The sequence below is a fragment of the Puma concolor genome, chromosome A1 (genome assembly GCF_028749965.1).
Source record: "Puma concolor isolate L17-30 chromosome A1, mPumCon1.1.hap2, whole genome shotgun sequence".
NCBI classification, from domain to species: Eukaryota; Metazoa; Chordata; class Mammalia; order Carnivora; family Felidae; genus Puma; species Puma concolor.
In genome coordinates, this window is record NC_141667.1 from 43,261,170 (window position 1) to 43,401,133 (window position 139,964).

The window sequence follows — 139,964 nt, forward strand, 5'->3', positions numbered from 1 at the left end:
AAATGATAAGGAGTAAAATGGTTCTTGGCATATAATAGGCAATAATTCTTAGCTTCTTTCCTTTTTAATGAAAGAACCCATCTTAAGAACAGGACAAAGAAAACTTGAATTTTATCTAATGATTAGGCTGGGTAGTTCCAGAACACTAAACCCCAAGATCTGTTAGTGAAAAAAAGGTCTGGCAAGGGAGGTCCCAGCCTCTAAAAAGTACCTGTAAAGTTCCGAATAGGGATGGAAACTAATGACCATAGATAGCATTTATAAAATACATAGTCTGGGCCAGGTATACTTTATCCTCTTAACAGCTCGGCTGAGGTAGGTGCCTAGTTCCAGAATATTGGCCTACAGAATGGATTGGTCAACTGGGGTAAAATAAATCCTCAAGTTGGGGACAAGGGACAGGAGGGTCAGGGAGAAATCATGGCCTGATAAAGACAGCAGACTCAAAAGGGATAATATTAGATTCTTTTAGTTTAAAAAGCAAAGCATCAAACAAAAACCCTAATGTCCAACAGGATCAAAGGTTTAGCCAGTGTAAACCAGACCGCAAAAGTTCTGTTTTAGATATGATTTCTATCTAATAGGATCTAATTCATATGATACATTAGAGTCAAGAATGTGAGATTTTAAAAAAATGTTTATTTTTGAGAGAGAGAGAGTGGGGGAGAGGCAGAGAGAGAGGGAGACAGAGGATCCAAAGCAGGCTCTACACTGATAGCAGAAAGCCCGATGTGGTGTTTGAACCCACAAACCATGAGATCATGACTGATCTGAAGTCAGACACTTAACCAGTTGAGCCACCCAGGTGCCCCCTCTCTCTCTTCCTATTTTTTAAAACAAGTTTAAGCACATATTTACTCAATACTACTATACGCAAGGCACTTGAATAAAGCCTTTCATACCAAAGTCTTGTGTGTGTAAATTCTGCAATACCTTTATATGGAAGGAAACAGTTGAAATTCTTCATTATCAAAGAACAGATGATAGCCTGGAATAATATATTTGAGGCAAAGATACTCATGGAAAACCTTTGCAAATTCTTTTAAATAGAGGACAGCCCCACCCTATCTTCAAGTCATTTTCTGGTAGAATCAATGCTTCAAACAGCTTTTTTAAAAGGTGGCATTGATACATTACACGTGTATATCAATTTATACACAAATGTTTATTGAAGTGCCTATGAATGCCCAGCACAGTGCTAGGCACCATTAAGGTTACAAGGGTCCCTGCTCCCATGGAGCTTACAGTCTAGTCAAAGAGCCACAGAACATTGATAAACATTTAAGTGTTTGAGTGGTAGAGACAAAAAGTGCCAAGGACCTGAGAGACAGAAGGGTGCTTAATTCCTCAAGAAAGGCTGGGAGAAAGAGGACTCCAGTTAGTTCTTGAAGGGCCTTATGTTCAGGGCCTACCTAGGTAGGGAGCAGGGCAAGGCATTCAGGTAAAGGCACACCAGCAGACATGGGGTTGGAGTGGAAGAAAACGGCCTATCCAGGAGCAGCACATACACTGAATTGTAGGGAACAAGCAAGCTAGAAACGTAGGTTGTAGCTAACTCTAGAGGGTGCTAAAACTCAACTGAATGATCTAGTCTTTTTTTTTTTTTTTTCTTTTAAGGCATTTAGGGGACACCAAAGACACGTGGGCAGGGGCCATCGCATGATGTCAATAGATCTGACATGTGCAAAGTGGACTTCAGGAGAAGAAAGGTGAGGGAAGAAACTCAAAATCATGTCAGTAACCCTGACACAAAATGGTGACCACAGGTAAGGTGCTGACAGTGAGATGGAACCCCAGGACTCAGCCAGAGGGCACTGTTTTCCTCTCCTAAGTATTAAGGATTTAAAAATATGTACAGTGGTTTGGGGGCGCCTGGATGGTTCAGTTGGTTAAGCGTCCAACTCTTGGTCTTGGCTCAGGTCATGATCTCGTGGTTCATGTGACTGAGTCCCATGTCAGGCTCTGTTCTGTCAGCATGGACCTGCATGAGATTCTGTCTCCCTCTGTCTCTAAAAATAAATAAACTTTAAAAAAATTTTAAATAACGGGGCACCTGGGTGGTTCAGTTGGTTAAGCATCCAACTTCGGCTCAGGTCATGATCTTACAGTTTGTGAGTTCAAGCCCCGCAACAGGCTCTGTGCTGACAGCTCGGAGCCTAGAGCCTGCTCCAGATTCTGTCTCCCTTTCTTTCTGCCGCTTCCCCATTCACACTCTGTCTGTCTTTCTCAAAAATAAATAAACATTAAAAAAAAATTTTTAATTATGTATAGTACTTTTAATTATACTAGTTTATTGAGAAGACAAATATCCAAAACAAGGTTTTAAAAATCCATTTAAGCATTTTTTTGTGATTGTTGTTGTTTTGTTCAACATGGAAGCAATACTTTCTATAATTAATCTGCTTTATATGTGTTTCGATTAAAATGACTACAGAAATAAAAATTACTGAATTGCCATGGGTTTTTGAAGTAACCACAAAATTAAGCTGTGTGTGTAGGCCAGGGGAGGGGGCGGGCATGGGGGGGAATCTACCCGACAACACTGACAGGTATTGTACATACCTTCTAAAAATGAAACAGATGTCTCACATATTAGGAATAGATATGAGGGTTATAAAGGTTATCAAGGATATTAATAATATCCTTCTTTATGGGAAAGCAACTTTAATATTATAAATGTGGTCATAAGTTTATACAGTCCTAAATAACTTAAAATCAACTCAGCTCTAGCAGATATCTCTGAAGAACAAACATAAAGGAATAAAAGTGAAGTAATTTCAGTAAAGGTAAACATAGTGTGCCTTCATCTTAATCATAAAGTCCAGGCTGGATTATCCACAGGTGTGGAGAACAGTGCAAATGATCCAAATAGAGGATGAGCCAAACCCTGTCACACATGTCTTCGCTCCCACAAACTTCCCTCTCACTTTGTCTGGAAAGTGAGAGGTACACTGGGCCGTATGTTCTCTTCTGTGATCCTGATTAGCAGGATTTTCTGATATTATACCATGCCTCCTGCTTTGTATTGTATCTCCTCTTTAATGCACCTCGTATTCCCCTGTGCCCCAGCTCCCTATAAGCAATAAGCCTCAAGTATTACAAGATGTGTCAATATGCTAGGTGACTCCTGTTAATTCTTTGGGCACAGACAGATGTACCTCTACTGAATACCTGGCTAACTGGTGGGGCATATAGGAGAAAAGCTAGGAAGGTTGTAGATTATCAAATCAGCAGAAAGGAGTCAACAGATCTGGAATAAGAACAGCTAAGGCTTTTCTTTTTTTTCTTTTTTGCTAGTTAGTGAGTGGGAGTTTTCAGATGGCCAAACGAAGAGAGAAGTACTAGAATCCAGCTAAACCAGTGGTTCTCAAAGTATGGATCCTGGACCACATCAATATCAGCATAACCTAGGAACTTGTTAGGATTGCAAATTTGGGGGCCCCACCTAAGACCCACTGAATCAGAAAATATGGAGGTGGAACCCAGCAATCTGGGTTTTAGCAAGCCTTCCAAGTGATTCTAAAGGGAGCTAGCATTTGGAAAACACTGAGCTAGACTTACTGGGAAAAAGTTGGCTCTAGCCCCACAGCGTGTTTGACTTTCCTGTGGCCGATCCAATAATCTTTTCTGCACATCGGAATTACCTGGGGAGCTCCACAAACTAATGCCTGTGACCCACCACCAATGATTGTGATTTAATTGGTTTGGGATAAGGCCTGGGCTTTGCAAATTTTTTTGAAGATCCTCAAGAGACCCTAAGGTGCAGACAACTTGGGGAACCATCTGATGAATCAAAAGATAACACACAGAGTAGTCAAATTTCATTTCCAAATACCGTTCAAGGAAGTTTCCTGATTATTTCAGAGGACTGGAACGTTGTCATCAAAATCTTAAAATTTAAGTTCTGTATCCTATCTTTAAAAAAAAAAACCAGGGGCGCCTGGGTGGCGCAGTCGGTTGAGCCTCCGACTTCAGCCAGGTCACGATCTTGCGGTCCGTGAGTTCGAGCCCCGCATCAGGCTCTGGGCTGATGGCTCAGAGCCTGGAGCCTGTTTCCGATTCTGTGTCTCCCTCTCTCTCTGCCCCTCCCCCGTTCATGCTCTGTCTCTCTCTGTCCCAAAAATAAATAAACGTTGAAAAAAAAAAATTAAAAAAAAAAAAACCAAAACTCACTTTATTCTTGTAAACTACATTTTCTAAATTAAAAGGGACAGTTAATTCCTACATTATTTTGTTTGGAGAAAATCTGTAAGTTTGGAGTCAACAAGAGTTTGTGTCACTTTTCTCATTAAATATTCATCTATGCCATTTAGTTGTCCAAAAACGGCATCAGGAACACCTGCACAAGTGGAAAGGAACTGTCTGAGTTTCTGTACACTTGAGATGGCCTCTGTGATGGTGATTTTTGGCTGCTGTGGTGAAGATGCCTCTCCCTCATCCTCACTTCCAGCTTCATCTGTATTTTCACCAGCCTCCGTGCCCTGGATGACCTCTGTGTCCATCAGATCTTGAGAGATGATAAGGTCATCGTCTGCAGTGACAAAGTCCTGGAAATTTATTTCATTTGGGACACAGGTGGCAATAGCCACGGAGTGCCACAACTCTTCAGTGGCTATCTCTGGTTCACTGGCTGCTGCTTCTGGGCCGGAATCTGTCAGTTCCATAGGGATGATGCCCGCCTTCTGCCAGCATCTCACTACCGTGGACTGCTTGACTGACCACCATGCTGCAGCGATCATGTCAATGGCCTGCCTCATGTCCACTTTTTCTTGATCCTCACTGCTGTGGCACTTGAGGAGGATCTGTTTCAGGAGGTGGCTTCTATATAGCACTTTCATGGTGTGAATTATGCCAAGATTCAGGGGCTGCAGAACGGCAGTACAGTTGGAGGGCAGGTACCCCACCTGAATCCTTTCCAAGCGTGGCAGCATGTTGTGAGCCGAGCAGTTGTCAATCAGCAGGAGGATGCGGCGTTCTGCCCGCTTCATCCTGGCATCCACTTGCATCAGCCACTCGTTAAACAGGTCCTGCGTCATCCATGCCCACCGGTTGGCTCGGTAATCACAAGGGAGGGAATGGACATTCTTGAGACAGCGTGGGTTGGCTGACCTACCAACAATCAATGGTCTCATTTTTTCAGTCCCCGAAGCATTGCAACAAAAGAGTGCTGTCAACCGCTGCTTTGCTTTCTTGCCCCCTCTACAATGGTCCCCTTTAGCAGCAAGCGTGTGCTGGGGAAGCAACTGGAAAAACACTCCTGTCTCGTCAGCATTAAAGATATCATCTGGGCTGTAGTCAGCAATCAGTTTTATAATTTCCCCTGCATGCCACTCGTTAACCTTATCTATTCCTAGACCATTCATTAATCTGTCACTATCCTCTCTACAGACTGCTTTCAAAGCAATTCCGTGGCGATCCCTAAATCTGTTCAGCCAGCCCACACTTGCTTGAAAGTTGTCATAGCCAAGCATGTTGGCCAAGTTTAGTGCTTTTTTCCGAATGACAGAACCAGTCACAAGAATGTTTTTGGCATGGATTTCTCGAAACCAAGCAAAAACAGCCTTATCGATGTCGTCATAGAGAGCGTTTCTCATCCTTTTCCGCTGGGGTCCTACGGATGCCTCCCGGACCTTCTCTTCAAACTTGGCGCGGTCCTTTAAGAATGTAGACAAGGTGGAAGGAGTGATACCGAATTCTTTTGCCACATCGCCTTTCCTCTTTCCCGAGTCTACAGCTTCCACGACTTTCATTTTCTCCTCCAGGGAGAACTGCCGACGTTTCTTGTTCCCCTTGTTTGCCATGTCCGCAGAATGAGGGCCAGGGCCACGATTACCGGGGCTGTGTGTGTCCCTCCTGCTGGCTTGTTTTGTCACAAGTGTAGAAAGCTGAGGAAACAAAATGGAGGACCTGTCGGGAACCAAAGATCACAGATTCCCCCTAAACGATGGGTCAGATTTTTCAAAATCCTACTAGGAAATGATAACATAAGGCCCAAATCAAGAGAAAATGGGATTCATACTGCTGCTTTTGGTAGGGATTACTTATTTAGACTCGTAGCGTGTTTGAAATAGAAGAGATCTTACAGAGGATCTAGTTCACTTACACTTTCCAAGCTTCTGTAGAAATAATAATAATGTCTGCTCTGATATGAGAGTAGATTGAAATAATAGACGGTGAAGAGGTTTGCAAATAGCAGTGTGCTGTATAAATTCAAGGGATTATTTTCTGACTCATTTTAAAAACAGAAACTAAGGCCAAGAGAAGGGCCTACCCAAGTTCATACAGCTCAGATTTCTTGATTCCGAATTCATGGCATTTCTTCTACTCCATAGTCCTGCTTGAAATGCCAACAAAATGAGATCTTCAAAGCTCTACCCCTATTTGGCTTGGAAGGATTTTCCCTGTGGGGATGTTTGTGGTAGCCACACATTCATTTAGTGAATATTTATCGGTGCCAAGTGGCAAGGATATCGTGATGAACAACACAGTCAAGGTCCCCGCCCTTATGGAATATACAGAATATACAGAATATACAGTATGGTGGATCAACAGTAACTGAACAGATAAATAAGAGAATGATAGAGTGTGATATGGCTATGAAAAAAATAAACATGATCAGGCAGTAGCAGTTTTGCTAATTGCCTGTGCAGACAGTTTATCATGAGAGTCCTCACAAGATAGGGGGCTGTGACCTTCTACTGTGACTGCAACTTTCCAAGCGCTGACTTCTATCACCACCTCCACACTTATCTATTCATTCTTGGCATCCTCTACGTGCTAAGCACTGTGCTCGATGCCAGCCATACAGAGATGGATGGAACATAGTGCTCACCATTGAGGAGCGCACCAGGGACTCAGAGAAGACAAGCACTACAGTGTATGGAAAACTATAAAAGAGGTTACAGAGTACTATGAGCTAGAACACAGAAGTGGAGATGATCAACTGGGTGGGGCATGGGCAGTGCACTTCAAAGAGGAAAAACCACTGATGTTGGGTCTGAAAGTATAAACAACTAGGAATTCATGAAATAGAAGGAAATGGGTGTAAAGGCAATAAAGTACTATATAAAACAAGATGGCATGGTCAGGAAAAAAAGTCTCTGGAGAAGAAAGCAAGAACCAAATCATAGAAATTCTAGCTTGATCCTGGGACAGTAAGAGGCCAGAGAGGTCTGTTTATTTGAATGACATGATCATATTTGCATTTTTAAATGTTTATTTATTTTGAGAGAGAGAGCCAGTGTGAGCGGGGGATGGCAGAAAGAGAGAGAGAGAGAGAGAGAGAGAGAGAGAGAGAGAGAGAGAATCCCAAGCAGGCTCCATGCTGTCAGCACAGAGCCCTATGCAAGGCTTGATCCCACAAACTGTGAGATCATGACCTGAGCCAAAATCAAGAGTCAGACGCTTAACCAGCTGAGCCACCCAGGTGCCCCAGATTTGTGCTTTAGAGAGTCCTTTGGTTGCAAAGTGGAAAACCTGATGGTTAAAATCATTTCCCCAAGAGGTGGCCCTAACTCTGAAGATGAAAGCAAGCCAGCCTAATAGGCCATAGGCGGTTGGGATATGTTAATTTGAATGTAAAGGGAAGCTACTGAAGGATTTTAAGTGAGGAGAAAGATGACTGTTAGGTAAAGAATGGAACTGAAGGGGGTCAGAGAAAAGGCAGGGGAGACTAGTTAGGAGGCTGCTGTGTGAGTCCCAAAGTGAGAGAATGGTGACTGGGATTACAGGAATAGTGGATATGGTGAGAAATAGTCAGTTTGGGTCTATGTTTTTGTAGATCTTGCTGATGGACTGCATGTGAGGTGCAGGGGGAGTCAAAAGGTAACTCCCAGATTTCTGGCTGGAGCACTGAGCAATCCCATGGATGGTGGTACCATTTACTGAGATGAGAACTGATTACCGAGGAGATGGAAACCAATTACTGACGATCTACTTCATAAACGTAACTTGTTACTTTGCATGCTTTACACAGCTTACACACGACAGGACTGGGATTCAACTCCTGGGAGACTCGGCACGAAGTCAGTGTTCTGAACACTTACAGAGTGCTACATACCCTGTTCTGGGAACTACCAGTATCGAGAGGAGACACGGAAAGAGAATGAAGCAAGAGCCAAGCCAAAGTCTCGTAGGTCAAGCTAAGTTTGAATTTTATTCTAAGTGAATGAAAAGACACTATGTGATCTTAAGCAGAAAGTGACCGAATCAGACTTAACAGTGCAAAAAGATCACTCCGCTTGTTGTGTGGAGAGCAGATGGCAGAGCTACAGGAGAGGAGGTGGGAAGAGACTGCATCAGTCCAGGAGGAAACAATGGTGACCAGGATGTTGGTGACAGTGGTACATGAGGAAAAGTATGCAGATTGGAAATACATTTGCAAGACAGTGAGGGTCGTGCAGGGACTTGTACAAATGTGGAACATTCTGTGACACTGGCGGGAAAATAGTATACCATTCTTGTCTGATTCCAGACCGTCTCCACTTGGGTCATTCGGCTAGGTTTCACTTCAGGAATTCACTATCATAACTATGTGTGGGGCGGAAGGACGGATTGGGGGCAGATCACCCGGGTGAGAAGGACAGCTTGATGCGGCACTAACAAGTAAGAATCCTATCCTGAAAACGCAGGGACAGACTGGGCAAGGCTGGGGTCAGGCCTTGAACACCGTGCTGAAAGGGAGGTGCTGGGGCTCCGGAGGGCCCGACGTGGCTTTGAGAGGTGAGGCGTGGCCTCGACCTCTCACGCTCGGCACAGCCCCGCCCCAGTTACCTGAGCGCCCTACGGCAACGCCCGAGGGCTAAGCGGCCCCGGCGTCCCACCGCGGGCGGCCGCAGCTTCCTCCTCCTCCCGGAACTTCTAGCCGGAAGCAGTCCGTCCGCCTTACCAAGCCCCCTCTAAGCATCTAAGGAGTTCCTATGGGCCCGCCTCTCGACTAGGGCTGGACTGTTGCGCTTGCGCAAAGGGTCGCACGCAGTCACGCGCAGGTGGCCGCTTCCGGCGCGCCGCGAGGGCCGCCGGGAAGGGTCTCCCTGGCGATTCGAGGTGTGCTGCTGCCGCTGCTGCCGCCGCCGCCGCCGCCGCGGAACCGGTGCTGCGGCGACGCCCGCGTCCCTGCTGTCTTCCTCGGGTTCCCCGGGGCTTGACCCCCGGGGCCCTCGGCAGGCGTCGGTGAAGAGCCTGCGGAGCTAACCTGTGCTCCCGTACCCGCCTTCCACGACCTCATATCGCGACTCCGAGGAGGGGGAGCGAGAGGAGCTGTCGCGACTCCGCGCCGTGTGTCGCCGGGCGGGGCCGCGGGGCCGGGGCTCCTCCAGCCCCCGGGATGCGCGCGCGAGCCCTCGCCTCCACTTCCTTGTTGCCGCTGTCACGACTGGAGCCGCTTCTCGCCGACAGCGGGGAGCGCGAGTGCGCCGGCAAGCCCCCTCGTCGAGCCCTCGGGCCGGACGCCTCCGGGAATGTGAGCCGCGCGGCGTGCACGCTCCTCCGGGTAAGTCCCGCCCTCGGGCACCTCGCTGCACTGTGCCACCGACCCGCTGGGCCACCTCGAGTCGGGTCCTGCGGCTCTCGGAGCCCTGTTGCCACTTCCACAGAATAGGAGCAGTAAGTCTTAGTGTTCTTCCGCATTCGGAAGGGACGTCTGAGACCCCGAGAGGGGAAAGAACTAGCTCAAAGGCGAGCCATGGCCCCTAGTCGAACCGTCAAAGGCCATCTCGTGAGGTTATGAGGAGCATCTGAAAGAACAAAGTGTCTCCGATTTCACGTATTGCCCTTAATCCTGTTTTACAGATGAGAACAGTGAGGCTGAGAGAGTAAGTAGGTTTCTCAAGGTCATAGAGCTCTGTGTGGATGCCGTTAAAATGGGTAACTTAGAATCCTGATCTTTTGCCTTCTAGAGCCCTTGGTTTTAACCTTTATATTATCCTGCCCTTTTTTGCACTGGTGTATTGAGGCCTAGGGTCTGAAAATCATCTTGGACCCAGGTTAAAATGGGGTAGTCAAACAAGCAAAAACCCAGGGCAATCTATTCCTGCCCCCACCCCAAGGTGGTTGTAATGACTGTTTCCTAAATTGTTTTTGCTCTGGGTGCTAAAACCTTATATGGCATTCTTTACAGATGCTTTCCTGCAGTTACTGCTTTTCTTTGCAAGACTCTCAAGGGCTGAAAAGTCAATTGATTAAGGGCAAAAAAAGGACAGTACCTACATAGCCTTGATTTGAATTCTAGCTACCCTTACCCTGTGAAGGCACTGGTCTGTTAACTTACCCAACCAAGTTGTGGGTTATATTCTTTTCCTGGGTTGCACTGTGACAGAATGCAGGGTTTATTTGTTTTAATGGGAAGAGAAATCATTAAAGTGACACAGAATGAGAAAGAATAATGTGTTTTTGGGAATAATGTGTTTTTGACTGGGGGTGTCTTTAAAGTTATAGGTGACACATTGTTTGTCTGCATTTTCTAGGGGAGGGTTTTTAGCTTTCATAGCATTCTCAAAGGTATTCTTGCCTTCCCCAAATTTAGCAGCTTACCTGTTTCAGCTTTTTCATCTCACATAAGGAACAACTGAAATTCGGGGTGGAGTATCGACTTGTCTGAGATCACACGGTTAGAGTTGAGCCTTGAAGCCAGGTCTTCGTGCGCTGCTCAACATGCAGTGCTCTTTTTCTCGTTATACCTTAACCAGGTAACCTCGTCATTTGTGGAGTGAGGTTTAAATGAGATGTGAGTGGGCTTTGTAATACACAGATGTCTCCTGTGTTTTCTGCTCCGACTCCCTCCTCCCAGAAACCGAAGTTCTCTTCTGACAGATTTTCAGGAGCAACAACAGTGTATCATTTCTGTCTCATAAAATTGAAGTGGTTTCTGGAAACCTTTCTCCCTCTAAGGATGGAGGCTTTTGGGTAAAACTCCTACTAAGAACGTGGCCACAGATATACCAGCTCTTGTGGCCACAAATATGCTAGCTCTTCTTGAACTCGTCATTCAGGTTTTTTTGTGCCTTTCTTTTTCTAGCAAAATCTGTTCATAGATTTTCTGTTTCTTAGGCCGGACAGTAATGTTGGTCTGTCAGATTGCCGTTTAAACCTAAGCTGTCCAATACTCTAGCCATATATGTGGCTAATTTAAATTCATTACAGTTAAACAAAACCAAATTAATTTGGTTCCTCAATCATACTAGTCATATTTCGGGTGCTTAGTAGCCGTATTGGAGAGCACAGATACAGAACATTCCCATCATTTGCAGAAAGTGTATTGAACACTGCTGGTTTAGAGGATTGCCAGTGGAGATGGGGAGCAGTGTAGTATAATGAAAGAAGGCTCGGAGAGTTGGCTTTTTCAATTAAGAAAAAAAAATCTGTTAAGTCCCTATTTGGGTGTGGTGGCCTTAGGCATGTCATGAAACCACAGATTATTAATCTTTACTAATGAACCCTTTATTTTGTGTAGCACTTGACTATTCTCAAATAGACTTACTTCTATGGTATCCTTTGAGCCTTATCACTGTAAATCTGTAGCAAAGGTGGATGAGACATCTTTCTTTTTATATGTGAAAGACTCGAACCTGAACTAGCTGAAGGACCTACCTGCTCAAAGTCACACAAGCTGGCAGAGTGTAAAGAAATCTATTACATACAGCCACTTACTGCGTGTCTGAATGAATCATTGAAGCAGTTTGCTTAAGGTAATGAAACATGAGAGAGGGTCCAGAACTTCTGACTCCTGGCTAAGTATTCTTTTTACCTGTTACCATATGGAATTCTTATAATGTGGGGGCCATTCTTTGAGTTGAAGAATTATTACGTCCCATGAATAATTATAAGCAAATGGGCTGTCTAAGCTAGTGATCCTAAATTTGCCTAGTCAAAGGAATCACCTGGGACACTTGTTAAGCATGCAGATTTCCATACCCTCTGGAGATTTCAGATTCTGAAAAGCTGAGGTGGAACCCTGGAATCTGTATGTTTGTTAAGTACTCCGCCCCCCCTCCTCCTCCCAGTGCTTCCTAGGGTCTGCTGAGTTTGGGAAATGACTGAACCTTAAGGGCCTGGCAGAGATAGGGGATCACTGGATCAAGTGCCTGCTGTCCTTTTTAGGATAGATTCTTGAAACTTGTTTGTGTTTGCCTTTGCTCTAGCCATGGATGCATCATATGATGGTACTGAGGTAACTGTCGTGATGGAGGAAATTGAGGAAGCCTACTGTTATACCTCTCCTGGGCCACCCAAGAAGAAGAAAAAGTACAAAATACATGGAGAAAAGGCCAAGAAACCCAGGTTAGCCAACACCTTTAGGTAGCTGACATTTATAAACACAAGCTGCTTGGAAAACTGTGTTGAGGAAGACCTTGGGCTGTGTCCAGATTCTTTGAGAGTGCCATGTCTGTTATTGAACGGGTGTGGTGTTGTGGGGAGAAGGGGATGGGAAGTAGGAAGTGATACCAGCAATTGCCATTCCTGGCCAGATTATGATCATGTTTTCCTGTCACTGGAAATTGTACTATACAAATGGTGGAAGCTATGTACAAATGAACTGTGTTATTTATTATTGTCATTGTCGATACTGAAGCATTTAAAATCGGGCATTAATAAAAATACAGAATCATAAACAGTATCAGCGATGTCTATAAAGACTATCCATACTGTAGCTCTAATCTCCCTCTTAACTAAACACTCCAAACTTCTTGCTGAAGTTACCAGTTTCAGGTTACTTTGGTAGTTAATTTACTTCCCTTTCTCAACTCTGGGGAGGTGCTGTTCACCAGTGAGATGGCCAGAGGCTGTGTAGAGGAGTAAAGCATGTGAGTGATAACCAGATTGCGATCAGCCCCCTAAGTAACCTTTCCCTGAGAGAGGAGTGACAGGGCACTTGTATATCTTTGCTCATACTGGCCTTTAAAGCCAGTCATTCCTGTAGAAAATGCAGTCCATTGAAAAGTGAATCAGACAAGCGTCTGCTTCCAGCTTTCTGGAGGGAGAAACCTGTACACCATCTGGGGCTGTTATTTAAATGTTTGTTTGCTTCAGTCCCTGTTTGGTTAAATCCTTTGAAATAAAAAGCTAGGTTTTTGCCTCTTTACTGTCAAACCCTAACACTGCAGTATTTACTGGTTGAATGAGGGAAAATCTGAAGAAGTCACTGCTTCCTTTAGGTCGGCTTACCTTCTCTACTATTACGACATCTACTTGAAAGTGCAGCAGGAGCTCCCCCACCTCCCTCAATCCGAGATCAATAAGAAGATTAGTGAAAGTTGGAGGCTCCTGAGTGTGGCTGAGAGGAGTTATTATCTGGAGAAAGCCAAACTAGAGAAAGAAGGTTTGGATCCTGTAAGTAATTTTGTTTTCCAACTAATTTCTCCACTGGGTCAATGGTGAAGGCCTTGGGAAGACCAGCCTCCTATTCTCTTGTTTCCTTTTCTTGGGAAAACTTTGAGTCCGTTTTATCTTTTTTTAGTTTTTCTTTTTTAAGGTCTATTCATTTATTTTGAGATAGAGAGCATGCACGTGCAAGGGAGGGGCTGGGGGGGGGGGCGGGAATGAATCCCAAGCAGCCTTTGTGCTGTCAGCGCAGAGCTCAGCACAGGGCTCAGTCCCACGAACAGTGAGATCAAGACCTGAGCTGAAACCAAGAGTTGGGTGCTTAACCGACTGAGCCACCCAGGTGCCCCAAGTTTTGTCTTCATGTAGTAGCTTATATAGGCATTTTTCCTGCACAGTGTTCATGTTACTCATTGAACGTAATGAATATGTGTCGTGCTGGTTGCTATCAGTTATAACATAATCAGCAGTTGGGCTTGGCTTGCAGAGTTTAGAAGTAGATACAGCTGCTTTGTATAATGTCACATTCTTCTGTTACCCGCTGGTGGTTGTGCACTGTGCCAGAAGCAGAAATGCAAGGTTAAAGCTGAAGATGATGGAGGAGACTGAGGCTTGAATTAAAGAATACTCTAGAGTGCCTTCCAGTTTGTGCCTGTCAGCCATTGTGTATTTCTAGTTCATAGTAACAAAACACACTGGCAACTATTAATAGGGCTGGCTTATTTTTGTTTGTTTGTTTTTACTCTTTTTTAAGAGAAAGAGCTAGAGAGCACGAGTAGGTGAGAGGGGCAAAGGGAGAAAGAAAGAAAGGAAAGAGAAAATCTTAAGCAGGCTCAAAAGAAAAGAAAAGAGAAAATCTTAAGCAAGCTCCATGCTCAGTGTGGAGCCCAATGTGGGGCTTGATCCCATGACCTATGCCAAAATTAAAAGAGTCTGGATGTTCGACCAACTGAGCCACCCGGGTGCCCCAAGGCTGTTTTTTGTTCTGTTTTGTTTTTAACAAATTCCTGCAGGAAAAATAGCCTTGTTACTTCAGGGTTAACCTTAACTCTTTTTTTCAGTTGAAACATTGTCTCTACTTTCTTTTTCGATAATATAGAGCAAAGGTTCTTCAGGAATGCAACAACTGTGTTACAGCAGAAGAGGTTGTGTTTTCCCTTAGTGGAGCCGTCTGCCAATGCCATTTAGATTATGTTGTCCTTATTGGCTTGGCATTCCTCTTCTGGAAGAGTTTTGTGCTATCTACGGTCTTGGAGATACCACTTTGTATCCCCTCCTTTAGATGATTTGTTTATAAATAATCTGGGAGACGATTCCTGTTGGAGATGGAAAGTGGAATTTAGGAATTAAGTGCATATACCCCTGTGGTTTCCCCATTATAAATTCAGCAACCTTTTGCCCTGATACGAGAAAATTTTCCCTATTCCCAGAGTGATAATAGCATTTAAAGGTAGACAGTAATATAGGTCCTTATTAAGACTTTAAAAAAAAATTTGTTTTTAAATGTTTATTTATTTTGAGAGAGAGAGAGATGGAGAGCGAGCAGGGCAGAGCCACAGAGAGAAGGAGACAGAGAATCCGAAGCAGGTTCTGCACTGTCAGGGCAGAGCCCAACGTGGGGCTCAAACTCACGAACTGTGCGATCATGACCTGAGCTGAAATCAAGAGTTGGACTGAGCCATCCAGGCACCCCTTGTCCTTATTAAGACTTAATTTTTTTTTTTTTTTTTTAAGTAAATCATCTGCAGTATCCACATGGGATTTTATATATTTACCGTCATCTCTGCCACTACTGCCAAGAACATGAATAGATTATCTCTGATATTAACTAGCTGTGACCTTGGAAGAATCACTTAATCTTTGAGTCTTAGTTTCCTCATTTATAAAGTGGGGAGTAATAGTAATTGCTTACAGTGTTTAAAATAGATAACATAAAGCATCTAGCTGAGTCCTTGGCATGCACTGCCTTGGTCAATAAATATCACTCTTTACTAGGTTAAGAGTCCAGTGGCCACATAATAAGAAAAGGTGGTATTTCATGAGCATCTGAACGTGCCAAGACTGGGGAAGGCTTTAGGTGCTGTGTTTGAACTCGTGAAGGTGAGACCCTCCTGCCTGCATACTTTGAAAGCCTGTCAGAGACTTTGTGGCAGCTCAGCGTCTCGGCAGCCCTTCCAGTGGCTTGCCAAGTGGCAAGACCCGTGGTTCCAGCGTCATTCAGGCCGGCCTGGTTTCTCTGTGCTCAGATTTGTTGATTAAGTCCAGATCATTCTTTGCATTTGCTACCACTTAATCTTGTTCTCCTGACCTGTCTGCTTCAAAGGGTGACTTGAGAATGTCATTTCTCCATTATCTCTCCAGTAAAGGCTCCATAAAGGATTTGGCCTGTCTGCTTTTATGTTTCATCTGAGTGCTTCTTTTAACTTTCATCTCTGAGTGCTTCCTTTGTACCTTAAGTAGTCTCATCGACTTCTTGCTTTTGATTTATTTAAGGATCCTTTTGTAATGGACTTAGTGTTCCTTTTAAAAGATGCATCTGAAATTATTTCCATTTAATTTCAGTTCTCACTTAACTGTTGACTTTGAATTTTTCTGTTTTACTTATTGGGTAACTTTCAGTTTAATTTGAAAAAAGAAAACAAAAGCACCTTTTTCTTGGGTACCAATTAGCCATGAAGGGTTGTGCTTTTAATACCTGGTTTCCTTGCTCCTTAGAAGAGCTGGCTTAGAGTCCTAGCTTTGTTACTTTCTAATTTTGTATTTTAAGAAAATTTACCTCCCTAAATTTTGGTAGGAATAATAATAGTACCCAACTTAATAGTGTTGTTTTTAAGGTTGGGAAAGTGTTTTCTAAACTTTAAGATCCTAGTCAGTGTTCATATTTCTGTCTGGCCCACTCCCCCACCCCCACCAGTATATTCAGGTCCTTGTCAGATATCCCCATCCATACACACTTTGTCTCATGATGTGATCGGTTCATCTTTGTAAGTCTGGGAGAAACCAGTGTTATCAGAATCCTTGCTTGCTGCCTTGAGTTCCAGTTTGACCTGTTGACTTGTATTTTAGGCTTTTTGGGATTTTACTGAACATTGTACATTCTCATGTTTCAATCTTCTGCCACTTTGGAATCCTAAAGTACCAGAGCTGGGAAGAACTCATAAATAGCTAAATTCAGCTTCTTCATTTTATAGATGGGGCAGCAAGACCTAAAAAGTGGAAAGTATTTGCTCAAAACTATGCAGATCTGGGATTCCAGCTCACAGTTTCAAATGCCAAGATCAGTGCCCTTTCAGAGTCTGATCTATTTTATCTGTCTGTCTCCTGTGTGACTGAGCAAGTAAGCTACATTGGTGAAACTGTGATTCAGATAAGGGTGACATTGCTGTTGACGGAGGCTGACCCTAACTAAGTCTTGGGGTCAAGAGAGGAGTCTTTCTGGTACCCTTTTACAGGGGGGAAAAAAAAATCATCATACATGTATGTCCATGCGGTCTCATGCCATTTATCTCTGCTTGTCTTCCCCTTCCTGGCTTACTCATCCTCAGAACTCTAAGCTCTCTGCACTGACTGCTGTGGTTCCGGACATCCCAGGTTTCCGCAAGATCCTCCCCCGCTCAGATTACATCATCATCCCCAAGAGCAGCCTACAGGAGGATCGGAACTGCCCTCAGCTAGAGCTTTGTGTGGCCCAGAACCAGATATCCCCTAAAGGGCCATCTCTTGTGTCCAGTGCTGCCCCGGAGGCAGTGCCCAGCCATGCAGGCATGGCAGAGCAGTGCCTGGCTGTGGAGGCCCTAGCTGAGGAGGTGGGAGCCCTTGCCCAGCCAGGTGCTGTACAAGAGATCGCTACCTCAGAGATCCTCAGCCAGGATGTGCTCCTGGAGGAGGCTTCCCTGGAGGTCGGAGAGAGCCACCAACCGTACCAGACAAGCCTGGTGATTGAAGAGACCTTAGTGAACGGCTCACCAGACCTCCCCACCGGAAGCCTGGCTGTGCCCCACCCCCAGGTTGGGGAGAGCATGTCAGTGGTAACTGTCATGAGGGTAAGTGACTTTGGTACTGATGTCTCTATTACTTTATCTGAAATTCCTCCAAAGGCAGCAAGTGCCATGCAGTGGTAATTAAGAGTACTGGTGTGGACTTCTAGTAGGACTACAGTCCTGTTGAACCTTTTTGTCCCCGGGCTTACTTTAAAGTTCTCTTCAGTTTCTTAGGCACTCTTACCAACTCCTCTTGCCCATGATAGCTAGGGTTTTCTTCACATGAGATAGTCCAGAGGTACATTAACAGCATTTAAATGATATGGGCTATCCATGAATCGAAGCCAGAATCTGTCAAGCTGTTAGGATTTTATGTTCCCTGAAGATTGTTTTGGCAAACACAATAGTACCTTGAACTGTTGAGAGTTTTCAGATGGTCTTCCTGGGCATAGAGTGTGTAGGAAAAAGGAAGCTCTACTTAAGGCCAGATCGATGGGACTTACAGTTAAGAGGAGTCTCTCCAGTGGCATAAGTGTCATGCCCAGCTGAGGGGAAAGAGCAGCTTCAGTGATCCCACTGCGTGGCTCCCGTCTATTACCCTGGGTAGTGTTGCATCCTTAGAGAGTAGGAGTTCTGCTTAAGCTGAGAGGAATGTAGGATGGCCTACATGTATGAGAGGAGAGCAGGTACCCCCTTGCGGAGGAATCTGTGGTAGGCCTAAGTCCATTTTGTTTGTTGCCTCCCTGCTATTTATGATAATGAAGCATGCCACCTGCCTGCTTAAGGCAGATTGATAGGGTGTTAAGAACATGTGACAGGGTCAGAAGAGTTGGATTCTTTCACTAAGTGCTTATGTGATTTTAGGAATCCTAAGTCTGTTAGAACCTCAGTTTTCTCATCTGTGAAATGAGGATAGCACATTCTCTGCAGTAACAGTTTTCTCTTTATTCTAAATTAAAGTTTTGAGATGATCATAGATTCATTTTTTTGGGCAAGCACATTGTTGTTATTGGACTTGATCAGTCTTTCAGTGTTGTGGGAGGCCCTGGGTGTTTGTTCTTTATTTCGTCTCAGTAAAACCGTCCTTCTCTCCGTGTGCCCACAGGATCCCAGTGAGAGTAGCTCCTCTGCGCCAGCCACGCAGTTCATCATGTTGCCTCTTCCTGCCTACTCAGTTGTGGAGAACCCCACCTCCATCAAACTGGTCAGTGTGTGGGGAGCTGATGGAGATTAGGGCTCCGTAAGAATTCTCTTCCAGGTAGTTTTGTAAAAGTCCTAGTAACGTTAAGACAGTAGTACCACTGGCAAACTCAAATTATCTGGTCCAGGTATTTACTGGGCAGAGGGGTATGGGGAGGGTCTGTGAATGGGGTGCTGCAGGACCCTTAAACTCCTCAAGTTACATACGAACTTTTCTTCTTAAGAGCATTTACCTAGGATAGGTTCAGTACCTCTTTCCAAATTCTCAGAAGCATACATGATATAGAAAAATTGAGGGGCCACTGATCTGATTCAATCTTATTACTGTATTGATTAGAAAAAAGGGCCAGAGAAGAGAAAGGACTTGTTCTCCTAAGTATTCAAAACCACTGGGCTGCAGAACAAGCCAGAACCAGGACCCTAGTCTTTTGATTCTCAGTTAATGTTATTTTCCATCATATACTGCAGCATATGGGCTGAGATTTATCCCTAAATATTTCATGTTTTTTTATGCTATTGTAATGTTATTCCAAAGCTTTTTTCTTTTCTTTTTCTTTTTTTTTAAAGTTTACCTATTTATTTTGAGAGAGACAGCAAGAGTGAGGGAGGAGCAAAGAGAAGGAGAGAGAGAATCCCAAGCAGGCTCTGTGCTGTCAGCACAGAGCCCAACGTGGGGTTCAAGCTCACAAAACTGCAAGATCATGACCTGAGCCGAAATCAAGAGTCAGACACTTAACTGACTGAGCCACCCAGGCACCCCAAAACTGTTTTCAGTATCTGATTGTTCGCTACTAGTATGTGATAATATAATTGATTTTTTTGTATATTAAATTTGTATTTTGCAACTTTGTTAAACTCATGTTTCCTGGTAGCCTTTTTGTAGTTTCTGTTGCATTTTCTACATAGATGATCATGTTGTCTGTGAATAAGGACAGTTTTATTTCCTCCTTTCTGATCTGGATTTCTTATTTCTTATCACCCTGTCTAGGACCTCCAGTACAATTGAATAGAAATGGTGAGAGCAGATATCTTTGTCTTGTTCCTTGTCTTAGGAGGAAAGCATTCAGTCTTTCACCACTAGGTGTAATATTAGTTATAGGTTTTTCAAAGATACCCTAATCAAATTTAAGAACTTCTCTTATATTCCTAATTTGCTGGGAGCTTTTATCAGGAATGGATGTTGGATTGTGTCAAATGTTTTTCCTATGTTTGTTGAGATGGTTGTAGGAATTTTCTTTTTTAGTTTGTTAACGTGGTTAATTTCATTGTTTTTCAAATGTTAAGCCAACCCTACATTCCTAGAATAAACCCCACTTGGCATTGAGGTGTTATTCTTCCAGCATATCGTTGGATTTGTTTTGCTGAAGTTTTGCGCAGAAATTTCGTGTCTATATTCATGAAGGATGTTGATCTCTAATTTTCTTGTATATTGCTTATCTGGCTTTAGTATCAGGGTAATCCTTACCTAATAGAGCTAGGAAGTACTTTTTCCTCTTCATTTTTCTGGAAGAGTTTGTATAGTATTGGCATTATTTCTTCTTTAAATATTTGATAATTGCTGGTGAAGTCATTCTGGACCTGGAGACTTCTTTGTGGGAAGATTTTTAACTGCAAGTCCAATTTTTAAAATATGTATAGGACTATTTCGATTATTTTTTTAAATGTTTGTTTATTTTGATAGCACGTCCATGAGTGGGGAAGAGGGGCAGAGAGAGAGAGGAAGAGAGAGAATCCCAAACAGGCCCCATGCTCAGTGCAGAGTCTGATTTGGGCTCTGAAATCGTGACCTGAGCGGAAATCAAGAGTCGGATGCTCACCCGACTGAGCCACCCAGGCACCCCTAAATTATCTGTTTTTGAGTGAGCTTTGGTAGTTTGTCTTTCAGGGAATTTGTTCATCTCATATAAGTTGTGAAATTTATTGATGTAAAATTGTTCAAAACATTCCTTTATTTTTTTTTTTAAAACTGTGGTAAAGTAGGCATGACATAAAATTTATCATTTTATCCATTTTTAAGGGTATAATTCGGTGTCATTAAGTATATTGACATTGTTGTGGAGTCATTACCAGTATCTATTTCCAGAAGTTTCATCATCCCAAACAGAAACCTTGTACCTATTAAACTATAACTCTCCTTTCTTCCCTCCCGCGACCCCTGGTAACCTCTATTTTACTTTCTGTCTCTGAATTTGCATGGTTTAGGTACCTCATATAATTGGAGTCATGCAAATATTGTCCTCATGGTCTCTCCTTTTTTCACTTAGCATAATGTTGTCAAGGTTCACCTATCTTGTACTGTGTATCAGAATTTCATTCCTTTTTATGGCTGAATGATACTCCATTGTGTGTATATGCTATATTTTCTTTATCCATTCTTAAACATTGATGGACATCTAGTGTGTTTTCACCTTTCGGCTGTTGTGAATATTGCTCCTATGAACTTTAGTGGATAAGTGTCTGCTTGAGTCCTTGATTTCAGTTGTTTTGGGTATACACCTAAGAGTGGAATTGCTGGATCATGTGGTAATTCTGTGTTTAAAATGCTGAAGAATGCTTATCCTTCTAATATCTATAGATTCTACTGCTTTTACTTCTCTCATTGCTGGTAGCAGAAATTTGGGTCTCTCTCTCTCTCTCCACCTCGCCCCCCCCACCCCACAAGCCTGACTAGAGGTTATCAATTTTATTGACCTTCAAAGAACCAGCTTTTAGTTTCATTGATTTTCTCTCTTGTTTTTTCTATGTTCTGTTTCACTGATTTTTGCCCAGGTCTTTATTATCTATCTTCTTACTTTGGGCTTCATTTATTCTTTCCTAGTTTCTTAAGATAGAAGCTGAGGTCATTGATTTGAGACCTTTTTTTTCTAATATAGGTGCTTAGTGCTATAAGTTTCCCTCTAAGCACTACTTTAGTGGCATCCCACAAATTTTGATATACTTTCATTTTCATTTTGTTCAAAATACTTCTAACTTACTCTTTGACCCAGAAGTTACTTAAAAGTTTTTTTAATGTTTATTTATTTTTGAGACAGAGACAGAGCATGAGCGGGGGAGGGGCAGAGAAAGGGCGACACAGAATCTGAAGCAGGCTCCAGGCTCCGAGCTGTCAACACAGAGCCCGACGCGGGGCTCGAACTCGCCAACTGCGAGATCATGACCTGAGCCGAAGTCAGACGCTCAACCGACTGAGCGACCCAGGTGCCCTGACCCAGAAGTTATTTAAAAGTATATTATTTGCTTTCCAAATATTTGGGAGTTTTCAGATATCTTGTCTTTTGATTTCTGATTTAATTCCATTATAGTCAGAACTTTGTAGTTTGTAAGACCTGAATCCTTTTAAATTTATTGAGACTTATTTTATGGCCCAGGTTATGGTTTGTCTTGATAAATGTTCTGTGTGCACTTGAAAAGAATGCGTATTTTGCTTTTGAGTGGAATATTATACACATATCAGATTAGGTCACGTTGCTTGATAGTATTCAACTCTTACATCCTTAATGATTTTCTGTTGCCTTGTTTTATCAGTTATTAAGAAAAGACATCCACCTATCACTATAAATAGTATTTATTTCTTTTTCCATCTTTATTAATTTTTGTGTCATATGTTGACTCTTTTATTAAGTACTTAAACCTTTAGGATTGTTATGTCTTGGTAAATTGACCCCTTCATCATTATGAAATGACCTTCTTTATCTCTGGCAATATTGTCTGCTATGAAATTTACTTTTTTTTTAATGTTTATTTATTTTGAGAGAGAGAGAGAGAGTGTGTGTGTGTGTGTGCACACATGAGCAGTGGTGGGTAGGGAGGAAGAGGGGGAGGGAGAGAATCCCAAGCAGGCCCCACACTGTCAGCGTGAAGCCCGACAGAGGGCTCGATCTCAGGAACCATGGGGTCATGACCTGAGCTGAAATCAAGAGTCAGATGCTTAACTGAGCCACCCAGATGCCTTGTCAGTCTGAAATTTGAATATTGAGCTTTCTTTGCATTGTTGTTATTAGCAAGTTTTACCTTTTTCCAGCATTTTACTTTTAACCTATTTATCTTTGTATTTAAAGTACTTTTTTTTTTTTGCAGCAGTATATAGTTTGGCTCTAAGAGCAAGACTTTATGACAACCTTCTATTTTTTAATTGTGGTATTTGGGCCATATACATTTAATGTGATTAATTATATGTTTAAGTTTAAATTTGTCATTTTACTGTTTTTTTATTCTGTTTTATTTTGCTTTATTTTGAATTGGATGTTTTTGATGAATCCATTTTATCTCCTTTATTGGCTTACTAGCCGTTAACTTTGTATTAGTTATTATGGTGGCTTTTTAGGATTAATATTGTACATTGTAACTTATCACGGTCTATCTTCTAAAACCTTGGATAAACAATATATTTTTAGATGAGAAAGTTGTATCTTAAACAGGAACAACACCTGCAGCCCAATTCAAAGGCCTGAGCCTTTGCTTTCCTGGAAATTGTTATTCTCTCATAATTTAATAAGTGTCAGCCAGACTCTTCCAGAAAAGCTTTTATAGATAATACTTAGGAATGAAACACCAGCCTTGAAAACTAGCATTTTTTCCCTAAAGTTCTTTCTATAAGCTGCTGTTTAGGAGTCTTTCCAAGTTCATGGGAATTTATTTATAGAACTGACCTAACTTAAATTTTTACTCTGCTTTCTGGTGGTATTCAGAATGAATATTCTGTATGGAGCCACAGTCGGAGTGAAGATCAGAGAAGTTTTATATCCCAGTAATAATAATTTCTCACAAACCTATAGGATCTTCTACAGTTTACTGAGCGACATGTTTCCTTATTTCTTACCTCATTTGTTTTTCAAGAGATATCCATGAAATAGGAAGAATAGGAAGGACGGGTGATTTTACAGAAGAGGGGATAAGGTGACTTACCCCCAGGTCATCCCGTGTGTCAGTAGTGGAGTTGGAACTTGAAACCCGGTCTCTTTCCCTCTTACCACACTACTTCACCCTCAACCTTGACTTGCTACTATTAGAATCACCTTTTCCCTAGGCATTCTGGCACAGGTAGCCTAGTGGCAGCTTGGTGTTTCTCCAAGGGAGGTTTTTGCTTTTTGGCCAGGCTAGGAAAAATGGGATTAATATCTGAGTAAACATCTGTAAGACACAACAAATCTGACAGGAAAATGTCTCCTTTGCGACATTAATCAAGAAATGGAGCTTGGCTAATTTTTATTTGTAGCCGAAAATAAAAACCCATTGTAATCATTCTGTTCAAAGGGAAATCATTGGAGATGGTGAGAGCCAGTAGCTGAATATATTCGTATGCCGATAGTTAAATTCAGTTGCATATCAAAGGACTTGATTTCTGTTGGAATTCCCTTTTTTTTTTTAAGTGGCCATACTCTATTTTTATATCTCTGAACCCTGAGTCCTAGGTTCTCTGATTTTTAACTAACAGGAATGAAGAGGAAGCAAATTCTTCGAAGTATTTAGGGCTGTAGTGTGCAGCCAAGTGCGTGGAAGGAATCTAGGACCAAGAATCAAAGACCTCTGGGTTCTAAGTCTAGGTGTGCCCTACATTCACTATACAACTTGAGGTAAAGCATTTAACTGCTCTGAACCTCAGTAGTTACAAATACCTACTTCATAGAATTGCTGAAAGCGTTAAATGAGATACTGGTAAAGCGTTCAGCGCTGTGTGGTGCTTCATTAATTAGTAGCAGTTATTGCTGTGTCTATTCTTCTGATACCTGTGTAATCCTAGGCAGCTGTCTTTCCTCATTTGAACCCAGTTTCTTCATTTCTCAAAAGTGAACTAATTGTATCTTAGAGCCTTTCCAATTCTGACCTTTTAAGATACCACGAATTGGCTATTCTTCTACAAACTGGTATCCTCCTGGCAGTTTTGTGCTTATAATGGTCTTCAGGATCTGAGAGGGCTTGCACTGTGGTGTTGATTCTGACCCACTCTTTTCCTTACAGACCACTACATACACCCGCCGGGGCCATGGGACATGCACCAGCCCAGGTTGCTCCTTTACCTATGTCACCAGGCACAAACCACCCAAGTGCCCTATCTGTGGTAACTTCCTAGGAGGGAAGTGGATCCCAAAGGTAAGGTCCATTGGCCATTGCTGCTTTGGAAACCCCATAAAGTAGGCTCCCTGTTCCCCTTTAGAGCAAAGGACTTAAAAAATAAATATTTGTTTTTACTTTCTGACTATACAAGTAAGTCATTTTCATAAAATGTCATCCATAATCTTACACCATCCAAAGAAAAGTCATTATTAACATTTTGTTGTATCTTCTTCTAGTCTTTTTTCTGTGAATACACAAGTTCTGTAGCTTGACCTTTTTTTTTTTTTTTTACTTCACGTATCATGCCATTAAATATTCAAGACCATTGGGGCGCCTGGGTGGCGCAGTCGGTTAAGCGTCCGACTTCAGCCAGGTCACGATCTCACGGTCCGTGAGTTCGAGCCCCGCGTCAGGCTCTGGGCTGATGGCTCGGAGCCTGGAGCCTGTTTCCGATTCTGTGTCTCCCTCTCTCTCTGCCCCTCCCCCGTTCATGCTCTGTCTCTGTCTGTCCCATAAATAAATAAAAATGTTGAAAAAAAAATTAAAAAAAAAAAAAATAAATAAATAAATATTCAAGACCATTATCTTTAATTGCTTTATAACTTCCTATGAATGACTACACTATGTCAGTTTATTCATTTCCTGTTAAATTTTTAACAATCCACCCTCCACACTGACTGCTTAGTTACTCAGATGCGTAGCTCACATCTGCTCACTTTTTAGCTCAAAGTCCTTTCAGTATCCTATAGCTGCTGTTAAAAGTAGAGGTCCTTAACCAGATATCTAGGTCTTTCATAGTTAACTCGCCAAATGTATACTTCTGTCTCTGTTTCTAAATAATTGGTGCTTGATAAATAAATGAGCATCAGAGCTGTGCCCCTGTGAAGTTCAGTTCAACACATTGCTTTGTTACTTGTTTTATACTTCACATTGACTATATAAATCATACATAACTTGTCACATTTTTGTATGAGACTGTAAATTGTTTAGGGTCAAAAGAACTAGAATCGTCCAGGATGGGATATAGAGGAGATAGGTCTTGAAGGATCAGTGGAATTTGGGTAGGTAGAAAAGGAAAGAGAGAGCATTGTTTTTGTGACAATAACTTAGGCTAGGTTTGTGTTTGTTAGGTGTCTAGCTCAGCAGGGTCCACATTTATCTGTATAGAGAAAACTTCTATAGTGCCATACCTTTTAAGTTCCTTGGGGGCAGTTTCCATAGAACATCTCTGAAAAATACTGGGATGGTGACTTTTGCCCTCTGGCTGAATGTTGGGAGTTCAGGGCATCACTAATTCCAGGAGACAGAATAAGTTAATACTTAAAAATACACTTCTGGGGGTGCCTGGCTGGCTCATTTGGGAGAGCATGAGACTCTTGATCTCGGGGTCATGAGTTTGAGCCCTACATTGGGTGTGGGGACTATATATGTATGTACATACATACATAAATACATAAGTAAACGCATAAATACATAAACTTTTAAAGGGAAAGAAAGAAAGAGGTATTTGATCTCTGTACCGGATTCCTGGCACTGAGTTCCTAAAACCCTAGAAATTTCCAGAGTGTTAGGAGAGAGAAGAGTGTCTTTGGGAGGATAAGAAAAAAAAGTACACTTCTGGAGTCTGCTTTTCTCCGTTTGAACTTCTGTCTCTCAAGGATTTTAGCTATATAATCTTGGGCAAGTCATTTTATGTCTATTCTTGATTTGGTTTTTCTTTCATTTGTAAATGGAAATGAACAATAGTGCCTACCTCATTAGGGCTTTTGGATGGATCAAATGAGATTATCCCTGTAAAGTGGATGGTACATTCCTAGTATAGATTAAATCCTCAGCAAGAGGTCACTGCTATCATTATTGGCAGTAATAGAATTACAGTCTCTACTACTGCTTTTTACACTATCAGTTCTCAGGGCAGGAAGGGCCCAGTGCTTGTGTGTTTCAGATTTTGTTGAGTTTCTTGTGCTCACCATCTGTCTTGTGCTGCTGTGCAGCCATTCAGTTTCCTCCCATCCTAATTATCCTCCCCAAAATGTACGTCCTCATCTGCAGTAGGGAGATTGAATGCGGTAGTTGGACTCCTCCTTGACCCTTCTTCACAGATGCACAGCAGGTTTGTCACATGACCTTATTTCTGATGCTTTTTTATGGAAGAGTCTAACTCATTCTGTAGCCTTGTCTCCTTCAGGTTCTCTTTTTACTTTGGCTTTCTTTTTTTCTTTTTCGTTTGTCTTTTTCCCTCCTTTGATTGAAATAACTTGAGCCATGGTTCTCTTTCTGAGAGCAGATTCACGTTGTGAAATCAAATTTTTTTTATTAGCTACTTGTCCCCCATCTTTAAAAAAAAATTTTTTTTTAATGGTTATTTTTGAGAGACAGAGACAGAGTGTGAGCAGGGGAGGAGCAGAGAGAAAGGGAGACTCAGAATCTGAAGCAGGTTTCAGGCTCTGAACCATCAGTACAGAGCCTGATGCAGGGCTCAAACCCACGAACTGTGAAATCATGACCTGAGTCGAAGTTGGACGCTTAACCGATTGAGCCACCCAGGCGCCCGTAGGTACTCGTCCCCCATCTTGATTTGTTAAGTCAGATTCTTTTCTCCAGAGGTTTTTATAGAATTGCCATGTAAAGAGTAAATACTATGATTTCAGAATTTCATAGGATCAGAGTGAGTGAGTGTAAGAAGAAAAAGTGTAACATTTTAGCATCAGTGCACTTGGAATTTTAGGGAAAAAAGTGACTTTGGTTATCAGGCAGTTCAATTTCCAAGTCTCTAGTTGAGGAAAGATAGATTCAAGAGAAGTGACTTGTTAAGTTCATGTAGCTAATTATGTCAGTGCTTTTCCACTAAATCACACTTCTCAGGCATTGCTGTGCTGTTTAGCTGCAGAATTTTAAGATTTCTGGAGTTCTGATTTTTGAAGCTGCAAGTATAAATAGTTTCTAAAAGCTCCAAATGTGTTCATGCCTGTCAGGAAATGACTCACCTTTTCTTGTATTGTTCCAGAGTTTCATACTGGCTAAAATTAGCCCAAGAAACGTTTGGCACAGTTCCCAATGAGTTGGATGGAACAAAAGATAGTATATAAAGCTCTGTAGCCCAAGGCCTCACTCCTTTGGCTCTCTGATGGTGGTAATTGAGGTCTCTGAGCAGGCAACTGGTGGTATTTACCTTCTATCTTGAAAGAAAGTGAAATCTCAAAAGGGTAGGCTGAATTAAGGAAATGTGAGCTCATTAGCTAGTTATTTTGCTCTGATTCCTTAAATTATTCAGTCTCCCTGAAGAGAATTTTTATCTGCAACAGCCTACTTAGTGGGCAGTGTTTTGCTCAGAGATTTAGCTTGTCTCCTGTTTTTCTACCAACTTTTCCCTCTCCAGCAGTCAGAAAGCTCAGTGCAGTTTACTAGGAATTTTTCTCTGTATTTAACTTGTCTTCACGGACTTATTAAAGTCTAATAAGTCTAATAAAGTCACACTTATTGTGTGTTAGAATCGGAGAATGCTTTACAGGAGATTTCTTAGGTCATCTATGTTGGTTCTTAACCAGAGGCAGTGTGCTGCCCAGGCCCCTTTGGAAGCGAAGGGGTTGTGGTAGTCTGTGACTGGGAGAGAATACTGAACGGTAATAACATCAGCCACAGATGCTAGACTTCTGCAGCATGCAGGGGAATCCTGCACCATGAATTGAGCCCCCCGAAAGACTGTTGTACTGCTGTTGACGAATGGTGAGGCCGACCCTCTTGTTTCATGGTAGCAAAGTGAGAGTTCAGGTGAAGGTTGTCTGAGGTGACATAAGTCATTAGATGTGGAGCACAACCTAGATAGAACCCAGCTTCTATGTTTCTATCTCTTCATTTATAGCACTTTTCACTATTCACATGGAGTTAAAAGAACCTTCCTGAGACAACCGCAGTTTTAAAAAAATTGCTTGTGTATGTAGGTAAATGTATGTGTATGTACGTGTGTGTGTGTATAAATAATAGTATATTTCCACAGCATAAAAGCTAAGGCACCAAGGAATTTTTAAAGTAGGCTGACCTGAAATAGTGGCTGGGATTTATAGTGAGTTTGAATATTTTCTAGTAAGTAATTAATACGTATGAGTTAATTTGACTAAGTGAGAAGTTTGTGGCGTGTGTGTAAGCCAGCCTTAAGACTCACCTGAAAGAATCTGGGACAAAAGATAGAGTTTTCCCTAACAGAATTGGAATTTTTGAGTCTCATCATGTGAGATGTGACTGCATTGGGATAAAGGGAACACCAAGATAAAGAGCTTGGGACTTCTGGGCCCAAATATGGCAACATATCAGCTTCTTTCTAGACCTAGAGAAGCAGGCTTTGAACAAAGGTCAGGTTCAAAATGCCAACTTCATTTGCTGAAACCTAAAGAGGCTATCAATAAGAAATTTGTTAGAACAGCTGTATGCTAACCTGAGTGTTGAATACTGTAGTGAAGGGGACCTGAAGTCTGAAGACTTGGATTCTGGCCAGCTTTGTCTTGACACCTGACATTAGCCTGTTCCTGCCTCTGGGTCTCAGTTTCCTAGTCTGTTGCCCATACGTTGTTGTTGTGAGGAGCGAACGAGAAAAGATTTGTGATGTGTTGTCCACTGTAAAATGCCAGATGCCTACAGGCATTCTTATTTTTTTTTAGGAAAAGCCAGCCAAAGTCAAGGTGGAATTGGCTCCTGGTGTCTGCTCCAAAGGTTCGGTGGTTAAAAGAAATCAGCAGCCTGTCACCACTGAGCAAAACTCCTCTAAGGAAAATGCCTCCAAACTGACTCTGGAGAACTCAGAAGCTGTAAGCCAGCTCCTAAGTGTAGCTCCTCCGAGAGAAGTGGGTGAGGAGAATGAGTGGGAGGAAGTGATCATCTCAGATGCCCATGTTTTGGTCAAGGAAGCTCCTGGGAATCGTGGTACGGCAGCCACGAAGACGCCGGTGGTCAAGAATGGTGTGCCGCCTGAGGTCTCTCTGGGGACAACTGAGAATGACAGTCCAGGACCAGACATACCACCACCAGCTGAGAGGACCAGCACCTCCAGTCCTCTCCCTGCTCCCAAAAAGCCTGCAGGGTAAATGTGTTTATATGTTATAGGATTGTTTTTAGAATAGCAGGTTGGGAAATGTTCCTTGTTTTGTTTTATGTCGTTATTAGCATTACTGAGAGAGGCAGCAGAGCCCAATTAATGTTTCCTATTTTAGAGATATGGAAACTAAGGCCCAGAGCCACAGAATGATTTGCCTTTCCTCTTACACTCTGCTGTCTGTGCGTTGCTGGCACATTCCTGTGCATCCCTTCTTGTCATTTTCCCAGAAGCACTTGCTAGGATCCTGTTGGTACAGGCTGAGGCCAGTGTTAGAAGCTAGTATCCAATCCTGGATAGTAGATTTGGAAAGAGAAGCCTTATTAAGGTATAGAAAGATTCTTGTCCTGGTGATCAGAGAATTCAGTTCTGGTTGTAATCTGTCTCTGACTTCTGTTTGACCTTGCGCATAGTCACCTCATGCCCGTTCTTTCCTCTGAAAAATCTTGAGTTGGATATTAGAAAAATCTAATCCTTGATGGCTGACCTCATAAACTTTAGATTGTGTGTGAAGCATGCATAGCCCAGTGCATTGCAGATAGGAGGTGGTCCATAAATATGGGCTATTTTTCCTCCCCATGCCCTCCCTAAAGGCTTGACTGCATTTTTCATGTGACCCCTTCCCAGAGGCAGTTGTGGTCTTGTAACTAAAGGCCCTTATTTGTTTATATTAGTGGTTCTCAATGGGGAGCAGTTTGCCCCCAGGGGACATTGTGGCAATGTTAGGAGACATTTTTGGTTGTTAACAACTGTGGGGGAGAAGGGTGCTGCAGGCATCTAGTTGGTAGAGGCCAGAGATACTGCTAAACATTCACAGGACAGGCTCCTACAAAGAATTACCCAGCCCAAAATGTCGATAGTGCCAAGGCTTAGAAATTCTGGTTTCTATTATTTGATTTAAAATTGTTTATTGTTGAATAGGAGATCTATTCACATGATTCAAACTCAAAGGGTATAAGGAATATACACTGAAAAAAATCTCTTCTAGCCTATCCTTAAGTCATCCATTTCCATTTTCCAGACAATCCGTTTTCTCAAATTTCTGTTTTCAGAGATAATTTTAGACATATACTACAAATATGTGTATGTGTATATATATTTTTTTCCTACCTTTTTTTATACAAATGGTAGCATAACTTATGTATCTCTACATCTTGCCTGTTTTTATTTATAGTATACTTTGGGATGGTTCTGTATCTTTAGAGCATGAAGCTGTGTAGTTTCAACTGTTCGTTTTAGGCAAGCGTGTCACTTGACAAGAGCCTTCTGTGATGTAGGCTCTGTGCTCAGCATTGGAGCTGCAAGAAAATGTGGATTTTGTTCTGCGGGTGTTTTAGCCTCCCTCATCTGGGAGACTGATATACTTTAAATACTAATTAGAGGCAGATCAGATATTATAACTACACTAGCTGTTTGTATTCCTCACAGTGGGCGCTATTTTGTATTTATCTTCGTAATGACCCCTGAAATAATCTACCCTGAGTTTACTACACTATCCCTCTGCTAAAATGCTATTTGGAGATTGTGCTTTGGTTTCTTCCACTTGGTCCAGAATTTTTAGGTTTCCCTTCTTTTTTTTTTTTTTTTTTTTTTTTTTTTTCCAGAGTTGACCCGCTCACCCCTGGGCTCAGAGCCCCTGAGCTTAAGGGCAAAGCTCGGGGCAAGCCCTCATTACTGGCTGCGGCAAGACCCATGAGAGCAATTCTCCCAGCCCCATCTAATGTGGGCCGAGGCAACAGCATGGGACTGTCCAGGGCCAGGCAGGCCTTTCCCCTGAGTGGTAAGGGCTGGGACAAACCCGGGAGCGGGGAGCTGTCAGATAGGAAGGGGACAGCAGTGGGGTTGTTGAGAATGGAGATGAGAGAATGAGGGGGACTCTGAATGCATTTAAGTCACCAGTTTGACTTCTGATTGTCTCAGATAAAACCCCCTCTGTGAGGACTTGTGGCCTGAAGCCAAGCACGCTGAAGCAGCTGGGCCAGCCAATCCAACAGTCATCACACAACAGTGAAGTGAAGGTAAGACCCGTTTTCCAGAGGTAGGGCATCCTGGGGGCGGGCCTGCTGCTCCGAGAACAGGGCTTCTATTTAGTGTCTCAGAGCCATAGGCAGAAGCCTATTACATTGGAGAGTGACGTCTGGAATGAAGTTGAGCATGAATGAGTTACTTATTTTTACTTACTTTTTTTCTTATTATAAAATGAATGCACATTTAAACTTTTGACTTGGAAATAATTTTTTTAAGTTTATTTTGTGAGAGAGTGTGCAGAAGGGATAGAAAGAGAAGGACAGAGAGAGAGGGGGAGAGAGAGAATCCCAAGCAGGCTCTGCACCCTCAGCAAGGAGTCCGATGTAAGGCTCTAACTCATGAACTGTGAGATCATGACCCGAGTTGAAGTTGGATACTTAACCCACTGAGCCACCCAGGCGTCCCTTAATTTAGAAACAATTTAAAATTTAGGAAAATAATTGCAAGAGTGAAGGCAGTACAAAGAAAGTACCCATGTACTTTTCACTCATAGTTGCTTATTGGTAAGGTATCACCCATTTTGCTTCATCATTTGTGCTCATGTATGTTTCAAAAGTACATGTAATTTAAGGGAAAGTTACATGGCCTTTTGCTTCTTAATACTTCAGTGTGCATTTTCTAAGAATAAGGATATTCTGTTACTGAAACATTGATACAATACTTCAGTCTGTCATTTGTATTCCAGTTTCGACAATTTTACCCAGTTATGTTCTTTATAGCATTTTTGCACTCCAGTACAGGGTTCATTGTAGGATTAGATACTGCATTTAGTTGTCTTGTTTTTTTAGCCTCTTGAAAAAATGAACGCGCGGTTGTTGTAGAAAATACAGAGAATTCAGTAAGGCAGAAAGAAAGTCAGTCTCTTGTAATCCTGCCACCCAGAACTAACTACTATTGGCATTCTGTGCCCATTCAGCCTCTGAGGCTTTTCCTAGGTTTGTGGGGATTTTTTTAATATAATTTTTTAAAACCAAAAATCATGGCTCTTCACGTTCTAGTTTGTAGCCAGTACAGTCCATTCATATTAATGATAGAGGGTTTTTTTTTTGTTTTTTTATCCATATGTGACCAGAATAGTTACTATCAAAATTCCCTAAAGCAGCATTTTTTTTTTACTAGACCTCTTTTTTTGGGCCATGACCCTCAATAACACATTTTTACATCACAGCCCAGTAAACATCCATACCTGTATACATGGAAAGAGTAAGGAAGCTGTGCCTTGCTATATGTGGTTATTTTGGTATTTTCCATTTTGCAAATGCAAATGGTTTCAACTCATTAAATTAATTTCATGACCTGTCAGTGGATTTTGTGGCCTGTAGTTCAAAAACCCTGTTAGACCAAAATGGAACAGGAAACTCGGGCTGCCTTCTCCCTTGCAGGGTGCTCTGCCAGGCAACTCCCTTTGTTCCAAATTTGCCCCAAATAGAGTATCAACTGGCTTTTACTTTGAAGGCTGATCTGTCACCCAGATGTGGTATCAGCACTGGATGCATGTGTGATTTAGATCTAGAAGGATCTAGTCTGCTTTTCTGCTTTGTAGATTTCCAGCCTTTAGAGTCCCTTTACTTGGGTAAACTCCAGTCTTCTCTGTAAATAGTTTCCTTTTGACTGGTAACATTGGGTGTTTGTTAAAAGTTGCAAGTCCTTTTGCTAGTCTTAGGCCGGTTAAGTTACACGAAATTTTATGTTCTGAATATCAACTTAAATTCGGTATTACAGAATAATTACTAACACTGTCTTCATCTTTTTTTTCTTTAATAGTATAGAACGTTTGAAAAGTTCATAGATAGTGGTGAAAGGGGAAAAAGTCACGATCTTCCTCTCAACCTGTGACATTTTAGTGAACAATCTTTTCGAGTTCTTTCTATGCCAACATTATTCAACCACATGTTTGTGTGGTATATGACTATTATAAGTTTTTCTCACTTGGTAGCAGTTGTAAATCTGATGATTCACAGTGTTTCTAGTATGCAGTGTTAGAAACCGCACAGAAGAATGTGGCAACCCTGGACTTGAAAGTGACATTTAAACTTTTGGCGGGCTGGTGACTGCTGACTAGCATCCTAGAGCTCACATGGAGTGTGGCTCTACAAAGTCCCTGGGAAACTGTTTCCTCAAGCTCTTTCAGGACACAGGCCCTCGGGAGTGTGAGGTTTTATAGAAAAGCACTAAATCACTGGTTCTGATCCACAGCTAACAAATGGCCCGGGCAGTCGGACGTCACAAGTAAAAGTTGTAGAAGTCAAGCCTGATCTGTTTCCTCCATACAAGTACAGCTGCACTGTAACGCTGGTAAGTGTGGCCAGGTGATGGGTTGACAAGGACATGGGTTTTGCTTTTAGGTGGAGGGCGAGTAGAAGTCTGAGGGAGGTGGGGAGTGGTAGTTAGGAGTGAGAGTAGGGTCAGGGATAGATCATTGGTTCTGAAGATCCCTTCACTGATCCAGATGGTAGCCGCTGGGTGAATTAGCTAGGTGTTTTGCAGGCGAGATCTATAGCGTGTAGGCCAGCTGAGACCTGGATGTTTCTTGGAGTAATTGGACATGAGAATCCAGTCCAGCTGTAGCATTCAACAGTCTTTGGACCTTTTAGCCTCAAAAGTCTGTTATCCACTGGTAAGTGTGAGAAAGGTCTATTTTTCCCCCTTAAAATAGAGTCACAGTCAGTACTGGCCTCTTAAAGGATTTGAGAAATGCTTTGGGCAAGCATCTTTGTTTAGCCTCGCATTTCCCACAAACCTTTTCCCTCCCCACCCACCTTTTATTTTTATCCTTATTTACTTATTTTATATATCTTTTTAAAAAAAAATTTTTTTTTTAACGTTTATTTTTGAGACAGACAAAGCATGAACGGGGGAGGGTCAGAGAGAGGGAGACACAGAATCCAAAACAGGCTCCAGGCTCTGAGCTGTCAGCACAGAGCCCGACACGGGGCTCGAATTCACGGACCGTGAGACCATGACCCGAGCCGAAGTCGGCTGCTTAACCGACTGAGCCACCCAGGCGCCCCTTACATATCTTTTAATGTTTGTTTGTTTTTGAGAGAGACAGAGCAGGAGTGGGGGAGGGGCAGAGAGAGGGAGGGATAGAGAATCCCAAGCAGGTTCCAGGCTCTGAGCTGTCAGCACAGCGCCGCAGGGGCTCGAACTCACGGACTGCGAGATCATGACCTGAGCCGAAGTTGGACACCTAACCTTCTGAGAGACCCAGGCACCTCATCACCTTTTATTTTTAACACAGCATATATTAACATCCCAATAAACATCCCAGTAAACAAACAGAGTGGGACTCTGGGGTCATCCTTTTACAGGGGAAGCCACATGGAGCAGTGGAATAAGCACTCAAAGGACTTAGTCCCAAAGTGGTTCTGGCTCTGCTGCCAGCATGCACATGACTTGGGGCAAGTAGGCATCTTTGCTTCTCTGGTCCTCAGTTTTCACCGTCTGTAAAATGCTGCATCAGTTTAGATATCATGTTGGGGCTCTTTTTTTGCTTCTAGCATTCTCTAATTTTATTGATCCTTAGATACCGATTAGCCAGGTAACTTTTGGCAGGTTCTCTGCCTGAATTGAGTAAGATACACAGATTTTGAGAGAGCAGCTGGATTTTTAAAAACTCTTACCTGATAAAGGCAGACAGGTACAGAACCATTCATTCCTTCATTCAGAAAATATTTACTGAGAGCCTGCTCTGGCCAGACCCTCTGCTAGGGATTCTGTAGTAAGAAGACAGGACAGTATGGTGGACTAGTGCATAGACTGGCCTGATCCTTAAGGAGAATATCTCCTTTATCCTGAATATCTGCTCAGGTTTCTTTTCTCGGAGACTAATTACTACCTTCTCCATGCCATCTATACCATCACCTCCCTGTCCCTTTGACTACAGAAGGCCACTAGGGTTACTATCTGGGGGGAGCTTCCCAGGACCTTCTCTTTTTTGATTAGATAGCAGCATGTCACAGGAGCCTAGATGCCAGAGATTTGAGCTTAGGTAGTCCAGAGGTCCTGATTGTCTTCAGAAGGGTGTGGATGCTTGTTCACAGTCTTCAGCCTTCTGCTAGAATAGACCTGCTTCTCTCTGCCAGTAGCCTGGACCCTGAGGGCATTTGAATTTCTAACATTTTTTAAAAATACTTATTTATTTATTTTTTTGAGAGTGTGAGTGAACATATAGGAGCATGTGTGAAATTGTGTGGGTGGGGGGGGGCGGGGGGAGAGAGAGAGAGAGAGAGAGAGAGAGAGAGAGAGAAAGGGAGGGAGATAGAGAAATCAGTCCCAAGCAGGCTCGGCACTGACAGCACAGAGCTGGACCCGGGGCTTGAACTCACAAACCATGAGATCATGACCTGAACTGAAACCGGGAGTCAGACGCTTAGCTGACTGAGCCACCCAGGTGTTCCATGGCATTTGAATTTCTGACACTAAAGAGTCAGCTCACTTGTTTCACAGATGGGGAGGGACTTGCCAAAATTATACAGGCTGTATTAAGATTGAAAGGAGGTAACCGCAGAGTAAGGATCTTGCATCAAGGCTCTTTGGAAGTTAGTCTAAATCTGGTTTTGCCATTGTCACTTTCTTCTCTGATTTACTGATAGCTGGTCATCCTGGTTTTTGACTCTGCCCAGGTGTAACTTTTGTGAAATTGAATATTGATTTTACTTTTTTAGGATTTGGGCCTCGCTACTTCAAGAGGCCGGGGAAAGTGCAAGAATCCCTCTTGTAACTACGTCTACACCAACCGACATAAACCGCGGATTTGTCCCAGCTGTGGTTTTAACCTTGCTAAAGACCGGACTGAGAAAACCACCAAGGCTCTTGTGAGTTCCTCCCCTAAACACATCCCCTAGCCTTGTGTTGGGCTTTGTTAGTGGACCTGTTTTAGTAGAAATACAATGATTTCTTGGTACATGATCATAATTAGAACACCAGAACTGGAACCAGTTTTAAATTCTGGACCTACCCTTCTCTTTGGGCTTCCTTGTCCTCATTATTAAGTTGAGAGAATTGGAGAACGTTCTAGCCCAGTGGATCAAGAGTTCTTTCACCAAAGAGAATGGGAATACAGGCTTTACAGAGGATTCTTAAGGGGTGCCTCGTGGCTCAGTTGGTTAAGCATCCCCTCTTGATTTCAGGTCAGGTCATGATCTCACAATTTATGAGTTCGACCCCTGCTGGTTGCACGGAGCCTGCTTGGGATTCTTTCGCTCCCTCTCTTTCTGCCTTTCTCCCTCTCCTGTCTCTAAAAACTAAATAAACTTAAAGTTTTTTCTTTAAATAGGATTTTGAAGAGAGGGACGGAAGGGTTACATTCTTTTAGTTCTGAGACCTGGTGGAGCACTGGTAAATAGTATTTTGGTAAACAGAGAATGCCGGTCCTAAGACTTTGTAGATTAGATCACTGCCTCTCAGGTTCCTTATAGAGCTTTTGGCTCAATACAAAGCTTCACTTCTAGCAGTTTTGGCAAATCTCTGAAGTTGGACCAAACTGTTTGGAGTGTAAAACACATTCCATTTGCCTCATTAGGGCTCATTTTTTATTTATTAGAACCAGGAAAAAATGGGTATTTTCAGAGGTCCTCAGACTTTACACGTGAATTTTTTTTTTTTTAATGTTTATTTTGAGAGTGTGTACATGCATGTTCTAGTCGGGGAAAGGGGGAGAGAATCCCAAGCAGGGTCCACACTGTCAGCGCAGAGCCCAGCATGAAGCAGAGCCCAGCATGACGCTCAATCCCACAAACTGTGAGATTATGACCTGAGTTGAAATCAAGAGTCGGGCGCTTAACCGACTGAGCCATCCAGGCACCCCTCCACGTGTGAATTTCTTTAAGTGTACAGAACGTTACAGTACCTCAGGCAGCAGATGGAATGACTAGGTTGAAGGTAAGAAGATGGATCTCCCTGATCTGCCTTGGGAGGAAAGAGGATGGCGTACAGAACAGGTCAGGATCCAAGGTGGAGTCTGGCCACTCCAGATCTAAGCTGGATTTTGCAGGGTGGATACGATTTGGATGGAAGAGGAAGGCATGCCATACTCCGGGATAAGCATGGGTACAAGCGAAGCGCTAGGGAGCCTGGTGCTCTAATCACCTAGAAGAGAAAGGTGTATATGTATATATATATATATATATATATATTTATGGAGGAGTATGCAAAATAAGCTGCTTGAAAGGCATATTGTGGCCATATTGTGGAAGATCTTTAACATTAGACCAGACAATTTGTATTTTAGGCGATGAGGTCACATTGAATGTCCTTCATTCATTGTGAGGGCTAGAAGGTTGTGTCAGGAAGGAGGCATATGGGGGTTTGGGAATGGACAGGACTACCGAGGTGGTGAGAACCATTTCAAGCTAAGTTTTCTATGGATATGGCGGGCAGGGCAGGGGAGCTCCTGGCAGATAAATCTTACCCCGTGGTCCCAGGTTTGTTTCCATACTTGAGGTGGTGTTCTGAGGTTATCCTTGTGAGAAAGGGAAATAGAACTAAAGTATGTGGGCACTGATGGCTTAGTGGAAAACACATGGGGACTGGGAATAGAGAGACAGCTGGGAGGACCCTCAGCTGGATGCCATCCCTCTTCTGAGTTTTAGTTTCTCCAGTGACAAAAGCGGGCCAGGTAGATTGTATCTGGACAGTTTATTCTCAGGGCCGTGAACCCCAGAGAAGACTCAGAATTGAGCTTCAAATAATCTGTAAATCCCTGAAATAGCATGTAAAATGGGTCCATAGCTTCCATCACATTCTGTTCCATTGGCTGCTCTCTGCTGGCAGTGAGCTTCCTGGATCTTCTATGCCTTTAATGGGAGGAAAGAGGAGGTTTTCACTTAGTGTTGACCATATTCTGCCTTGACTCTGTCTTAGCTCCCTGTGACACCGTAATCTCTTTTAGGACAGGTGTATCTGTTCCCCCATGCCTTCTGACCTTGGAGTGTGCATACTCAATGTATTGATCACGATCATGGAATGGAATTGAGTCCTGTATAAGTAGATGCTCTGAACATTCCTTTCTCCTATTTGATTGTAGCAATTGGTGTGGTTTGCAGAGTGGAAATGGATGTTGGTTCCCTGGATCGAGGATGATGAGGTGACCTAACTTTCCAGGTCAGACAGGAATTGTTCAGGGACTTCTAGCCAATTGATTTCAAATCCTACTCTTGGAATTTTATATTCTTTTGTCTTTGGTTGATAGCTGCCTACCTCCAGTATCCTTCTGACATTATGTCACCTTTCAACTTCCTAAGTTTTAGAGAAATAAAATGTAATTACTATTTTTCTGTAAACTAAAACACTGGTCTGAGACCCAAGGACCTTAGTGTGTAATGCTCTCTGGAGCCCCCTGGTGGCCATATGCTTCCTGCGCAGTTTGTCATTGGTAGCTGTAATTAAGACTGCAGCAACTCTGGGCTGGAATGGTCTTCATTCCTGTCTTTCACTGTGGCTCAGAGTAGAAGGATAGTATCCCTGCCAGCTACTCTTCCAGCCCATAGTTCAACATAGACAGGGCTAGGAACACACTGTCTCCCAGGGCAACTCATTCTAGTGTCAGTCAGCTCTCTGCAGTTGTTCTTTTTCTTCCAGCAAGCATGCATTTGAATGCCTACTGTAGGTCAGGCCTTTGGAGATACAAAGATAAATAGAACATGGTCCCTTCCCTTGAGGAACACACAGTCTCGTGGGGGAGAAAAGTAAGTAGCCAAACTACAGATAAATGAGATGAGAGCTATAGGTGTGCAGAGTTCATAGAAAGTTCCTTCTTGTTATTAGGCAATTAACTTCTGCAAAGCAACATATTATATGTCCAGCAAATAGGAATTAGAATCTTTAGTGTGCTCTCATGCTGGTTTTGGGAATCAGCAAATAAACAGGAACCTTATGCTCACTGAAAATAGGGGAACAGTCTCACCAGCTGTGAGACAGTGAATTCTGCAGTAAAAGGATGGACTCTGGAAACACGAGGGAGGGAGGGAGTGATTCCTGTTGCATTTATACAAGGGATCTCGGAGGAACCTCCATTTTTTAACGAGCATTTCAGGACCTTAGTCCTGAAAGCCTTTAATTGATACATGAAATAGTTCCCTTGTATTCAGAAGATAAAAGTGTTAAAGACAAATACCTTAAGTAGTACAGATATTTGGTGACATATCAAAACTACCATTTGTAGAGCTTTCATTGTCTACCAGGAACTATGCTAAGTGCTTTTTTACTTGCAATATTTTGTTTACTCTGCATGATAATTCCAGGAGATTACTAGTACTTCATCCTTCATTTCATAGATAAGAAAACTGAGGCTCAGAAAGATTCAGTAGATTGCTTTGGGTCACAAATGTATGGCTATTAAGTGGCATATCCAGGATTGAGACCCGGGTCTGTTATTCTCCAAACCTGGTGAATGGGAGCTTACCTCTGAAACCATTTCTGAGTGATGTGTATAATTCTCTCCTTTTACTGGTAGAGAACTTTGTGCCAGAGAGAGAACACCTGCCTCGAGTCACGCAGCGAGTTACTAACTGAGGTGGTTTGGAAACTAGGTTTCCTACCCTCAGCCACGGATGAGCCCATCCCTCTGCCGCTGGCAGCCTCTCAGCATTTTAGACCAAGGCTGGCGGTGCCCTGGCTGTTTGCTGATCATTCAATCTGCTCCTTTCCCAGGAGGTCAGCTCACCGCTCCCAGATGTGCTGAGTGCCACAGAGCCCCTGAGCCTGGCCCAGAGGGAGGTGCAGCGCCAGTCCACTCTGCAGCTGCTGCGCAAAGTCCTGCAGATTCCTGAGAACGAGTCTGAGCTGGCTGAGGTCTTCGCCTTGATTCACGAACTCAACAGCTCTCGACTTATTCTGTCCAACGTGAGTGAAGAGACGGTCACCATCGAGCAGACCTCTTGGTCGAATTATTATGAGTCTCCGTCCACGCAGTGCCTACTCTGTAGCAGCCCATTATTCAAAGGGGGACAAAAGTAAGCACCCCTTTCAGATTTACCCTGTCCCTAGCTGCCATATCTTACTTGGCCCATCTTGCCCCTTTTTCCAAACTTCTGTAAAGCTATATCCTTTGAAGATGTTATTCTCTGCTTCTCTTAGGTTTCCTTTGCTTTTTCAATTGCCTAAAGTAAAATCATAGTGATTAGTAATGATCCATTATTTCTATTGAAAATGTCTGAAAGTTGTTGTCACCAAGTTAGGATTTCATTTACATCTGGACTGCCCGGCACAGTGCTTGGATTTGGGAGTTCAGGGCGATTGGTTAAAGTAGGTAATGAATCCAGAGTAGTATTAACTTAAGGGGTGATTCCACAGACCACATGCCACCAGAGCAGACACCCACCTAGAAAACCTTGGAACACGAGCTCCAGCATCTTCATTTGCCTACTTCATTAAAATCTTGAGAACTTTGCCGTTGATCACTGAGCCCTGGAACTGCATAAGTTGATTTCCTTTATGTTTTTCTGTCGGTGATGTTTTGGTACTAGCTCCCTGGCCGGGCCCCAGGAGTGCTGGCTGCTGACAGCCAGCCGGCTACAGGTGGTGACTGCCCAGGTGAAGATGTGTCTGAACCCTCATTGTCTGGCCCTGCACAGCTTCACGGACATCTATGCAGGTGGGTGTCATTGTCTGGCCCTGCACAGCTTCACGGACATCTATGCAGGTGGTATCAGCCTTTCTTCCTTCAACGGGCCCCAAAACAGGCTTGGGAACAGCCTCTGTTGGTCAGACCTCTGGCTCTTTGAGCACTGCACCTTCCCTCAGATGTGGCTTCTGAGAAAGAGGGGATTTTTTCTCGTGGATGTCTTGTGCCAGAAGATTACTTCTGGGCTCTTATATTAGGGCTCTTGTATCTTGGATCTTTAGACAAAGTTAATTTTAATTTTTAAATAACAGATCTTCATTGTGGAAAAAAATAGAAAATGCTGACAGGTACAAAGAAGAAAATAAAAGGGAATATGGGATTTATGGGTTTATGGTTTTTCTTTCAGCAAAAGTGGGGTCGTGCCAGATATTGTTTTGGGATGTTCTTATTTTTTTTATGTTTATTTTCAGAGAGAGAAAGCGTGAGCCTGAGTGGGGGAGAGGAACAGAGAGGGTGAAAGAATCCCAAGCAAGCTTCACACAGGGCTTGATCTCATGACCATGAGATTGTGACATGAACCAAAATCAAGAGTTAGATGCTTGGGGCGCCTGCGTGGCTCAGTCGGTAGAGCGTCTGACTTCGGCTCGGGTCATGATCTCATGGCTCGTGACTTCGAGCCCCGCGTCGGGCTCTGTGCTGACAGCTCAGAGCCTGGAGCCTGCTTCCGATTCTGTGTCTCCCTCTTTCTGCCCCTAACCCACTCGCATTCTGTCTCTGTCTCTCTCAAAAATAATTAAAAACATGAAAAAACAAATTTTTTAAAAAAGAGTTAGATGCTTAACCGACTGAGCCACCCACATGCCCCGGAATATTCTTTTTAAGTTTGGCAGTGTACCATGGGCATCTTCCTGTGCCAGCAAGTGGGGAAATACATGACCATAATTAGAGAGTGTATGGGACTCCATTTTAGAATTCTCTTTATAATTAACTCTTTGTGTATAGCCTTAATTATTTCCTTTGGACAAGTGCTCAAAACGGAATTGCTGCGTGTTCACCCATTCTCCCTGTATGTTCATCAGCATCAGACATTTGTGGAACATTCACCATGTACCACCGTTGTAAGAATTTGGAATTTGAATTTCATACGTACACTTGAGTGCCGAAGATTAGAGTATTTGTGATTTATTCTTGTCTTCAGAGCCTTACACTGCCTTGTTTCGTATTCACGCTCTCAGTGTCTTGTATTGCCCAACTGAGTTTGTATTATTTTATGCTTTTGCCAGTAGATAATGAGAGTGCCATTTCCCTGCAGTCTATCTGGGTCAGTAGTACCTAGGATTATATATATTTTTGATTTTAGCTTTAATTTTAAATTTACATCAACAGTAACATTTACTTCATTGTCGTACAGTCACATGAGTTCTGACAGGTGCACCGAGTTGTGTACCTGCCACCACAATCCGTATATAGGACAGTTCCATGGCCTAAAACATTCCTCCTGTGTGTAATCACCCCTGACCTCTAGCAGCCATCTGATCTCTTCTTCATTCCTATAGCTTCATCTTTCTAGAATGTCATTTAATCCAATCATAGTATGTAGTACTTTTTAAAAATATGTTTTAAAGATTAAAATTCTTTTGAGTGTAGTTGATACACAACGTATGTAGTATTTTAAGTGAGTCTGGCTTCTTTCGTTAAACATCATGCCTTTGAAAGTCATCCACGTTGTTGCATGTATCAGCAGTTTGTTCCTCCTTCTTGTTGAGTAGTTTTGCATTGTGTGAAGTACCACAGTTAGTTTATCTGTTCACTTTTTGAAGGACATTTGTGTTGTTACCAGTTTTGGGCACTTTTGAATAGAGCTGCTATGAACACTCATGTACGGGCTTTTGTGTAAACACAAATTTCCATCTTTTGGATGAATACCGAGGAGTCAGACTGCTGGGCCATATGCTAAGTGTATCTTTATTTTTGTAAAGGAATTGCCAAACTGTTTACTTAAATGTTTGTACCATTTTGCATTATGTCCAACAGGGAATGAGAGGGTTTTTTTGTTCTTGTTTTTCTTAGCCATTCTGATGGCTGTGTGTAGTGGTATTTCTTCGTGGTTTTAATTTGTGTCTCCTCAATGACTAGTGATGTTGAGCATCTTTTCATGGGTTTATTTGCCATCCACATGTTGTCTTTGGTGAAGTATCTGTTCCATCTTTGGTCTGTTGGAGTAGATTGTTTTCTTACTGTTAAATTCTTTATAATTCTGGACCCATAAGTCCTTTGTCAGATAAGTGATTTACAAGTGTTTTCTCATGATTTTTGGCTTGATTTTTCATTCTTTTAAAGAAATCATCCACAGAGCAGAAGTTCTTAATTATGACAGAGACTACTTCATCAGTTGTTTCTTTTAGGGATTATGCTTTTCGCAGTCTATGGTCTCTCTACGTCGGTGAAGACCATATATATTTTTCTGTGTTTTCTTCTAATTTTTATAAGTTTATGGATTACATTTAAGTTTGTAATTCATTTTGAGTTAATTTTTATATAAAGTGTGAGTATAACGTGTGAGGCCCAGATTGAGTTCTTTCTTTCTTTTTTTTTTTTTTTTTTTTGCTTGTGGACATCCAGTTGTACCACCATTTGTTGAAAGATAGTCTTTTCTCCATTGAATTGCCTTTGCTTCTTTGTTGAAAAACAGTTGATCATATGTACGGGTTTATTTCTGTTCTCTGTTCTCTTTCATTGTTTTATGTTGTCTGTCCTTTTGCCAATACCACACTGGTCTTGATTACTACAGCTGGATAGTAGGTCTTAAAATCAGTTAGTGTGAGTCCTCCAACCTTGTTCTTCCTAGTTGTTTTGGCTATTTTAGTTCCTTTGCATTTCCTTTTTTTTCTTTTTTTTTAAATTATTTTTTTAATTTTTATTTTGAGAGAGTGCGCGTGCCAGTTGGAGAGGGGCAGAGGGAGGGAGAATTCCAAGCAGGCTCCGCACTGTCAGCACAGAGCTCTGGGCTCAAACCCACTTACCATGAGATCATGACCTGAGCCGAAATGAAGAGTTGGACACTCAACAGACTGAGCCACCCAGGTGCCCCTCCTTTGCATTTCCATGTAAATTTTAGAATCAGCTTCTCAGTATCTGCAGAGTCCTACTGGAATTTTAATTGGCATTACATTGAATCTATAGATCAATTTGAAAGTTTAACACGCTTAAAAATATTGAGTCTTCCAATCCGTAAACATGTCAATCTGTCTTATTAGGGTTTCTTTTTTTTTTTTAATTTTTTTTTTTTTCAATGTTTATTTATTTTTGGGACAGGGAGAGACAGAGCATGAGCGGGGGAGGGGCAGAGAGAGAGGGAGACACAGAATCGGAAACAGGCTCCAGGCTCTGAGCCATCAGCCCAGAGCCTGACGCGGGGCTCGAACTCCCGGACCGCGAGATCGTGACCTGGCTGAAGTCGGACGCTTAACCGACTGCGCCACCCAGGCGCCCCAAGGGTTTCTTTTATTTCTTTCATCAGTGTTTCATAGTTTTCAGCATGTAGATCCTGCACATATTTTGTTAAGTATTTCATTTTGTTCAATTCTAAATGACATGGTTTTAATTTCTGACTGTTCAGTGTTAGTGTAGAAATACCGTTGGGTTTTGTCTATTGAGTTTTTACCCAGTGACCTTGCTAAATTTCCTTACCAGCTTTAGGAACTTTTTGCAGATTGGTATTATAATTTTTTATATAAAGTTTTGCCAATTTGATAGGTAAAAACTGGTGTATCATTTCCTAATTTGTTGCATTTCTTTGATTCTTAAGAGGATTCTATGTTGTTTTTTCTTAAATCTCTTTTGTGAATTTCTTTTGTTTCCATCCTTCATTTGAATATTTTGTTGTTGACAGAGTTATTCCCCAGTTTATCAGTTGTCTTTTAATTGTGGTTAAATTTGTGGTTTTTTGGGTTTTGTTTTGTTTTGGGACACAAAGGTGTTTTTTGTTTTTTGTTTTTCTTTTTTTAATTTTTATGTAACCAGATTTGGTATTCTCCTTTATGGATTCAGCCTTTGGTATCATGCTCGGAAAAGCCTTCCCCACTCCTTTATACCCTTCTGTAAGGAGAACACATATTCTAGAACTTCCTTTTGTGCAAATTTATGCTTTATGTTTTGTGCAAATATAAAATCACCCTCTTTTATTTGTCTTCAATTGATTGTATTTAAATTTTTCTGAGTCTTTCATCTTCGGATTTTGTTAGGGGTGATTTTATAGTTTTTGTTACATCCCTGGGCTAGAGGGTACTCCTGGCCTTCCCCCACAGTGTGGCTGTTGAGAAGTAGAGGAAGGGCAGCCCCGCTGGTAATGAAGACTGAGCTGGGCCACAGGGACGGATTTCTGTTTTTATGAAAACATTCTCTACACATTTAATTGCGTGCTTTTTTCATTTAACTGTGTATTACGGACGGCTCCCATGTCAGAACATTTAGGTTTACCTTATTCCTTCTAATGCATAATTTTCTATTTGAGAAAGGTACCATAATTAATTTAGCTCTTACGCTATTGCTGGACATTTAGTTTGTTTCTAATTTTTTGCCATTGTAGATGTTTTACCATGAGTTTCTGTGTTGCTTCTTTTTAACGCTGCAGGTCTCTTTAATGTGGGGAACAAGCTACTAGTGAGCCTGGACTTGCTCTTTGCAATCCGAAACCAGATCAAGTTGGGGGAGGACCCCAGAGTGTCCATCAGCACTGTTCTGAAGTCAGTGCAGGAGCAGACAGGTACAGGTTGTCGTTCTCCCTTTTCCGTGCTAGTTCTGAGTTCCCTGGGAATTTTCAGCGCTGGGCTTCGGTTGAAAGAATCATCTTGCAGAAGAATCTGATAGTTTGGAAAGGAGACATTCTTGACTTCCCTGGTACTCTCCTCCTTTTGAGTTTTATGAAGGCCAAATTAACTTTGGGAAGAATGAGTCTTTCCATCCAGCCAGGGACCCCCAGCACGAGGTTAAGCTGACTCTTTAGAAGTTCATCCTCTGATCATATGGGTAGACAAGGCCTCACTGCATGTTGATCAGACTCACTCTGAGTACATAGCTTCTGGAGGTCTGCTACCGGTCCCAGAGCTCATGTTGAGACCTGAGGGTGGTGACCACCCTCCTTATTATTAGCAATTATTTTCTCCCTTGCTTTCCTTCTCTCTGTTGGTGCTTTTCCCTTCCTATCCCTGCAGGTTTCCGTTCCCTTGCACCTTGCTTGCTAGGAGGTCATATAGAGTACTGCAGAGGTTCTGGGGTCAAACAGACTTGTGTTTGAGTCTTGGCACTGCTGCTTAGTGGCAGTGTATTTTTGAGCAAGTTATTCTCTGTGCCTCAGTTTCTCCAGTTGTAAAATGAGGAGAATAGCTTCTATTTCATAAAGATGTGAGAGTTAAATGAGTAACGTATTTGAAGTTGTTTGCACTGTGTTTAGTGCCTAGTAGGTACTTAGTGCGAGGTGGTTACAACTCTGATTGGAATTGCCCTTTGGGGTTGCCACCCGAGCCCTTAGGGCCAGGGTGCTTGACCCTGGGGTGTTCTTAGGGGAGAAGCAGTCTTGCAGAGTTGCTGTTCTTGCTGGCCATTGGCTCGTGCCCAGTGGCCTCACGGTCTTTTGCTGTGACTTCTCAGAACTCTTGCTCTCCTTGCAGAAAAGACCCTGACCTTGGAGGAGCTGAGCCAGCTGCAGGAGCTGCTGTGCAATGGCTATTGGGCTTTCGAGTGCCTCACTGTCCGAGACTACAATGACATGATCTGTGGCATCTGTGGTGTGGCTCCCAAAGTGGAAATGGCCCAGAGGAATGAAGAAAATGTGTTAGCACTGAAGAGTGTGGAAGTAAGTATCTCCTGCCGCCTTTAGAACTGTCCTCACACTTCGGCAGCCACCTTCCTTCATGCTGTCCCAGGAACAGATGGCTCCAGTCCTGCCTGAGAGAGGGGAGTGGCTTTTTTATCTAAGGAAGGCTGGATGGAAGTTATGGCATTTGTTACTTGCCAACAAATTTATTAAACATGAACCAGGTACACTTTTTAGACACTTGGGACATGGCAGTAAAAAACCTATAAAGTTCCTGTGCTCGTGGGGCTCGAATCCTGCTTTGGGAATGTGGGAAATCCCCAAATTTGAGAATTTAACAGGAAACAAACATTGTTAATAATTGTATGTTATATCAGTGTCTATATTATATGTAGTAAGTAGTAATTAAAAGTAGCATAGTGACAGTAAAGCAGGTGAGGAGAAGAGAGCAGTTTGGTGGAGAGCGGGATTCCTGTTTTCTAGAGGGTAGTAGGGGGAGGCGTCTCTGATATGGTGGCATTTGAGGAGAGATCTGAAGCCCACGTAGCTCTCAGGGGAGGAATATTCCAGGCAGAGAGAGCAGCAAAACATGGTCTGAGGTGGGCTTCCTCTGCCTGGTTGAGGAATGGCAAGGAGGCTGGTGGAGAGCGGTGGAGAGGGTGGTGGGATGTGTGAGTTCAAGAGGCTGTGGGAGGCCAGACTCCACGGGGGCACATGGGCCCCTGTGAGGACTTACACCAAGTGAGATGAGAGCCATGGAAAGAAAGTGTGGAAAAGAGTGACCTGATCGGGGACTTAGGTCCTTAAATGAAAAGCGTTCGCAGAGGTAATACCAAACTCAGAAGGGTTTTATACCTTAATTCTAACATCTCCAAGAAATCTATGATTCTGATCAGAGAATGGTAAAAGCAGATGTATTTCTCCACCTCATTGTATAAGACCAAATAACCTTGAAAATAAAACCAGCCATTTACTATAAGAACAAATCGGAGCTGATTGTATTCATGAATATAGATGACACAGTGCTCTATAGGATAATAACAGCGAGTAGAGTAACACATCATGACTAAGCTTATCCCGGGAAACCAAGATTGTTTCAACGTTAGAAAATATACTAATGTAATTTGCTGCCGTACGGGTAAAAGGTAGAAACCCATATGATCATTTCATTAGATGTAAAAAAAGGCTTTCGTTAATATTTAACACCAGCTTCTTTTTTTTTTATATTTTTATATTTTTTAATGTTTATTTATTTTTGAGATAGAGACAGAGCATGAGTGGGGGAGGGGCAGAGAGAGAGGGTGATACAGAATCTGAAGCAGGCTCCAGGCTCTGAGCTGTCAGCACAGAGCCTGATGCGGGGCCCCAACCCACACACCGCGAGATCATGACCTGAACCAAAGTCAGATGCTTAACTGAGCCACCCAGGCGCCCCAACCCCAATTTCTGATAAAACTCTTAGTAAACTCAGAAGAATAGGAATTTTTCTTAACCTGGTTACATGGTGTTTCAAAAAATCCCATAGGTTCCTGAACTCTCTCCCACGATCATGCTGAGAGGTCTGGTCTGCATGCCTGTGAGTAGGCTAGCAGTACCGTAGCGGTGGGGTGTGAGCTCCCCATTCATGAACTTGCAACATGAAGTGTCTCTTGAGGCGCTGGACCTTCAGCTCATCTGTTCTCTACCAGGGGTGGGTGCGGGCCCTCTAGAGAAAAGCTTGGGTGCATTTTGGCATGGCCAGCTGAGCCTATTAGGGATTTAATGCACATGCCTCTGTTTCTTCCCAATAAAAAACAAAACAAAACAAAACAAAACATATATTTTGATTACGTATTCCTTTGAAGGATGGTGGTACATAACAAGACATATGAACGTAAGCATAGTGCTTCCTGGAGTCTTGTAAGTGTTGTTTGTAGATAAAGTAAACTATAAAAAAAATTTTGCTGTTGTGTGTTATGTCATCAAGAGGCTATTGCCAAACTTCTTCAGATCTGTTCATCTCATGGTTTTATAGTGTAGTGTTAATAGTAATGCAGCTAGGGTTTATTGAGCATGTTACTGCATTTGCCAAGTTCTTTGGCTCTGCTCAGTGCTTTATTATAGGACTGACTTCTCCAAGCCTGTGAGATTTTTATAGATGAAGGGACTGAAGCCCAGGGGTTTTGTCCAAGCTCACCCTGCCAGGAGGGGTAGAACTGGACCTTGGTTCAGTTGGCCGTCTGACTCCAGAGTCTGAGTTTGTAAGCACTGCTGTGCTCACTCCTGGGACCCTGAGCTCCAATTTTTTTTGTTGTTGTTGTTCTTGTTTTTTGTTTTTAAACACATCTGGCTTCGGAGACCATTTGGTTTCCAGAAGTAAACAGATGTCCACCTCCCTCCAGAGCTTAAGTCTCGTCGACCTGCCTGGTACCTGCTTTGTCAGATCAAGGCTTTTTCTCAGAGAATGGCGTAGAATTCCCTTCACTCTCAGTATAGGCATCTCTTCTCTTCTGTGGTACTGGGTATTTCTTTCTAGAGACCAGGACTTACTTTATTCTCTCCCTTTTGTGTGTGCAGGGTGGTGTGACGGATGTGTGAGGGAAGCAGGTGGAGGCTCTTCTGCTGTCAGGGAAATGGAACAAGAAGTTTCTGAACAGAACTTAAATTTGCATTTGTCCCTGAGGAGACTGTCTGGTGGCCTCTCCCCTCAGGGACTGTATAGAGGAAGACCGTCTGGACTGATGACAGTCACCACATCAGTTTGCGCACACAGCAGCACAGTCAGCTGGCATTTCTCATCCCCTTGTTTTGTGGAGAGGGTGGGCTCAGTAGCTGTAAAGTGTGGTGGGACATCTGTGCTCTTTGCTCACAGCGTGCACTAGCGCCCTGGGTGGCAGGAGCACAAGGCTTAGGCTTTGGAACTGGACCTTTGTTCGCATTCTTACTCTGTCCCTTACTGCACTAGTGTCACCTCAGACAGACTCCCAGACTTACAGAGCAGTAATCAGTGTCCAGCACATAGCGGGTAGTCAGTGGTAGTCCCTCTTTCCTTGCGAGTCAGGGAGAGGACTGGACTATAGATGGATGCAGAAAGGACATAGGATTGTTCGGGTGTTGGGGAGTGCTGTAGTATGGGAGAGAGGAATGCAGCCAAAAGGCAGTTGGGTACTAAGATGTCAGATCTGGGGGTGCCCTGGCCGTGCATGGCCATCAGATGCCCCCCCCCCGCCCCCCACCTTTGTTGTCCGGAGTGTATCAAGAAGGGGGGCTGTTCTGTTGCTAATACTCTGTGGCTCCTACAGTTTGATCGTTTTTATCCTTATCTTTTAGTTCACCTGGCCCGAGTTCTTGGGCCCTAGTGAGGTAAACGTGGAGGACTTTTGGGCCACAATGGAGACAGAGGTGATTGAGCAGGTGGCCTTCCCTGCCAGCATCCCTATCACCAAGTTTGATGCGTCTGTTATTGCCCCCTTCTTTCCACCGCTCATGAGAGGAGCTGTGGTCGTCAACACTGAGAAAGACAAAAACCTGGATGTGCAGCCAGTACCTGGTGAGATCACCTGACTCAGGTCAGGGGAGGGCCCAGTCCAGAGTCTGGGACATTTTCATGGCCAGACAGCATAAGTGGGGGGCGGGGGCGGTGCGATGGGCAGGCTCGCCTAGAGGGCTCTTTGGAGAAAGATAGTGACAATCTGTGACAAAATTCCCTAGAGATTAAAGTCATGGTGCAGAATTTTGGAGAGCTGCCAGCCAACTTTCACAAAACAGTACTTTTCCTTACCAAGTGGAATACATTTCCTATTTTATTTCATTTTTTAAATTCTGGACGTGACCTCAGATGATCTTAAAAGTATTTTAATACATTGTGATCGGCTGGTTCTCAAACAGTGCTTCCTAACATTAGTTGCTGAGGTCTCACCTCATGTTTACTGTTTCAAGACCCAGAAACTGGTTTTCTTTTCTAAGACCTCCACATAGTTCTCTGTTGGCCAGGCAGGTTCAGGAACACAATGTACAGAGAGTGTTCTTGATATGAGCGCTACTGCTCATCTGCTGCTGCCCTTGTGGTAAGCATCTGAGATCTTGGTTCTTAAATACCCATTTTGGGGTTCTTTGAGGGCGCTCTACTGGATCTCTTCCCTAGATGTTCAAGGGTAGAAAGCCGGTTCTGAGAGACTTCAAATATCTGCAGAAGTTAGAAGACCTTCTTTGAGTCCACCTCCTCCAGCACCCGGGGCAGTGCTTGGTGCAGAGCCTGCTTCCACCGCCTGCTGTACTTAGGCCTCGTCCCCCCCCCGCCCCGCTTCTCATCCTCACACATGAGGGGCTACCCGTGACCTCTGTTGGCTGGCAGCAGCCCCCCCACCCCCCCTTCAACAGGGCTGTCTCTTGCAGGCCATGGCAGTGCCTTGGTGAGGCTACTCCACGAGGGCACCTGCAAGCTTGAGGAGATTGGCTCCTACAGTGAGGAGGAGCTACGGCACTTGCTGAGGCAGTGTGGCATCCCCTTTGGGACAGAAGACTCCAAGGTGAGTGTCGGGGGTGGCAGTGCAGATAGGGACTTTGCGAGCAGGCTGGCTGTCCTTTCTGGGCAAGGATACGAGCACCCGTGACAAGTGCCTTCACCGGACAGAAGGTGCGGGCAGTCAGGGAGGCCTGGGATGTGGTCCGCAGCCAGAGCATAACAGGAATGGGAGGCCTTTGCCTCCAGTCAGTTCCTCTGTGGGCCCAGACTCTGGGGTCAGGAATCCTGGCTCTCCCACTTACTGGGCGTGATCTTGGATAAGCTCCCCTACGTTTCTCAGCCTCATTTTCCTGGTTTACAAAGTGGAAATAACCAAACTACCAACCCATGAAATTGTTGTAAGGGAGGCACCTTGCAGTATGTGGTTATCACCTCTCCTGGCTCTTAGAAAGTGAATGCTGTTACATGCATGAAGAGAGACAGCGTGTGTATGCATGTGTGCGTGCGTGCACACGTGTATGTGAATGTGTGTGTTTTACGCATATATTATTTCCTTTTTTTTATACTAATAATGCTGTTGAAAATGTCACGCTTTCTTCAAGTTCAGACTCAAATGTTAGCTTTTTTTGAAGCATTCCCTGCCCTGTAAAAAGTAGGAAGACCCCAGGCTTCAAGAGTCTGGCACTTTGGTCATTCTGGCTGGCTCTGTGACCTGGTCCTTTCACGGCCCTCAGAGGACTTTGGGCTACTGAGGCCCCAAGGCCCACTCTGGCCTTGACAGTTTATTCTTTTGCTTTGGATATTGAAGTGAGCATTTGGTGCTGCACACCAGGCCTGGTCCCTTAGCATTTACTGCTCTGTTTTTAATCTTGTCTTGCTCCAGGAACAGCTCTGCTTCTCCTTGTTGGCCCTCTATGAATCTGTACAGAATGGAACCAGAGTTAGACAGCCCCCACCTCATCTCACGGGGGGTAAAATCTACAAGGTGTGCCCTCATCAGGTAAGAGGATAAGAAAGATACTGTGAATTTGTCCACACCAGATTGTCCACACAGGGAATCTGATCCAGCTCATCCTGTGGGAGCTGGCACTTAAGTCACTGGGCAGCCTGCGGAGTAGCTCCTTAGGGGTCAGTTGCCAGCATTTGCACTAGGAAGGGAGCCTGCATCGTCACCAATGAGGATTAATCCCCTTTCCACATGCTGGCCCTGCATAGCTGTTGAGGGTTCAGAGGTGAGCGCTGAAGATGTCATTCCTCCACTAGATGATCTCATTCTAGAGGGGAAATAAAGCCACCATGGCTTATGGCGCTAGCTCTGAAGGAACTAGATGAGACCTGAGATAGAAGATAACAGAGAGGGACCTGCTGTCTGGAGCAGCCAGTGATAAGCTGTGGAAGTAATGTTCCAGCAGAGGGAGGGGTTGACCACTAAGTCCTGAGTGGGGAAGCCTAGTGAGCCCAGAGGAGGAAGGTTGGAAGGTTAGAAGTAGCAGTCTGGGTTTCCTTCTGAGAGTGATGAAGGGTCCACTGGACAGTTCTGAGTGGGAACTGGGGAGGCCATAGTTCAGATTTTGGTTTAAGAAGAGCACGCCTATGTCATTAGAGCCTGAACAGGGTAGACACTGGGATGACTCTGGGAAGGTTGCGCGCCGTACGACAAAGCAGGCCAAGGAAGACGCTGGGGTTGAAAACCCCTTGAACAAGTATTTAAACAGGGCAGAGATTGCCAGCACAGCCTTCAGTTAATTCAGGTGTGTGAGTGGACATGGCGACTGGCTAGCCAAAGAGAATCTGATTATCAGCTTTTTTGACAAAAGCTGCGTCTGAAGGACAGACTTGATGCCTCTCCCTGGCAGAACAGAGCCTGCTCAGAGGACTGTGCTCATGTGACTGGGGACTGTCTCGTGGGAAGCATTTGACCACACAGGGCTGTGAGAGCTGCAGAGCTCAGGGCTGTGATAGGCGAGCAGGGTTGCTAAGAGGTGATAGCCAGGACTGGTAGGGGTGAAGGTAGGGAGGTGGAGGCAGATGCAGGATTCCCCACTGTACACAGAGTTCCTCAGCAATGAAGTGGCATCTGGGGGCGGGGGCCCCTGTTGGTGGAGGTGTTTCCTGGTTAACATTGGGCAACATATCCGGGTCTGCTGGAGAGCTGCTCAAAATACAGATGCTCAGGCCCCACCCCCAGAGGTTAATTCCTTAGGTTTGGAGTGGGGCCCTGGAACCTCCATCTTGAACCAGCTGTTAGCTGCCGGTGCTGTGTGTCTGGGAATCGGAGCCACTGGACTCGACAGTGCTTGTTAGTGTGGAGGGTGGGGTTTGGAGCAGATGCCCTTGGGGCCTCTCAGCCTCAGTTGAAGACCAAATGGTCCCAGCTATTCTCTTAGGAAGTCGGGGACGAACTAACAACTTCAATTAGGGACAGAAGGAGGAAGCAGGATGTGACGGGCTCTGGCAGGACAGCCATGGCTTTAGTCACAAAACCTGATTATTCCTGGGAAGAAGGCAGTGAAGACTCAACTCACTCTGTCTGCTGATTGGCTGTGCTGTGTCCTCCCATCTCCCTGCCCAGGTGATCTGTGGCTCCAAGTATCTCGTGCGGGGCGAAAGTGCCCGCGACCATGTGGATCTGCTGGTCTCTTCCCGCCATTGGCCACCTGTCTACGTGGTAGACATGGCCACACCAGTGGCCCTGTGTGCTGACCTCTGCTACCCAGAGCTGACCAACCAGATGTGGGGGAGGAACCAGGGCTGCTTCTCTAGTCCTGCGGAGCCACCTGTGGTGAGTTCCCTTCTGAGGAACTGGAATAAATCCCGCAGACTCACCATGTTTCACCTCCTGGTTCTTTGGGAAGGCCTTACGGGAACCATCTCCAGCATCCTTTGTCTCCGCTACTATTTTGTCTTGATGCTCTGAACCAGCATGTACTCCACAAATTTTTACTGACCAATCCCTGTACGTGTGAGGCCACAGCATGTCACTGAGGAGTGCCCAGGATGTCCCAAACACAGATATTTTGGAGTCAAAGGAGTTGCCCTCCAGATAAGCCTAGAAAATTGCCGCTTTTTGGAGACATCATGCGTGTTGGTGTACTAAAGACCCAGACCAGCCAGGTGTCGGATTTGACCATGAATATACCGCATGGCATACCTGTTATGATTTAGAGGTACAGAGGCTTAGAAAACACCGGTCGTATCCAATCTACTCTTCTTACTAAAAGGGTAGAGTAAGGTCCAGAGAAGGGAGGTGGACTTACCCAGTGTCACAAAAACAGATTAGAGGCAGAGCCCTTGTCTCTGCTTTTTGGTGCTTTGAACCAGGCAGTGATTCTTACCAGACACATGTGCCCTTTGCTGGAAGACATGTTAGGACCGGCAACAGGAAAAAGGGGGACATCATTGTCATCATTCATCTTTTCCTTATTCCCTGGGACTCACTGGCTCTGCGAGCTTGTGCTGGGCACTGCCGAAAGGCGAGTGAGCCTCAGCGAGGGCCCCCTTCTCCCCACTCCCCGCAGCCCCAGCCTGAATTGACTAGGCACAGTAGTAAGTGATAACAGCTCAGGTAACCCAACATCTGTTCTGGGGGGTGGCCTCTGTTGCTGTCCCCGTCCTCACGAGGAGACAGAGGCACCGAGGAAGAAGAGAGGGGACTTGCCCCAGGAGATGTAGGCATATGTGGAGACGTGAGGGTTTACTGGGCTGACTGACCCCACAGCCTTCATTCTCCCCCACCACACAGCTTCTGCCTCAGTCATTCCCTCATGTCAGAGTGGTTTCTTCTCTCTCCTCTAGAGTGTATCCTGCCCAGAGCTCTTGGACCAGCATTATACTGTGGACGTGATGGAGGCTGAGCACTCCGTCCAGCACCCGGCCACCAAGACTGCCGCACGGCACATCGTCCATATAGACACACAGTCCAGTCTTGGTGACCCCAGTACCGGGCACCACTCTTCAGCTCTGTGCCCTGAGTTAGCACCCTACGCAGCCATCCTGGCCTCCATTGCAGACAGCAAACCAAACAGTGTCCGCCAGCGGCCCATTGCCTTTGACAATGCCACCCACTATTACCTCTACAACCGCCTCATGGACTTCCTCACCAGCCGCGAAATCGTCAACCGGCAGATCCATGACATCGTGCAGAGCTGCCAGCCTGGCGAGGTGGTCATCCGTGACACCCTCTACCGCCTTGGGGTTGCTCAGATCAAGACAGAGGCTGAGGAAGAGGGTGAGGAAGAGGAGGTGGCTGCAGTGACAGTATAAGCCAGGCTCTTGCACCGGGACTGGGACTGCACCATCTCAAGCCATAGTGAGGCCCTTGCCCGAGGCAGATCCATCCAGGGAACCAGCGGGAATGTTCACCTTTGGGGAGGCCTCTGATGCTGGGACTGACCAAAGAGCTTCCCTTTCCAGAGCATGGTGGGGCACGGGAGCCATGGTTCTCAATCTCCTGGGGGTCAGGAGAAGCACCAGGACACTCCTTACTAGCCCCAGAGAGCACTTAGGGGATATAGGATGTTCAACAGAGGGGAACGGAGGCTGAGGGAATGCTGGTAGCAGACGGCTTCCCTGGGGCCTGCTGCGGGTCCGGGTCGAGGTCCTGGGGTGGGCTGAAGCGGAGTCCGGCCTTCCGGGGGGGAAGGCCACTGAGGTAGCTCTTCCCACCCCAGGGAACGCTCTTTCCAGCCCCTGTGGCCACACAACTTCCTTTTAGCCTGTTGCCTTTGACTTGGGGGCCTTTGGGGCCTCATTAGCTCTAGGGGTCCCTTTGGGCTCTTGATTTTCCCAGAGGGGGGGTGCATTTCCTTCCTACTCTTCCTGCACCTAGATTTGGGGGAAGCTGAGGAAGGAGAAACAGCCACCGCTCTCTTCTAGGACTGTCTTCTCTGCCCTGAGCTTTAAGGAAGAGGACCCCCTTCCTCCTTTCCCTGGCCACTGCTGCTGCACCCCACATCCTTTCTGGGCCCTGGATCCTCACCACAGAAGGGATGTGGCCCACTGGCATGACATAACCTGGCGGCAGTAGGAAAAACTCCCTTCTGTGAAGGGGAAGCAGACTGGGCCATAAGGAAACAGCGGGACTGGCTCAAGTGCCTAAGGTTTGCTTAGGGCACGGGAATTGGCCGTGTGTTATTTAATTTATTGAGAGGAGTGGAGTAGGTGGCTTTTTTCCCCTCCTTCCCCTGCCAAGAATAAAATTTATTAAATTATCTGTTTTGGTGAAGCAAGAATCAATTCCACGCTCCTTGTGTGGGGCACAGTGTGGTTGAACGGCCAAGGTGCTGAGCTGGTCACTGGACATGAAGAAGGATGGAAGGAGGTCCCAGGGAATCCGCAGGCCCTCGTGTGGCACAAAGAACCAGAGGCCAGCTGTGTTAATGCTGTTAGTTTAATGACAGAGACGTCCCGCAGCGTGACTGTTAGTTAAGAGGAGTCAGCTTGTCGGAGTGTGTGCTGCTTGCTTGGTGTGGCCAGCCACACGGGTCCCCTGCCTTCCAGCTCAGAACGACAGGGTGGGGGTGGGGGGGGGGCAGAACCCCGAACTTTTAGCTGCCACCTGGCTCGTTCTAGGGACCAGATCCAGGGAGGGTGGGGCTGTAGAGAGAAGGCCAAAGGGCAGGGACTAGGAGGTACAGTTCATTCTTACAAAAGAGCCCCCCCCCGCTCTCAGGCACTGGGCCAGGCACAGTCTCTGAGCACCTGTCTGCTCTTGCCGTTTCACTTGGCTACAGGGGGGGTCCTCTGCCAAGACCTAAGGAGCCTTGTCTTCTCAATGTTAGGGCACTTCATGGCCGTAAAATCAGTCCATTTCCAGTGAGACAAGGGAGTTAGGGAAAGGGGTTCCTGGAAGGGAGAACAAGGTTAAGAGAGTGAGCTGGGGGTTCTCCCAGTCGGCATAGCAAACATGAGGCCATAGCATTGAGAACAGTGGGCGGGGTGGGGGGCTCAGCCCTAGCCCCTGATTGGCAGTGATGGCCCAGGCCCTGGAAGCGGGGTCCTCCCGAGACCCCCTTGGATCTCACGTTCCTGAGTTTCAGAGCTGGGCTGGGCTGTTGAGTGAAATGACCAAGGGCAGAGTCTGTAGGTTCTCCCCGTGGTGCCCCATCCACGGAGGAGTTGAAGCTTGGAGGAAGGGGAAAGCGGCGCTTCCCTGTTGTCCCCTCAGCAGAACTGGTAGTTGTTGGGCTGCAGCAGGGGCTGGGCGATATCCCCCTGCTCACAGCAGGCCAGGTGCTCGCTAGAGCTCTCCTCCTCGGGCTCACTACTGCTGCCACCGCCACTGCCAGTGCGGCAGCTGCTGCTGCTGCTGCTGCTGCTGCTGCTGCTTGGCAAGTTGGTGTAGTTCTGAGGGTGGGAGAGTCGGGGGTGGTCAGTCCTGACCTCTCAGGCCCAGCCCAGCCCTGCTGGAGCCAGCCACCCACCCTGAGGCCGGCCCTACTCACCGGCACTCTCCTGTCCTCTTGGGCCTGCTTCTGGAGGAGGGAGCAGATCTGCTGGAACGTGGGTCTGCGGGTGGGCTCCAGGGCCCAGCAGGCCTGCATGATGCTATATCTAAGGTAGGACAGAAGCTGCCTGTGGGTCTGGGGATCCAATATGCACACATGCACACGTGGGCACATGCACACACACCCTTACAGTCTTGCCCAGCAGAGGTCCTGAAACCTAGTGAAAAGTGTGCCTGACACAAGGCCTGTGCTAAGTCCTTGATATGCATCATCTCATTTAATCTCCCCAGTAACCCTTGGAAGTATTTTCATCACGCCCATTTGACAGCTGAGGGGAGAAAAAGCTCAGAGATGCTATCTTGCCCCGGCTCCTAGAACCGAGAAGGGGCACTTCCGCTGCCTGCAGGTAGGTCTGAGAGGCGGGCTGAGATGACTGTAACAAAAGACGAACATGGCAGTGAGCCGGCCACAAGTGCCTGGCCAGACGCGGGAGCGGCTGTGTCGAGAGTGGCTGGGGAAAGGTGTGCTGGGCGAGTTCATGGCCTGCTGGCCCACGGGAAGGCCGTGGCGAGGGTAGGGAGGCGGCAATTCTTGGTGGGCCAGCTGTATCGAGGTGGTTAGGAGGCTGCATTGCAGGCTGGCTGGTTACACAGTGAAGGAGTGGCTGACACCACAGAGAGCCAAGACAAGAAATGAGTCTGCCTCGACATAATAATAGAGTCTAACTTCAAAGTCTATCATTTGAGTTAGCACCAGTCCCATTTAAGAGACCTCTGAGAACAGCTACTTGGAAGCCAGTGGAAATCCCGCACTCCCTAAAATGGGCTTGTTTTGGCCCACTGTGGGGGAGATGAAGCCTGGCCCTGGAACACTGTGGACAGGGAGAGACTAGGACCACACACCTTTCCATCCCCTTCAGCCAAAGCCTGGGGAGTCCTCTCTCCTCCCTGGGGTCCCTCACTTACATGTTCTTCGGGGCGAATGCAGGCTGGGCCATTTGGTATCCATCCTTCACCAGTTTGTAGAACTTGCTGTTCACCAGGATGCCAGGGTAGGGGTTCAGCCCTGCAAAGGCCAAGAGCATGTAGGAGCCCATGCTCGGGGCTCACGTTCACCTGCCCCCCACACCCACACCTACATAAGAGTTACAGTAGGCATAGGCTTCAGTGAAATTTGGGAATTTCAGTGAAATTCACCCCGGCCTCATCACACCACACAAAGAATTCCAGCACAGGCTTGGAATAAGAGGTTACAGGAGCTCGCTGAAGGGCTTAGCCCAAGTCTCTGTGCCTAGCACTCCAGAAGTGAGATGTGCACACTTCAGACAAGGAGGGAAAACTTCATCTGAGGAAGCAGCAACTGCACCGGCAGGCAGATGAAGGAACAGCCCAGAGGGAATGCCTGGCAGCATGGAGCATCTGCCCGGCCCACACGGGAGCTGCACTGCTTGGTTTTCAGACGCTTTGCCCGTCACTTCACTCCCACCAGCCTTTCCTCTGCCCTGGGCAGCAAACACCCTTGGCTGGCATCCTTCGTGAGGTATAGGACACCATGGTAACCAAACACGGGTCAGCCCCAGGCTGAGCCTGCACTGGCCCAGTGGCTTACCGAGTGAGAAGATTTCCCAGAGCAAGATGCCATAGGACCAGACGTCGCTCTGAACCGTGTAGACACAGTCGAAGATGCTCTCTGGAGCCATCCACTTCACAGGCAGGCGGGCCTGGCACGGAAGACCCCGGTCACCTCGGACCCTGGCTCACTGCCCCCTCCCCAGCCCGGCCCACCCTCCCCAGCACTCACATTGCCCTTGACGATGTAGTTGGAGTCATTCATGATGTCCCTAGCCAGCCCGAAGTCCCCAATCTTGGCCACACGCCCACTGGTCAGCAGGACGTTTCGGGCTGCCACGTCCCGGTGGATGCACTGACAGAAAGTACTTACAGAGTTAGTCTCGGCCCGTCCCCCACTTGAGCCTGAGGTGCAGGGGGAACAGCCAGGGTCCCCCCAGAATGCCTTGGGCTCCTCGTCGAGGGAGTGAGCGTCAGTTTTGGTCCTGTACCCTGGCTCCCGTCCCTACCTGCTACCAAGATCCAGGTCTGAGGAAGTTTCGTATGGCTGGAAAGTTGGGTGTTTAGAAACCACCATCACTGTGGCCCACTGGGCCTGAGCAGTGGGAGCTGACTCAGAGCCAGGCGACCCGCTTGCGCTCAGCAGCTATGAGCCCTGGTGCTGGAAACAGCCTCTGACCCCACCGGCTGCTGATAATAGCAGCTGCCACTTCAAGGGCCCGACCGTGCCAGGCTCTTCCCTAAGCATCTGCACACACCGTAACCCTGTTTTGCCCTCCCAAATCTGCTGTGAGGGGGGAGGTTACAGCCCCCCCCCTGCTGGGAACCTCCTGAGTTGGGCATATTGTACACATCATCTCCTACCCTCACGACAACTCAGGGAGCTTCCTTTATGGGCCCCACGAGACCGTGTGCTTCACAAGAGGACACAGTCGTCTTGTTCACGCCGTTGACCGAGACTGAAGGAATAAGGCCCGTTCTTGGAAACGGGGTCCTCCGTGGCCTGCTGCACCCCAGGGAAACAGGTCTGCTCAGGCTGGGGCCCTCACCGTCCTGAGTTTGAGGAACTCTTCAGGCACGGGTTTCTCCCACTCACCCCTAGAGGCTGTGTGGCCGCTGCCCACTTGCTCTCTGGCACCCTGGCTCCTCCTTGCCTTCACCGCGTGCTCCCCTTTCCTCCCCTTCATCCTTGATCACCCAGCCTCACGGGAGATGCGGGGCTTCAGCCACCTCCCACCTCCCTGGATGACCACATTTGGACCCAGTTTCCAACTCACGTTCTTAGAGGCAAGGAAGGCCATCCCCTGGGCCACCTGGCTCGAGAAGCGGAGCAGGTCCCGTAGCGCCAGTGGCCTCCCGTCCTCCTTGCCCAGGTCTGGGGTGGGGAGAGGCGTCAGGGCAGCCCCACCGCACCCCAGCCCCCAGCGGCCCCTGCCCCCCGCCCTCCGCACCTGCCACCCAGCGCCTCCTCACCTTCTTCAGAGAAGGAGTCGCTTGAAGAAGAAGTGGAGACAGGCCTCATCTCCACATAGGTGTCTACACCCTGACTGGAGAAACCGCTGTCTCTACATAGGAAAAAGGATGCGGGGGCGGGTAGGTCCCCGTTGCTATACTCACCAGCGTGGGCCTTGGCCTCCAGCTCCCCGTGTCCTCTCCAATCAGCAGGGAAGGGCAGGGACCTCAAGGTCAACTTGAACATCCCTTTCTGACAAGGAACCCCCCCCCACCCCAACTGCCACCACATTCTGTGTAAGCGATCATTGATCCCTGCTTGGCCATCCCACGGAGGAAGCTTACAATTTGTTCTGTCGTTGGGCAGCTCTCTGCCCTTTTCCTAATGCCAATCTGCCCCTGGGATTTTCCTCCTGCCGGTCCTTGCTCTGCCCTCAAGGGCCACACAGAAGTAGGCTCCCTTTTCCCATAACAGCCCTGCAGGGATTTGAGGATATTCTAGGGCCCCTTCTTTGAGCCTTCCCCGCCTGGACAGTGGCTCTCACCACTGGCCAGCTTCACATTCAACCACCTGGGGAGTTGTCAACTCTCCCCATGCCCAGAACACCTCAGAAATTAGGGGTGAAACCCAGTCGTTCACACTTTGAAACCTCTCCAGGCAGTTCCTGTGTGCAGCCTGAGCGGAGGCCTCTGGTCTAGAGGAGGGCTTCCTAAACTGTAATTCACGAGTGTAGGAGTCACCTGGGCAGTCTCATCTAAATGCTGATTCTGATTCAGCAGGTCTGGCGGGCCCGAGCTGTGTCTCTAACAGCTCTTAGGTGATGGCTGTGAGCATAGGCTTTCAGTCATAGGTAGGTTGGAGAAGCACTTCTCTAGATTGAATAGCCACTACTGTTTCTAGTATTCTAACAGGTGTGATTTCTGGCCGTCTCCCCTTCCCGTCCCCTCTGCGATGGAGATGCGCACCTTGACCATGCCCATACTCTAGTGTTCCCAGAAAGAGAAGGGAGTGTCTTATCTATGCTCTGACCGTGGCAAAACCATCCCCTCCCCTGCTCTAGAAACTATACTTCTAGCCTGGGAACCCGTTGGCAGGATTGGTTCCCATGCCATTTGCCCTTGAAGTGACCCCACCGTATGAATCCTTTCCCCATCTGCACATTTGAAGATAAGAAGTTAATACTTCACTCTAGTTCTCATTTTGATTTGACCTGGCCTGAGGCTCCAGCCTGCAGAGGCCCAGTGTGAGCCGCCCTTTCAGAGGGGTGTCAGAGAACCAGAAGAGGAAGCAGATCCTGCCAGCCCTCCTATTCGAGGATACTGGATGGAGTTAAATGGCCTCCTTCCCCTTTTGCCTCCCCAGGCTTGGCAGCTGACAGTGGCTAAAATAAGGGTTCATTGTACACCCTTCTTGTTCTGATCCTGCCTCAGCAGCCTGGCCCTGAGGCCCCACAACCCCCAAGACTGAGACTTCCAGGACACCACTGTGGCTCAGGTGAGCACTGGACCAGGAGTCAAGGGAGCAGAATCCGAGCCCAGGCCCCGCCCCTGCCCCTGACTCATGTGTGACATGAAACTGGCCACTTCCTCTCTCTGGTTCCCCATGTGGCTTTGTCCATTTGTCTCCGAGTGGCTTCCAGGAATCACAGCAGTACAGAATAACAGAGACAGAAAGTCTCTGAGAGGCTCAACCCCTCAATGGCTTGCCTGGGGAAACCGAGGCCCAAGTAGATCAGGGACCTGGCCACAGACTGTTTTGCCCCTTCTCACCCAACAACCAACAGACTCTGTCCAGGTGCTCTGCAGCCCCTGATGGCATGGGAAAAACAGGGCCACTACCCCCAAGATCTGCCCATCTCTTGCTAGAGCCCTGAACGGATCTTGACTGACCTTTTACGTACATTCAAGTGACGATACCATTAACACCTGTCTCCACCAGACTATGAGCCCCCCATCTTTGCCCAACATGCTCCTAGAACATAGTAGGTCCTCAATTATTTGTTGGATGACAGAAATAAATAGTAGAAAAACTGAGTTAGCCCACAGAAGCTGGGGTGACTACTCCCCGTGGAACGTGAGGGCCACACAGCCACCGAAGCCTGAGTTCACTTTAGGGACAGACCCTGGGGCTTCCTCCCAGTCCCAGCCTCTTTCCTGTCCTTTGCCAGGGTGCTACCTGCGAACATATTTCTTCTCCAGGTGGATGTTCTTGTAGCCAGCGCCTGCCTCGGGGTCCTGGCCCACACTCAGGCTGGGGCCCAGCATGGCCTCAGCCTGCCTTCGCAGGAAGTTGAGCAGGTCGCCGTAGCAACAGTACTCAGTGATGACCAGAACAGGGCCTAGAGCAGCCAAGAGAGTGGGGTAAGTGCACTCCTTATCTCCCCCACCCCCGTGTGAACAGACATGGGGTAGGGCAACAGGACACCCTGGAATGGGGATTCAAGAGCCCTGAGTTCTAATCCTGACTGACTGTGAGCAGCTTTTTCTGCTTTCTGTGCCTCAGTAACCCCATCTGTCTAAAGCAGAGGAACCTCAAAAAACCGTAGTAGAATTCCTTCTTCAAAGGATATCTGTGACAGTTCCGTAGAGGTCAAGGCCCTGGGGCACCTCTGTGGACCCTGTGGTGAATGTCCTGGTGTCTTTGGGTGGGATCTTCCCTCCAGACCCCCGGAATTAGACTCCCTGCAGCAGGGCCTGGGGACCTGCACTCTTATTCCCCTCTCTGGCTGACTCTGATACCCACCAAAGTCTGAGAGCCACTGATCAGAGCTCCCAGAACTATCTATCATTCATAAACAGCTTCTGACCCATCCAGGCACCTGGTGTGGGAATTTGAGGAATGCTGAGATAGATAGGGATCCCTCCAGAACTTGGGGAGATGGGAAGATGGGGTGGGGTGGCCATGGGCCCCGATGCCTGCCAGGACCCCTCACCTCCGTGGGTACAGGCTCCCAGAAGGTTGACTATGTTCTCGTGTTGGCCCAGGTGACTCATGATCTTCAGTTCTGACATGAGGGCCTCCTTCTCATCTGCATGAGCAGTGGCTGGGAGATGGAGCCACAGGTCCCATAGATGGGGAAGGGCAGGACATACAGAGCCACACGGACAGATGGGAGACACCCAGGAGAGCAAGCAGGGCGTACCCAGGGCCCCAGAGTGACCAGTGACCGAAAGAGGGAAGAGGAGAAATGCGGACACACAGATAGGAGTTAGGGAGAGAGAGAGGAGAGATGGCCTGTCACTGAGCTGCTCTCGAGTGGCAGGCAGCCAAGCTGTGGGCAGGCCATGGCCCAGGGTGGCCTCTGTGCACCCCAGCCTCTTTGGGGCTCCAAAGAGCCCCTCCACACCCAGGAGCTAAGGGGAGGCTGGGGCTCACTCAAGAAGCCAAGAGTCCTTGCCCCCAATCCCAGGCCCTGTCCCCCAGGCTGTGATAGGCCGAAAATGTGTCTCTCATGGCAGGGCGGCCCCTCCCCTAGGTACATGGGCTCCTACCCGCTCCCCCAGATTCCCGAAGCCCCTGCCCCTCACTCACACTTCAGCATCTTCACAGCCACCTTCAGGACGGCATCTTCCTTGCCCAGACCAAAGGCTGTGGCCTCTACCACCTTCCCGAAGGCACCGGCTCCAAGAGTCTTACCTGCCACACACACACACACACACGTACACACACACACAGAGTCTCCTTAGGTCCCCGCCGACAAAGGGCCCATAGGCTCCTGCAATGTATGCGTGGTGGGTGCCAAGACCTCATCTCACCAAACTGCAGGTTGTTTCGGGGGAACTCCCACTTCTCATTGTAGGGCAGCTGGGTGGGGTCAATGAAGGTGTAGCTGTTGCCCTCGTAGCTCTCGATGATCTTCCAGCGCACCTGGTACTTGGGCTTCTGCAGAGGAAGAGGGGGGGAAAGTCAACCAGGCCTGCGGGCAGATGTGGGATCTCATCCCCAACCCCCAAGAGCAGGGGGTGTGGGCAGTCCCAAGGCACGGTGGGAGGAGGCAGGGGTGGCCTGAGATGTGGTGAGAGGGCCCGGGTCATCCCATGTCCAAGGCACTGAGAGCCCCGTCCTTGACTGGTTTGGCCTCACCATGTGACCTGCCCTTCTCTAAGCCTTGGTTTTCCCCACCTGTGCACTGAAAGATGTGAGCAGGGTCACCTCTGAGAGCCTTGACAGCTCTGATAACTTGGTAATTCTCGAGCCAGGAGGGTGGGGGGCCCTTGAAGTATGTCCGTCCGTCCATGCATCCATCCCCCCATCCTCCCATCCAAATAGTGTCTGGGTTTATTTTTAATTGTGGCAAGGTGCGTACAACAGAAAATGTATCATCTCAAATTTCTCAGTCTCATTATTTGAGTGTACAGTTCAGTAATGTTCATTCCCACTGTTATGCAACCAGTCTCCAGAATTCTTTTCACCTTGCACGACTAAAACTCCTTACTCATTAAGCAACTCCCCTTTCCTACCTCCCCTGAGCCCCGGGCCACATATCCCTTGAATCTGCCTACTCTAGGTACCTCATTTAGTTGGAATCACACAGTATGTGTCCTTTTGTGACTGGCTTATTTCACTTAGTATAATGTCTTCAAGGCTCCTCCGTGTGTCAGAATTTCCTGCCTTTCTAAGGCTGAATAACATTTCCAGACAAATATTTCGCCAAACTCCTATTTGTGCCAGACGCCACGGATTCAGAATTAAAGAAGAGAAAGCCCTGCCCCCGTGGCGTTTGCATTCAGGGGGCTAAGACAGGCATTCAACTCAAATTAAATAGATAAATAGATACATAAATAAATAAATAAATAAAGAGAGGACATTTTCAACTAGTGCCATGAAGAAAATAAAGCAAAGTGATGGAACAGGGAGAGCCAGGTGCAGCTGAAGGTGTAGGGCAGGGAAGACCTGAGGAGGAACCAGCCAGGTGACTGACAGACGAAGCACTTTGCAGGTAAAGTCAATAGCAGATGCATTGGCCTGCAGGTGGGCAAAGTCCTGGCAAGTCCGAGGGACTGGCCGGTGCCCGTGTGGCTGGAGGGAGGTGAGGGCTGTTCCAGAGACAGGAAGGTCTTGAGCGCTAGGATGAGCGGATTCCCTCCTAGCTGCAATGAGAAGCCCTCGAGGGCTTGACGCCGGTCTTTACACGGACTTTGCACTGCGTTTGTGTTAAGCTAGAGGGAGAGGGAGAGGGCAGAGCCAGATCTAGGAGGAGGAGTGACTGCCTCTCTCTTTCCTGCCCAGGGTGGCAGCTGCTTGGGGGCATCATGCCAGGGGGTGGTGCCCAGGAGAAGTGCTGATGGAAGATGGGCTTTAGGTGGAAAGTGGAAGCTGGGCTTGGGCGGTGGAGGACACTGAGGCCTTGGGTCAGCAGTCCACCTCTTTCCGGTCAACCCTAGGGGACAAGGACCAGCTGGGCTGTGCTTAGCCGCTGGGCTCCTTCTCAGGTCACCCAGCCCAGGGGAGCTAAAGGGTATGTGAGTGGGTGTTGGGGAGGAAGGCAGCCTGTGGCTGCAAGTTGCGTCAGGTTAAGAGAAAAGACTCCAGATAGCTGTAAGGGAGAGCTTCCAGATGGTAGTTTGGGAGACGAGACTGCAGTTAGACATAAGGAAGAACTTCCAGGTTCTGATTCAGGAGACAGACTGTAGCTAAACTTAACATCCATGCTGTGACTTGGGAGGAGAGTCTGAAATGGGACAAAAGGAGGAACCTCCTGAGGCACAGAGGATTCAGGCCCTGCGTGTGGGTGCCTCCCCAAACCAAAACATGGAGAGAAAGCCGGGAAGGGATTCTTTGACCTCCCCTGGCCACTTCCGTCCCCGGGGGGCTTCTGTGGCCAAAGCTGTTTTTCCTCCTCACCACTTCTCCTTCTTCTGGCCCATGCAGCTGGGCCTGAGTCAGCCCCCTCCCCAGAGCTGCTCTCCGTTCCCCACCCCCAGCCAGGCAGGGGATACTGGGGAAAGGGAGGGGGATCACAGGAGGAAGAGATTGTCTGGCTGGATCTCACAGATCTCTGAATCCCAGACTCTACCAGGAGGAAGACACAGCTCTCTCCCCGCCACACCTCAGGCGTCCCTATCCCTTCCTCTTCTTCTGTGCCACCTTGGCTCCCCAGCGCTTCTACGTAGAGGGTCTCCTCGGAGGGAGAGCCCTTACAGGGAAGGCGGGATGGGCCACCTCAACCAGGTTTGCTAACGGGAGTAGTTCCAAAGAGAGTAGGGAGTGCTCCTTGAGCACCCCTGTGAGCTGCGTTCAGCCAAGCTGAACACTCAGTGTGCGCCATGTTTCTTATTCCTCGCGGCGGGCCCAGGCCCGGGCTCACCCCCACTGCCCCTCGGCGACTGAGATGGGCAGGGAGACATCAAAGTCCTGTGGCCCTCCCTGTCTAGGCTTGCTGTTTCTGGGCTGGTGGATGGTCTCTGTCTTAGGAAGGCAGTGACCTCAACATGTCCCACTGGAAACCTTGGAGACCCTCCTGTCCGGCCCCAATAGGCCTCCAGTCCCCAGAGGTCGGTTCTGACTCCAGAATCCCAGCTTGCACTCCTCCCTATCTCATCCTTTCCTCTTTGAGTCCCTCCTACCAGCCTGCTGACTCCTGACCTTTCCTCCTCCCCCTTTGGCCCCCCTGTGGTCTGGCTGGGGCCAGAAAGGCGATGACTCAGCCCTGAGGCAGAAACAGCCCTTCCCCCCACCCCCAGCTAGAGCCACCCCTTAGTCCAGGCTGAATTCTCAGTGCAGAGGCAAATCTCAGAACCCCATGGGGCAAAGCAGAGGGGAATTGGGTGGAAGGCCCTGAGGCAAGGCCAAGGCCATCTTGACCCCTCAAGGTTTTGTCTCATGGGATTCCCTCCTTTTCTTGGCCTTGGATGGGCTCAGGGGGCCGCTGAGTTTCCTGGATGGGAAATGAGGTGTTTCCACATTCCAAAAATGGTCCCATGGAGAGAAGATAAGGTGCCCTCAAACCAACACTGGCCAAGGGCGCTGGACAGCTCAAGGTAGAAAGGGCTGGAGAGGGAACTGGACCCTTCTCTGGAATCTCAGCAGGGGTGTCATGGGCTGAGGAGGCAGCTCTGTGGGGCACTGGGAGCAGTTTTCAGCTCCGTATAAAGAAGAAGTTGGCAATAATCAGAGCTGCTCAGAGAAGGAACAGGCGGCCACAAGAGTGAGTTAAGTCCTGTCCATAGAGGTGGGCGAGCAGGGCCCGCTGTGTGTGTGTAGTCAAGGAGATGCCCAACCTCAGACACCCCTCCAGTCCCAAGATGCGTGAGCTAACTCAGGTTCCCCAGTCAGCTTCCTCCTGGGACAAGGGCGGGCAGCTTCCGTCCTGAGCTCTGTCTGTGCCCAGCACCCTGCTAAGTCCCCTACCTACATTCCGTTGTTGAATCCTCACGACAGCCTGGTAGGGTGGCCGCCATTATTAACCCCATTTCACAGTTGGAGAAACAGAGACAGAGACACTCCCAACTTCCCCAGAGTTCTAATAGCTGGAGACTGGCAGAGACAGGACCCACATCTATCCAACTCCCAACCCCAGACTCTCAGGAGGCTCTTGGAATGTCAAAGGAAGAAGATGTTACCATGGTACAGGTGGGGAAACTGAGGACCAGAGTGGGCAGTGAGTCAGCCAAGGTCTCATGGCAAAACAGTTTTGGAGCTGGACGCAGATCCCTGAAGTCTTGGTCTGAGGCCTTCGTTTGCTGGGTGCTGGCATGAGCATGAGAGCTGACCCCATGGCCCCCAGGGTGCCCAAATATCCTGTCCACACTGCCTACTCCAAGCCCTCTTCTCATACTAAAACCCCCGAGGTGGGGAAGAGAAGGCAGCAGAGGAGGCCCACCAGGTGGTTATTCACCCCTAAATCACATTGCTCCCTTGTTCAAACCCACGGATGGCTCTGAGCCTACAGGATGGGGTCCAACTTCTTGGACCCCTCAACCTGCCCCACCTGCCTCCTCCCTCTTCCAGGGACCAGTATTTTCAGAACTCGCCTCTGTCTTTCCCCCCTCCCTCCCCTTTGCACACATTACCCTTCCCCGGAGATACCCTTTCCCTGAGCCTTGTCTCCCCCTGCTGCACACCCCCCACCCCCACCTCCATTCTCCAAGGTCTGTCCCACCCATGCCAACCACCTCCTCCAAGCAGGCTCCCTTCCTCACCAACAGAAGAGATCCTTCTACCTCTGACTTCCCACAGGCCTCAGTATCTATTGCAGCGGCCACCATCTTTTGTGTAGGAAGGCAGCTAGGCAAGGTGGCAGAGGCCTCGGGCTGGCATGTGGGAGGCACCTGGGACCCTCGGGCAGATTCTTCAACCTTGCCACCCCCCAGTTTCCTTACTGTAAAATGCTGGCTGCTACACTCCCTGCTTCCAAGTTGTTGCGAGGGAAAGATAAGATGACTCAGTGTTTCACGTGATGGTTAAAAAACATGTTTTTTTTTTAAAAACCCAGCCTCTGCCACTGACTGGCTGTAGACTAGAGCACTGTCTAAACCTCTCAGAACCTCAGCTTCCAACTCTGCAAGATGGGGTTAGTGATGCTATCTACATGCTGCCATTGTCGAGGGCATTAAGCTCTGTAATCCATACCCTGTCTTTTCCGGTTATTTGACTTGCAGCCATCTCCTGCTCAAGACGGTCAACCCTACGAGGCAAGAGCCTCAGAGGCTCTGAGTTTGGGCTCACTTGGCACCCAGCCACTCACGTTCGCATACAGTTGGCGCCCGCTGAAGAGCGGCTGGCTGAATGGGTGACAGAACGACTGGGTGTGCGGGGGCTAAAGGCTAGATCCTTGCAACCCGGTGACACTCCCCCAGGCCACCAGGCGCCTGGCTCCCCACCCCGCCACCCTGCCCAGGCTCACCTGCTTATACTTGTACAAAAGCAGCAAGAGCAGCAGCAGCAACAAGGCCATGATGGACATGCAAGTGAGCAGCACGGGCGTGAAGAGGAGCTCCTCGGGGAGCTGCGTGTGGGCTCCTGGAAAGGGAGAGCAGAGGAGGGAGACGGCAGAGGGGGCCTTCAGGACCCTCCGCCACCACTGAGAGCAGGCCACTGCACTGCCTGGAGCACAGTAGGTGCTCAGTAAATGCCTGTTGACTGAGCAGTCTTCTCCCCCAGAAGCCCCAGACCCTCACAAAGCCTTCCTGTAGACCCGCCCCCAGCCAGGGGCGGGGAGGACGGCCTCTCCAGTTCTGCTCATGCCTCGCCCCAAACCCTGCCCGAAGTCACAGCGTCTGTGGCTGGGGAACCCCTCAGGTCGTGCAGTACCCACTCCTGCCAGTGCAAGGAGCCTCTGCAGCAAGCTGGCTTAGTACCGGCTGTGGCTTCCACGCACACGTGCGCGTGCGCGCACGCGCGCGCGCGCGCGCGCACACACACACACACACACACACACACACACACACACACACACACTAGTGATGGGTGTTCAGCTCCTACGCCTTTGGGCAGCTCTGGGCAGCTCAGACAGACAGACCTGGAGGTTAGACTGAACTCTGCCTTCCCAGCATTTCCCTGCTGCTTCCTCGAGGGCCCTTTGGAACCACACAGCCCTTCTAAGGGTCTGAAAGCCTGGCTCATGGCCACTGGCTCTCTTCTTCCCAGACCAATAACCTTAGTTCTTTCAATGCGTTTGAAGGACGTAACTTCCATTTTCCACATCAACACCAGCGTGGTTCTGAGGCCAGATCTCACCTCTGCCACTTAGGAGGTGTGTGACATTGAACGTGTGTGACTTCTCCCTAAGCCTCAGGTTCATCATCTCCCAAGCGGGAAGGAAAATAGTGCCAACCTCCTGGGGTCATGTGAGCTCGCTGAGATAATGACTGTAAGGTGCTTAGCACAATGCCTGGCACAGGGTAAGCATGCAGTGAAATGTCAGTATGGTCTTTTTAATATAGGACCACCAGCAGTGAGACAGAGCAGCCACGGGCAGCTGCACGCGGAATCTGGCCCTGGTCGCAGCTGCCCCAAGGCACCTGAGGGGCCACCTCTGAGCCAGTCCGAGGCTCCCACTCTGTCCGTCTGCCCAGAGGGTCTCCCCGGGGCTTGCCACACAGTGGTGCTGAAACCTGGCTGTTGGAAGTCGGAAGGTGCTGTGGGTCTCTACGGCTCTGGGCCTCTCAGACCCAGACACCTGGAGCCTTTGTGCGACACAGAGAAAGGCACCCCTTCCTCTAAATGGACACAGCCTGTGTCAGCGCCCAGTGCTGGCCATCAGCCCCACCCTCCGACAGTGGCCCTGAATGGACGGAGCTGTGTCTCTGGAGGGAAGAGAGTCCAAGAGGGATGGAGAAGGCTGTCAAGGCTGGCCCTGGGGTGGGGATGGACTGTGTTCACTTGTTGCCTGTCTCTGTCACCAGGCTCTAAGCCCCATGGAGGCACTGCTCACCCGAGTGAGTGCTGGGCACATAGCAGATGCCACATATCCACACTTGTGAATTAGTGAGTGAGTTAAAGCGCAGGAAGATGAGCGGAGGGGCCAGACGAGGCCACGCTCCAGGCTGCTTTCTTTCTGGGCCTCACGGCTTGCTGCCCTTTGCCCTTCTCCTCCCTGTGTCTAGTCCCATGCGGTCCAGACTCCTCCACCTGGCCTCTTCAGGAGACCTTTGGTCAGGAGGCGCCTGGAATCAGACCCCAGGAGGTGGAACACGATGGGGCTGGGATCTGCTCCACTCTGGCACTCTGGCTCTGGCCTCCAGGGGGCTGGGGCAGTTTCCCGAGCCCGCCTCCCACCATGGGCTGGGAGGGGCAAAGGCTCACCTATAGAGATGGGCCAGAAGGTCTGGGAGCTGTTCCCCACGCTGTTGAAGGCTCTACACTCATATGTCCTGTTGTGTTCCAAGGTCCCGATGGCCAGCAGGCTATGGACGATCACCTCGTGGAAGGGCACTTGGCTCAGGACCTCAGAGTGTGAGTCCTCTAGGACCAGCCCTGCAGACTCATCACACCTGGGAAGAGCAGAGTGTGGCTTAGAGCTTTGGGATGCCCAGCCCCCCTTGGCTCCGCAGCCCGGGGTGAAGAAGGTAAGCAGAGCCACTTACCTATCGGTGTGGCTCCTGCACTGCAGCCACGTGACACTGGGCTGGGGGTACCCGGAGGCTTCACAGAGCAGTGTGTCCGAGCCATTGATGAGCGTCATCGTGACCCTTACCTCCGGGGGGTCTGAGGAGAAAGAGAGGAGCGGTAGAGGGAGGGATCAGCCCCAGAGGCCCCAACTCCCCTGTGTGACCACCCTGCGCTGAGCTGCTATCCCTCCATCACCCCCACCTGCAAGCCCCAGGGACCTTAGTGCCCAGCCCTCGCTCCATCACTCACATCGCAGGGTGAGCTCAAAGGTCAGGGCATTCTGGCCTCCAGCGTTTCGGGCCAAGAAGGAGTAGCGACCGGCCTCCGAGCGCTTCAGGCGAGGCAGGGAGAGGGTCGAGGTGTACCTGCACGAAAGGGGCAGGCCGTCTGGCGTGAACCCCAGTCCTGGTATGGCCCCTGCAGGACAGTGGGCTCAGACAACCTCCCTAAAGGGCTTTGTTTTATTTTTGGTAAAGCGTCCAGGGCACAAAGGCCTTGGCTAAGCCAGGTCCCCAGGCTGAGTGCCATTGAGACATGGGAAAACCAATCCAATTCCCTTAATTTCTTCTCTCGTTTATGAAGTGGTTTTGTTCCGAGGTTTAGTAGAAATGATGTCTGTGAGGTGCCGACCCTGGAAGGCACATTAGCTGCTATCTCTAAAGCACCAGCCCTGCCAGGAGGGACCGTGAGAGGGACGAGAGGCAGGATGTAGCCATGGGGCTACAGCAACCAGGGCTCAAGTCCTGGGGCTATCATTTCTTAGCTGTATGATCTTAGACAAGTACTCGCCCTCTCTGACCCTCTGTCTCCTTTTCTGTGAGGGCAACACTGATGGTAATTAATGCACAGATTTGGCCTGAGGATTAAAAGGACATATATTCGGGGTGCTTGACACAGAGCCCGACTCATTGTAGGTACGCAGTTTAATGGTGCCCTTTGCTGCAGAAAAGACCTGGAAGCAAATGAGAAAAATGTCAGTTATCCTCAGCTGATTCCAGGTAATTTTTTGTTTTTTTCTTTTCTTAAGCCCTATTTTGGCATTTGTCCGTAACGGACGTGCATAATTTAGGTAATAAATAAGTTGTTTAAAAATACATTATAGCATTTAATTATAAATCCTACTAGACTAAAACCCATGGTATGCAAAGGGCAATCTCTTCCAGCCAGAACTTTGGTGTCCAGAACCCCTGCACTCATCTGCTTGGTAAGCTGAAAGAATTTAACTTCTTTTTGCCGGACTCAAAGTCACCGTTATGAACACATCCATCACATGAGCTAAGTTTGGTGGCTGTTTGGTGCCCCGGGTTATCTGCCCTGTGCTGGATGGCCCCACGCTACTGCGTTTTGGGGGAGCTCCATGGTTTCTTTCCACAATGTCCCTGTTGCTTATGGACCAATGTTTCACCTGTCCCTGGACTGTCCCCCTCCCAGGGGTCTATAGGTTCCAGATTCAGAACTTCTGCTTTAGACAAGGGGAGGCTCGAAATCCTGACCAGAATGGGTGAGAAGGAAACTGAGAAGAGAAAAATGAGGACAAGGAAACATTTTTGTTCTGTTGAACATTTCGTTCTGTGCTGATTCTGACAACTGGAAAGCAGGAGTCCAGGATTTAATGAGGTCTGGGCTTCAGCAGCTAGAAAGAGAACCCCAGAGAGTTCTGGAGTTGGAAGACGGCTGAAGGATTATCTGCCCCAGGGGATGGTAAAAACATTTCCTTGCCTGAGTCAGTTATAATGAAAATACTGTTTGGGACTGTGTCAAGAAGGACTCCGAGGCTGCATTTGGACCCTGAGGGAAAGAGTTCAAAAATGGATTAGAATTAGAGATATCTATCAAGAGTGTGGGAGGGGAAGCGGTTGCACGCACAGCGCACGCTTGCTGTCCTTGAACGCTGGACTCTCGTTCAAATAGAAGCGGGTGAAGCAACTATCGCTTTGACACGTGCCATGGTGTTTCTCCCGTGGAGGAGACTCTCTCGTGTAGAAGTCTACATTGGTGAGGCCACTTTGGATGGGAAAGGAACACCCTGAGGACGTAAGGAGACAGGAAAAAGGGACTTCTAACATGTTGTGTTTGCGGGAGAAGCAAGAGTCTGGAAGTGGAGAGATGGGAGAAAAGAGGAGGTACAGTGAGATGGCACTTGGTGAGAAGAGTTTTGAGCCTGTGGACAAGAATAGCTAGTGAGAGGGGCGCCTGGGTGGCGCAGTCGGTTAAGCGTCCGACTTCAGCCAGGTCACGATCTCGCGGTCCGTGAGTTCGAGCCCCGCGTCGGGCTCTGGGCTGATGGCTCAGAGCCTGGAGCCTGTTTCCGATTCTGTGTCTCCCTCTCTCTCTGCCCCTCCCCCGTTCATGCTCTGTCTCTCTCTGTCCCAAAAATAAATAAACGTTGAAAAAAAAAAAAAAAAAAAAAAGAATAGCTAGTGAGAAATTCTCAGAAGCGGGCCACCACAGGCCTTTCAAGAACTTTTGATGTACACGTGATCATGTGATGTGAATTCTCTCTACCCCCCAAACCCATGTATGTGGCAGAGTCCCTGTGCAGTCCTTATTACGAGTGTGTTTAGTAGAAATCATGGAGCAGTGGTCTTCTGTATTTGGATCAGCCGCAAAAGAAGAGAATGAGATTAAGAGTTCTTGAGTGAGCAGGAGAGTGCACACCCCCAAGAAATGGTAGAGCTCTTGAGGAGGGCATTGGATCTCCCAAGGATGTGGGACAGAGGGGCAAGCCAATTTGATTTCAATCTCAAACACAGATGATTGATATCGAGGTTCTAAGATCAGGGAAAGTGAGACAGAGAAAGGGGAAGGGGTTTACTCAAGGTCACCAGCAAGGTTGAGACGTGACCCAGTCAGTGTCCTGCCTCCTGGCGGAAGCATTCCCCTTCTGGATGTGGGGCTCTCCAGATGGGAGCTGATAGGTGGTACCTGTATGTGTCCTTGATGGTGACAAAATCGAGCTTGTCCTGGTAGTCAGAGAAGGGTCCCAGATAGGTCCAGTTAAAACTTTCTAGGCCTGGGTAGGCCTCCACCTTGACTTGGAGATCAACCTTCTCACCCACAGTCACCTCCTGGAGGAGACTCTGCTCAGAGGTCAAGTTCAAGTAGGCACTCTCTGGAAAGCGTAACACATAAAGATCTGGCATTAGTGGGAAGATGTCTCAGTTGGTTTGTTCACTGGTGATCTACCCATTCATTCAGCCATTCAGCTGGACCCTTCCTGAGTTCCTACTATGTGCCAGGCACACAGCCCCCACCTCTAACCAAAACTTTCCCTCTGACATCTTCCTGCTTACCACTGCCCCACAGAAGCCCAAACTCTTCTCTTCACTGAGTCCCTGGGAGAACCTGGACAAATTTTGATTCTCCTTGCTACCTCTGCCTCCTTATCTGTATAACAAAGAGATTGAGTATATTTGTGTTGTTGTAACTTTTTGAAACTTTTTCAGTAGCAAAAACATAAAAATCTGCTGTTTTTTTCAGATGCCCTCACCTATTGCCCCTTCTCCCGGTAATAGTTCAGGCAGCGAGGCTTCCACATCCAGCTCTAAGCGGGCATGTGACTCAGGCCAGCCAGTCAAGGTGATGCCCCCTTTACACCAGTGAGTGGTTTGGTGTAGGCACTTGTGCCCATGGGTCCATGACACTTATTTCCATGATTTTTGTTGGAGCTCTGAGAAAGGAGAAGCCCTAATTCCACTCGGGTTGTCAAGCCTGATGCTGCTAGGGGGTCCCACAAGAAAAATGTACAGCTGAGAGTTGAGAAACAACTAGAAGCAACTAGATCCAATTTACCCGAAGCTCATATCCATGGGCTTTTTAGCTATAAGGCTGATGAAAATCCCCCCGTGATTAGGCCTGCTTAAGTTGGTTTCTGTTACCTGTGCCTGAAAGAGTCCTGACTAGTTTCTTCTAATTAAATCTTGCGTGAATTAAAATCAAGTTGCCGTGGTTGAATCTCAGGCAGAGGAGCTACGGCAAGAATCCCCATGTACTCAGCTTCTCCATGCCTCTAATGGAAGCCCCTGAAATGCTTTCTTAAATCCCCCAAGACTTTGCAAAAAGCTCTGGACTAGATGATATACAGGGGCTCCTCTCCTTACTCGGCTCCGTAAAATCTAATATTCACTCTTCTACCCTGTGATGTACCTGCTCCAAAGCCCCTGTGGGTTCCCATCACCTCCACTATACAGATATGCGTTTAAGGCTCTCTTCAATCAATTCTCCTCCTCAGGCCCATCTAGCTGTCTCCCCTCTTCCTACACACACACACACACACACACACACACACACACACAATGCTCCACCCCACCCATCTGGGTCTCCTAACATCCCATGAACACACCACACCGCAGCCATTCCAGCCAAGCTTGGAGGTTTTGTTCAAGCCACTTTCTCCCCCAGGAACACTGTCCTCTTCCTTTTTTCTATTTAGATCCTTCTCATCCTTCAAGGCTCCTCCCCACCAGGGGGTCTCCACCCACCACTCCAGGCCACAGGGAGCTCTCCCTCCTCTGGACTCCTGCCACCCTTCTAGACGACACATTCATGACGTACCACATCAACACTACTTTGCGCATCTGCCTCTCCCTTCGGCTGGTCATCTTTTCTATCCAACTAATCTGTGAGCTTCCTGGGTGAGGCTTTCGTCTTCTCTCTCCGACAGAGAACGTCTATCTATCCATCCTGCATCCATCCTCTCACCTCCTTCAGCACCACCCTTATCAAGCCACCGTAACCTCTAGCTTCGGCGACTGCAGTAGCCTCCTAACTGCCCACCCCGCCTCCATTTCCACCCTCAACAAAGTGGGTGAGAGTAAGTGTCACATTCCTTTACTCAAACCCACCCATGGGCACCCCATCTTTCTCAAGGGGAAAAGCCCAAGTCCTTACATTGGCTCACCGAGCTGAGCCCTGTGGAATCTGCCACCTTGCCCCCTCCCTCTTTGACTTCACCTTGTGCCACTCTTCCTCCCGAACTCTGCGCCAGCCACACCGGCTGACCTGTGCCTTGCGCGTGGTGAGCACAGTCCTGCCGTAAGGACAGTGCTTGCCGTCTGCCCGGGGCTCTGTTCTGCAGGATATCTGCCTGGCTTACCCCTTCCCCAACTTCAAGTCATTGCTCAAGTGTCAGCTTCCCAGTGAGACCTTCCTTGATGACTACCCGATTTAAAATTCTTTTTTAACGTTTATTCATTTTTGAGAGACAGAGATAGAGCATGAGTGGGGGAGAGGAAGAGACAGAGGGAGACACAGAATCCAAAGCAGTCTCCAGGCTCCGAGCTGTCAGCACAGAGCCCGACACGGGGCTCAAACCCACAAACTGTGAGATCATGACCTGAGCCGAAGCCGGACACTTAACCGCCTGAGCCGCCCAGGTGCCCCTTTTTTTATTATTATTTTTCACGTTTATTCATTTTTGAGAGAGCACGAGTGGGGGAGGGGCAGAGAGAGAGGGGGTGACCACCCGATTTGAAATAGCAACCCTATAGAATTGATTTGGTTTTCAGGATTTATTTTGCTCATTGCTGTCTCTTCCCAACTAAAGCACAAACTTCATGTGGGCAGGGGTCTCCGTGTCTTTGCAGCTGTATCCTCAGCATCCAGAACACTGTCTGACCAGAAGTGTTCATGGACACGAACGTTTATTGAGTGACTACTATAGACGTGCACTAGAAAACACATAGGATTAGAACTCTTAACTGGGGAACAATTCTTTGGGCTCCTCTCCTCCTTTACCCCCCACAGCTCCCAGCACAGAGTGGGGCCCACAGCAGAGGTCGCCGTCTACTGTGCATCTAGCCTAGTGCGGGTGCCATCATGGTGGTGACTGTCATGCTTCTCTCCCCTCCACCCCTCGTTTAATACACAAGTCATGGCCAGACCCAAATGACTCAGCCTGTCTTGACCTTTGCTTCTCCAGCCTCTGATCTTCCATCCAGTGCACAAGGCGTCAGACTGGCCTTCTCAGATAACATCTCCTGTGCACACTTAGGCAGCATTTACTCTGTGCCAGGGTATATCTACAGATTCACTTAATTCTCACAACAAACCTCTGAGACAGTTCCTGCTCATACCGTTAGTATCCCATTTTGCAGTGGAGCAAGCTGCTGGTCGTTAGCAGGGTCAGCTTGGAGTGCTGCCTGGGAGTGTGGGCTCCCGGCCGCCACGAAGCACCCCACCACGCAGCCTGATCCCGCCATTCTCCTCTAAAGCTCTCAATGACTTCCAACCGGATATGATGCAAACTACCCGCCCATTTTACTGGCTGGATACCGCCTCCATCTCTGCACCTCCTTGGCCACTTGTCACACCCCTCCACATCCCTGCCATTGTCAACTTCTTTTGATGCCTGAAATGCCCTCCGCTCCCTTTACCTTTGGGCCTGACATACGCGGTGTGGTTCCTCTTCCTTTCCCACCCTTCTACCTAGCTAACCTACCTCCATTCTTTTGGGCCTAGCTTAGGCCACACTGTCCAAGCCAGGATTGGGGGACCCCCTTGGTGTTCCCAGGACACCCCGTACTTCCTGCCTGATCACACTGGGTGAGCATTGTCTGCTCCTGTGTCCATCTGACGTGAGTGTTGCAGGCATGAAGGAATGAATGAGGGAGTGAGCCGCAAAGTAGGTCCCTCCTGGACACCGATCACAAAACAAAATGCAGTAATGCACTGTAGGAGCTCCAGGGAGGAAGCGAGGGATTCTGGGGGAGGATTTGGGAAGGACTCCAGAGGTGTGGCTCCCTAGCCAGGCCCAAGATAAGGGAAATCTAGCGCAGGTGTTCTTAACAGCGTCTCCTCATTCTCCACCATCAGCCCCCTCCTTCCCAATCCCCTTATACACCCCCTCACCTCAGGATCCCCGTCAACCCTCCCCCATCACCCCAATGCTCACCTACCACCCGGAAGACCATGGAGGCGGAGTGGTTGCCCCAGGCGTTGGTGGCCGTGCAGGAGTAGTTGCCAGCATCTTGGAAGCTCACGTGATCGAGGTTGAGGGTCAGGACTTTTTGGTAACGGTTATCATGGAAGTCGGATTGTTGAGAGATTGTGAGCTGTAGCCAGAAGGAATGGAAATGCTATACCAGGGTTGTTGAGGGATTAGAAAACTCTAGGTTCAAATCCTCAGCCTTTAAAGATTACTATCTGCCTTTTCTTGGGCAAGGGACTGAACTCTGAGCCTCAGTTTCTTCATCTGTAAAATGGCACTAACACTGGCCCCTGCTCCTAGGGTTGTAGTGAAGAACAACGAACGATTACACGTAAATGGGGGTAGAGTTGTGCTTGGCACAACATAGGCACAGTGGGACAGGAAGGGGCTCTTAGATGCAGCCCCAAACCATTCCCTTTTACTCCCTCTGCTTCCCTCTCACCTTTATATTCCTGGGCTTCAAGGTGGCCTAGGAACCCCTTGCTAAGTCAGAAATGAACTGACCTCTGACTCTTGTCAACAGGCTGGGGCAAAGGTCATGGGACAAGGGGGTAGAGTACCACCTCCCTTCCCCTACAAGATTCAATGACATGAGCCTGAATCCTGGTCCTGAATCAGCTGTTGACGAGCAACGGGTGCACTCCCCTCTCTGGGCCTGGCCCATGCCCTCAGTCTAGAGAGCCAGCTCCCAGCGAGGCTGGGCTCGGTCCTGCCAGGCCTGGTGTGCTGGCAGGGTGGGCACACTTCACCCTGCTGTCTCCCCAGGGACTGACCTTGGTGTCTCCATGACGGAGGGAGACGTCAAAGTTAACATCAATGTTGCTGGCTGAGCACACGATCTGGGCAGCCTCTCCTTGAATCCGCACCAGCTCTGCAGGCTCCAGCGTCAACGTCGCAGGCCCGGAGATGTCTGAGGCCAAGGGAAGCAACCCATGAACACCCAGGCCTGAGCCGTTGCTCTGCTCAGGGCCAGGCTACTGGCTGGGGCCCCCACCATGCTCCCATCCCAAATCCTGGGGGTGGGGGGTCAGCCTTGAGGCCCCAGACAGCAAATCCTGTCTTTTGTACAGACTCTCTGAAGTCCACTTCCCTTCATCACCTCACCTCTCCCCAGTGTCACCCCGTTTTCTGCTTTGGATTCCTGCAACAGCCACTTGGAAGGCCCCCACTCCCCCTCTGACCCCTGTACAACCCAGATGCCTCACAGCAGCCCAAGTGAGCTCTTAAGAATGTAAATTGCGTCACGTCTGTGTCCTGGGCCAGTATCGGGCGGCTTCCCACTGCTCTCGGGATACAAGCCCGGGCCCATTACTGACCGCTGAGCACCTGCCGCCTGGTGCTCACCACCCTGCAGCCGCACCGGCCTTCCCACCTCACACACTGTACACTCGCCCGCCCTCCCGGAGCTTTCCCTTCAACGCTGCGAGTGGGTGGCCGCTCTCTTCCTTCAGATCTTTCGCTCAGAGAAGCCGTCTGTGACCAGTCAGCTGAATTCGCCTCACCCCACCCCACACACATCCAGCTTTCTCCGGCTTGGTTTCTTGTTCATCCCAGTTGAAACGTTATTTGCTCTCTAGTCTGTTTCTCCTGGAAAGATGTGAAATCCCCAAAGGCGACATCCCCAGCAGCCAGGACAGTGCCTGATATAGAGCAGGTGTTGAATTAAAGTTCATGGCTATTGCTGTCATTGGAAGAAGATCTAATCCAGTTTCGCAAGGTCCAGAGACACTAAGGGACTCATCCAAGGTCACCAGGGCTCCAGGGCCCTGCCAGATGGAGTGCGGGGAAAGAGACCTGAGGACTTCCTCTGTCCACACAGTGGGGTCCTGTGACTTCCTGAACAGGTTTCATGGCCTTAAAACCCCAGGGCATTGGGCCAACCATACCACTCTAACCCTGGCCCTCATTGCAGGGACCTGATTCCTGTCTCAAGCCCAGGTGTCGAGCCTGTTACACCAGTCATTCCAGAAACCAGAATCCAGTCCATCAGCCTAGCCAGGGCAAGGGGGAAAGGAGTGAAATTTCACCACACCACTGTCACCCCCACAGTGAGAGCCTTCCTGTGTGCCCACACCCACCTCCCCAGCACTCAGCTCCCCACCCTTCCTGCGTGTGCCCAGCACCTGGCACCAGGCCGGCACCGAGTGGGAAATCCATGTCTGAGGGTGTGGGGCCGCTTTGGGCCCTCCTCCTGTTCCTGGAACATTCAGGGCCTGTTCCCACCTCATGGCTTCGTACCTGCTGTTTCCTCTGCCGAGGCACAGCTTCGCACAGCCACCTGCTCCCCATCATTCATAGTTCAGCTCGAATAAAATGGCACCCTCTCAGAGAAGCTCCCCTCCCACACACACCCTCTCCTCCATCACCTTGTGAGACCATCTGCATAGCGTGTCTCATGAGCTGAGGTCACTTCCCAGCAGGTGCCCCATGGGCGACCATGGTACAATTGGAAGGAAGAAGCCCAAGAAGGGGGCACCCCGTTACTCTCCATCAGGCCCGGGCCCTGCCGCAGCTCGTACGTCTGCTGGCTCTCTGGCCCTCCCGGCCCCACGCACCTTTCTGCACTTTAAGCCAGATGCCCATCGATGTCACCGTCCTGCCGTCTACTCGCGCACTGCATTGGTAGACGTGATTCTCAATGAACTTGGCCTTGTGGATGGTGAAGCCATGCCAGGGCGAGAAGGAATAGTTGGTTTGGCGCAAGACGGGCCGGCCACGCACCCGCACCAGCGAGACGCCTGCCTCCAACGCTGGGTCAGTAAGCAGGCAGGGCAGCAACGCATCCTGACCTTCCAACACCGTCACTTCCTGGGCCAGCACCTTCCAAGGCCGAGCAGGGTCTGGGGCAGAGGGGATACAGGGTTACAACTGTCCTCTCTCCACCAGGCCGAGTGGTCCCTGAACCCTGGGGACAGGGAGGCTCAGAGAAGCTGATCGTTTGCCTGAGGTCACACAATACCAGAGAAGCTCAGCCGGTGCTTTACAGTGGGGACACTGGAGCCAGGTTCAGCCCTATTACTTGAAGCTGTGCGACTGTGGGCAAATGACTCAACCCCACCAGCCTCTGGAAAATGGCTGTAATCATGGAGCCTACCTCACAGGGTTATTATGAGGACTACATCAAACTGGAAGGACTGCACAGGTTTTTGTTAATGGCAGGCACTCAGTACATGTGGAACTGGCTTCTTATGGCTGTGAATATTAGGGCCCAGCCCTCCCGCCCATTCCCAGTGGGACCTGTTGGGCCGGGCCTCTTGGGGGTGGGCTCAGAGTCCTCACCTTTGACATAGAGGTGGATGGTGGCATTGCCCCCCTGGGGGTTTCCAGGCTCAGTGCAGTGATAGGTCCCCGTGTTTTGGAAGGTGGCATTATTCGTGGTCAGGATGCTGCTGGGGGGATCGAGGTCCAGGTTCCAGTGCGGGGAGATGGGGCCGTCCCATTCCACGCTGCCGTTGCCCACACATCGCAGGGTCACTGTTGTGCCTGGCTCCACGACCAGCTCAGGGCCGCTGGGCTGTATCACTGGGACCCCTTGAGCTGGGGTTGGGGGGTGGCAAATAGACAGAAGTGAGGCCCGAGGAGACGCTTCCTGGTCTGATGATCCTGGCCTCTGAGATGGGGAGTGCCCTGGCAGGGGTGGTGCGAGTGCTGGCATTCAGCTGTGATTTGGAATCACCTTACACAAGTCCCTGTCCCCTCTGTCATGTGCTCAGCCCCCACCCCCACCCCCACCTCAAACCTGCTTGGGGACGGCTTGATGTCCAGCAGCCCCCTCCTCTGAGAAACGGAGACTGGGAGCTTTCTCAGCTTCTAGTCACCTGCTGTCCCACGGGGTCTCCCCCAGACTCCTGCCTCAGTCTTCCCAGCCTCCCCAGGGGTTGACCCCTTCGGCCCCATGGACGAAGCAAGCCGTATCCCTTGTGCCAAGCCCAGGACGTGGCTCCAAGCAGGAGACTCAAACAAGCAAAGGAAAAGACAAATGGATGGAATGTTCATGGCAAAGTCCTCTGACTTAATCTATATGGGAAAGAAGAAAAGGGTCATAGGATCTCAGCCCAGCAGTGTTAGAAGGGTTCTGAGAGTCTTCTGTCATGCCCGCTCCCACCATTGGACATCTGGTCTGCAGCACAGGGGGATGGTTCAGAGGCTCTGTGCCTCAGTTGCCCCACCTATAAAATGGAGGCAACAATTTGTACCCATTTATTGGGATGCTGGGAGGTTTAAATGCATGGAAAGCCTTTGGGACCTCACCTGTCACCAAATAAATAGTAAGGATTGGTCAGCAGTCCAGCCCAGCACCCCAGCACTGCTCTGTTTACTAGGAAGCCAATCTCTTTTAAGGAACATTTGCTTGAAGGAGAAAAGAGAACTTGCAGCCCATATCAGGCCCTCCGGGAAGAAGGCCCGCTGCCTCTGCAGTGTCAGCATTTTTCCAGGGCTGAAAATAGGGGCAAAGGAGGGAAGTGAGAGCTGATTCAAGGCCTTGGGGGGGCTGCCAGGCGCCCCTGAGCCTGTGTGGGCGGAAGCACATTGCTGGCGTCCAGCCCGGCCCCCCGTTTCCGCTCAGCCTGCAGCCCTTCCCCCCACGGACGCTCTCACTTCTGTTTCCTGGCCCTCCTGGCTACTGTCCCCTCTCCAGGGGCGAGACCCCCAGGAGAGGGAGTGCCGCCTGCCGCACACTGGAACATTCTGGGTTGCAGGTCCTGGCTCTCCCACTGACCAACTGGGTGCTCCCGATGAATCTGACCCCTCTACTCTAGTGACAGGGACAGGGACAGGGACACTCCTCCCCCCAGGGAATTGGCTGAATTCAGGGTGTCTCACTGTCCTGCACGAAAGTCCCTCAAATGGTTATTTCCACCCCATCCCCACCACAGACTTCAAAATTGGAAAGATCTTCCCTGTCAAATTATTTCAGGATGACCCAAGTTCTGTTTTGATTTTATACCCATCAGAGGCGCGGGTTGCCTCTCTGCCTGAGCCTCTGATCAGCATGAAGAATTGAGCGAACTGGTGAATTCTGCCAAGCCCGCCCGACACCTGGGGGTTTTTATCCCTCCTGGGCCACGTGACCACCAGGGAGAGGGGCAGGTGCCATTTCTGGCAGGCTGTCCCCAAATCCCAACAGAGCTGGTGCTGCCCCATTACAGCCGCAGCAGTGCGGCGACCCCCACCCCGGGGTTTTACTGCAGGTGAGAGCTTGGACTATGGGGTCACACCCCCTTGGTCTGAAACTTGGTTCTCCCTGATGCTGGGTAGGTCACTTATCCTCTCTGACCCTCAGCTGCTCTTCCATCCAATGGGATTAGTCCGTTTCTACCTCTGAGGTCTTGGGAGGATTCGATGAGGTAATACGCAGTCCTTGTCTCAGTCAACTGCTGGTGGCCTGGACTACTGCTTCAGTGGAGACATTTCTAACCCCCCTTCTGGTCCTGACACTCTAATATCTAAAGTTTTGAACCTTTAAAGGTCACAGTCTGTGACCGTACCATCGGCGATCTCGGATTCTGTGATTCTTGCTGTGGTCCCCTTCTGCACCTGCCTGGTCTCACAGGCACCTTCTCCCTTCCCCTCCCCTGCCCTGTCTCTCTAGTGGCTGTCTCGGCTTCCTGGAAACGTGGTCAGAGAAATGTGTCCTGTTTTGTCTTGTCCTGTTGTCCCGGATATTCATGCAGAGCAAGGCTGACACCCTCAACTTCTGCCCCTAACTTCCCCCTGCTGGCTTGGCCAGTGGGAGAGCCTGCTCAGGCCAGTCCTCCTTGGGCTGGGGGCTGGGGCTTGGCAGACACTGACCAAGGTCCCCTTCTGTGCCTGTCTCTCATCTCAGCTCCCAGGGTGTCCCCCAACTTCCACTCCTCTCCCTCAACCCACACACACATGGCACTCCAAGGCCTGGGACGTAGCCCCCTCATCAGACCGGGATCTTAAGGAGCCTCTAACCATCTCTAGGGTGTTCAGAGCCTGGCCCTTGACTCCCTCACAGCAGCCCTCACCCGCCACTCACTCATGACTGGTCTGTTGGGCTAAAAGCTGAGGCTTCCAGCTTGCTGCCTCCCATCTTTTCCTTCTTCTGGGTCTGGAGGCTGGACAACCTCCCCACCCCCAACAGGGTTCCACAGGCAAATTCTGGGCATGAAGACAGGACAAGGCAGTGAAATAAAACCCATAGAACTTTCTAGAGAGAGTGGAATAGTTTTATCTTAATTGGGATGGTGGGTACAGAAACGTATATGTTTGTCAAACCTCATCAGGCTGTATATTTAAGAATCTGTACATTCTACTGCAAGTAAATTACATCTCAATTAAAAAAACAAAAACAACCAGACACACTCAAGCCCAGAGACGTTGGGCCAGAAAAAGACCTTCAGTGGGGTGGGCCATCTCCTCATCGGGGACTAGACGTACCTCCTCCCCAGGATCCTGCAGCCCCAGAACTGTGAGGAGGCCAGAGCTGATGCTGCCTTCCCACCCTACTCCAGGCCTACCCTGGCCCAAGATACCTCCAAATAAGCATGTGATCAAATAGAACTGTAGCTATAAGCCAGGCCACCAGTCCCTCGCCTCCAGTTAGGCACCCTCCTGGGAAGGAGATTCTTACCAGTGTGGCTCTACCAGAGAGTTGGAGGCAGGGTAGCAGCCTACGTCTGGGAGGGTTCTGGCCAGGGAGTCCCTCACTGCCCTCCCCCCAGCCCCCCCCCCCCCCACCGCCCCAGGCCCTCCTCTCATCTCCTCCCAAATTCACCTCACCTGAGCCCTGGGCCAGAGAGGCTAACCTCTTATCTCTCCTTCCAGCCCCTTCCCCAAGCCTCTGGAGGAATGATCCTCCCCCCTCTGGCCTTTCCAAGTTGGGTCCTGCCTACTCTCCACGGCTCATGGGCTGGCAGAATTGGCAGAGCCATCAGGAGCTCTCTAGGGCCTCCCTACTAGGCATAGGTCTGGACCAGCAGCTTTGGCCTCTCCTAGGAGCTTGTTAGAAGTGCAGAATCTCACGTTGTACCTGGGACCCACTGAGTCAGGATGTGCATTGTGACAAGATCCCCAGGTAATCTGTATGCATAGCAAAGTTTGAAAAGCATCGTTTTAGTCTAGTTCACCACTGCCCCCAACACCTGCCATTGGATAGATGAGGACACAGCAGCCCTGAGAGCATCAGGGGCTTGTTCAGGACACATGGTGAGCCAACATCTTAGCTGGAATGGATCCACAGCCCTGGCTGGGCTGGTTCCACCCCACCCATACCCTCTTTTCCTCCGCTGCCTTTCCAAAGCAGATACCTGCAAACCTGTAGTCCAGGCTGGGAGAGATGCAGGCACAGAGTGGGGACACCCGTGAGGAGCAGGGGTTTACAGAGTCCTTGCACAGGGGCCGCCTGTGTCACTCATTTCTGCCCCCCCCCCCAACCCCCAGAGTCCCTGGTCTTACCATGCCAAGCTGTGGCCACCAGCAGGACCAGCAGAGCCCTTGGGCCCATGGCCTCAGTGGGGAGGCAGCAGGATGATGCAGGGCAGAGGGGTGGGCAAGGCCCTGGAGTCTCAGCGCTAGCTCCGTAGTGACCAGGACCACTGGGCATACGTTCCTCTCTGCTGTACTGGCTGTTTCTCTTGTTTTCCTCTTCCTCCTCCTCCTCCTTGGGCTGATCCCCTTCTTCCCCTTTTAGCTAGGCAAGGCAACCACAGAGTTTGGAAATCTTGGGTCTTTAGAAGAAAACAAAGCCATGACCCCCAGGGGGAGGGGTTGGAGTCTAGGACAGGGCCAGTCTGAGCCTGGGGGAGCTGGCTAAGTTTAGGGCCCTTCTGAAACCACCTCCCAAGGATCCTGGCAGAAGAGACATGCCCAAGGTCAAGCAGACAGTCAGTAGCACAAAGGGAGGGGTCTCCAGAGTGGCCAGACAGCTCTGGCTTAGCCAGAAGGAAAGTTAGGTTGGTCTGGGAGAGCTTCATGATAGAAGCAAGAAACTTCTATTTACAGGACACTCCCCAGCTGAGCCCTTTACATTCACTGATTCCTCTGGTTCCTGTAGAACCTTTATGTGATGGGTACTATTGCCATTCCCATTTTGCAAATGGAAAGACTGAGGCTCGGAGAGATCAAGCATCTTAAACTTCTCCATAGTTACATGGCTACCAGATGGCAGAGGTGGGATTTTGATCTAGGCAGCCTGGTTGTAGAACTCCCTTTACGTTGCTTAATTATTTGTTTGTTTATTTTTACAAAGAGTCAAATTGTGTTGCTATATTTCTTCAGAAAAATAGCATTCCTCTGCCCCTTTCTTTCCTGGAGTCAGTTGTTTTTACTCCTTTTAATTGATTCCTGTAGTATTTTCCTTCTTATTTCTAAGTAACATGGTTCTAGAGTTAATTCTTGAAAGTAAAAAAATTCCAATACAACATTGATCCAGGAAAGTGATCATTCTTTCCATGTACTCAGGTATATGTAATATATTTCATATATACTTTTTTTTTTTTCCAGGAAAGTGTTCTGAACCTCAAGTAGTCATGAATACTAAACAAAACTGACTCAAGAAGAAATAGAAAATCTGAATAGACTTATAACTAGCAAAGAGAGTAAATCTGTAAACAAAAACCCCCAACAAAGAAAAACCCTCGATTAGATGGATTCACTGGTGAATTCTACAAAATATTTAAAGAATTAACCCCAATTCTTCTCAAATTCATTCACAAAATAGAAGAGGAAGGAACACTTCTCAACTCATTCATTGAGGACCTTTATACTAAAGCCAGACAAAGACATCACAAGAAAAAAAAAAACTACAGACCCATATCTCTGATGAATACAGATTCAAACATCTTCAGCAAAATACTAGGAAACCAAATATAATAGCACGTTAAAGTGGGATCCCAGAAATACAAAGATGGTTCAACACGTGAAAATCGATCTGATACACTACCTTGATAGAGTAAACACAACCCACATTATCATCCCAATTGATGCAGAAGAAAACCTTTGACAAAATTTATGTTAAAAAACACACACACACACACAAAACTAGGAACATAAGGCAACATCTTTAACATGGTTAATTAAAACCATGGATGAAAAACTCGCAGCTAACTCAATGGTGAAAGATTGAAAACTTCTCCCTTTAAATCAGGAACAAGGCAAGGATACCACTTTCACTGCTTCCATTTAACACTGTACTGGATGTTCTAGGCAGAGCAATCACAAGGAAAAATAAATATCCAAATTCAAAAGGAAGAAGTATTTGACATAATCCTATGTATTGAAAAAGCCTAATGAGTCTATAAGAAAAACCCTATGTATAGAAAATACATAATCCTATGCATAGAAAAATCCTAAAGAATCTACAAGAAAAAAAAAAACCCTCTTAGAGCTAATACATTCAGCAAAGTTGCAGGGTACAAGATCAACACCCAAAACTCAGTCGTATTTCTATACACTGACCGTGAGCAATCTAAAAAAGAAGTTTAAAAAACAATTGTATCTGGAATAACACCAAAATGAATAAAAATACTTGAGAATAACTTTAGCCAAAAAGATGCAAGACATATACCCTGAAAACCACAAAACACTGCTGAAAGAAATAAACAAGACTAAACAAATGGAAAGACATCCCGTGTTCATGAATTGGAATATTTAATATTCCAGTGGCAACACTCCCCTGAGCGATCTGTAAATTCAATGCAGTCCCTATTGAAAGCCCAGTGGCTATTTTTTCAGAAACGGAAAAGCTGATTCTCAAATTCTTGTGGAATTTCAAGGGACTCCAAGTAGATAAAACAATATTAAAAAAGAACAAAGCTGGAGGAGTCACACTTCCCAGTTTCAAAACTTACTACAAAGCTACAGATATCAAAACAGTGCAGTATCGACACAAGGAGAGGCATATAGGTCAACAGAATAACGTTGAAAGTCCAGAAATAAACCTTTACATCTATGGTTAATTGATTTTCAACAAGGGTGCCCCGGCCATTAATGTGGAAAAGACAGTCTTTTCAACAGATTGTGTCAAGAGAACTGGATATCCACATACAAAGGAATGGAGTTAGACCCTTCGCACCATATAGAAAAATCATAAAGGATCAAAGATTTAAATACAAAAGCTAAAGCTATGAAACTCTTAGAAGAAAACCTAGGGGTAAACATGCATGACCTGAACATGGAAATGGTTTCTTAGATATGTCAGATGTGCAAGCAACCAAAGAAAAATTCAGTAAGTTGGGCTTCAGCAAAATGAAACATTCTGGTCATCCAAGGGCATTATCAAGAGAACAAATGAGGCGCCTGGGCGGCTCACTCAGTTGAGCGTCCGACTTCGGCTCAGGTCATGATCTCACGGCTCGTGAGTTCAGGCTCCGCATCGGGCTCTGGGCTGACAGCTCAGAGCCTGGGGCCTGCTTCGGATTCTGTGTCTCCCTCTCTCTCTCTCTGCCCCTCCCCCACTCACACTCTGTCTCTCTCTGCCTCTCAAAAAAATAAAGAAAACTAATTAAAAAAATTTTAAGAGAATAAAAAGACAACACACAGATTGGGAGAAAATATTTGCAAATTATATATATGTTATCATATATGTTATTACATATTGTATATACAATATGTATATTGTATATTGTAATTGTATATTGTATATACAATATGTATATACAATATGTCATATATCACATATAACATATATATATGTTATATATATATAATTCCAGAATATATATATGTATGTCTTCTAACTCATCAACAAAAAGGCAAACAACTCCATTAAAAGTGAGCAAAAACGTTGAGTAGATATTTCTTCAAAAAAGACCTACAAAGGACCAACAAGCACATGAAAAGATGCTCAACGTCATTAGTCATGAGGGAAATGCAAATCAAAACTGCAGTGAGATAGCACCTCACACCAACCAGGTTGTCCATAATTTAAAAATCAGAAAATAACAAATGGACAACGGGGAAAAACGTGAGCCCTTGCACGTTGCCGGTGAGAGTGCAAAATGGTGCAGCTGCTTGTGGCAATGGTTTGATAATTCCTCAAGAAGTTCCACAGAATTACCTACCATATGAACCAGCAACCCTAGTCCTAGATGGATCCAGAAGAATGAAAAACAGGTACTGGAACAAATACTTGCACACGAATGTTTAATGCAGCACTATTCGTAATAACTAAAAGGTGGAAACAGTTGATTCATAGGTAGACAAAAATGAGGCACAGCCATACAACGGAGGGTTATCCAGCCATAAAAAGAGAATGAAGCGCTGATACGTGTCACAACACAAATGCATCTCCAAACGCTATGCTCAGCGAAGAAAGCCAGACGCAAAATCGCTATTGCATGACTACATTTAGATGGAACATCCAGAATACCTAAATCCACAGAGGCAGAACGCTGACTGGTGGTTGCCAGGAGCTGGAGGCAGGGGGAACAGAGAGTGACTGCTCGATGGGCACAGCATTTCCTTTCAGGGTGATGAGAATGTCTTAGAACTAGATAGAGGAGATGGCTGCCCAACATTGTGAGGGTATGAGACGTCACTGGATTGTACCCTGAAATAGTCGATGTTTAAGTTATGTGAATTTCACCTCAATTTAAAACAAAAGAGGAAGAAGAAGAAAGAATGCAGACTTTCTTAGAAAAGCAAAAACGGAATTCATTGCCGGGAGACCGCGCTGCAAAAGAAGAAAATGTTGAGGGAAGCTCTTCGGGCTACAAGAATACGATACCAAACAGAGCTTAGCTACGCACACAAAAATAAAGAGTGCTGGAGATGAAAAAAATAAAGGTAAATATAAAGAATACTTTAATCTTACTTTTAATTGCTTGAAAGATAACAGACTGTCTAAAGCAGACATGGGCAAAATTTTTTGTAAAGAACCAGATGGCCTATATTTTAGGTTCTGTGGGCCATAAGGGTTGTGTGACAACTGCTTAAGGCTGCCATTGTCACGCAGAAGCAGCCACAGCCAACACCTGCTACGCTGTTGAGTGTAGCTGTGTTCCAATGATACCTTATTTACAAAAACAAGTGGCGGGGGGTGCCTGGGTGGCGCAGTCGGTTAAGCGTCCGACTTCAGCCAGGTCACGATCTCGCGGTCCGTGAGTTCGAGCCCCGCGTCAGGCTCTGGGCTGATGGCTCAGAGCCTGGAGACTGTTTCCGATTCTGTGTCTCCCTCTCTCTCTGCCCCTCCCCTGTTCATGCTCTGTCTCTCTCTGTCCCAAAAATAAATAAAAACGTTGGAAAAAAAAAAAAAAAACAAGTGGCAGGCTAGGTTTGGGCTGTAGTTTGCCAACCCCTGACTTAAGGCTAAAATAGCAGCCATGTATTATATGTTCATAGCATATGTAAAAGTGCAATGTATGACAACAATATTACAAAAAGATGGGTGGGAAGGACATGCTGTGTACTCTCGTAAGATGCTTATACTATATTTGGAGCAGTATAATATTATTTTAGAGTAGGTTGTGATTAATTAAAGATATATATATTTTTAAGTTTATTTATTTTATTTTTGAGAGGGAAAGAGACAGCATGAGCAGGGGACGGGCAGAGAGAGGGAGAGAGAATCCCCAGCAGGCTCTGCACTGTCAGCACAGTACCTGAGGTGGGGCTCAAACTCACAAACCGTGAGATCATGATCTGGGCCGACATCAAGAGTCAGAGGCTAAACCGACTAAGCCACCCACGCACCCCTAAAGGTATGTATTTTAAAACCTAGGATAACCACTAACATTTTTTAAAAGGTGTGAGTTATAAGCCAATATGGAGATAAAATAGGGTCATAATAGAATCATAAAATATACTCAGTTAATCCAAAGAAAGAAAAAGAGTACAAGGGAGAGACCAGGTGGAACAAATAGAAACATCTAACAAGATGGTAGACTTGTCTTATTATCTTACGTGTAAGCTATTATCATATATGTAAGCAGCCTAAATATACAAACTAAAGACTTAGGTTGTCTGATTGGATAAAGAAGCAAACTCCAGCTATTTGCTTTCTATAAGAAACCCACTTTAAATATAAAGACACAGGTAGGATAAAAGTAAATGGAAAAAGATATCCATACAAACAATAATCAAAAGTGCTGGGGTGCTGTATTGATATCAGACGAAGTAGACTTCAGAACAAGGAATACTTCTTTTTTTAAAAAAATTATTTATTTTTATTTTTTTTTTAATTTTTTTTCAACGTTTTTTATTTATTTTTGGGACAGAGAGAGACTGAGCATGAACAGGGGAGGGGCAGAGAGAGAGGGAGACACAGAATCGGAAGCAGGCTCCAGGCTCTGAGCCATCAGCCCAGAGCCCGACGCGGGGCTCGAACTCACGGACCGCGAGATCGTGACCTGAGCTGAAGTCGGACGCTCAACCGACTGCGCCACCCAGGCGCCCCAAGGAATACTTCTAAGGATAATGAAGGACATTACATAATGACAAAGGAGTCAATTATCCAAAATGACATAACAATTCTAAATGTATATGCACCTTAGAACAGAGCTTCAAAATAGAGGAAACAAAACCAATAGAACTGAAAGAACAGATAGACAAATCTCTGGTAAACACTTCTCTCTCAATAATAAATAGTACAAGTAGAGAGAAAATAGTAAGAATATAGACCTGAACAAAACTATAAACCAATTTGACCTAATTGATATTTATAGCACAATCCACTTAACAGGTGCAGAATACACATTCTTATTCAAGGCACATGAAACATTCACCAAGATTACTATATTCTGGGCCGTAAAAAGAAAATAATAAAAAAGCACAAATACCTAAACTTTACAAATTATTTCTTGCATTATAACAGAATTAAACTTGAATTCTTTGGGACGTATGGGTGGCTCAGCCAGTTGAGCGTCCAACTCTTGATTTCATTTCAGGTCGTGATCCCAGGGTCCTGGGATCAAGCTCCACATCTTGAATTCTCTCTCTCTCTCCAACTCACACATGTGCTCTCTTTTGCTCTCTCTAAAATAAAATAATTAATTAACTTGAGTTTATTAACAGAAAGATATCTGGGAAATCCCAAATATTGGAAATTGAGTAACACACTTATTAACAACCCTTGAATCAAAGAGGAAATCACCAGGATAATTAGAAAATATTTTGAAGAGTGAAAAAATAATCAGTGATCTGAACTTCTACCTTAAGAAACTAGAGAAAGAAGAACAAATTAAACCCAAAGCAACTGTGAGGAAGAAACTAAAGATACCATCAGAAATCAGTGATATCCAGAACAAAAGTGTTGGAGAAAAAGCAGTAAAACCATTGAAAAAAATCAATAAAATATACAAGGGGAAAAAAAAACAAAACAAGAAAGACACAAATTACTAATATCAAGAATGAAAGCGGGACGTTACTACCAACCCTATGGACAGGGTTACAAGAAAATCGCATAAACAACCCTAGGCCCATAGATTCATCAGGTTAGATAAAATAGATAAATAGGTAAAAGAGACTAATCCCTTGAAAGACACAAAGTGCCAAATCTCACATGAATGGCCCTGTATTGATTTAAATCTTTCCAATGAAAAAAACAAACCCCTAGAAAACAAAAACCAAATTCTAGGACCAGATGTTTTTGCTGGCAAATTCTACAAAACAAGGAAGAGATAATACCAATTCTATACAAACTTTTCCACAATGTAGCAAAGGAGAGAACACTTTCCAACACATTGTATTATGCCAGCACTACCCTAATATCATAACTATACAAAGACATTACAAGAAAATAAAACTACAGGCCAATGTCCTTAATGAACACAGATGCAAAAAATCCTCAACAAAATATTAGCAAACCAAATCCGACAATACATTAAAAAATTATTCACCACGATCAAGTGAAATGTATTCCCAGGATACGAGTGGTTCAGTATTTGCAAATCAATAAACGTGCTATGTCTGTCACATTAACAAGAGAAAAGACAAAAACCGTATGATCTTCTCAATAGATACAGAAAAAGCATTTGACAATGTACAATGTCCGTTCATGATAAAAAAAACACAGTAGGTTTAGTGGGAACATACCTCAACATAATAAAGGCCATATATGAAAAACCCATAGCTAGCATCATATTCAATGGTGAGAGCTTTTCCTCTAAGATCAGGAACAAGACAAGAATGTCACTCTCATTACTTTTATTCAACACAGTAGTGCAAGTCCTAGCCCCAGCAGTCAGAGTAGAAAGAGAAATAAGACACATCCAGATTGGTAAGCAAGAAGTAAACTTTCACTATTTGCAGATGACATGCTATTATATATAGAAAACCCTAAAGACTCTACCAAAAAATTATTAGAACTGATAAACGAAGTCCATGAAGTCATAGGATACAAAATTAATGGACAGAAATCTGTAGCATTTCTGTACACTAACAATGAAGTAGCAGAAGGGGAAGTCAAGAAAACACTCCCACTTATAATTGCACCAAAAATAATAAAATACCTAGGAATAAACCTAAGCAAGGAGGTGAAAGACATGAACTCTGAAAACTATAAAGCACTGATGAAAGAAATAGAAAATGACACAAATGGAAAGACATTCCATACTCATAGACTCAAAGAACAGATATTGTTAAAATGTCCACACTACCCAAAGCATTCCAGAGATTTAATGCAATCCTTATCAGAATACTAACATTTTTTAAAACAGAACTAAAGCAAACAATATTGAAACTTGTATGGAACCAACAAAGACCCTGAATAGGCAAAGCAATCGTGAGAAAGAAGAATGAAGCTGGAGGTATCACAATCCCAGAATTCAAGACAGACGAGAAAGCTGTAGTTATCCAAAGAGTATGGCACTGGCACTAAACAGACACACAGAACAATGGAACAGAATAGAGAGCCACAAAAATAAACCCATGCTTATATCGTCAATTAATCTATGACAAAGGAGGCAAGAATATCCAATGGGGAAATGACAGTCCCTTCAACAAATGGTGTTGGGAAAACTGGACAGCAACATGCAAAAGAATGAAACTGGACCACTTTCTTACATCATACACAAAAATAAACTCGAAATGGATTAAAGACCTCAAATGTGAGATCTGAAACCATAGAAGTCCTAGAAGAAAACACAAGCAGTAACTTCTTTGACATCAGCCATAGAAACATTTTTCTAGATACATCTCCTCGGGCAAGGGAAGCAAAAGTAAACTATTGGGACTACACCAAAATAAAAAGCTTTTGCCAGAGAAGGAAACCATCAACAAAACGAAAGACAACCTACTGAATAGGAGAAGATATTGGCACATGACATATCTGATAAGGGGTGATGGAACTATATCTTTTTTTTTAAGTTTATTTATTTTGAGAGAGACAGAGACAGCATAAGTGAGAGGGGGGAGGGGTGGGCACGCAGAGAGAAAGGGAGAGAGAGAGAATCCCAAGTAGGTTCCACAACTGCCAGCTAAGGAACCCGACTCGGGGCTCGAATTCACCACCCTGGGATCATGACCTAAGCGGAAACCAAGAGTCAATCACTTAACCATCTGAGCCACCCAGACACCCCTGATGGAACTATATCTTAATTGTGGTAGTGGTAACATGACTATATACATTGTCAAATGGAGCACTACAGGGCTGCCTCGCTGGCCCAGTTCAAAGAGCAATGCAACTCTTGATCTCCAGGAATCGAGTTTGAGCCCTACGATGGGTGTAGAGATAACACAAACAAAACAAAATAAAATGGACTACTATAAGGAACTGTAGATTTGAAAGGACGGATTCTACTCTGTGTTACTTAAACCTTAACAAAACAAATGGGGAATAAAAGTATAGGACTGAGAATAGCCAAGACAATCTGGAAGAAGATGCAAAAGAAAAATGGAAAGTCTTGTTCTACTATGTATCAACACATGCTATGAAGACACTATGTTGAGGTTGATATTGACTCACAGACGGACAAATGGTACAAAGTAGAGATCCTAGAAATAGATCTCTATCTACAAGCACTTGATAAATGATAGAGGTGACCCTGCAAGATTGGGAGGGGGGGGAGGGGAAACACACAGTCTTTCCAAGACACGGATGAGGTAATTGGCTACGTTCACATTTTTTGAAGTGTATTTCTTCTACAGAGATCCTTTGTCTGTGTTTCTATTTGCCCTTATCTTTTATTGACTTGTTGGGACTATTTTTATTCTGTATGATGTCTATTAACCCTGTTCTCGTGTATGTTGAAAGTATTTCCCACTAGTCTACCACTTCTGTTTCAACTTTCTTTTTTGGTGTCTCTGTACACAGAAGTGTTTACTTGATATGTAGTAAAATCTGTTGGTCTTTTCATTTCTGGCTTCTGGGTTTCATGTCTTGGTTGGGCAGGGTGGGCCATTTATTGTTTACAGGGCACTTTCATTTCCATTTTCTCATACAGGCTTGGGCCACGGGGATGCAGCAAAGTACATACATTCTCCACTGTAGAGATGAGAAGCGGGAAGGCCAGAGAGGGTAAGTGACTTATCTCTGATCACACAGTTACTTTTGGGAAGACTCAGAGACAGATTTGGGATTCTCAGGGTCTGAAGCCAGGGTCACCGCTTTCTACTACTGGGGCCACTGGCTCAATAGCATTCCCCTCACCCCCACTGGTAGGTCACCTGCATGCCTCCTGTTGTTGTTAAGTATAGCCCGTGCTTCCCTATCAGGGAACAGACTGCCTCCTGGGGGCATCTCCTGTCACTTTTGGTGCTGCTTTCTGGACCCCCAGACAACTTTGTTCCTTGTCTCTCGATCGGCCTCCCATGATGTGGAGGCAGCCCCGTGCTCCCTGGAGGCACCACTCCTCCAGGCTGAGCACTCCGGTCCCTTCGCACTACTCCTTGGACCTCGTCTCCAAACACATCCGGTCGTCCTCACCCTCGTCAGATCTTCAACATATGCGGGGTCATCAATACGACATTAACTTTCTCAAGTCCAACACGTTTGGAGGGAGTCCCTTCATGTAGTGACAGGGGTACAAAGGGCTACAGATATCATGGGGGGAATGGGCCTTGGAGGAGTCCTCCAGACAGAAAGAGAATCCACGAGAAGGACCGGTGTGGGGGCGGAGAGGACAAAAACTCAGGGTGAGCCAAAGGGATGGAACAGAGGTGGAAGTAGGAAGGGGTGAGGTCCAGGTGAAAAGAGCCCCTGACAACCCAGCCCAGACTTCATCCTGTAGGCCATGGGCTCTTCATGGGAGCCTCTAGATGGGCACCACCAAGTATGTATAGTCTGGGGACTCCAGCCTCAGAATCGTAGAGGTGCCTGTTGAAATGCAGAATCTGAGGCCATCCCAGGCCTGCTGAATTAGGGACGACAGGTACAAACCTGCCCAGGAAATATGCTCCCTGGGGGATTCCGATGCTCGCTCATGGCGGAGGCCACTGCCCTCAGAAGTCCACGGATGGCCTCAAGAAAACCTGAGAACCCCTAACATGTCGGTAAAGTTTGTGTCTAATCTCAGGGTAGGGTGCCCAGCTTCCATACCATTCTCACAAAGTCCTTGACCAAGTCTGCCAGAGACCCCTCTCTGGTGAAGGGTGTTGAGGTAGAGAAGGGATGTGGCCCCGCAAGGGATCTGCCATGGTGGCCCCGAGGGGTGACCTAGTCCACTTCAGCAGAACCTACCTCTTTCCCAGATCCCAAGAAACTGCTTGCTCTGCTGTTTCTGTCCATGCAGCTCCCTAGCTCCAGGAGGCCTCCCTATCCCTGACAGACAGGCAAGTGTCCTTCCTGTGCCTCCCAGGCCTTTCTGGTACTTTCCTCATTTGGCAGAGGAGGTTTAGCAAAGGTGCTTACTATGTGTCAGCAGCATGTCAAGCGCTCTTTGAAGTTTTCTCATTGAATCCTCAACCCTAAAGGTAGGTGTTGTTATTATCCCAAAGTTCAGAGAAGTTAAGTTACTTTCCCAAGATCACACAGCCGGGGGGGGGGGTGCAGTATTTCTGCTTCCTGAGCCTATCGTGTACATGACCATTATGATCCATTGACTTTAGGTGTTTGAAGAATGAATGAATCAGTGAATACACGCTGTGTTCCAAAACTTTGCAAGCAGGAAAGTACTCTCCCCTTCTGGGAATATGGCATTTAGACCCCTAACATTTTCTGAGTGTTGTTTATGTGCCAGGCACCATGTCAGGCTCTTTGCATATTTATCTCATTTAATCCTCTCAACCGTGAGGCTGGTTCTATTAATTATTCCCATTTTGCAGGGGAGGAAACTAAGGCTCAGAGAGGTTAAGTCACTTGCCCAAGGTCCCAGAGCCAGCAGACAGCACAGGTGGGGTTGGGATCAGGCAGCCGGGCCACAGAGCCTGTGCTAATGACCACCACACTGCACAGAGTGATCCCGGGCCTTCCCCAGCTGCAAACGTGCTGTCAGTGGACATGGGGTGACACTGGCCTGGGATTCAGTGAGGCAATGCCCAGGAAGCCGCAGTGATGCGGCCGGGAGGATGAAGGGCAGGAATCTTGGATTGACATCACTCCTTCCTGTAGCAGAGGAACTTTGAAAAGGGTTTGCATGTCAGCCCAAGGATTAGGAAATCCCGAAGTCACTGTGTGGGCTGTGTCACACTTTTGCACGTACTAAGGGCCAAAAGCTCATCTCCCCGCCTGGCTCCTGGCTCCTGGCTCCTGGCACCTCCAGACCTCATGGCAGGTACAACTTGTCCCCCACCTTCCTGACCACTCAACCCCAACCCATGCCCCGGGATTTAGGAAGTTCCTCCATCTCGGGGTGGAGAAGCCCACGCCAGGAGCCAGGGACCCAGGACAGTTGGCTACTGGTCGTGCTACAACCCCAGGCCAGAGAGGTTCGACCGCCCCAACCCCTACACCGGAGGATTCAACGGGCTCCGGCATCCGGGGTATGACACTGTGGGGCACTATTCCAGCACGGCAGTGCAGGTCAGGTCCCTACTCTAGCAGGGCTCATGGGACCCCTGGGATCTATCTGCTGCCGTTCTCCCTGCCTCTCTCCACCCACCCTCCCCCTGCACTGCATGCTGGGCTTGCAGCTGCTGAACTCACCTGGCCCCTTTTTACTGCTACACGTGGCTCTGCCTCTGTCTCCGTCTGGACTGAGCTCACCATTCTGCTGTCGGCCTGTCTCACCCTCTCTCTGGCCCCTGAGTTCGCAGCCCCTCTCCCGGCCAGCACAAGTGCTGTTCTAAGCAGGTTACTGACTGACTTTGTCCCGAGACCTCCAGCCCCAACGCAAGCTCCCTGGCAGGGCCTGAGCTTCTCCAAGTCTCGTTTATGTCCTGCGTTTGGCTGACGCCCAGCAGATGGGGAGCCCAGTCAGTGCTGGATGTGTGAATGAAAGAGGAAGCGGGCGAACAAGTGAAGAGTGGAGGGGGTTCACCACTCTCAGAAACCACTTCACTGGGTGAGTGCATCATGCATCTGGCCCTGCTGTAGGCCCAGGAAGGAGAAGGCGCAGAGCTCCGCCCTCCCTGTAGGGCGCTCACCTTCTTGGGGGATGTCGTCTCTAAGCAGCGGTACTGTCCTGCAGGCGACAGTGCTAACGTTGATCTGTATTGACACGATCCATCATCCAACTGGGGACCTTTGAGCCCAAAAGGGTTGCTATAAATAATTGCACTGACACAGGGGCATGAAGCGGGCTCATTCTCCATCACCCTGTCCATTGGGCACTCCCTTTGTGCCAGTCTCTGCACAGATGATCTCGTCTTATCCTCATAACCACATTTGGGGATAGCTATAATTATCCCATGTCACAGATGAGAAAAGACAGGCTCAGAGATGGTAAGTGACCTGCCCAGGGTCACACAGCTGATAAATGGCAGAACTGCATTTGAATCCAGAAACTTGTAACCACCTGCCTTCAGCAATGGCTGGGGCTCTCAAAAGGGTCAAGGCTAGAAGGGGATAACCTGGGCTTTAAAGCCAGAGAGATGGCGAATCACATTCTCCACTCTTAGCTGCATGACCACAGCCAGGTCCTGGGCCTCAATTTCTTCACAGGTAAAGTAGGGGAGAGGTTATTAACTCAGATCCAGTGAGACCATAATGCAGGTTAGTGTCCTCAACAACTATTGACCTAGAGTTCCCTCTATGCCTGGCCCTAGGGACACAGTGGTGACCATGGAGGTCATCTTCCACCTCCCTCTGGAGCTCACAGCCTGCTGGCAGAGCCAGGAAAGGAACCAGAAGCTCGGGGTGTTGTAGGACTTCCTGGGAGCACTGAAGAAGGGAGTCAAGAAGGAGTCTGCCTAAGCTGACTAGGAGTTGAGGGTGGGTTCAGGGAAGAGTAGGGAATATTCCAGGAGGGAGAGACAGCAGGTGCAGGCCCAGAGGTGAGAGAGTGCATAAGACATCCAGAGACTGAGGCTGTCAAACAAACAAAAGACTGGGAAGAAAAGCCACTTCCAACTGAATGATCAGGAAGGCTTCTTGGAGGAGGTCACTTTGATCTGTGCCAGAACTTCATGCAAGACTTTGCCCTTCAGATGTTGAGGGCTGGGCATCTTCAGTGGTAAGGACAGCACCAGTAAAGGTGCAGAGGTCAGGCTTCTGCACAGCAAAAGAAACAGTCGACCAAACGAAAGAGCAACCTACCAAATGAGAGAAAATACCTGCGAATCATAAATCTGATAAGGGGTTGACAACCAAAATGTATAAGGACCTCATATAACTCAACAGCAAAGAAAACAAAGAATCTGATTTAAAAATGGGTAGAAGCGGGGCTCAGTAGGGGAAGCATGTGACCTTTGATCTCCGGGTTGTGAGTTCGGGCCCTACGTTGGGTATAGAGATTACCGAAAACTAAAATCTTATCAAAAAATGGACAGAAGAACTGAATAGACATTTTTCTTTTTTTAAATTTTTTAAATGTTTGTTTGTTTATTTTAAGTGTTTTTATTTATTTTTGAGACAGAGAGAGACAGAGCATGAGCAGGGGAGGGGCAGAGAGAGAGGGAGACACAGAACCCAAAGCAGGCTCCAGGCTCTGAGCTGTCAGCACAGAGCCCGACGTGGGGCTCAAACCCACAGACCGTGAGATCATGACCTGAGACAAAGTCAGACGCTCAACTGACTGAGCCACCCAGGCGCCCCATGAATAGACATTTTTCTAAAGAAAATGTATAAATGGCCAACAAGTACATGAAAAGATGCTCAACATCACTCGTCATCAGGGAAATGCAAGTCACAACCATGATGAGGTATCAGCCCACACCCATCAGGGTGGCTAGTATCAAAAAGACAAGAGATAGTGAGTGTTGGCGAGGATGAGGAGAGAAGGAAACCCTACGTGCAGTTGGAAGGTGGAAAAGCTTGCGGTCCGCTAGGGGTAGACAGGCCTTGGAGGGCAGATGTGGGAGAGGTAGCAGGAGAGGTTGGAACCAGGTCGGGGATGGCCTTGGAGACCACACTAGGATGCCCAGACTTTGTCTGTTGGGCCATGGGGAGCCACCGAAGATGTCTGAGCTAAAGAGAGGCAAGATCACGGTTTGCTTCAGGATGGTCAATAACGAAGAAGAGAAATTGTCAGGCGTGGAACCTTCCACCTTGTCCCTTCAGAAGGGGAACAAGCACCCTTGAGAATTCTGATTTTCCAGAAGCTCTGTTACTTCCCCATGCTTGTGACTTCTAGTTCCTTGCAATGATTACCATGAAACCCCAAACCAGAAAGAGACTATGGAACTGCCCCACACCTGTCAGGAGGAGAAGAGCCATAAGAGGGTATAAGGAGCTGTTCGAGAAGGAAGGCATTCCCAGGGCCCAGAGAGAAGGGCGGGGGGCTGAGGCAGTGGGGGGGGGGGGGGTGCGCAGGGAGACAGGCTGGCTTCTGTGGTATCCCTAAGTCACTGCTGGCTCCTAAGAAGAGCCAACCCCCTACCCAGGCTGGGACCCCCTCAGCAGGCCTTTGAGGCAGAGGCAGCCGTAACCGATTTTATTCTGAGCTGTGGGAAATCTGTCGTAGCCCAGAGAAGCCCCGCGACCCCACTCCAAGAAGAGCCCCCCCCACACACACCCGGGGAATCCAGGAGCCACATCCTAAGTGGCAGCCGGTACCCTGACACCAGGGCCCCGTCTGCTGCCCCTTCTGAGTCCAGGAAGTAGCCTTAGAAACTCCCTGAGGGGGATGCCGAGTGCCTCTGTTGGTTAAGCATCTGACTCTTGATTTTGGCTCAGGTCTTGATCTCGAGGTTTGTGAGATGGATCCCCGAGTCTGGTTCCTGCTGTGCCGAGCAGGGAACCTGCCTGGGATTCTCTCTCTCTCTCTCTCTCTCTCTCTCTCTCTTTCTCTGCCCCTCCCCTGCTGCCCTCTCTCTGTTTCTCTCAAAATCAACAAATAAACATTAAAAACAAAAAAGAAGAAAAAAGAGGGGTGCCTGGGTGGCGCAGTCGGTTAAGCGTCCGACTTCAGCCAGGTCACGATCTCTCGGTCAGGGAGTTCGAGCCCCGCGTCAGGCTCTGGGCTGATGGCTCAGAGCCTGGAGCCTGTTTCCGATTCTGTGTCTCCCTCTCTCTCTGCCCCTCCTCCGTTCATGCTCTGTCTCTCTCTGTCGCAAAAATAAATAAACGTTGAAAAAAAAAATTAAAAAAAAAAAAAAAAAAAAAGAAGAAAAAAGAAATTTCCCGAGGAAGGCAGTAGAAGCATCCCAGACTGGCAGGCCAAGTACCTCTCTGTGTGTGACCTTGGACCAGTACCCGATGGCTCTGGGCTTCAGCCTTCCTCATCTGGAATTGAGCCCTTGACTTGTCTCAGGTGGATGGTGAGCATCACATGGGACCACTGTTAGGAACATACTCTCTGAACAGTGAGGGACCAGGCAGGGCCCAGGTAGCCAGGGCAAGCTGGGTTTCCCAAGTGGGTGCCCTCTGGACACGGGCTGGAGGCCGGGCTGCAGGAAACCCGCACAGCCTCGCAGGCAAGCTCTTGCCTTGTTGGGTCTCCCCACCCTCTGATTACGCCAGGGAGAAAGTCTCCACTCCATGCACCCTGTCTTTAACTCTGTTCTCCCATGTGTTTGTGGCTTTTGTCGACAAACAGAAGAGGCTCCAGACTTCTTTCTGGAGGCCGGAACCCCTAGCTAGAATTAAATAATGATGTCTTCATCACTTTTATGTTTGGTTTTCTTAGCTTCCTGGAAGCTTTATGATTTTGCGTATTTTAAAGGGAACTTTTAGACTCAATAACATTTTAAATGTTTATTCTCTTTACTAAGCAACTCTGTGTCTAGGAATTTAACCTATGGAAACAGGTCCTTACAAAAACGTGCAAATATAAATGTACTTTATGAATGAACAGTGGTCATTCCAGCATAATTTAGAACTTGGAAACACTAAATGTCCATCACTAGGGGATTGGTCAGATGATTTATGGCATAGACGTGCTTTAAATGATGTGCACCTCTCATAATGAATGCATTAAATGTTCATTTTTGAGAGAGAGAGAGTGAGAGAGGGGCAGAGAGAGGGAGACAGAGTATCTGAAGCAGTCTCTATGCTGACAGCAGACAGCCTGACGTGGGGTTGGAACTCATAAACCCTGAGATCATGACCTGAGCCAAAGTCGGATACTTAACCAACCGACTCAGTTAACCACTCAGCCACACCTCGTAATGAATGCATTAATGCCTACATGTACCACTGACTTGTGACTGTGCACATGACGTGTCCTTAAGCAAAAAACACAAAGCTTTTTAAATTTTTTTTAATTGTAATTATATATTTATATATAATTATATATTTATATATAATTATATATTTATATATATATTGCAAATATATAATTATATATTTATATATATATAAATTGTATTTTTTTAATTGTAATTATATATTTACACAGATAAAAAATGCAAATTTTTATTAAATTTTTTTTTTTTAAGAGAAAGAGTGTGAGCCTGCAAGAGTGGCAGAAGGAAAGACAGAATCCTAAGCAGGCCCCATGCTGAACGTGGCTCGGGGCTCAATCCCACAACCCTGGGAGCATGATCTGAGCCAAAATCAAGAGTCAGACTCTCAACCGAGTCACCCAGGCACTCCGGAATACAAATATTAGTAGAGATGTAAGGGGAGAAAACCATGGAAGAATATAACTGAACTGTTAACAATGAGAAGCAGAATTTCCAAAAGATAAATTCCTATACACAAACAACTTTCTATATTATATGGATATTTTAAAATTTTATTTTATTTTTAAAAATGTTTTCAATGTTTATTTATTTTTGAGAGAGAGACAGAGCGCGAGTGGGGGAGGGGCAGAGAGAGAGGGAGACACAGAATCGGAAGCAGGCTCCAGGCTCCGAGCCGTCAGCACAGAGCCCGACGCGGGGCTGGAACTCACAGACCGTGAGATCATGACCCGAGCAGAAGTCTGACGCTTAACCGACTGGGCCACCCAGGTGCCCCATATATTATATATTTTGATAATTGATTTTTTTTTAATACAAGCGTGTGTTACATAAATACTTTTATAAAGGTAATTTTTAATTGTTGTGACATTGAACAATAAAATAGAAGAGGCCTTTGGAGACAGTGCCCTAGTTCAGGGGAGGGCCACCAGTGGGGGGTGTGAGCCCTGCTTCAGCTGAGGGGCAGAGCTCCAAGAGTAATAGCTCCTTTTGGTCTTTCCCTCTTTTTCCAGGAACAAGGCCCCTGGCTGTGAATAGGGTGGAGGAAGAATTGTGCAGTCCAAATGGCTCATCCGTCTGGGAGGAAAATTGCAGCTCACAGGTTCCCTTGGGCCTGCCTGAGTGGCAAGCCTGGGAGACAGGAGCCAGCACAGGTGACCTATGGTTCTCCCCTCCCCCAACGCCTACACCCCCTCAGCACAGGGGCCCATGAGGTCCAAGCCCTCCGCCAGCCCTTATAGAAGGGCTTCTTTCTATCTAGCCCTCAGGTTCACTTAGCTCTTTTTTTTTTTTTCAAAAAATTTTTCAAATGTTTATTCGTTTTTGAGAGAGAGAGAGAGAGAGAGAGAGAGAGAGAGAATCCAAAGCAGGCTCCAGGTTCTGAGCTGTCAGCACAGAGCCTGACACAGGGCTCGAACCCATAAGGTTCACTTAGCTCTTTCCTCTTACCCAGAACTTCTGTACTCTGAGCACCAGACAGCCCTAGAGTCTGGAGACAGGGGTTGGGACCCAGGCTGCCCTACTCCCCAGCTCTGTCACCTTGGCTGAGCGTTCTGTCTCCCTGAGCACTGACTTGGGAGTCAGCCAAGCCCAGGCTCCTATCTTATCCAGGTTTCACCTGTAATGTAGGGACAGTAGTAGTACCTGGTTCATAGGATCTGTGTGAGGGTAAAATGCGAAAATGGGTGTGAAGCAATAGGACAGACCTGGCATATAGAAACTGTTCAATAAATGGTTGCCAGCATTTTATCATCCTTTCCGTCTTTGTGACATCATTAGCTCCATTTACTGCTGGGGAAATTGAGGCCTGATGTGGTATAATCTACCCAAAGTCCCACAAGGAGCAGGCCTGAACTGGGGAGTGGGGGGGAGCCAAAGTCTCCTGACCTCCAGACGGAGACTTTTCCCACGAGCAAGGATAATCCCTGTCTGGAATGAGGGTTGTTTATTCTCTTTACAGGGCAGATCCGGGGATTGGCTTATTCATCTTCCACCACAGTCAGGAAAGAAAGGGTCACAGGCTCTGGGGTTCTCTGAAACCAGGGCTTTGTGCGGCCAGGCCGTGTAATGGGCGGGCTTTCCCTTGGCATGGCTCAGCTGCCCCTGAGTTGGCGGCTGGGCCTGTGAGTCACAGCTGCCCCACATCTCCATTCCTGTCCCCACTGGTAGCCGCAGCCCCAGACCCCTGGCAGCAGTCCAGGGACGCGAGCGGTTCCAAAGCAAGGTGCCCGTGTTCCAGAAAGAGATGCCCCCTTCCCCGCATCAGAGAAAGCAAGTGATGGCCAAGATCACACAGTGAGGTGTGATAGATCTCAGACTGAAACCTGGTTCCACCTCAGGTGACCCCTGCCAGAGGGCCCAAGTGAGGAGGTCAGGAAGCCGTGGCCTGGGTCTAAGACCCTTGTGCTGGGGCCCATGCCCTGGTTAGCTCTATTGCCCTGGCCCCGTGCTGCTGCCAGGGTCTGTCAGGCCCGGGCTGGGCTGTGGAGCCTACGGTCAGGACGGAGTTGGCCAGCAGGCACCAGGATGTCTGGCCCATGCCGGCCCCGCACCACTGAGCGGCTGCAGTCATGAGGGGCCTGGGGCCTGCTGGTCTGCACCCCTCTGCCCTGCCCTCAGAGCCACAGCTGGGCTCCTATTCCCTCGTTGGCCTCGCCCTGGCTGCACCCGCCCCCGCCTACCTTCCTCTCTTTCTTCCTCTTCCTCTCTCTTGCTTGCCATATCTGCTCACTTCTTCCTGTGCTCTGGCCCCCTTGGGCGCCTCTGTCTTCCTTGCTCCCACTTGAGACCCAATCGCTAACTCACCGGGGCCTGGAATCTGGGCTGGAGCCGATGCCTCTCTTGAGCCACACCAGCCTGGGCTGCGGGCGGAGTGGAGGGGAGGGCAGGGGGTGTCCCAGCTTAACAGCCAAAGCCAAAGCACATGGTGGGGTGGGGTGGGGGACGCGGGAGGGACTCAGGTTTCTCCACATGAGCCTGTGAACAGTCCAGCTGGTCCCAGGGCCAGGCCCTGCAGAGCCGGAAGAACCTTTCCATTTCACACCTTGGAAAACCGAAGCCCAAGGTCCAGGCCATCCGGCTGCTAGCAAGGGGTGGAGGGAGTGTGAAAATCCCCATTTTACAGATGGAAATGAGACTCAGAACTGAAGGACCCTGTGTGGGGAGGCTGTGGTCGGGGATCAGCCCCGTTCACCCCATTTCACATCTGTCACCTCCCGGCACAGGGACCCAAACCCGTGAGAGACCACAAAGTCCATGAGTGAGAAGCACCAGGTTTAATATTAAAATCTTTCCCTTAAAAAAAAAGTACACAGATAAGAAAATTTGATGGCATATAAAATAGCACTTCTGCTGTATAAATGTGAGTTAATGTGAGTCCTAAAAATACTTGTAAACCTAGGTGATTACATCTTTGGTACCGTAGTGAGAACCCACTCCATCTCCTGGATGGGCAGAGGGGACCGGTGTCCGGGGGCTGCTAGGCTGCCCTCCCCCCACTTCCAGCTCTCTTCCTGCCAACAGTCTTGGCTGCAGCCCTCGCTCCCCTGGCACCTCCAATGCCCCCTGGGTTGGGGCGTGGCTGGAAGAGAGAGTACAGTGAGCGGGCCTGGGCAGTGACAAAGCCATACCCCACAGTTACTACCTTGGGGACCGGGCAGCTGGTGGGTGAGAAGGAAACCCCCAAAATATCTGCCTCTTGCACCCCTTCTCAGGTTCCCTAGAAAGCCTTCTTGTCCTTTCTGGGGGACCCCCGGACTCCTCACTGTCCATTATGTCTGTGGCACAGACCCGGACAGGTGCTGGAGAGGCAGACTGCATGAGGTGGCCTGCTTTGCCCTCTCTGCCTCCTTTGTTCAGGAAGGCTCCAGAGGTGGTTGTGAGCCTGAAAGGGGTTCCGTAGTCTTCCCATGGGGCAGCTGCTGGGGGCTTTCCAAGACACTGGCTGTCACTTCGAGTCAAGACCTGGCCAGCTGGCCTTTTGGGACTTGCCCGGGGCCCTGGGGAAAGGGCACGGTTCCTGAATGCCCGGAGAGTGAGGCAGGGTCTGAAATCTCCCCAGACCCCAGCTGATGCCCAGGACGGAGGTTTGGGGCGTTTGGCTTTGCTTCATCTGGGCAAGCGTGCCACCCCCTGGAATACTCTAGAATGTTCGTGCTGGCAGGGCACCGGAAGTCACAGAGTCCACCTTGCTCATCTTTCAATAGGGCAAACAGGTCCGGACAGGGTGAGGGGTCCCTCCAGGGTCCCATGTCGAGTCCAATGCGCAGCCTGATCCACACGTGTGGATGTCTCTGGCGGGCCCACCAGCACGCTCATCACAGATGTGGGGTCCACCTGGCCCCGGAGACTCTGGTGGGTGAAGTAAGACTGGTGGTGACAAGGAAAAAGACCTCGCACTTAGGGGGCCAGGAAGACACGAACGCGGGCACTTCGTATGGGGAGGTGTGTCCCAAGTGCCTGGGACAGCAGCTGTGGGCCAGGGTGTCCTGTACTTGGCTCGGCCCCCAGCATTAAGCGTGGATGGCCCCAGACCAGCTCGGGCCTGGGAAAGTGGAGACTGGCATTAAGGGGCGGTGGCTTCCGGATGGACACCACTGTCCAAGGCTGGGCCCCGGCTCACCAGGAGCCGGGGGTGCCAGAGTCCCTTCCCCAGCTCTTAGGTGGATGAAAGTGCAAGGAGAAGGCTACAGCTCCTTGAGGCGTAGCTGGCTGAACACAAAAGAGCTAATCCCCGCCCTCCGGAACCTCGAGACTCTCTCTAGTGATTCCAGCCTCCCCACCCGTCAGCCAGGGAGAGAATCCCAGATTCTGCGTCACCGAGCCCGGCTTTCCCATCCTGTAGATGGAGAAACTAAGTGCCCTGGGAGAACCCTGGCCCCCAGTCACATGGCCTCCCCAGAGGCAGAGGGCTGGTCACGGCCCCTGCAGTCCTCTTGCCTCCTAAGCCAGCCCCAGCTGTTGGGTGCCACATGCCCACGGCAAAAGCTTTCTAGAAAGGGACAGCTGATGGGAGGCCAGGCCAGGCCGGGAGGCGCTGGGTGCTGGGAGGTAGAGGGGGAGCTCCAGGCAGGGCGAGGTGGGGCCAGCCCCCTACAGGAAGCTGTCCTCCGCCTCGGCCCGAGGCCCAGGGCAACATGAATCCAGTGGTGGCTCTGGCTCCACCTGGGGCTCGAGCTGGGGTTCTGGCTCTGGCTCCTCTTGGGGTTCCAGGGGGCTGTCGCAGGAGATGGTAGAGGAGGTGTTGACTTCATTCAGGGTGGAGCTAGGAAGAGAAGGCACACGTGTGAGGGGCTGGGAGGGAGCCGGAGTAAGACAACAGCAATAATCAAGAGCTTCCTGTGGGTGCAAGCTTGCACCATGCACCTGACACCCTTTAGTTCATTGAAGCCTTGTAAAGACTACATAAGAGGGACGCCTGGGTGGCTTAAGGGTCGGTTAAGCATCTGACTTCGGCTCAGGTCATGATCTCACGGTCCGTGAGTTCGAGCCCTGCGTTGGGCTCTGTGCTGACAGCTCAGAGCCTGGAGCCTGCTTCAGATTCTGTGTCTCCCTCTCTCTCTGCCCCTCCCCCACTCATGCTTTGTCTCTCTCTCTCTCTCTCTCTCTCTCTCTCTCTCAAAACTAAATAAACATTAAAAAATTCTTAAAAAGAAAAAAAAAAAGACTACATAAGATAGGCACCATGAGGGAAGGGCTGATCAGAGAGGTTGTGTCAGTGGCCGACATCACACAGCGAGACTTTGGAGCAGAATATCCAGTTAGCTCCAAAGCTCGTTCCTCACTCACCAGCAACTCCATTCCCTGCACTCCTGAAGCTGATCCCATTGGATCCTTCAGCAACCTCCAAATAGACATGTGCTACCGTTTTCATTTTATAGTTGAGGAAACTGAGGCTCAGAAAGTGGAGGCAGCTCGTCTGAGGGCACATCGCAGGGCCAGCATTCACACCTCAAGGTGTCTGAACTCTGAGCTTAACTCCTCTGCACACTGGCTACCAGGAGCCTTGGAACATTTGCTTCTTACGGAAGGTGAGGAGGGCCTTCAATTCTTGTGTGTGCTCCCAGCGCCCGTGGGGAAATGGGTCTCAGGGCGGCTGGGGGCAGAGCTGGAGCTGAAACCCAGCCTGCGGTCGCTGCCACTGCACCAGAGGGGGGGATCTGGTTTTGGGGGTGGGTCTGGCCTCACGGGGGACTCTCCTCTCCAGCTGAGGGAAGATCCTGTCGGAACATGAAGTCCAGGCAACGGCTGGCCCTTCCTCCAACCACGCCCCCACCCCTACTGTAACTTCACCACATCTCAAGGCAAAAGCAAAACGTGAATCTCCTTCCCAGCCTGAATTCTGACCTCAGTTCCTGTGGGCACTATGCCTCCCACAACCACGCCAGGCTCCCGGGGGCCCTCGGGCCATGGTCCTGGAGAACAGAGCAGAGGCCAGGGCTGGCGATGACCCCAGAGTGATACACAGGGTGCCGGGGATGCCGATTAGATTTCCTACCTCTCCTCAGGGCCTGGATAGGACGAGAGGGTGGATGGCCTGTGGGGGCCACTTTTCAGGAAACAGCTACCTTGCAGCGAAGCCCTAGCCCTTCTGTCTCTTACCAGCCTGCCCTTTCCTCCTGAGGTCATCAAAGGTCAGATGAGTTCAGTTCTCTCTTCTACTCACTGGCAGGAACAAGTGCTTACCCTAGGTAGCTTACTTCTAAGGCAAGCCTGACAGCATGAACACACACACACACACACACACACACACACACACACTGCACACTATTGCCTTGGGCCTCAGGCCACAGTGGCTACCTGGCAAGGCTGGGGGAACCCTCCAGGGGGCCTTCATCAGCAATCTCGGGCTTGGGGTCAGGCAGGGGGATGATATAGTCATTGTCACTCTCGTTGGGCTGCACAGCAGTGTAGAGCACAGAGCTGGTGTCCAGGGGGGATCGGAGTCCATTGAAGCCGGGAAAGCGGGCTTGGGACCGAAGGACGGCTGGGTGGTCGCTCCTCAGAAACTCCTCATCCACCTGCTGGTACTTCTGCTCCACAGGGAGGGAGAACCCAAGAGAGAGGGATGTTCAGACCAGAAATGCCTGTGGGGATCATCTAGCATCAGACTCTGACCTGGCCCCTCCTGCCTAAGGCAACTGGTGCTCAGAGAGGAAGGAGACCTACCCAAAGCCTCACAGCCAGGAGGCTCTCCCACCTGGCATCTCACAAGACCAGGTGAGCTCAGGGCCCCCCAGGGAGGGGGCAGTCGGCAGACTAGTGCCCGTGACCCTCACACTTTCCCTACTTCGGAGTAGACAGGTGTGGGCTCTCCCCCCGCCTCGACCTCCTTCAGTGGGGCCTCAGTTTCCCTAACTACTGAATGGTGACAACCCACTCCATCTCACCGGGCGCTGAGCTGGGACAAGACGTTGGGGGGGAGTGTGGTTAGGAACGGACAGGGGACAGGGAGCGTGCATCACCCCTCCCTGTAACTCCCTCTGGTGGACAGGCCCTACTGGCTTCATTGGCCTCAAATGAGCCCGCATCAGGGTCCAAGCGGTCCGGCCCTTAGCAGACATGGAGCCTGGGGTTGTTCAGACTTCTGAAGGAGACCCAGGCCATGGCATGGGTGCAGAGACATGAAAAGGGAGCAGGATGAAGGGGGCTGTAGGCATCGACTTCCAAGCAGGACGTCATCTCAAAAACCTCTGTGCTGCTAAAATAAATTCCACTCATAGCTCCAGCCCATCCCTTACTAGTACCAGCAGGGAAACTGAGGCCCAAGAGGATACAGGGTGGTCCCTCAAATACAAGCATGACACACAGAGCCTTGTATCCAGTGTCTGACTTCTGGACCAGAACTCTCCATTTCGCTGCCCCGACATACCTTCTTGTACCCCTCACCCAGCAGCCTCTCGAGAAGCAGCACCAGCTGGGAGAAGGGAGGCCGGATCTCAAACTTCTCTTCCCAGCACTTCTGCATGATCTCGTAGCTGGGGAGAGGTGCACAGGGGGTCAGGGTCTCTGGCTCAGAGTATGCCGCCTCTCAGAACAAGGTGGGTGATGAAGGGAGTTGGGGAGGACAGGTGGATGGGACTGTTTTTCCCGCTCCCTCAAGGCCCTCCCTCCACCGGTGGTTCCATGGGGTTGACTGCTCCTTGGTGAGCACACGGCCCAGGCAGGTCTGGCTGGTAGGAGTTTTCATGCCCTGCTCTGGATGGGTGGGCACGAGACCCCAGCTGAGCCCTTGACAGTCAGCTTGGGGCCTTTTACTCAAACTATGGTGGAAGCAGTGAGGAGGTAGCCGTGTGGCCTGAAATCCAGGCCAGCGCAGGGGACAGCAGAGACCAGGTAAAACAAGAGATTCCTGATGACGGCGTCTGAATGCCTAGATCCAGCTATAGCAAGGTTTTTCTAGCTCCCTGAACTGATCTATTTTCACCTTAAGCTGGCAACATTGGACATCTATGGTTTGTACCCCCCAAAAAAACTCTCCCAAAGGCTCCACTCACATCTCATCGGAGGCATGGGCAGGCTGGGCCATTCGGTAACCCCGCTTGATGGCATTATAGAACTGCTCGTTCATGGGCAGCTCTGGGTAAGGGGTGCCACCTGTCAGGGAGGAGAGACAAGAGATACACAGGCTCAGACGTGTTGGAAAAGTGGCAGGTACCCTATTCTATGGCACAGGGAGAGGCACACCAGCCCTCGAGCGGGCGAGGGTGCGGTGGCCTCGGCACTGAGAGATGTGGCTTTTGTAGAGGCTCTGGACAGAGATGACCAGCACCCCCAGAATCAGAGAACCAGAGAACCCCAGAGTCAAATAGACTTTTTGATGTCACTTCCAGACCCCTCGAGAGATGGGGAGGTAAAGAGACCCAGGGAAGACAAGGGACTTGCCAAGCTCACACGGCAGCGAGACAGCAGCAGCACCGTGACTCGAGCCAGAGAGCCCTGACCCCCCCTCGCAGAGCCTGCCCCATGGCCCCACCAGACTGGGGGTGTGAGTGGCCAGTGTGCCGTGCAGCTGAGGGCTGGGGGAAAAGGAAGCATACCCAGGGTGAAGATCTCCCAGAGTAGGATCCCGAAGGACCACACATCACTCAGGGTGGTATAGAGGCTGTTGAAGATGCTCTCGGGAGCCATCCACTTCAGAGGCAGGAAGGTCTGTGGGAGAGCAAGACGGCACTAAGTACCAGGAGGGCAAGCCCCACTCTGTGCCTGGGCAAGGGGAGGAGGTCTGGCCTCCTTACTTAGTAAGGCCCCCGCGCCTTACTCCCCAGACCCTGAGAGCCCGCCTCTGCAGGCACACAGATCCCACACTCATCCCAGTGCTGGCCAGAGGATCAGAAGGCCATGTTTTTTCACCCACAAGCTGCTCACATGGCAGCCTCTACCCTAAGGAGGAGCCCCAGGGTCTGAGGCCTCTTACAGAACGACCCTTCTTCCTGATCCCAGTAGAGGCCCTGGCCAAGTTGGCAGACAGCAGGGGAGCCAGGGACATGCCAAGGTGCCACCCAGCTCTCACCCGGCCGCCTTAGATCTCTTGGGTCTAGAGACCCTCCATCTCTGGGGTTCACTGTCCCCTTATGGAAAGTGGGAACACGAGTGGCAGGCAGAATGGTCACCAAATATACACTTGACCTGCTTCCCTCTTCCCAGAACCCATTACAGCTGGTCCCTCGCCCCCTGTCGTGACCAGTGAATCTGAGCCCTGGGCTCACCCGTACAACCTTAACATCTCTGCCCCCTCCTGCCCCATGCACAGCCGGTGGCAAAGCCTGTCACCACTGGGCAGGGTAGGCCATGAGGAACTCCGTCCTGACCTCCTATATGCCACAGCCACGCTGACCAGGAGGAAACCTGTTCCCAGGTCACACGGGTCAGGGAAGGTACTCACGCTGCCTTTGGAGATATAGTTCGAGTCCCTCATGATGTCACGAGCCAGGCCAAAGTCACAGATCTTGACCAGCTTGCCCTCACAGATGAGCACGTTCCTGGCTGCCAGATCTCGGTGGACGCACTAGGTTGGGGGAGATAGGAGCTGAGGCCTCGGGGGCAGTTGTAGGAGAAGACCTCCCTGTCAAGGGCTTTGGGGAAAATGCATCGCCACACAGGTGTGAGAGGCCACGCGGTGAGGGCTTTGACTGTCCTCACCCACCAGAGTTGTGGTGAGGGGACATAGCTGCCATATGGAGCTATGTACTTAGAGGACCCTGGCTGGCTTGGGTTGCCCACCTCCCCTTGACCCTGCTCCGCTCGCTGCAACCATACGTACGTTCTTGGAGGCCAGGAACTCCATGCCATTGGCCACCTGGTAGCTGAAGCCCACAAGATCTGTGTAGCTAAGCACCGGGGACTCGTTGATCAGAGTTGCCCGACAGGTCCTCTCGGGAGCTAAGAGAGAGAGCAGAAGTTCACCTAGTTACTGTCTGTGTCTCCACATGGCCCACAGAACCCCCACCCTTTTATTCACTGAGGCTGAATGTCCAATACAGGTAACTACTAACCCTCTAAGTCTCCCGCAAAAGGAAAACAATTGCCAAATATCTAATGTAAACCTCTCCTACCTTATCAGTGCTCTCATTGGCCGGAAAAGCCTTTGGCATTAGCCCGAGGCCTGGGCCACCTTTTCTCAGCCTGACCTGCCCGCTTCTCAAGGACACTGGGTCAGCCTTGTGCCTGTGGTGTGCCAGCACCCCAGGAGGCCAAGTACTCCTCCAACCCAACTCCTCCCTGCTGGATCCAGAAACAGAGGCTCCCGATGGGGCTCCACCACAGGACAGCTTTGGGCGGGTGGCTAACCTCGGTTTCTGCATCTATGAAATGGGTACAAGGCCACCTTCCTCCCAGTAAGAAAGGCTGTGATAAGAAAGCATGATTACATAGGCAAGGGGGCGGTGCACAGGCGTGCACCCACCTGTGGGGACGTAGTTGTCATAAGGGGCCACGTAGCTGGAGGACTCAATGTCTGCATATTTGATTCCTCCTTTCATGTCCAGCATGGGCACGTAGTCCACCGACTCGTCCTTGCTCATGTCCATGTAGCCGCCGTCACTCTCCCCAGGCAGGGACACATGGCTGGGGGAGAGAGGAACATCCCAGGAGGAGCCACAGGCTGTCCTTTTCCTTCCCTTCCCGCCCCTGCTGGCCCCCAGGGCCCACCGGGCGCTATCACTCAGGGATTTCTTCTTTCCACTCATCCTCCTTCAGCTAGTCACAACTTGAATGGCCACACAGTGAGCTCTCTCAGCCAGCCCGTGGGGCCCTAAGCTGGGCACTGGGGTGCTAAGAGGACACAAGACCCAGTGTGTGTCCTTAGGGAACTCACACCTAGGCATGATCACAGCACCCCAGCATGAGGGTCATAAGAAGAGCATGTAGCAGGTGCCTTTCTGTGGCACCATCCAGCTGTGATGCCCTGGGAGGCCCCAGCCACAGCCCAGAGGGGGCAGGAATTGCCCTAATTCCCTGCAGCACCTGCTCCCCAGAGAGCTATGGGACCGCATATACACGTGTCTCTAGAGGTAGACCAAAGACCGGAAGGAAATCGATCAAATGTTGGGGAGGACAGGGGTGAGCCGTAATGTCTTTTAAGGATTTTCTGAAGTTATGCTTGTCTCTGCAATAAACCCATCTTGCTGTTGTCATCAGCAGAAGTAGGAAAAGTTACTTTTGGAAAAGAAGAAGAAAGACGCTGCATTGCCCACGGGACACCGCACACCAGAGACTGCGTGCTAGAGACTGGTGTGCCCAGCAGGGTGCAGAGCACCGTGCGTTGCGATGGGAGTCGGGCCTGGGACCGGAGAGCCCCAGGTGCTCACCGTGAAAGGAGAGGGTGTCACGACACGGAGGGGCCGAGGGTTCACATCCACAGAGAGTGCCCAGCCCAGGGCGGGACCCCTGTAGGCAGTCCGTAGGTGGCAGCCGATCCCACCAACACCATCACCAGAGTGATAAGCCAGGTCCGGGGGAGGCCAAGCCCCAGGTCCCAGACTGACCCGTGCGTGAAACAGCCTGGGCTCCTACACCCTGTCTGCCCACCCTGGCCTCGGCTTCTGCCCCAGCCAGGAGGGAGCGAGCAGGTGTTCCTCGGGGCTCCCTGAAGATTCGGTCCCCGGCCTCCTTTGGTACCTGGGCAGAGGGAGCCCCGTGGGCAGGGCGTTGCTGTAGAGCTCGGCGCTGGGCGGGCGGCGCTTGTCGGAGCAGCGCTGCAGGAAGGTGTGCTTGTTGCGGTGAAGGTAGTCCACCAGGTCACCGTAGCGGCAGTACTCCGTGATGATGTAGATGGGTCCTAGGGGGGCACAGGCTCAGCGACAGTCCCCGGGAGGCCACAGACTTCCCATCGGGACCCTGAGGCCGACCACCGGCTGCACGTCGGGAAGGCAGTCGGGTAAGACGGCCGAGAGGCTTTGGCACCAGGCGAACCTGGGTTCTCTTCCCGCCTCCGCGACCATGAGCGAGGTACTTATTCTCTCTCCCTGAGCTTCACTTTCCCCATCTGTTAAATGGGGCTAACCGCACCCACCTCCAAGGGCTGTCCTGAATGTTCATAAGGTAACGCCTTCGTCGGCGCGGCTCAGGGCCCGGCACATGGCAAGTATACAGTGGTACATATCACCAACTTATTCTGGAGCCCCGTATATAAAGGAAATCAAGGCAACTATTTATTATCAGGTTATTGGATCAATTCAAATGCAACACATTTACTTGAAGCCAATCAGTGGGAACGGGAAGATATTGATGAAAACAAAAATTTTGAAATGGGTGATCTTGCGGACATAAATTGGCCTATGTACGCAATGTACTTCTGTATTTTATTTTGGTTGCACAATACTGAGGAAAATTCCAAATCTCACAATAAGCAGCTGCAAACAACGATAACATTTTTTTCTTTTCTTTTTTTCTTTTTTTTTTTTTTTTTTTACAGCCTAACTTGCAATCAGAGCTTCAAATAAACACACTGGCTAGAGAGGCTTTATTCTGTGATCTGAATGAAAGCCACTGCCAATCAGCATGCTGGTGGCCTCCAATTGTAGGGATATAACTCACCTCACAGGGGCCGTGATTGATCAGTTTGTAAAATGTATTGTGAAAATTTAAAAATGTCAGAGGACCTGGGGCGCCTGGGTGGCTCAGTCAGTTAAGCGTCTGACTTTGGCTCAGGTCATGATCTCTCGGCTCGAGAGTTCGAACCCCACATCGGGCTCTGTGCTGACAGCTCAGAGCCCGTTTCAGATCCTCTGTCCCCCTCTCTCTGCCCCTCCCCCACTTGCGCATGCATTTCTCTCTCTCTCTCTCTCCCTCTCTCTCTCAAAAATAAATAAACATGTGGAGAAAAAATGTCAGAGCACCCCCCGGGGTTTGGAAACGGCTGACCCGAGGAGTCCGTGGGCCTTGAAAGTGTTGTGATTCTGTGAGTTTGTAAACCCCACCCCCGTGTGGGTCTGTGAGGTGAGGGCAGGATGGGCACAGACCCTCCAGCTGGAGTGTCTCGTTGTCTGTGGATTGAGGAGGGGTGGGGAGGGGTCAGGCCTGGGCTGCTGGCATTTTCCAGAATCCTCTGGGGGAGTGGTTTTGGTACCTCCTTTGGTGCAGGCCCCCAGCAAGTTGACCACGTTCAGATGGGGCCCAAGGTGACTCATGATCTTCAGCTCTGACATGAGGGCCTGCTTCTCGCTGCTGCGGGCTGTGGCTGAGGGGGAGACGGGGCCTCAGGCCTGCCCTGTCACTGAGGCCCCAAGGAGGCCCTTCTGCCCCACCCCGTGCTGGAAGACCCAGATGGCCGAGGGTGGTGAGGACCCACGTGCAGGGGGAGGAGAAAGAGGATGGGAGGACGGTCAGGGAGGGAAGGAGGTGCCAGGAGGAGGGGGCAGAATGAGGAAGCCTCTTAGCCAAAGCAGAACCTGGAGTGGTGCTGGCCACCAGGTGACCGGACCACTTGCGCCCAGCAAATCAGAATCAGGGAGTGCCTGGATGTGCGGGGAAGGGGCAGGGGAGATGTGGGGCCCAGACGTGAGGGAGGGGCAGTCTCCCAGGACTCACATTTCAGCATCTTGACCGCCACTTTCATCGTGGCCTGAGAATGGCTCAGGCCGTGAGCTGTGGCCTCCACCACCTGCCCAAAGGCCCCAGAGCCGAGGGTGCGTCCTGGGGTAGAGACAATCCCTCAGCTCCTGGCCCACCAGGAAACGGCATACCCCATCCTCTCTGAGGTCAATCCCCCAAGCCACCTGGACTTAAGGTGTTCCCCTAAAGGAGTCTCCTAAGATAAGACCTCAGTGTTTGGCAGGCCTTCCTGGTGTCTCATCTAAGTTCTGCCTGCTTTCTGGACCATCTTTTGTCCCTGGAAGCCTTCTTCCCACCCCAGAAGGGTGCCCAGCTCCTCTGTATGCCTCACCCTCTCCAGCTAGACTAAGCACAGGCCTGGCATGCAGGCTGTCTTCGATGAATACTTCCTCTCTCGCCACAAAGGTCTCCTAGCTCACAAAGGCACAGGATCATAGGACTTCAATGCTGAACGGTCCCTAGGGGACCACCTTGCCCATTATATGGCGGCGGGGACACTGAGGGCCAGAGAAGGCAGGACGGCAGCCCTAGGTCTCAAAGCTAGTCATGGCAAGGCTGGACCACACCTCAGACAGTCTTCCCCCCCGCCTCAAGTACCCAAACTGCTCCACGACTACTCCCTGGACTGACCAAGCACAAGCTGGTCCCGTGGCAGCTCCCAGGTAGAGTCATAGGGCAGCTGCATAGGGTCCACGTAGATGTACTCATGGCCATCAGAGCTCACAGATTCAATCACCTTCCATCGGATCTCATAACGTGGCTTCTGTAGGACCGACACCAGGGATGGATCGTCAGAGGAGTTCTGGGCTTTGGGGCCCACGAGCCTATAGCCCCTTACGGAACAGATGGAGCAGGAGCCCCTGAGGCCAGGGAGGGACAGAGGCATATTTGAAGTCATGCAGCAAGTTACTGATAAAGCTCAGCTCCGTGGGCTCAGTGAGAACAGGTGACAACAGGCCTTAGCTGGGCAGTGGCTGAAGAGGGGCTAACAGCCAAGGGCCCGGCTCATCAGAACCTCTTCACCGGCTTCTCCCAGAGCATTGGCTGCTCCCCAGATGGGCATAGAAGGGCAGGCAGCCCCGGAAATGGACACAAGCTAGGGGCACTTGGCTGGGTATGGACAGCCCCTCCCCATGCTGGGTCACTCGCAGCGGGAATCTCAGAAGGATGTAAGCTTAGAATGTCGAAATCATAGCATGTTGGAATCACAGGATTGGAATCATAGAATGATAGAATCATGGGTGCTGCAATCTTAACTCAGGAATCTTAAAACGTTGGGATCGTAGAATAATTAAGCCACAGAACAGGGCATTGAAATTACAGGTTAATAGGACGCGAACACGTTTCATTAGAATCCTGGGAGTCTCTGGGGGTGAGAGATGGAAGAATTCTGGAGTCCACGGTCCACCCAGAAAGTGCCTTGCCCTGTGGCTGGGAGGGCCAGGGCTGATGTCCAAGTAAGACCCAGGAGGGCAGAGCAGGGGCAGGGGACCCCGGATGGCCTGGACCAGGCCTGAGATGGCCCTTGTTGCTGGGGGTGGAGGCAGCTCGGACACCGGTGCCGTTCTATATCATTTTACACCTGCCCTGTGTGCTGGGCTGGGACGTGGACAGATCCTGTAACATTCAAGGATGGCAGGGGCCTCCGTGCAAAAAAAAAAAAAAAGAAAGAAAAGAAAAGAAAATAGTGTACCAGTCTGCACCCATTAGGCAAGGATGGGAGATTACCTTCTGCCAGAGCATGATGAGGATGATGAGGGAGATGATTGTGAGGACCACCAAGGCCAAGATGGCCGAGATCACCACCACCTTGAAGGGCAGAGCTGGAAGCAGAGACAAGAGATGGCCATAAGCAAAGAGGGAGCTTGGCAGCTGCCCTGGCCACCCCTCACCCCACCTCCAGAAACACCAACCCTCTCTGCTTGTCCCCCTCTCCACCAACCATGCCCGTGACATCAGACTCACAGCCCCTCCCTCTGGGCCAGAACTTCAGCCTCTCCCATAAGTACCCACGTCCCTAAGTAACAGCTGTAGCTCAGCTCACTGTGGGCCCCCATATCCCTCAGCCCTTGCAAGGATCAGTCTGGCCTGACCACGTGTGACATGTCTGACCAGGCCTGACGTGTCTGCCATGGCTTCAGACTAGATGCCAGCTCCTGATGACTAGACTCACCTCGCGTCTGAATCTCTGCCCTTGCCGGGGCTGTCACAGCTGGGACAGAGCCTGACCAAGTGGCCAATGGACTGAGTGACTGAGCTCGCACAACCTGATGAATCCAGACTGTTTCCTCCTCTGCTTCCCCTGAGTACCCAGTGGCATTGGGGTAGTGACAGTAGTTATAAGGTGTATCCCCCAGGGAGCAGGCGTAACCAGGTAGGGCTAACTCGGGGCCCCCAAGTCCCAAGTCTCCTCCCTAAGGCCTCAGCCTCTTTGCTGCACAACTTCCCATTCTTTCCCCCTCCCTCTGCACCCACCCAGGCCAGACCCTCATCCCCCCTGCCCTGACCCACTGGCCACCCATGGGATCCCTGAAGAACTCATTCCCTCCCCCTCTGTCCTCCCCCTGCCCCTCTCGGCTCCCCTGGAGGCCCTGTCCCTCTTCCCCAGGATCGCAGACCAACATCACTCCTCTCCTCCTTCTCCCCACCAGGTCACACATCGCAGTCCTGGGAAGGAAGACTGAATCTTCCAAGGAGCCATCTGAGCACAAAGAAGAGGCTTCATCCAGCCATGGTCGTTTCCCCATGAGCTGGTTCACAGCTTCCCCTCCAGGTGGCACATGAAAGCTTTACTCCTGTCTCGCTCCAAGTTGGTCGGCAGGTGCCCACTTGCTCAGGGATGTGTGTGCATGTGTGTGCGTGTGAGTGAGATAAGGTATGAAAACCTCCACCTATCCCATCCCGGGGTGGGGGGCTGGAGGCAGCTCTGCGTACGGAGACACATGCCTGTCAAAATGCCTCACACAGCCCTCATCGCTCTGCTTGCGCTGGCTTCTGCCCACCCCTGCAGCTCCTCCTTTACCGCTCCCTTGCCTCTGCCTCCTCTCTCCATCCCCTAAATCACACACATACTCTATTCTCCAGCCAAGATTTCTCTGATCCCATCGTGCCTCTGGGCTTTTGCACAGGCCATACCTTTTTACCGGAACACCATTCCTCATCAGCTAACTCCCAGGTTATCTTTTCAGGTATTGACCTAAAGCTTCCTTTTTCCAGGACACTTTCCTGAATCCCATAGCTGGACATGGAGCCCCCTCCTCTCTCTAGGCTTTTCCCCACAAAGTACTGACCCCGGCAGTGGGACTGTCTGTTTTCTTCTCTGCCTTGTCTCTGGGCTGTGGGCACTAGAAGGGCAGGCAGGGCTGGGCCTTCCCCAGTGAGAAGCTGGGGATTACTATTCCATTATTATTTACTGAATAAGGAAACGAGCGAGTAAACGAAGTACAAGCAGACAGGTAGATGCACACACAGGAACTAGCAGGGAGCAAGAGCATCCAGGTACTGGAGGAGACTATTCACATAGACAAGAATCATGCACGTCTGTGTATCTTCTAACAGACGTGCATTGTGCAGCAGGCATCTGTGTGCAGATTGTGTTTGCATGCTCTCGCAGAAAGGTGTGCTGCAACTCCATGTTTACACAGACGCACACATGCGTAGGAATTCTACATGCATTGTTTGCACGCCTGCACGGGGATTGTGCATGCGCACGTACGTGCATACAGACATACACTCCTGGATTTATATACGTGTCTGGGGATTGGGCATATTCATATACGTGGTTTATAAACATACACTCGGTGGGCTGACACACAAGGCAGGTGACAGACATGCACTCCAGCTTTACATGCGTGTCTGGGGGTTGGGCATTCTTCATCGTGTGGTTTACAAATCTACACTTGGAAGGTTTGCACTTGCGTCCAAGGATCAGGCCTACTCATATGCATGGCTTATGACATGCATACAGCGTACATATACTATAGCCATGATTTATGTCAGAGACCCATGGATGTACACACATATGCCAATACTGTGTTGTTGTGTGAGTGCGTAAGAGCACACACTCTGGTGGGTTTCATAATGCTCCTGAGTGCCCACAGACACACTGACTCCAGCCCACTGGGCTCACAGGCACGGATCCAAGTATGGCAGGCCCTGAAGGGGCCACCAAGGCGGGAGGACTCACAATGTGGCACCACGGTGACCTCCTGCATGTCGTGGCCCAGCAGGTTGTGCAGAGTGCAGCGCACGGACAGAGGCTGATCCACACGGCGCAGGCGGAGCGTGCTCACCACCTCGAACTCCTGATCCTCAGGCCAGTAAGTCACATTAGTCTCCAGCTGGCTGTCCTCCTCGGAACTGTTCCCCAGTGGGGTGGGCGGCAGCTCGCGCGGACATCTGCCGGGAGAGCCAGTCGGGTCAGCTTCCAGTCCCTTCCCTCTTCGGACTGGGAAACTGAAACCAAAGGCAAGCAGCGCCACAGGGCGGTAGTGGAAGGAGGCTCCCCTTACATCCACCCCTCTGCCCCCCCCCCCCCCCAACCCCCCTCTGGTTCCTGCTTCTTCCCAATGCCTGGTCCTGAGCTCGTTCCTCTTGTGGCCCCTAGACTGACCGGCAGAGGGCGCTCCTACCCCCAGAACGGAAAGCCCTGGATGGCAAAATCCGCTCCATTCATTTCATCATGAGTCAAGGTAAGGAAACGGACACTTTAGGTCATACAGAGAATCTCCAAGAAGCCACATCTCCTAGGACTGGGCTCTAGCTTGGAACAATGTGCCCAGAGAAGGGGCTGATCTAGACGAGCTTCACTGGGTCCTTCCAGCCAGCTGTGGTTACCCTGGGAGACAGAGGCCCCAGGTCTGCTCACCTTTTGAGGTCACTGCAGGTAGACCAGGTGAGGTGTGGCTGGGGCATGCCCCGGCCGCGACAGCGGACTGTCTGCTCCCCGCTGGCAGGATGGTTTTCACTCAGCTCCAGCACACGGACAGGCACTGTGTGGAGAGGGCAGGAGGCCAGGAGGTGGGGAGGTCAGAAAGGACAATGAGAAAGGCCCTCAGGAAGGACCTGGCCCAGCCTCTCCCCCCGGGGTGGGGGAAGGGAGCTTCAGGCTGCAGGTGAACATTAAATACCAGGAATCACCGTGTGAAAACTGACAGATTCCCCTTCTGGGTACTTCAAAGAGGAAGCCTCAGTGGGGTGCTAGTCTGTCTCTAACACCTCTCTGAGACTCGCTAATCTTCCCTTTTAACAAAGACAAGAGCAGGTCTGAGGGTCAGAGAAAGCCCTGGGAAAGCGCGAGCATGGAATTAGAATTTAATAGCATTGCTTTGTTTCTTCAGAGTTTATTTTAGTGGTTGCTTTCTATTTATGACATGTGATGCTGATTTTCCATCTACAATTGAGAGGTTAAATTCTCTTTCAAAATAAATTTATTTTTAGACAGTCAATTGACAAAACAGTAAGTCTTCAGTGTGTCATTCCCTTGCTCCAAACCCTGCAGTGGCTGGTCATTTCCGTCATAGGAAAAGCCAAGGTCCCTACGGCAGCTCTAGAGCACTGTACTGTCTGCCCTCCTCCCAGCCCCCGACTGCCAGGCCTCAGCTCTGACCTCACCTCCCACCACTCCCCCACTCTCTGCTCCAGCCACACAGGCTTTCTGCTGTTGCTGCTGCCTTCGTACAGCGTGGTGGGCCCTTTCCCACCAGCCACTTGCCTGATGGCCTCACCTTGAAGTCTTCACGCAAACGTCGCCTCCCTGAGGCCAGCTGGATGAGGCTATATGCGCCCTGAACTCTCAGTCCTGTCTACCCAGGCTCTTTTTTTCTACAGCACTCCTTACCTACTAACCTTCTATGTAATTTGCTGTGAGGTTTTAGAAACACCAGTCTAGCCCAGTGGCCTCCTTGTATAACTTGAGGCCCAAAGAGGGGATATACTGAGTTCATCCAGCAGTGGAAGTGTTGGAGCCCAGCCTAGAAGCCAGCCTCCTGAGTCCTCAGCTCCTGCTCCTATTCCTGCTCCCCCTATGGGTGGGTGGACAGTGTAGGGAGGGAGAATTGATGGAAGTGGGGGGGGGGGGTTGGGGGTTGATGGGAGGCAGGGTGGAGGGCCCCTCACCATTGACCTGCAGCTGGAAGGAGATCTGGGCCTCTGCATCCTCGTGGAAGGCCCGCATGGTGTAGTAGCCAGCCTCAGCCACCTTCACCCGCACCAATGTCAGTTCTGACACATACCTGGGGAGCAAGACAGGCCCAGCTGCCAGAGCTGGAAGGACTCTTATGGGAACCACCCCCCCCCAACCTCCTTGTACAGACAAGAAAAACAAGACCCAGGGAGGGACAGGGGCTTCCCAAAGTTACACAGGCATCGGTAGCAAAGCCAGGACTCTCCTGAATCCCCACCTATAGGAAGCTGGCTCCACTGAGCCAAGAGGGAGTGTTGGGTAGGAGGAGGAGGGTGGGGGGAGCACCCTTTCCCTCTCCCCCTCCCCCCCACATCTCCCCCTTGCAGAAAGGCCTGGCATTGCTTTATCCTAACATACCTTGCCTGTGTCAGCCTGCTCATCAGCCTCCCGGCCACCATCCATGCACAGGTGGTAGTGGCCTGCCTGGCACCCTCTTCCCTAATCTCTGGCCTTTTTCTCTTCAGCTGCTCCCTGCTGGCTCCACCCGTCACAAGGACAACTACACATCTGGGTGATCGTCAGAACAATGTCTGTTTCCCCCATAGACAGGAAATTCTAGGAGGCATGGAGCAGTCTATCTAGATCTCTGCAGCAGCCCCCAGTGCCTGGCATGGTACCTCGCACATAGTGGGCTCTCGGGAAAGGTGGGTCTAGGTTTATCCAGTGGCTGAAGGCTGTGGGCTGCCTGGCAGCTGCAGAGAGTAACTTCAAGAATGGGGTGGGTGGGTTGCTGCTCACCGGGTCTCAGACACATTGCGTGTGGATAGGGCAATCTCGCCTGCGCTGGAGTCGCCTAGCGTGCGGTTGTCCTTGAGCCACATGACAGTAGGCGGCGGGTAGGCCTCGAACACCACCCGCAGAGTCCGGCTGCGGTGCAGCTCCGCGAATTGTACGGCGTCCAGCTCTCCCAGCAGCTGCACGTAGCCACTCTCTGCAAGGGGCGGCTGTCAGGGGCGGTGCCCCGGGGGCGGGGCTATGCCCGGCTACCAATAAGGCAGCGCCTCCTGGAGGCGGGGTTCCCGGAGGCAGGGCATCAACTGAATGCCAAAGGAGCCCAGCCTTCTGGGGGCGGCGCTTCAGGCTTTAGGAGCCGAACGAGAGATGGAGTTACCGGAGCTGGGGCTGACGTTGGAACTGAGACGGAAGCAGGGGCCAAACTGAGGGGTGATACTGGTTTGGGAGCCAGGTTTGAGACTGGGACTGGAGTTGTTCTTACCGGGCGTGTTCTGGCTCAGGATTGCGGCTGAGGTGAGTTGCAACATGGTTGAATTTGAGGATGGGGCTGCCTGGGCCTGGGATGGCAGTTAGGTTTAGAAATCTGGTTGGGGCTGAGGTTCTGGCTAGGCAGAAAGCCTAGGCTGGGATTAGAGTTGGATTTGGGGCTGACATTGTGTTTTGGTTTGGATTTATCCCGGAAATGGGCTCTGGTTGGTACTGAATGAAGCTAGAGCTGTCCTTGAATGTGACTGACAGTACCCCGGGGCTGTGACAGTGTCTAGGTCCGGCAGAGAAAGAGGGTCGGGGCCAAGCCCAAGGCACGCACCAACCACAGTGACATTGATGGACTTTTCATCTCGATGGTCATTCACACTCTCCGATACATTGCAGATGTAGGTCCCTGAATCGCCAAGCTCAGCATTAGGGATGTGCAGGATGGAGCGTATGTGGGAGGGTACATTGAAGAGGAAGTCAGTCACTGGCTCCACCAGCCGCCCACTCTGTAGGGACAGGTGGGGAAAGCCCCCCAAATCAGGCCGCGTCCAAGAAGTTAGGCTGCAAGTCAAGATAGCCATCCCTCCTTGGCCCTTCCTCCAACCCCTGGCCCAGCGTTACCTCCATGCGTGGGTATGTCCATTCAAAGTTGACCACCTCATTTCCGGTCACAATGCACATGATGGTGATGTTCTCACCCTGGCGGACCACAGTCTGCACTGCATTCACTGAGACATTGATGGACGACACTGATGGAGAGAGATTGGCTTAGGGATGAGGAGGCCACCACCAGCCACCAGCACTTCAGCTTGGGGATGGGGTGGGGGTTCCGAGAGAGAGAAGGGATGACTGGTATAGAAGATTCATTCATTCAACAAATATTTATTAAATATTTCCTATATGCCAAGTACTAGTCTAGGCACTGAGGCTTTAGCAGTAAACACGACAGACAAAATTCCTGTCCTCATGGAGCTGACATTCTAGAAGGGATAAGAGTCTTGAAACCAATGTCCTCTCTGGGCATCTAAGTATAGGAGACATGCATTGAGCACAACCACGCACCAGGCAGCCTCTGTCTTTAATCCTCACAATAATCCCACTAGGCGGGCAGTCACTATTTCCCCCATTTTACAGAGGAAGAAGTAGGCTCAGAGATTGTACGCCTTGTGCAAAGTCACTCAGACGAGAAGCGCACGGCTGGCCTTCACACCCACCTGGCTCCAAGGCCTGTGCCTTTGCCTGACCCAATGTACAGCCCAGCCCTGCCACTAACACTTCCCGTAACCTCTGTCAGGTTTTTCCTCTGTAAAATGGGGAAACACCACCTGCCTTCCAAGACTACAGTGAAAATCCAGTGAAAAACGGAATTGCACGCTTCGTAAAACTGGAAAGGGCTATACCTCTGCGGAGGGTCATACTTGCCTCTGCTGAGCATCAGGCCAGAAAGGGGGCTCACCCTGGAGACTGTAGACATAGTAGGCTTCAGAATCCACTTCCCTGTCCCCGATGATGGTTTTGCAGACATAGGTCTTGTCCTCGAAGATACCAGAGAAGCCACGTTGGTGGTCATAGGGGATGGGCAGTGGAATATCCACTTTCTTCTCGTGCAGTGTCACCACCAGGCTCGGATCCGTCACTCGGCAGGGAATTGTGATCTCAGATATTTCCGTGAGAAAGATGAACAGGTCCTCGGGGAAGACCGGAAGAAAGCCCATAGTCGGATCTGCCAGGTGTGGAGCCAAGAATGGGGGTCAAGGTGGCTGGTTTTCTGGCTATCCCCTGAATTTCTGTGTGTGACCTTGAGCAGGTGTCTTCCCTTCTCTGGCCCTCAGTCTTCCCATTATAGAATAAGGCTGCTCTCAGAGGTCTCTTCTAGCTTTCACATTTGATAAGGTCAGCACCAGGGTGAGAAAGAAAATAAGCCACAAGTCAAAGGGCAGCTAGTACCTGGGGCTTGGAGAATGGGAAAGTTAGGATGTGGAGGTCAAAAGAGAGCATACTGGAACCTGCTGAGAATGAAGAGTTCTTGGGAGCCAGGAATGGGGTGGGCTGGCAGGGAGGAGTCAGATATCCAGACCAAGGGGTGGGAGTAAACACAGTCCTGGACTGAGCCAGGCTGGATTCCATGATTTGTCTGCATTTCTAAGCTGGCTGTGCCTCACAGTGTTCACTAAGCACTCTCAGCTTCCCCCAGACACCTGCAGTTGAGAAGTCAGGGAGTGGGCACACAGGCAGGGGCCCTTACCTGGCACAAAGATGTAGAGCCGTTTTCGCTCAGCAGGCTCCGGCCCGAGGGAGTTTTTGTAGGTGCAAAAGTATTCTCCCGTGTCTAGCCCAGTGACATTGGTCAGTGTCAGTGTGCTGGAGAAGGTGCCATCCTGGTTCTTGGCTGTTTTCTGCAGGGGCTTCTGGGACATCCGTTCCCACACCACCGGAGCTGCACCCGAACAGGTCAGAACGAAGGTGCTGGAGATATTGAGGACAAGCTCTGGCCCTGGAGGTGTGATGACCAGGCCCCAGGAGGCCTGTGGTCCCAGCAGCAACAGCAGGGGCAGCAACAGCACCTGGCCTTTGGGAGAAAAGGCATCGGATGTCAGGGCACAGGCGCGTCAGCACCTCCCCCCCGCGGCTGACCCTGGAGGAGGCCATATCTGCACAGTCCTTGAAGAACACACCTCCCTAATCCAACAGAGACTGGAACCTGTGGCTCTGAAGCCTGCTTGTCCAGTGCCTGGTCCCCAGGGACTCCTTCTAGCCTCCTGGCCTCCTGATCTTAGTGTCTCTCCATCCTAAGCCTCAGAGTCCTTCAGCTATGCTGTGTGCAGGCTGTGGGCATGTTCTCCCGAAGGCCTCAGGAAATCCTCGGGAAGCAATTCCCAGGCCTCCAGTTCCTGCATTACTTCCCAGGTCACTTTCTGAGCCCCTTCCCTGCAGCTGCCCCAGCTGCCCGGGTTCCATCCAAAGCCCAGAGGTGGCCTTGCTCGGGGAGGGTGGAGCACAGTAGTTCAGAGTAGGTCAGACTGGGCAGGAGAGACTCAGCAGCTGCTGGGAGCCAGAGGGAACTGGGGTGTGAGCGGGAGGGGGGGGGCGGTCAGGTGATTGGTTCCCCTCCCCCTGCTGATATCCTCCGGGAAAGGTTCTATAAGCCACGTCCCCCAGACCTATGGGTGCTCAGCCAGCCAGTCAGTCATCCTTCATCCTTGGTAGGCTGTCAGCTGGTCACTGATTGCCAGTGACCATTGATTGACTAGCTGGTCGGCCGCCCAGCCCCTGGAGCACCGACGGCATGTAACAGGCAGCAGTGAGGGAAGGGTGTGCTAGGAGAAGCCCAGCCAGGCCTTGGGAGCTTGCAGCCAGTGAGAGATCCAGGCAGGGGAGGGGAGTCCCAGACCGGAAGCAGACCAGCCAGGCTGATACCAATGAGTCCTCAGAAGAGGTGGGAGACGGAGGTGACTGTTAGCAAGTGGGGTAGGGGCAGCCGGTGAGGGGCCACAGGGGACGGAGGACCGAGCAAAGGATTTGAGCTAATGGCTCTGGACAAGCAGGGGTCCACCAAGGTTTCTGAGTCAAGTGGGCAGTAGAAAAAGGCCTCCACTGAGAGCCACTGGAAAGGCAGGAAATTGAGGTTCAAGAGCACGGCAGGGCCCCTGCCTCCCAGGCCCTGGTGCTATCATGCACCACCCTCCCAGGGCCCCCCTGCCCCTTTGACGACAGGAGCTAGCATGGCACTCAGAAGCTGCAGTGTACCTACCTTTGAGGACAGGACCTGGCATGGCGCTCGGGAGCTGCGTGGTGTCCTGCAGAGTTAAACAAGGGTCAGGGCTCAGGGCGAGCTGAGTCATTTCAAAGTCTGTCTTAGCACGTGGGTCCTACAGAGTAAACCCCAGCCCCAGCCACCCAGTCTCCATGTCCATGGGGCTGAAGTCAAAAACCACCCATGTCCCATTACCAAGAGGGCACTCATGCCCAAGGGTCCCCTCCCCCTGCACGGGGCTTGGCCTCGGGGTGCCTGGACCCTGCTTTGGCTCTGCCTCTACCTCTCCAGTGGCCTTGGCTGAACCCAGGCCTCTCTGGGCCTTAGTTTCTCTGTATGTACAGTGGGAGAGGGGACTTGGGCTGGATGGCGTCCAGCGCCCGCCAGCTCCAACAGCCAGTCCTCCGGGTGACAGTTCCAATACCAGGCTCTTATCTGCCAGGACAAATATTTGGGAAAGCGTGATGAAAGGCGTGGGGGAGCTGGAGGGGGTAAGCCAGAGCCCAGAGAACTCCCACAGGCTCCACAAGCACAACAGGAAGTGGAGGCGGCTGTGGGAAGGGAAGCGGGGGAGTCAGGACTGCGGAATGTAGGGGGGCACCTCCGTGCCTGGCCCCCTCTACTCAGCCCCAAGCTACACAGGGAGGCCCAGGGGAGAGGGGCCAGGGGGTGGGCCCAGGGGAGGCCCCACTGCACGGCAAGGCTTCGAAGGTCCTTGGAGACTACTGAATTCAAGCCTCCCACCCCCAGTGTCCGGATGGGGAAACTGAGGCTCTGAGAGGGAAAGAAGTTTGTCCAGGGTGACACAGCAGAACTTGTCCGAAAGGGAGACAAAGAGGCCTGGAATGATAGAGGCAGAGAGAGACAAACACAGAGACCAAAGGAGGCAGCAAGAGACAGAGGCAGGAACACAGAGACACAGACTGCATTAGGTGGGTCTTTGCTCGATTCCTGCCCTTGGCAGCCCTATCTGAGGGTCCCAAATAACCACCAGTGGCCAGGCTTACAAGGGTCTGCCCATGGCATCGACAGGAAGGAGGCCAGAAGTGGACAAGATCACAGAGCAAGAAACGTGAGAAGTGACCACATGACCGGGCAACAGGGAGCCTCCTGGTGCTGCGGGGCTGCTGACTTCCCTGAGGGGCTTCCCTGAGTCCTGCTCCTGCGGCCAAGCCTGGCTTGCCCCCACTCCACTCCCCATCTTGGCCCTTTTACTCTCCAATCCAGTGCCAGGGTCCCGGTTCGAGCCCCGGCGCGGCTGCCTCCTGTGCCACTGCTGTCCCTATGTCCTCAGTCTCCAACTCTCAAAGAGGGATGACAGGAAGCTTACCACTCACAGGGCTGCATTGACACATACTAGTGGGCCCCAGGCTCCCCTCTGCCCAGCACCCCACGAAGCTCCCTGAGCAGCTCTGCTCTGCCCTTCTTCCTCCTCCTGCCCCTTCAGACTGGCCTGCCTGAGGTTCCCCTCATTTCTCCCCTCTCCTTTCTCCCCACTGTCCCAGACCCGAAGCCCAGCCCTTCCACACACCCCCACTCCCTTGCCTCCTGCCCCAGCCCCTCCAGCTGGATGCCAGGCCTCCTCCGGCAGGAGGGAGCCGGGCCGTGGCAGAGCCAGCAGCCCCCACGGAGGCCCATCTGCCCCTCGGTGGGTGCCCCTCTGGCTCCCCCCTTCCTGCCCGAGATCTCAGCCAAAGAAAATCATTAGCAGCCCAGGCTGGGGGAGGGGGTCATTTCAGCCTCCCTGCCCCTCCCCTCGCAGCCTCCCTGGCTGGCCACACTGTTTATTATTCTAAAGGAGGAATTTGGTCGGCTGGCCTGGAGATGGGAGGTCACTGTAACCAGGGCTGGCCTGGCTCTGGAAGGCTGGGCCATGCCGGCTGGGCCCCCAGTTCCCCTGACCCTGGCTCATCTCCTGCTGGGCCTCGGGCTGGGGGCAGCTTAGAGTCTTTGAGACTCTAATCCATGAGGGGCCTTCTCAAACAGGCAGTGGCCCAGAGAGGGACAGAATCATGACCTAGTCACACAGCAAAAAGGCAGAATCAGGCTAGGGATAGGATAGGCCGGTCAAAAGAGCTCAGAGCGAGTATAGATGCCCCGGGGATCTTGGACTGAGTTCTCTCTTTAGGCAATGAGCATTTTGGCTCTAGTCACAAGGGACCGCAGACTCACTGGGAGACTCAGCAAGTCCCCTGCCTTCTCTGGGACTCAGTTTCCCTATGAATATAGGGAGAAGTTCAGATGGGTCAACTCAAAGAGCCATCCTGTGCTAAAACTGCTTTTTTGACTGGCCAGGGAGAAGGTTCTAGTCACTATTATTCCTGCTGGGGTGGTTTAGGGAGGTGAGGGCTGATGAGAAGGAGGGGGCTACATCAGTGAGGCTGGAGTCACATGAGAATCCATAACCCATCTCATTCTGTGGATTGAATCTCCCTGACCATTTGGTCACAGACATGCCGTGTGGACTTTGACAAGTTGTTTCCCTCTCTGGGTCTTACTTTTCCCATCACTACAATTAGGAGTTAGACGGTCTTTCAGGGGACTTTGAGACAAGTAAGCTGGTGATACGGAAACCCCAGAGGTGGCATGGACAGCAAGCCAGAAGAGGACGGGGAAGAACCAGAGTGGAGTTTGGTGGCACCCAGACCTAAGCTCCCAGGCCATCTTTAGATGACTCCCTGACAGGCCCAGTTATCTACCTAATGCCGACGGACCTCTGTGCTTCCCAGAGGCTGCTGTGGTTCCAGCCAACCCCAGAGAGGTCCAGGCAGCTGATGTGGAGGTTAGGGGCTTTCCTGTGACAACTCCCCCTTCTTTAGGGGGAAGGAGCCACCCGGGACAAGGTGGAGGTCACAGTCAGGAAGCAGGCACCCTCCGACCTGCCGTACTCTCCTGCCTGGGGAGGCCCCTGAAATAGAGAGAAGGAGGAGACTCTCAGGGATCCCCCCTCTGCCCATGAGGAGAGTGCTGAGGACCAGGAAGGACTCACGATTCCTCTTATTTTGGCCCGGTTAGGGGGACAGAGGTCAGTCCCAAGATGCAGTAATTGCCCAGCTCCTCACAGTGAATCAAGGACCTCAAGTCCAGGGGAGCAAGCGTGCTTGGGGATCCCTCGTGAGCCCAGCCTTCCCTCCTCCCGGCTCTTCTGAGTCTCCACTCCTTTCCCACCACCTTAATCTAAATAAATCCAGTCCCTCTTGGCCACATCCGCCAGCAGCAGCTTCCCTCCCTCGGGGTCCCGAGACTCCCACGACACAGGGAGGCCAGGGAGGAGGGCCTCTGCGGCTGCCAGGGAGGGAGGCTTGCATACGGTGAGCGTGGACGCACACGCACACACCCCCGCCTGCACATTCACTCGCACGCTGCTCCAAAACACATCTGTGTGCAACGGGCCATGTGTGTGCCCAGCCCCCACGCAGGCACTCAACATGTGCCTGCCCACGCAAGCCCCGCGTGCACACACTCCCCTCCCTCCCCGTGCCCAGCACATGTGCGCACTGCACAGACTGCCGCCTGCATGCCTCCCACACGCCCATGGGGGCGTGCACGTGTGCAGAGCTGTGTGCACATGATATGCACAGAGCGTGTGCACGCAGGCCCAGACGCACCTGAACACACATCCACGACACCGAACACAAGCCAGTGCGTGTTCTACATTTACTGTACCAGCGGCCATTCTGAGCACTTAGCCTCTTTCGACTTTACTTGCTCCTCAGCCAACTCTGGGAGGTGGATACAAGGATGATTCCTGTTTTCGATGGGGACACTGAGGCAGGGAGCACTTGGCGAACTTGCCCAGGAATGCAGAGCAGAGACTGAACTCTCTCTACACCACCACCTTCTCCGCTTACTTGGTTTGGGCTGGGGAGAGGGTGGAGAGAAACAGATGGCAATGAGGCTTGTTTAGCCGAGAAACCACAGGACTTGGTGATAGGTGCCGGGGCGCTGGAGCGAGAGTAGCTTAAATGAGCCCCCGCTCCTGTTTTGGACTTGGAATATTGGGGGCCAGGAGCGTGTGTGTCCTGGGGGCACAATGCCATTTTCTGAGATGAGAATGGGGCAGAGGGCAGGACTGGGAACTGCCACCCAGCTGCTTTAGGGTTTGGAGCGGCTGGGGGCACCTGAGTGGACAGAGGCCCCCTCAGTCTGGAGGCAGGGGACAGGCCGGGCACAAATAGCGGCGAGACGGGGATGGGGGAGAAGGCACGCTGCGGGGAGGAGGGGGTCGTTGGGGCAGGCAGTCCCGGGCGGGCCGGGGATGCTCTGAATAAACAAGATGCCAGAGGGAGGAGGAGGCCTAGCCATGGAGGCTCGGGGTTAGAGTCATGGAATCTCAGAGCTCCATGGCCCTCGGGGATCATGTATCCAATCCAACCCTCTTCCCGTGCCCACTGTACAGGTGAGGAAACTGAGGCTGAGAAAGAACCAGGGACGGGTCCCAGTGTTTTGACCTAGGCAAGCTCAGGTCCCTGGCTCTGATGTGAGGCTGGTGGCTCGAGGCCCGGGGGCTCAGACTATCTCTGTCCCCACAGAATGCCCCCTGCCCTGCCATACATAAAGCTTTATATCAAAGTCACTTTCCCCTGCGCTGTCCCAGCCACGCAGGGAACGGGGACTGAGACTCCCAGGAGATGGCTTACTAAGTTGCAGGCAGAAGCGGGACAGTGGCTCGAGTGGCTTGCAGCCTCGTCCTCTCTTCTACACACCTCTCTCCACTCTGCGTCCCCTGGGACAAACTGGCGCAGATCCCTGGCTGGGGAATAAGGGGATGTGGGTCCTCGGCCCAGGTCTGTCACCCACCTGCAAGGTAGTCCTGCCCCTTTCTGAGCCTTGGCTTCCCCGTGTGCGCACAGGGTGGGCAGGGCTGTCCTGGATGCCCCTTCCAGAGCTGCCATGCTGTGGCCGTCGGGACCCTGCTCTGGAAGGCGGCTGGGCTGGGCTGGAACGCTGGAGTGGGGGTGGGGTGCCGGGGAGGGGCCCTGGCCTGGATGTCATGACTCAGCTCAGAGAAGGCAGCCAGCTTCGGGCCTGGGAGTGTGTGGGGGCAAGAGGCATCTGGAGCCAGGGACTGAGCCCTCCTGCCAGCAGCTGGGAGGGCACGTGAGTGAGGGCCACACCGGCTGGACCTGGCAGACTGTGGTCCATGTGGCCTCAACCCAAGTGAGCTGAGGCCTACGTGCACTCCTGCGGTGTGGGTGGGAGCCAGGGAGGACTGCAGGGTCCGCTGGGCAGGGACACAGTTACAGGTCGGGGGGGTAGAAGCCTGGGAAGGGGCTCCCACCTGCCACCCTCAATCCTATGCCTCACTTCTGTCTGTTTGTAAAGGTTCAATGCTCCACCTCTACACGATGACTCCCCCCACAAGCCTCAGGATCACATCAAGGCCAGAGAGGGTGACCAACCTGGCCCAAATCACACAGCAATGCAGCTTGGTCATCCAGGCTCTACTCTGCCACGCTGCTTCTAGACCCAGAGGACCTTCAATGTTTTCAGGTACCTATGAGGTCCCCCAAACAAAGCAGCAGCAATCGGCTCAGTTGGAGCCTGGCCTGGGTGCTCGTTGTTCTGGAAGTCCAAGTGGGTGGAATTAACCGTGCCAGTTCCATGGACTGTTACTCTGTCGCTTCTGTCGGTCCTGCTGCACCTCCCCACTTCTGTCTCCTCACCGCCAGTCTGTCCCCTCCCTCCTGTTCTCACACCCCAACCAGAGGAACCTTTCTGTCCCTAGGAAGGGGCTGGCTTCTTAACTCCGCCTTTAAGAACCTTGGTGCCCCGGCCTGGCCCTGCCGACAGCTCATCATGACTGACACAGGGAGGCTGATGCCCTCCCAGCTCCCCAGGGCCCGAGCGAGGCCCCCACACTCGTCACTCACTCTGTGTTCCTCGCCCCAGGAGGCCTCCCCGGGGACACAATGGAAAGAAATGACCTATTTTCTGGAAGTTCAAAATAAAACGAAACATCTGTCTGGATCAGAGCCAGGCTGATAAAGAACGGACCGATCCCCCCCAGCCCCAGCCCCCCCCCCCTTCTGCCACACACCCCCTCACCCGCCAGAGTGCGAGTGCTTGGGGGTGGGGGATACTGCAGGCCCAGCTACTTGGAACAGTTCGTGGGAAAGCGCTCAGTGTGTGCTTCACGGCCACTGGGGGCCCAGGGGAGGGGGCCTGGGTCCTCACACAGGCTGGGAACTAGCCTGAGAAGGAGGTCAGTGAGGGAGGGAGGCTTCTACATGCTCCCGTCCACCCGCCTGCCTGCCTGCCTGCCGAGCAAACACTTCCTGCCTCCTCCGGCGCCTCTCTGGCCTCCCTGCTTGTCCCCCACGGCTGCCCACCCCCACCCCCGGGGCCATATGGCCTGGCTCTACCCAGGCCCAGTGGGCCCCTGGGCCAGAGTCCTATGGATCCCATCTGGACCCCCTAGAGCGCCTACAGAATAGAACAAGGGCTTAGAAGGCATTGAAAGTAACAAGAGTAATAATAGCTACCTCTGATTTAGTTTGTATCCAATGCCTGGGCTAAGCCATTGATGTGAATGATCTCAGAAGAATCCATGATCTCTGTGTCGCCTCTCCATTTTACAGAGGAGAAAAGCAAGGCACAGAGAGGTTAAATCATTTGCCCAAGGTCACAGACCTTGCCGGCAGGGGAGCCAGTGCTCAGTCCTGGACGGACTGACCCCAGAGCACCCAGGCTCAACGCCCACGTGACAGCCTCTCAAAGGCAGGAGGTAAAGACGACAAGCCCTTGCCTGGCACACAGCATGGCCTCAAATGAGCCACCCGCCTTGGTCTTTCACCCTCTGCTTCCCGACCTCGCCTTTCAGTGCAGGCCCTCCTTGTAGCAGGGTGAGCCTGAAGCTGAAAAACAGGGTAGGAGACAGGCAGAGAGCCCCACAACCTGGGGGCTGGAAGGGGCCATAAATACTCCCTATTTGCACCCCCCCCACCCCCCCCACCCCCCGCCAACAGGCTGTGTGGTGCACAGTGACCAGCATCTCACCACCTCATCCATAACCCATTCCACTCTTGGAGGGCTCGGGATCCTCAGAGGTCCGACTAGTCAGAATTTTTCATAACGTGGGGGGTTTTGTTCTGTCCTCACAACAATGATGAGAGAGGGTTATAATCGTGCTTTCTGTTTCATGACGAGGAAACTGAGTCTCAGAGAGGTCTAGTGACTTACCCAGGCTGACACAGCCAGTAAGCCACGAAGCGGGGACGCAAACTCAGGCTTGTCTGACTCCAAACCTGGAGGCTCAACTGCCACGAGAGCCGGCCTGTCTCCCACCCAGAAACAGGTCTGTCCACGGAGGAACAGTCCGCAGTGAGTTTACCCTAATGGGGTCCGTACAGAATGCAGGCTCCCAAGGACCGAAGGATCCTGAGGTCGGAGCCCTGTCCCTCCCTCCCTGAGGTGCAGAGTGAGTGGGGGTGAGTCCCAGCTCGCCCAGTAATTTGAAAGTCAAGCTGGGGATAGAGCTCAGAACCTTCCTGCAACTTCACCGCAGAGCCTGCCGGAGAGCGCATGGGTGGGGAGAGGAGTCCTTGCTAAGGACAGCCTGGCTCTGGCCAGGACAGCCACTGCCTTGAGGCCCATCCCGAGTATCAGTGAGGCGAGGTGTGTGGCCGGCTCTGCCACAGGCCCGCTGTGCTCAGGGTCCAGGCCTGCCCCTGCAGGGGCCCCAGCACCTCTGCAGCTGCAGAGTTCCGGGCCTTCACCATCCCTCACTGCCCTCCCTGCACCCCCCCCCCCGCCCCCCAGAGCCTCATCTCTGGCCGGTGCCATGGCAACAGAGAGCCCAGGTCCTGGCAGCCAAAGGAGCCCCTGAGAGGGGTCCCAGGCTGAGGCTGGGGAGGCGGTGGGGGGGGGGGGGGGGGTGCGGCGGTCGGAGACAAGCAAACCTTCTGTTCCCCGGGCTGCTGCCAGCCCCGGATCAGCCCTGGGCCGGGGTGGGGGCCGCAAATAGAATGGGTCCTCAGAGCCAAGTGGGCAGGGGGCAGGCAGGCCTCAGGCCGTTTGTCCTGACCCACCAGCACGTGGCCTGCCCCCGCCAGCCCAGAGGCCAAGCCCACAGGCAGGCCGAGGGAGCTAGCGAAGAGCAACCCTGCCATTAATTGGAGCCAACGTGGGGAATTGAGATTCCCCTCAGGGGCGGCAGAGCCAGAGGGGAGAAAACTCCCACATTTCACTTCCCTCTCCCTTTCTCAGCGTCTGTCTCTCTCTCTCTCTCTCTCGCCCCTTCCTCTGGTCCCGCACCCCGCTTCTCCCCCAGACCGTTAGTCCGCTTCTCTGGGCCTCGGCGTTCCCATCTGGAAGTCGGGGCTCGTCACCGCGCTGTGGAGGCCATTGAATGAGTTCATACAAGTAAAATGCTTAGAACAGGGCCTGGCACACAGCCAGTCAGTGGCCTCGTTCTTCTTCACTCACAGGAGAGTAACTCACTCACTCGCTCGCTCACTCGCCCAGGCCCCCTGGCCAGGCTCGTCAGCCAAGGATTGCACGTGACAAATGAGAAGGTAGGAAAGCCCCTTCCAGAAGGGCTCCTTAGGAAGGGGCAGCTGCTGTTGTGACTGGCATGGCCAGCAGGCTCAGCCAGGGTGGGGGCGGGGTGTCTCCTAGCATAGTCAGGGATTTCAAGGCCCACCCAGGACCACGACCCAAGTGCAATGACTCCCGGTCCCCTGTCTGCCAACCACTTCCTTCCTGGACCTTTGTCTTAATCCCTTCATTTGATTCCCCCACAAATGAGGAAACACACCTAATAATTTTTTCAGAGGCCTCTATTTTCCTTTTTGGTTTTTTTCCCCAATGTTTATTTTTGAGAGAGAGAGAGAGAGAGTTGGGGAGGGACAGAGAGACAGAGAGAGAGAGAGAGAGAGAAGGAGACACAGAATTGAAGCAGGCTCCAGGCTCTGAGCTGTCAGTACTGACACGGGGCTCGAACTCACGAACCGCGAGATCATGACCTGAGCTGAAGTAGGACGCTTAACCGACTGAGCCACCCAGGCGCCCTGAGCCTCCAAATTCCTAATTCAGAATTAAGCTTTACAGTAGATGATTAATAGATGCCTACACAGCGTAAGGGATCAAATGGCCTCGTAGGGTCAGCCCTTCTGGTCTTCAAGCCTCAGCTGTCCTCTAACACCTCGGGGTTCGCTAAGCTGGGGAGCTGGGACGGGCAAGCGATGGGGACTCTTTCCCTCCTGGGTGGTAATGGGACCAGCTGGCGAGAGGGCAAAAGGAGACCCTGATGCCACCCAGGGCATGGAAAGCACATGGAGCCCAGCCGGACCAGGTGTAGCAGTTCCATTCTGAAGCCACTTAATCCAGGTCCAAGTTCCGGGCCGGCTCTACCACCTTGTAACTGTGTGACCTCTCTGACTTTCACTTTCTTGAGTCCCAGCCTCCCGGAAAATGACAGAAGAGACTTCCTTTTCCATTGCTGGGAGGGGTAAGATGATGACGAAAAGCACCCGTCACATAATAGGTGCTCAGTAAGTGGCAACAATTACGAATACGTGATTATTTCAGTGGGAAGGAGGTGGCCTCCAGCTCGGCCTCCAGGGTTTAGTGGGGTTCTTTGGTGGGTGATGCCAGGGAAGGGCATTCCACAGCGGCTCTGCATGGGAAATGGGAGATCTCGGGGCCCCTGGGAAAATAGCAGGAAGAAAACTTCTAGGTCAGAAATCAGGGCTCTTTAGCAAAGAGGTAGGTGACGGGCAGGGAAGGAGTGCAGAGGTTACTTTGGGAAAGTTTGGGGGTTCCGGGTGAGGATTTAGGCTTTACCCTGCAGGCACGAGGAAGCCAACCTTTCAGGGCATTGGTAGTGGGGAAGGGGGCGGCTGGCTGCTGGCTGGACAGCAATACAGCCCAACTCCAAGCACTATGGGAGGAGGGGCTCCTCAGATGGGAATGGCAGGAGCAGGTTAGCATCAGTGGGAGGGCGTGGATTAGAATGGGGACAGTGGAGGCAGAGACGCCAGTTTCGGACATGAAGCCATCTCAAACCCTGCCTAAACCCCCTGGCAGAACCAGCTATATAATTTGTGGGGCCCCTTGTTACAATATTAACAATTTCAAGTGTGGGGCCCCCGCGAAGCATGGAGGCCTCTGTGACTGCCCATGTCGAATGCACATGAGGTCATCCCTGCTCCCTGGACTAAAGGGGAGGCCAACTGTCCAGCCAGCCAGCTGCCCGTCTGTTTTATTCATCTCTCCATGCATTTATCTATCACTGTTTCACTACCCATTCAGCAGACAGGCCCCAGCCTGGGAACCGATAAGGGCACAAATACAGGTAAGAGGGGAGAAGCCCACGGTCGGCTGGGTCAGATGTGAGCCTTTCCCTTCAAGCCCGGTGCCCTGAGCTAGGGCTGTGACAGGTTTGTAAAGTGGAGCCTTGCCCTGTGCGTTGACCCTGGAATCCCCCCACCCACCCAATTTCGGCTCAGTCTCAGGAGTGGAGAAGCTAGCAGGCCACAGTCTTTCAGTTCTACTTCTCAAGAAGGAAGGCTACCAGGGCAGCAACAAGGATTTGAAACAGCCACAGAAGCCTGGCAGGGGCTAAGGGCAAAGCAGGATGGAGCTTCTGGGGTCACTGAGCTGCTCCCTCGGCCTCCCCTTCGTGTATATAAAAGGAATTTATGGCCAGAATGGAGAAGTGATGTGATCAAAGCTCCATGGTCCACAAAACTACCCCGGGGGAGGGGGAGGGGGAGGGGGAAGGGGGGGGTCCCACCCCTCATGGAAATGGCACTTCCTCTTTAGCCCAAACTCTGCCCTGTGACCTCACACCGGGGAGGACTGGGGCTGAGTGAGCCTTGGATGACAGACGTGGATGGAGAAGCCACAGCACATGCCCAGCTCAGTGGTCCCAGGTTCACTGCTATCACGGATGATCTGTACGACTTGAGCTACATCCCTCCCCTTCTCTGGACCTCAGTTTCCCACCCATAGAATAAGCAAGTTGGACCAGGCAACCCCCAGAGTCCTTTTCGTCTCTGACCTTCAAGAACGGACTCCCTGGCCCTGCTGCCCCCACTTCCTAAAGTACAACCGTCTCCATCATAGGGCGGAGAAGCTGGTACCTCCAGCAGATGAAAGGTTTTGGGGCACCTGAGACATCAAATAGCTCTGATCTGAAGCAAGGAGAAGAGACGGCAGATGGCATTAATGCAGCTAAAGCAATACACTTTGATTTTCAGCCTCCTGCACTAGGCTGGGGGCAGGGTGCCCCAGAAAGCATCTGGGAAGGGGGGTTCCTGG

At 49.7% G+C, this 139,964-nt stretch overlaps 4 protein-coding genes and 1 long non-coding RNA gene across 13 annotated transcripts in view; 2 read left to right on the forward strand and 3 right to left on the reverse strand.

The window, feature by feature from the left end:
- Positions 1–4,153: 4,153 nt before the first annotated feature.
- Positions 4,154–8,989, reverse strand: TIGD6 (tigger transposable element derived 6). 2 transcript variants are annotated; one of them, XM_086708994.1, is made up of 2 exons: positions 8,773–8,989; positions 4,154–5,907 (listed from the first exon to the last, which is right to left on the reverse strand). In XM_086708994.1, the coding sequence occupies exon 2, from the start codon at positions 5,799–5,801 to the stop codon at positions 4,227–4,229; it is 1,575 nt and encodes a 524-aa protein (XP_086565120.1). In that variant the 5' UTR covers positions 5,802–5,907; positions 8,773–8,989; the 3' UTR covers positions 4,154–4,226. The 2 variants fall into 2 exon arrangements, with proteins under 2 accessions (XP_086565120.1, XP_025780758.1); XM_025924973.2 differs by having other exon boundaries at positions 4,154–5,885; positions 8,773–8,987.
- A 9-nt stretch (positions 8,990–8,998) lies between these two features.
- Positions 8,999–56,699, forward strand: HMGXB3 (HMG-box containing 3). Of its 5 annotated transcripts, XM_086703860.1 has the most exons (21): positions 9,357–9,490; positions 12,138–12,276; positions 13,152–13,326; positions 16,863–17,360; positions 18,403–18,501; positions 24,456–24,587; positions 29,207–29,353; positions 29,450–29,625; positions 31,242–31,417; positions 31,558–31,655; positions 33,862–33,960; positions 36,333–36,482; positions 40,318–40,619; positions 41,133–41,260; positions 45,864–45,995; positions 46,900–47,084; positions 50,355–50,574; positions 51,420–51,553; positions 52,373–52,489; positions 54,062–54,271; positions 55,285–56,699. In XM_086703860.1, the coding sequence occupies exons 2-21, from the start codon at positions 12,140–12,142 to the stop codon at positions 55,750–55,752; spliced, it is 3,783 nt and encodes a 1,260-aa protein (XP_086559986.1). In that variant the 5' UTR covers positions 9,357–9,490; positions 12,138–12,139; the 3' UTR covers positions 55,753–56,699. The 5 variants fall into 5 exon arrangements, with proteins under 5 accessions (XP_025780246.1, XP_086559986.1, XP_086560606.1 ...); XM_025924461.2 differs by having other exon boundaries at positions 8,999–9,490; positions 29,207–29,625; XM_086703212.1 differs by lacking the exon at positions 9,357–9,490 and adding an exon at positions 9,525–11,684 and having other exon boundaries at positions 29,207–29,625.
- A 161-nt stretch (positions 56,700–56,860) lies between these two features.
- Positions 56,861–86,580, reverse strand: CSF1R (colony stimulating factor 1 receptor). The gene is made up of 21 exons (XM_086707917.1): positions 86,359–86,580; positions 82,216–82,473; positions 81,492–81,776; positions 79,710–79,846; positions 78,901–79,060; positions 74,934–75,120; positions 72,258–72,373; positions 71,984–72,104; positions 71,703–71,890; positions 69,802–69,917; positions 64,712–64,838; positions 64,488–64,592; positions 63,889–63,999; positions 63,132–63,294; positions 60,977–61,068; positions 60,781–60,878; positions 59,736–59,858; positions 59,544–59,655; positions 58,901–59,000; positions 57,933–58,041; positions 56,861–57,834 (listed from the first exon to the last, which is right to left on the reverse strand). Exons 1-21 carry the CDS (start codon positions 86,504–86,506, stop codon positions 57,652–57,654), a joined length of 3,039 nt encoding a protein of 1,012 aa, XP_086564043.1. The 5' UTR covers positions 86,507–86,580; the 3' UTR covers positions 56,861–57,651.
- Positions 86,581–106,753: 20,173 nt separating this feature from the next.
- The window catches only part of PDGFRB (platelet derived growth factor receptor beta), a 37,704-nt gene continuing 4,493 nt past the window's right edge, over positions 106,754–139,964 (reverse strand). Inside the window, exons 2-24 of one of the 3 annotated variants that reach the window (XM_086706336.1) lie at positions 131,399–131,607; positions 128,697–128,742; positions 127,191–127,514; positions 126,402–126,668; positions 125,567–125,694; positions 125,277–125,451; positions 124,472–124,664; positions 123,667–123,782; positions 122,417–122,540; positions 121,736–121,947; positions 119,278–119,372; positions 118,180–118,312; positions 117,526–117,630; positions 117,065–117,175; positions 115,615–115,774; positions 114,401–114,561; positions 113,759–113,877; positions 113,381–113,503; positions 112,536–112,647; positions 111,993–112,092; positions 111,368–111,473; positions 110,296–110,528; positions 106,754–108,760 (exon numbers count right to left, since the gene is read on the reverse strand). In XM_086706336.1, coding sequence (XP_086562462.1) covers positions 108,589–108,760; positions 110,296–110,528; positions 111,368–111,473; positions 111,993–112,092; positions 112,536–112,647; positions 113,381–113,503; positions 113,759–113,877; positions 114,401–114,561; positions 115,615–115,774; positions 117,065–117,175; positions 117,526–117,630; positions 118,180–118,312; positions 119,278–119,372; positions 121,736–121,947; positions 122,417–122,540; positions 123,667–123,782; positions 124,472–124,664; positions 125,277–125,451; positions 125,567–125,694; positions 126,402–126,668; positions 127,191–127,514; positions 128,697–128,718 — 3,291 coding nt within the window. In that variant the 5' untranslated portion in view covers positions 128,719–128,742; positions 131,399–131,607 and the 3' untranslated portion in view covers positions 106,754–108,588. Of the gene's footprint in view, positions 108,761–110,295; positions 110,529–111,367; positions 111,474–111,992; positions 112,093–112,535; positions 112,648–113,380; positions 113,504–113,758; positions 113,878–114,400; positions 114,562–115,614; positions 115,775–117,064; positions 117,176–117,525; positions 117,631–118,179; positions 118,313–119,277; positions 119,373–121,735; positions 121,948–122,416; positions 122,541–123,666; positions 123,783–124,471; positions 124,665–125,276; positions 125,452–125,566; positions 125,695–126,367; positions 126,669–127,190; positions 127,515–128,696; positions 128,743–131,398; positions 131,608–139,964 lie in introns of those variants that run through there. The other 2 variants (XM_025924142.2, XM_025924141.2) reach the window with 2 other exon arrangements.
- LOC147584129 (uncharacterized) overlaps positions 124,727–139,964 on the forward strand; it is a 21,278-nt gene continuing 6,040 nt past the window's right edge. For both annotated transcript variants that reach the window (XR_015252700.1, XR_015252800.1), the window contains exons 1-2: positions 124,727–124,981; positions 134,025–134,192. This is a non-coding gene — a long non-coding RNA (uncharacterized LOC147584129). The remainder of the gene's footprint in view (positions 124,982–134,024; positions 134,193–139,964) is intronic.

Coding starts and splice junctions, on each gene's coding strand:
- HMGXB3 (XM_025924461.2), top strand. CDS start 12,140: ATGGATGCATCATATGATGGTACTGAGGTAACTGTCGTGATGGAGGAA. Junction 33,961..36,332: donor ACAGCTGCACTGTAACGCTG/GTAAGTGTGGCC, acceptor TTACTTTTTTAG/GATTTGGGCCTCGCTACTTC. Junction 47,085..50,354: donor TAGCACTGAAGAGTGTGGAA/GTAAGTATCTCC, acceptor CTTATCTTTTAG/TTCACCTGGCCCGAGTTCTT.
- CSF1R (XM_086707917.1), bottom strand. CDS start 86,506: ATGCCCAGTGGTCCTGGTCACTACGGAGCTAGCGCTGAGACTCCAGGG. Junction 72,105..72,257: donor CTTTGAGCTCACCCTGCGAT/GTGAGTGATGGA, acceptor CTTTCTCCTCAG/ACCCCCCGGAGGTAAGGGTC. Junction 61,069..63,131: donor GAGAAGAAATATGTTCGCAG/GTAGCACCCTGG, acceptor TTTCCTATGTAG/AGACAGCGGTTTCTCCAGTC.
- TIGD6 (XM_086708994.1), bottom strand. CDS start 5,801: ATGGCAAACAAGGGGAACAAGAAACGTCGGCAGTTCTCCCTGGAGGAG.